At 41.1% G+C, this 144,179-nt stretch overlaps 5 protein-coding genes and 1 non-coding gene across 13 annotated transcripts; 2 read left to right on the plus strand and 4 right to left on the minus strand.

The window, feature by feature from the left end:
- Nucleotides 1-3,805: 3,805 nt before the first annotated feature.
- On the plus strand, nucleotides 3,806-6,248 carry LOC144699991 (uncharacterized). The gene is made up of 2 exons (XM_078571350.1): nucleotides 3,806-5,311; nucleotides 5,976-6,248. The coding sequence occupies exons 1-2, from the start codon at nucleotides 4,287-4,289 to the stop codon at nucleotides 6,220-6,222; spliced, it is 1,272 nt and encodes a 423-aa protein (XP_078427476.1). The 5' UTR covers nucleotides 3,806-4,286; the 3' UTR covers nucleotides 6,223-6,248.
- A 45,540-nt stretch (nucleotides 6,249-51,788) lies between these two features.
- Nucleotides 51,789-56,241, minus strand: LOC144715501 (remorin-like). Of its 4 annotated transcripts, none has more exons than XM_078590444.1 (6): nucleotides 56,028-56,241; nucleotides 53,448-53,587; nucleotides 52,786-52,867; nucleotides 52,615-52,699; nucleotides 52,314-52,525; nucleotides 51,789-52,019 (listed from the first exon to the last, which is right to left on the minus strand). In XM_078590444.1, the coding sequence occupies exons 2-6, from the start codon at nucleotides 53,560-53,562 to the stop codon at nucleotides 52,004-52,006; spliced, it is 510 nt and encodes a 169-aa protein (XP_078446570.1). In that variant the 5' UTR covers nucleotides 53,563-53,587; nucleotides 56,028-56,241; the 3' UTR covers nucleotides 51,789-52,003. The 4 variants fall into 4 exon arrangements, with proteins under 4 accessions (XP_078446570.1, XP_078446562.1, XP_078446573.1 ...); XM_078590436.1 differs by having other exon boundaries at nucleotides 56,104-56,240; XM_078590447.1 differs by lacking the exon at nucleotides 56,028-56,241 and adding an exon at nucleotides 53,760-53,809.
- Nucleotides 56,242-79,212: 22,971 nt separating this feature from the next.
- Nucleotides 79,213-80,568, minus strand: LOC144699994 (putative ascorbate-specific transmembrane electron transporter 1). The gene is made up of 4 exons (XM_078571357.1): nucleotides 80,250-80,568; nucleotides 80,129-80,177; nucleotides 79,862-80,061; nucleotides 79,213-79,788 (listed from the first exon to the last, which is right to left on the minus strand). Exons 1-4 carry the CDS (start codon nucleotides 80,406-80,408, stop codon nucleotides 79,477-79,479), a joined length of 720 nt encoding a protein of 239 aa, XP_078427483.1. The 5' UTR covers nucleotides 80,409-80,568; the 3' UTR covers nucleotides 79,213-79,476.
- A 27-nt stretch (nucleotides 80,569-80,595) lies between these two features.
- On the minus strand, nucleotides 80,596-117,743 carry LOC144699992 (ARM repeat superfamily protein). Of its 5 annotated transcripts, none has more exons than XM_078571356.1 (30): nucleotides 117,593-117,743; nucleotides 116,213-116,308; nucleotides 115,683-115,943; nucleotides 115,376-115,536; nucleotides 114,402-114,467; nucleotides 113,501-113,618; nucleotides 113,312-113,421; nucleotides 113,110-113,205; nucleotides 100,791-100,914; nucleotides 99,368-99,435; nucleotides 93,168-93,254; nucleotides 92,918-93,070; nucleotides 92,709-92,804; nucleotides 92,505-92,564; nucleotides 92,300-92,415; nucleotides 92,115-92,208; nucleotides 91,401-91,505; nucleotides 91,213-91,314; nucleotides 91,091-91,143; nucleotides 90,953-91,016; nucleotides 90,728-90,862; nucleotides 89,459-89,571; nucleotides 89,267-89,360; nucleotides 87,846-88,065; nucleotides 86,884-87,014; nucleotides 82,361-82,507; nucleotides 81,756-81,884; nucleotides 81,450-81,548; nucleotides 81,002-81,040; nucleotides 80,596-80,863 (listed from the first exon to the last, which is right to left on the minus strand). In XM_078571356.1, exons 3-30 carry the CDS (start codon nucleotides 115,921-115,923, stop codon nucleotides 80,726-80,728), a joined length of 3,159 nt encoding a protein of 1,052 aa, XP_078427482.1. In that variant the 5' UTR covers nucleotides 115,924-115,943; nucleotides 116,213-116,308; nucleotides 117,593-117,743; the 3' UTR covers nucleotides 80,596-80,725. The 5 variants fall into 5 exon arrangements, with proteins under 5 accessions (XP_078427482.1, XP_078427481.1, XP_078427480.1 ...); XM_078571355.1 differs by having other exon boundaries at nucleotides 91,213-91,317; XM_078571354.1 differs by having other exon boundaries at nucleotides 92,294-92,415.
- A 6,232-nt stretch (nucleotides 117,744-123,975) lies between these two features.
- Nucleotides 123,976-124,078, plus strand: LOC144700349 (U6 spliceosomal RNA). The gene has a single exon (XR_013580720.1). It is a non-coding gene; the product is annotated as a U6 spliceosomal RNA (small nuclear RNA).
- A 15,084-nt stretch (nucleotides 124,079-139,162) lies between these two features.
- On the minus strand, nucleotides 139,163-142,018 carry LOC144716406 (uncharacterized). The gene has a single exon (XM_078591515.1). It carries the CDS (start codon nucleotides 142,016-142,018, stop codon nucleotides 139,163-139,165), a length of 2,856 nt encoding a protein of 951 aa, XP_078447641.1.
- Between the last annotated feature and the right edge of the window lie 2,161 nt (nucleotides 142,019-144,179).

Genomic DNA, 144,179 nt, shown 5'->3' on the forward strand with positions numbered 1-144,179 from the left:
TTTGATTCCCATGATTATGGACTCGTAGGTCATAGTCAAAGTACAGCTGTTGATCCACAAGATATTCTTTGTTCCTCAAGTCTAAGGACTGTCAAATATATTAAAGTTGGTAGATCATCTACTAATGAAAACATTAGTTTCATGGTAACAACATAATCACCTCATGAAATAATGCACACTTCAAATAAAAATATTTCTCACCATAACTGATGAAATATATTGAGTTTTACTCAGATTCTCTGTCCATGTGGATTTTCCTGTAGCCTCAAGGGCCTTTTGATCAAGAAACCTTAAGATTAGCTCCAAGGCAGCTATCTGATAACATACAGAATTATAGTAATATATTATTTCACTGTACTTTTTTTTTTAAATTCATACCTTCTTGATGCCAATTTAAAATTATTTCATTCACGTGAAGTCATTAAAAATAGTGGAATATAGTACAATATTGGAGCATATTGTTGGTACTAAGGCATGACACTTGTGTTAGCTTTACTTATTTTGAATCATCCATGCCTTTTGAACTGATTGGGACTGATCATGATAAATTAGCAGTTGAAATATGATATGCATGTGAGTAAACCAACTTTGCTAATTTGATTGACAAACAAAAGAGTTAGTAATAACATGATGTCCATATTCAATCTGTTTATTATATACTTATTGACAAATTTTAATACTTTCCTATTGATAATCTGATAAATTACGTGATAAAAGAGATGATTTTTATGTTTCTTACCCTTTAAGTTTCTACACTATCATGTTACTGAAAATACATTACAAGTATTTATAATGTCTTCCTATTACAAGATATGATGTAAATAAGTCTAATTATACAATGTTCATTATTAATTGTTGAATTATTTATTTTTCATATTTATGAAATAATAAATTCCATCTTGTCTTGCTAGCCTTGAAGTATCGTACACAATATTTATGCACACATGAATAGGTACCATAAAATCTGATAAAAATTATTTATCAGTCCCATAAATTCACCCTACCAGAGTTTCACCAAAAGGAGAAAACTCGTTAGAGAGACCAGGTGGACACACCTGAATGGGGTTAGATTTAGATCAATGTTGTTCTTGATTCTTGAATTCACAAACACCTTGGAGTGACAAAAAAAGTTTAGACCCAAGGTCAAAACCTCGAAGCAAAGGAGCTAATCTTTTCTTTCAACATACTAGTAAGATAAATTTTCATCCCATTATCACCGTTCTATACCACACTTACCGCCAACCTCCCCTTTTCTTGCTTTGCTTGAGCCACACGCTATCAATTACTGTACAACCATTCGAAACAGATAATGATATCGGATATTGTTACTGTACCAACTGATATCTAGATATCAGTAAAAATGGATATTGGAATAGTGTTTTCCAATATCCAATTCAGCACCCATCCTGATACCGACATCCGGTTCTCGGTATAGGATGGGCGATCACTACCATCAAACATCTGCGTCTGCAATTATCACGGACTCTGCCATAGTTTTTGCACGCCAGCCTATCACCTTATAAGCTTTTGAGAAATCATTTGCGTAAGCTAAATGTAGCATAATTAAGATGAAAAAAAATATTATTGCTAAGTTTAAGCTAATACTGAAATAAAAATCCCACAATAAGATTTATCAGGCTTCAAATGATTCAGTATTTTCAGATTAATATTCATGTTTTTCACGAATTATTAATTTTTTATTGGTTGCTCTGATTTTATTAAACAAAAAATAAAATATAAACTCAGAGGACGTTTGAATTTTAATAGCGTTTATAAATAGTTTATAATTTTCACATGATTAGGCTTCATAGAACCTCGAGCCATACTCTCATGTGTTTACATTTTATGGAAAGCGAGTCTCGTTGTACTTCATTCCAATTTTTTTTCTATGATTCTGTGATGATTGCGCACCAATGTAAGTCACTATGGCACCAAACATGACTACCGTCATGGAATAAAATATTTATATTGCCCGGTTCTACTATAAAGCCTATTGGCGCATGGATCTGCAACTTACATCACTAGAGATGCACCACGTGTAGTGATAATTTTTTTTCAATGTGCAATCACATTTGACGCCAATATTTTGAAAAGTTTTTATTGTGCAAATCACATTGCAGAGGAAGGTGAAGAAGCAAAATTACTCCGAAGCAAACGGCGCGGTTGTAGCATTATAACTTTCCATAATTAATTGCACCAACATCTTTAAACTAATATTTTGCCTATTCTTTAATGTGTATTAGATACCGAAGCACATCATGGTGTCAGAGGTGGAACAGAAAATCATGTGCATAATATCTGGAACTTGTGAGCTGTGAGGATGCAGAAATCCAAGGTGACATCCCAAAAATGATGATTCGGGAAGGGATGAATTGTTGAAAATTTTCCAACTTTAAAATACAACATATGATGATCCAGAAGCAGTGTAGCACCAAAACTTTGAGGGATGCTTTTTTCATTTGTATTCTACTCATCTCCTCAGATATGTAAAGAAATCTCTTGAGAAATATAAATCCTCATCTTGAAATTAGTCCTACAATTGTAGGCCGAGTGAAAAAGGAACTTTTGAGACCCTTGAGGTTTTCTTGGAGGTTCAAGTTGAGTGATGGCCTCGGTCGATTTAAAAGCATAGGAATGTCTTGAAGGAAGAAAACTGATCCTGGATGCAGTTAAAGATGAAAGGTGAGTTCATCTGAGTCTACATCATCATCCTTCTTTCTCAACAACCAATAGTTAGATTATCCACACCTACATATCTAAATCATTTTAGCCACATCATCCATTCATTGAATCCTTCCTCAAATTCATCAAACATTATTTGACCATTCCATCTTCCCAAAACCCATTTCATATGTATAACTATCTCAATCGATGTGCTCTCTCATCTCTTCATCCACCATACATTAGTAATGTTATCCCCTTCTTACCATTCCTTTCTGCATCCACCTCCATTATAATGCATACGTCTATAATTCTTTCTACCTCTTTTTTACCACCTTTTCACCTCAACATCTATAATCAAATATCCATCTTATTATATATCCCTTCTCCTCTCTTTACCACTACTTAGAGAGGTAAATACTGGTTTCCTGTTCCTTATTCCTTGTAGAGATGGATCTTGGTCGACCTCTTTAATTCTGATTAGAAGTTCAAGATCAACACAAATTTTTTTTCATTAAATTCAACTCCTATTAGGACTTTCTAACAGCAGACGCCTAGCGATTCACCCCTTGATTTGACTCCTAACCTATGATAAAAATAAAAGGTAACATCCTATGGTTCTGACCGACGAAACATGCCATAGATCTTGCCCGAATACTGCTGGATTCCGCATGTGATGGGGTTACGAATTCTCAACTTTGTTTTGCCATTTTACTGAGACGTATTTCCCTGGCTTACCACGTTGAGCCCTTGGTCGGGCCAACTGGGCTTTAGTTGAATAAGCCATAATATCGATCATATCAATCCGTTCAATCTGATCGGTGGTCCGTCTTTGAAAAGCCCTATGAATCGAATCATTGAATCATTTGATCAGATAGTCATCTGAAACTGAACAGGTCGGGCCCAACGAAACTGCAGATCAGTACCCTCTCCATTACTTTTGCACTGATTATCCCAGCATTTAAACATATTAAGAAGACTATTTGCTTCTTGACGACTATTCAGGTCAGAAAATCAAGCATCACCTCCCCAGGATAATCAATAAGAAGCAACGCAACGACATCATCAATTTTGAGCACGATCGACGCCAGCACCGGGAACAGGGGAAATCGCCACGAGCGCTCTCTCAGATTATCACTACTTTCGCGTTGGGTCGATGGAAAGTAAGAAAGCTGAAGATTTGAGAAATGGGGAAGTCGAAGAAGAACGTCGCCGTCACCTGTGGCGGCGAGGATAATCGTCGAAGTGAGGATCTGCGTGCACAGCTCGCTGACTCACTCGCGTACCCGTTGATGAAGAGCGTCGGCGAAAGAGACAAGCTCAGCGGTTATCCCGTGGGCAGCGAGAAGAAACAAGCCCGCGGTGCAACTCGAACGACGACTTTTCTATCAAATATCGGTCGACAAAGGCCGCTGCTTGATAATCCGATTCACGGTCCGCCGCGTCCGGCTAGCCCGGCTACGGATCCATCTTGGCCGTCCACGTCACGGGTTCCAGCATTTTGGATTGCAGCGATTCGGGGGGCGCAGCTGCCAGCCGCCGCTACGAGCCTCCCAAAATTGAGCCCGTCCCACCGTTGCTAGAATAGAAAGAGTCCGCCCCGCCTCTGTTTCGAGCCTTGACCCATGATAAATCTCGGCCTTACACGTAACCCCCCGCCTTCCGGCCTTCTTATATCCCCCACCCGCTCTCCTCTCCTCCGCACCACGTCACCAGCGCCAGCGAAGAACGCGAAGACGACGACGGTAACGGCAACGATGAGGCTCGAGGTCGCCTCCATCAGCTCCAACCCTGCGCCGGCCTCAAGGGTGTTATTCTCCGAAGCGCGCAAGCCCACTTCCGCCGCGGCGCTCGGGCGGCGCCAGGCCAAGACAGCGCGCGTGCGCGCCGGGGACTCCCGCAGCCGCGCGCCGGCGCGCACGGTCGGCTGCCCGGAGCCGCCGTGGCTCGTTCTCCCTCCTTCTCGGCCTGAAAACCCCTTCTCCAGCAAACTCGACCTCCATGTCAACGGCACCGACATCCCCCTCTCTATCCGCATGGTCCAGCTGAAGAAGCGGATGACAACAACAACAACTACGACGGGCGTAGAATCGCCCTTGGATGACGCCCTCGTGAAGGCCATCTCTGCTGTTGTCCTCATGATAGGCGAGCTCCAGAGATGGATGATGGCGAATTCCGCCGACGAGGCCGTCCAAGGAAGGATTTCCAGAGATAGACGAGATTCCCTCCTCTGGCTTTTCCGGAGAGTCTTCTTCAGCTCCCCAGACCTGGTCGTCTCCCTTCTCCTTCTCCTCGCGGACTTCGTCTCCTTCTCAGCGCAGAAGGCGGGCGCCGCGTCTGTAGTTTCTACTGTGAACGACGATCAGTCGTTGGCCTGCGCCGCTATCTCCAAGGATATGTCCGCCGAGCTTGCGCCGGAGCGCGCCGCGGACTGGGCGCCGGAGCTGAACAGGCTGACCAATTTCCTTAGCTGGTTCGATATCGGCGTCAAAGAGGGCGCCCTCGGTCCGCCGCTGCACCACGACGAGGAGAGCTGCGTGGATCGTAGGCGCAGAGCCTACGAGAGGACCATCGCCGAAGGAGAGGCTAACTCCATGATCCTCTCCAACTACGCCCAGTTCCTCTACCGCATCGCCAATGACCACGACAGGTGCCCACTCGAACCCAATCTCTCCGTCTTATTCGTTTTTATCGATCTCTTTCTTCATTCTAACCTAACTTTCTTACATCTAGGATTCACATACATAGAACTTATCTTCTTTAAATATGGATTTTTTGAGTATTTTAGATATCTATTCAAGAACTCTAACCCGAAAATCTCACTTAATGGGTCTTATTCGTTTTTTATCGATCTCATTCTTTATTCTAATCTAACTTTCTTACATCTAGGATTTAGATACACAGACTATAATCTTCTCTCAGTAGGAATTTTTTGGAGTATTTTTAGATGGTTATTCAAGACCTCAAGCTCAAAAATCTGACGTGGTGGGTCTTATTCGTTTTATCGATCTCATTCTTTATTCTAACCTAACTTTCTTACGTCTGGGATTTTGATACACAAAACATAATCTTCTCTCAGTAGGGATTTTTTTGAGTATTTTTAGATAGTTATTCAAGACCTCAAACTCAAAAATCTGACGCGGTGGGTCTTATTCGTTTTTATCGATATCATTCTTCATTCCAAACTAACTTTCTTACGTCTAGAATTTAAATACACAAAACTCATCTTCTTTTAGAAGGGATTTTTTATTATTTTTAGATAGTTATTCAATAACTCAAATCTGACGTGGTGGGTTGATCTATGGGCGTTGCAGAGCGGAGCAGTACTTTCAGTGGGCGGTCATGGCGGAGCCGCGCGATGCGGAGGCCATGAGCAGGTATGCCACCTTTCTATGGGAAGAAAGGGGCGACATCACCGGAGCAGAGGAGATGTTTTTGGAGGCTATCGAGGCAGAGCCATGGAACCCTCACCATAGTAGTTCCTACGCCTGGTTTTTGTGGAAGACGGGAGCTCTCGACACCTGCTACCCCCTCCCTCTCCCTTCTTTCCCCGAGGCGTAGATTTTCCCACTTTGGCCTTTCTTCCCCTCTTCAACGTACAGCTGTAATAGGATCATCTTTACCATGCATGTCGCCTTTTGATATGGTGGCGTCTCCTTCTTTCTAGAAACTCCTAACTATGATATTCTCAATGATGGGTTCTACTGTATTCTCTGTCGTCGTGGACTCGTAGTAACCAATGGAGACAATGAAATGTCTCAAGATAAAGAAGGGGCTGAAAAATATCTTAAAAAAGGATGTCGGAGGGGAGAACCGGACAAGGAGAAGCATCTACGGCCGACGGCGATGCTTATCTTCTTTGTCTTGCTGGGCCCTTTGTAGATAAGAGCAAAGCCACGCGTGGCTCCACCTATCTGGCGATGCCGCTCCCATCGTTGACCGTGTTTACAATGAAAGTGAAAGTCTGTGCGCTTATCTTGCGTGAATAACTCATGATGCTCGTCTACTACCAGCATTTTTATTACTATCCAATGTCAAGATCTGAAATCGCCAGTAACAGAAGAGTCGTACTCAGAGGTGCATAATTTGACATCTGAGTTTGTTGTTTCAGGTGATACATGTGTCTATTAGTCCAAACTACGCATCTTGAGATCGGTAAACAATACCCTAATATTGCAGCTGTCCCGTTGTACTTCCTGAATGTGATGGCCGCGTTGTGTTTATATTAGCAAGTAAAACACGTAATAGGTCTTTCAAACTCTCTCATGAACTACATAAGAATTAGGTGGTTTCTAAGTACATACATCCCTATCTACATATTGGGGTAGAAGGGGTGGAGTGTAATCGAGTAATTTTACGCATATTTGTGGCATTTCCTTACAATGAGCCAGAAATTAGGGTTGAAGTGTCGTTGAAGACTTCTGGTTCATGCAACAGTATTTAAAAGTACTAGGACACGGCGAGCAAGGGTCGAATCCACAAAGAGAAAATATTGAATATGTGAATTCTGTCTTTGATTTCTAGTTTTAGGATTTATATACTTATTTTAGGAAAAATATCTAATTTAGCAAAAACAAACTAGTGAAAAGTAATTCAAAAGAATTCTAGGAAGGTCAGAAAAAAATAATTCTATTTCACCTAATATACTGACATTTAATAAAATAATATTGTGAACTTTTATAGAAATATATGATAGAAAATTACTCATAAATTTTAATTTAAAAATACCTTCTCTGGCATTCCCAGAGCATCGGATGACGGTTGACGGAGATGAAGGTCAGTGGAGTACAGTAGATGAAAGAGATACCCGCTGGTTGTAACAGATATGATGACAGATGCCCATCGACGAGCTGAGGAGGGGGGTTGAATGTTGATGATTTTACTGTCACCAATGCAACATAGATAGAAATGGATATGCACCGACAAGCAGCTAAGTTGGAGGTGGTGCCCGTGATAGTGAAAACCTTGAAAAAGGACAATGATGTGAGTTGGAAAACGAAGAAGATCACACTAAATTCAGTGTCACGTGCCCAAAGAGACTGAGTGATGATTTTTCTTCACATGTCTTGATCTCAATGCCACTCCTTCAATTCTTCCTTCTTGGAGTACAAGAATGAACCCAAACAAGATTTTGAATGATCAAATCACTTTGCTAATCATAATTAAGAACAAAATCCAAGGGTGTTTTTTTATGAGGAAGGGGGGTTCTTTATTGTCAGATCCAAGATGGTGGATGGATAGAGGAGGGAAATGTTGAACTGCCCTCAAAATTTCAGTCTGAAACTTCTTGTGGATCATTATATTGAATCCTTTCAATTTGGAGCAATTTGAGCCATCTGATTTTCTCTCTACTCCAAATTGGATGGCTGATTGCTAGCGTTGCATAAACTTCTGGAGCAAAAAAAATCAATTAATTCACTAAGTATTTAAATAAATTAAAATGTCTGACTTATAAATTATTTTCTTTGTGGATTTAACTTCATAAAGTTCAATAAAAATACTAGAAAATCCAAAAAACAAAATATCCTTTTAAAATATAATAATCCCTTAAAATCAATAAATTAATACCAAAGAATTATATTAAAATACCATAAAATTGAGAAAATGGAAATTACTTCCAAAAGTAAGATAAAATATTTGAACCATTAAGAACATGGATTTATGATAACTTCAATGAAAACAAGCACATAAAACACATAAAAAGTATTACTAAAAATAGCATCGTATTTATGATTATCGCTGAATCCTGTCATGAGTCCTATATAATCCCTAGAGCCTGAATTCATCCATAGTCCAATTTCAGCTGTCCAAGGCTTCATGCGGTGCTGCATATCTGAGATTCTTCCTTTTTAACTCTTTTTGAATCATTTCTTCAACGCCTGCTTCAGTATCTCAAAGCTTCTATCAACGCTATTCTCTCAAAATATTTTTCTTTATATAATCAAAATCTTTGAAATTCACCCCCTCAAAAAATATTTTCATACCCTCAATTTCTCTTAACCATCTATTTTCAACTTATTTGAAGTGTCCATTTCAAGTGACCCAATGTCTGTCCAACTTGTTCTATCTCCATTCCATATCAAATGCTTTCAATTAAAGTGTCCCCTGATTCTTAACAAAACAATAACATAAAATGTCATACAATCTTGATTCTTATTATGATTTCCCATTCTTGTTTTCTACCCTCCTTTTGGATTTGCTTAATATTTTCCCACCTTCTCTATTTACTGAAATTAATCTCAGTTTCCAATATCTTTTGATCTACCCACAAATTATTTTCAAAGTATTTATCTGTCGAAAAACAGTTTCCTCTTCTAAAATATATTTACATCTCTTCAATATATTTATATTTCTTATTTTTTCCTCTTATAAAATATTTTTCCTCTCTACAATTTTTATCCTCCATCTCAATAACTAATTCTCACAACTTTCTATCGGTCTCTAAATTTCAAATAAATCAATGCAGTATCATTCCATTTCACACTATCTCTGTATCAATTCTTCTCTCACCATTAAATAGATCCAATTTTCCAAATCTCAGAGCAGTCATGTCAAATAGCAATGATTCGAAGCACTTCTTTTTACATTACACGATTTTGGAACCCAAGGACTCGATGGTATGGATATGTAAAATACAAGATTTCCAATTCTAGCAGGAAAAGGAGGGAAACGGATACTCAATTTAAAGTGAGTAAACAGAATTCCATACTCGATCAAACCCTGAACTTAATGTTTTCAATGTCCCAAAGAAAGATTATAAAAAAATAATATACGTAATAATAAAATTACCTATTTTTAAACTTATTTTCTTGATCCTTTCTTATGATGTCCTGGAAGCTTCTCTTGCAGATTAAGCACACAATAAATGGGTTGATTATTAATAAAATTTACCATTTTGAATCTTTTGCCTAAAGTATGTTGCGTTCAGTGCCTTGGTTCGTCCATGGAAAACACATTTCCATGGATGCTGAAGCATGTCGATCGATTCGCAATCAATCTTGAAAATCAACATTGAATGTACCTTTTTGGGGAACTTATTCCACCCTTGGCAGGCTCACTCTGAGATCGTTCCACAGTCGTTCACGCATCCAGCCTCTAGATCACTTGGCGCTTGGATCTCCACCTCTTCCTCTTCAACTCTTCTTGGAGACTCTCCCCTTAGTTGATATAGAGAATGAAGAAAGGGAGAACTCTCAAATCAGGCTTGCATGGGTGCTTAAAATGAGACCCCTTTCCCTCTTTATATGTCACTAAGGATTTTCTCAAAAACACTATAAAGTTAAATATATCCACCAATGCCCTTATGACCTTGTGCGTGTGGCCCTCTAGGCCCATGTATCATTCTAGTTAATAACTTTAGAGGCCTAATAATATTTATTGGCCAAACTTATTAATTAACTATATCAACATATAGATTAATTAAATAAGGATTGATTTAACCCAATCGATAGGTTAAGTTTCCAGCCCGTGGGGTGCCAAGCTACACCTCGTGCTCTAGAAGATACCGAGTAGTCTAGAACTCTCTCATGGAACCTTTACCATCATCGGTTATCGTATATGTATAATCCATCACTCGCGCGAGACTCTCGAACGACTTAGGGTATGGTTTATTGTCAAACCCTAATCCGTCATTCGATTAGTACTGATGCATAACGGGGATCATTGGAGAACGCCTTCTCCAATATCCTCACTACCTTGGCCAGGGATTTTTCTGCATCGTCTTCATTGAGTCACTCTCCTCTTATACCGAGGGTGGATGATCCCGTCTTGACCACTCAATCCCGTAAGCTTCTTACTACATCCGATCTATAACTTATTTGAATCCCATGATTATAGCCTCGTAAGTCATAGTCAAAATGCAGTCGTCCACTCACGAGATGTCCTTGGTGTCTTAGGTCAGTGGATCACTTATACAACTGTGACTCGAATCAACCTGATTGATGTTTAGGTATAATACCATTCAGGGATTCGTACAGATCAATTCAGTGAACTCTTTCTCCAAAGAGTACCCACTATCTGTCCTTAATGTCGCCGCACTAATAGCCATATGATCAGCTATACTTATCGTATAAGTATGATCAGCTAGTGCTATTCTATCTGGATAATTCGATGTCTGTCTCGACTATCCATCGAATAGGAATATATAGAACACATGTTTAAAGACTAGTGGTCACTGTATTATGATCTCATCATAATTCACTAAGTCATGGTACATATTCATGGACTTCATAATAAACATCACACGAAATAATAATGAACGCAAATATTTTATTCAATGAACTTAAATAAACATGGTAGTGTGATTGGCTTGACGGCCACATAATTTCCATAATAGTATTCTTGAAATAATTATTAGTTGTAGATAGAATTATTACCTAGGGACTGACTATACTTATCATGAGGGTGGGATTGTATAGTGTTATTCTATCAAGATATTTTGGTGTACTTGTCCAATATGATCTCACCTTAATTCACTTATGATTTGAAGTATAATTTGGCTTCATTATAAACATTTAACATTAATATTAATGGATATGGTTTGTATTAATTAATTCAAATGGGACATGGATGTGTGAGTGAATTCCAAGCCATATTATTCCACCACTAATGAGGGTCATCCTATTTAGCAAGAGGCAACGTTGAGGGAAAGCAGTTCTTTTTAATAACAACATACAATAGACTAGAGACATAAAACACATCACAAAATGGTAGCTTGAGTATACACCTTTCCTAGAAATAAAATTTTGAATATTCACATTTTGAAACATCTACATGAATAAAGTGCATGTTTTTGTATTGAATAGACAGTTGAGATCCAAATATTTCTATTGGATATTATTTCACGTGTCTTGGTTTTTGCTGAAAAACTATGGATTAATGATGTAATTAAAGTTTACATTCTCATGGTAAGATTCTTTCTCCCGGATAATACTTTGAGTCGAGATATATTTCAGGTTCAATTTAATCCCATAGATTTTCATGTGATAAATCTGGAGTTTCAAGTTTTTTGGAAATTTAACTACCTTTGACTAAAAAATTCTAATATTATTTCCTGGTTTTTTGTTTTTCCCACTTAACTCAAAGATCATTTACCCAAAAAATATTTTAATTAAAAATACAAATGGAGGATTTTAAAACTATAGCGACAGGAATTTACCATTTTAGGGTGATTTTGTGATTATAATTTTAAAGAATTGATTAATTTTCACCCAAAAATGTATTTATCCAGGAAACAAAATATTTTCAAGAAATAAATATTTTCATAAGGTAATAAGGGAAACACTCATGTTTAATTAGGCTAATACCTAGGAGTTAATTTACTATTCTATTGGATATTCACAACTAACTTTTAAGTGTGTGAATTATCTGAATAATTTATATTTTACAAAAAATAGAATTGTGAGGTTAAATGTTTAGAAGAAATTAAAATTTTAACTATATAACATTTAAATTAATAATTGAACTATTCATAAATAGGCAATTAAGAGGTGTTCCAGACATTAGATTTTGTCTATCAGTGATGAGTTGGAAGAAGAATGAAACACCTTCACATTTATATAATTTTCTCCGTTAGTAGGAATATGTAAAAAATGAACCTTGATTAGAGGGAAAAACGTGGTATGATTTCCAGCAGTCAGAACGTGTTTCATCCTATGAGCAGTAGAAGCATGCTATGTATTCAAGTAATATGGAATCACTGATACTTATACATGATTAACCCGATGCATTCTATGTCTCATGAATTGATTATTTATTCTCTCTGGAAGAAAAATCTCTCACCTCCAAAAAATCTCATGTCGATACTAATATTGAAACTAAGGCAAAATAAGTTATATCACATTCCTTATTCTTATGTAACTCAATTTTCAAAGATATTGGATTTACCTCTCAAATCTTATCCCCATTTGATTCATCAAATTTTACTCCGGTTCACATTACTAACACTCATAAGTTTTGTGAAACTTTATGATTCATCATCATGATTTATCTTTAACATAATGATAAATTCAACTAATCCCTCTATATTTTTAATTTTTTAAGCGAAATATTACTGATATATGAATGGAGTATTATGGAGTGTGAGAATTATGGTGTTATAAGCTCAATAGATAAAGTGAGAAATGATTAAGTGAAACAAATTTTAAGGAGAAATGATTCTAGAGGAAGGACCAAATGAAATCCAATAATAAAGGCAAGTTACATTGTAATTTTAATGTTGTTGTACATTTTTTTTTCATTGATCAAATAGTTTTATTAGTTTTAAGACTCACTCATGGATGTCTAGCAGTGAATGAGGTCGTCTCTATAGGACCGGCCTTTACCTGATGCTTGAGTTAGGATTAATGGGAATAAGATGATAATATGAGAAATAAGATAAATTATTTATATAATCGAATAAAATAAGGGATAAGGTAATGATAAAGATAATCAAGATAAGTGATAAGATATTATTATGTTTTCTCATTCTTTAGGGATCAGAGATAGTGAATTACTGGGATAACAAAATTTATTTATACTATTATAACAAAATTTATTATAATGATTTATTAACATAGGTAGTGGAAGAGTTATTTGAGATTCTTAATCATGATATAAGATTCATAATCTTGAGAGATATTAGTAAATTCTCTATTCTTAGTACGATATATATTTAGTATGATTTTTTTATCCTATATTTAGGTTATATGTACGATAGGTGAGTTATATATAGTAATTAAAGGAGGACTAAGATGTATGAAGACAGTGGATAAGTGTATTTTATTTTTACTAAGATATAAGAGGAAAAAGAGTGATGAAAAGGGAGGGAGAATTAGATGGATTGCAAGAAGGGATTAATTAATTATTTTTAGATTTATTATGGGAGGATAGATATTATTTATGATAGGAGTTAAAGATGTACAGAGATAAGGGAGTCAATGCTTTCTTATTTTTATAAAATTTAAGAAATTAAATAGACAGAGAGGGGAATACATGATAATAGTAAATAATAATAAGGATAATGAGTTTAATTATATATAATAATATGATGGTAAGGGGGTTAGATTACTTAATAATATAAGATGTATACCAATTTATATATTTCAGAGAGAATTAAAGATGTTTTTTAGAAGATAAAAACTGAAGTAAAATTAGAGAAATTTGACAAAAAAATTGATTGAATCATGCCTGTTTGATAAAATGCCTCCATGTACATGCTCTAAGAAAAATCTTAATCCAAACTTTGACTCAAGCAAAATAAATCTAAATCCAAATGATGATTAAGTAGTAATAAAGTTTAATAATCATCTAAAGGAGGTCATTTATCCCAATGGCCTGATTTTACTTCTAGAGAAAGGAAAAAACAGTTACTGCCCACCTAACGTTGGTGTATTTCTTTGAGTTGTGTCATCCATCCTGGTGCAAACCCTGGTGTCCCTGAGATTCCTTTGGTGATTACCTGGTCATCTTGAACTGTTGGAGAGTTTTCATGACCCACCCAGAGCTCCCAATCTTCAAAGAAGGTCTTCCACTATCGCTATGTCATATGACCAAAAGATGATAAAAATCAAGGCAAAATCAGGCTTTTAAATGGTTGAGAGTTCAGTATCTACTCTAGATCGCAAGGACCCTGATCTCCTGCATCTCCTAAGAACCATTTGATCAAAATATGGATTTATGTCTCTGCCCCCGATCGGTCAAGCATGGAGAATGGCGGTGTTACCCCTGATCGTTTGATCTCCATAATAGGGGATCCAATGTTTGTGATTAAATGGTAGTTGTGGGAACCCTTTTGCTTTATTTTCATTCTCACTGATGGAAATATATGTCGATGGTAGGCCAATTAATGGGCAACAATCCAGCTCTGAAGACCCCGTCAAACCAGTTCGTCGAGCAAGGGCTCACGTGCAAGACCCAAACTTCGGAGTAACCGGCCTCGTCAATGGGCCATAAAGTTTTGACGCTATCTTTCCTTGCATTTTTCTTGTTTAGTTGGCCATGTATGTCAGCCACGTATGTGTTTTTTTTTTTTTTAGTCGTATGTGTTTTGACCGTTGTACTAACTTACATGTTTACGAGTGTGTCAGCGCATGTGTGGGCGTGTCCGTGTGCCTCTCTCTCTCCTATAAGGTGGCCCTAATTACTCTTAATTCTGCATTCTTCCCTTTATTTCTAAGGGGGGAGGCCCATGTTTGCCCCTGTAAAAGTGGGGCCCGTCCATAGGAAGAGAAGAGAAGAAAGATGGAAGAAAATGTAATTTTATAGTGATTTTTCCTATTTTTAGTGTTTCTTTTTAGTTTTCATCATATTTATGAAAATGTCACTACAAAAATAGAGAGAGAAATAAACCCTAGAGTTTGGCGATTGCCGCCACCGCCGCTTTTTCCGGAGCTCTAGCATCCGCTTCTGAGGCCGCCCAGTGCCGGCAGGGACCGCCCAGCAATGCCAGCAGCCGCCTAGTGCCACAAGCGGGCGCCCAAGCGCCGCTAGTGGTCGCCCAGCGCTGCCACTGACCGCCCAATGCCACTAGCAGCCACCCACTGACGCATGCGGCCGTCTAGGTCCGACCGCCACTGCCTAAGCAGCCCGCGGCCACCCAGGTCGTCTACGGTCGTTTGTAGCTGCCCAAGGCCGTCCGCGACCGCCCGCGGCCGCCCAGGCTGCCTAGGCCGCCCAGACTGCCTGTGTCCACCAAGGCCACCTAGGCCGCCCACGGCCGTCGCAGTAGCTGCCAGCGGCCACTGGAGGCGCCCGCTGCCACTGTAGTAGCACGCGGCCACTTCAATCGCCCGCGACTGCCAGCCACGCGCCGCTGCCGCTGTCGTGTCCTGCCATCGCTGCCGCATCCGCTAGCTGTCTATTATCGTTGTCGTGCCTGCCATCACTGCTGTGACTGCCAGCCGTCAACTGCCACACCATGTCGCCGTTGCCGTGCCCTGCCATCGCCATTGTGCCCAGCCGTCACCACGCCCATTATTGCACCCGAAGCCAAAATTCATCACCGTGCTCGTGGCTACAGTCATTATCTCGCCTCGCCGCCATGCCCATCGCCGCATTGCCTTGCCATTGCGCCTGTCGCCGTGCCAAGCTGCTTACTCGTATCGCCGCACCTCCGTGCTTCGTAACACCTACTTGCCTCGCCACGCCGACTTGCGCCGCCACGCCTACTTTGCACCGCTATGCCTACTTGCGTCGTCGCACCTACCTGCGCTGTTATCGCGTGTACGAGTTGCTCACCTGCCACTACTGCCGAATCAGACAACGCTCTTGCTTAGCGCTATTGGTACACTCATCTATTCCCCTCTTTACGTTATATTATTTCCTTCACTGCCTCCGAATGTTTTCTCCACTACCGGGGTTAGATTAGAGAAAGATAGAATTCAAGTTCTGCGGATTAGGATTTCATTCGGTGCATCCTTGGTTGAGACAGTCGAAGGTGTATGCAAAAGCGACAATAGCCGAGCTCGCACCATCGGCCTTCAACTAGACGTCTGGATCATCGAGAGCCTAGTGGCATTTCCAGGTCACGTTTACCGTAGTTGAATGGTCATTGGTGTACGTTGATGCCGAATTTATACTTCTCGGTGATTTCATCATTTCATCATCACTCGTATTACATCATGTTACATCACCAATTACATATTCAACATCTCATTTATTTTTCATTAATGTAATCTATTCATTATAACACACATGTGATACTTATGATGAAGTCTATGAACATGATCCGAATTAGTGAGTTATGGTGAGATGATAGTAAACAAATCAGTAGTCTTCAAGCACATGTTCTAAATATTCATATTTAAAGGATACTTGAGAAAGACAGATAGAATAAAACCACCTAGTCTCACTCATATGATGAGTATTAACTCAAGGAAGATGATGCAGCAAATCCCTGGCCAGGGAGGTGAGGATATTGGAGAAGGTGTTGACCATTGATTCCCATTATGCATTATGACTAATCGAATGGCAGATTAGGGTTTGACGATCAGCCATAACCCAAGTCATTCAAGAGCTCGCATGGATTAAGTATTTTGCATATACCATAACCGATGACGGTAAAGGTTATATGAGAGAGTTCACACACTACTCAGTATCTTCTAGAGCACGAGGTGTAGCTTGGCACTCCACGGGCTAGAAACTTGACCTATCGATTAGATTAAATCAATCCTTAGATGATTAATCTATATGTTGATATTGTAAATTAATAAGGTTGGGTAATAATTATTAATGGGCCACTAAAGTTATTAACTAGGATGATACATGGGCCTCTAAGTGAATATATTCTTGCTTTATGGGTTTTTGAGAAACGCTCAAGTAAAATATAAATAGGGGAAGGGGCACTCATTTAGGCATCGGGGCCAATTAGAGCTACCCCCCTTTCTTCCTTATGAGCATTTCTCCACTCATTGAAGAAGAGAGTGGATATCTACAAGGTTTTCAAGAATAATTGGAAAAGAAGGGGATATCTAAGAGCAATGTGATCGCGTGAATACTTCTAGAGGCTGGGCACATGAAAAGCTTTAAAACAATCTCAAACTAAAGAAGCCAAGGGTGAAACAAGTTCCTATGGCCTCTAGAGGACCCCCATGGTAGAGCACTTCGTCTATGACCAATAGAGGCCCTTTAAAGGCCTAAAAAAGGAGTATACAAACCCCTATTTTCTATATGTTGATCAAGATCCAGTCAGACAGAGGGAGACCCATCCGGTGCTTGTCTGACAAAATTGTAAAGGGTGACAACTCCAAGAAACCTTGGCTCACTCAAGAAGGCATCTATAGAGCTCCATATTGTCCCAGAAGCATGCCACTATGGAGGAGGACAGTTGAGATGCACCCAGTCATCAAAGGGTGGTGAACAATGCCCCCAACCTCAGCTGCTCAAATCTAGGTATTTTTTGTGGCATTCTAACACTCTTGGGCACATCCTTGTCATCCTATTCTAGTTTGTTTCTGTGATTTAGTTAAATCTATTCTGAATTGATGTTTGAATATCATTTTTCCTGTTTCCTATTTATCCCATTGATAACATGCATATTTAGTGCTTCCATATGATCATATTTACATGTATATTTGCATTAAATCACTCATATTTGCATGTTATCAAGCTTAAAATGATTAAGTCTACTTTTAGAATCATTTTCTGAATTTTTTGCATTTTGGGATTTTTCTACAATATATTCTAAACTAATATAATTTTTGAGACAGAATATGATTTTTCTGGAATTTTCAGACATTAAATTTGGAAAGATATGCTTTTTCTATGTCAATATATATATATATATATTTATACGTATTTTGGGCTTTTATTTTATTGAATATAAACTTTTGAAGTATTTTTTGCTTTTTTTGGCGCAGGGTGATGTGACATGCTCATGTTCACTCATTTAAAACAAAAAGATAAAAGAAAGAAGCGGGTGACGTGGCGCCTTGACGCGCCACCACGTTAGCACTCGAGAAAGAGTTTTTTAACACTTTCACTGAATAAGAAGAGCACCCTCACGGAATACAAAAAAGCACGGAATATTATGCACTTTGACTTCCTAACGGGCACGGAAAATGATGGCGCTGATGAGGAGAGAGAAGGAAATCAAGGGCTAGGATTGGCTCAACTTCAAATGGCTATATATTTTGATCTACAACTCCGATTGAGATGAAATTTTCAGCGGTGCTTCCTCTTCCTTTCCTCTTTCCATCCATACCATCTTATATATAAAAAGAGGCCTGGATCAATGTGAAATTTGTCTTGAACTTGCTTCCTACTTGTGTGGGCTAATTGAAAGATGGTGAGTTTTGGGATCCATCAAGTGTGTTCTTGGTGTCTTGGGTGTGTGGGAAGAAGCATAAGAGAAGAGGGGGAGCTTACCGGCACTCGCAAATCACTGTGATCCTGGCGGAACGTAAGGATCTAAGGTCAGTGTCTTCGCCTTACGTTGTTTCTCTCCCGACATTGTCGTTATCATAATTATAGCTTTTTTATCAACTTTTCATTTATTATTTCACTTACTTATGTCCCCATTATCTCGTCTCTCTATCCTCTCCATCATACCACTCTACATCTAACCACTACGCTCGTCATACCATCGACCATCCTCGTGTCCGTCACGTTCGCTTACTCTTTCCTTTTAGTTAAATTAACATATAACTTACATCTTTTTACTCGATATCACTTCCTTGCCTATTCTATTCTCATATTTATCTCTTCTTATACCGATAATCACTCTAGTGAGAAAATTAAATCCTTAATCATCGTTCCGTGTGCAGATGATCTGTACTCATCACTAAGTATTCTTAAGTATGGTTAAATATAATTTTTATTGAATAATCTCAATTACCAACGACGAATTAAACCCCTAAAAGTCATATTATCATTTATTTTTTAATTTCAGTTTTATTTTATAAAAATATTACAATAATTATTAAATATATCTACTTAAATAACTCACATTCTTTTATTATGATCTACCTATTAATCATATAATAGTATAAATATTGGCCCCTTAATTACTCTCCTTCATTCTTATTATCTTCTATTATTCTCTCCCTCTCTACCCTAGTTCTTATATTCCCCAAATTAATTAAAAATAAATTCCCTTGTCTCTCTTAACCCATTATCATATTTAGATATTTCTCTCCATCATTAATATATATCTAAATAAATAATCCATTTTTAATGCTATGATAGTCCTTATCCATTCCCATTTATTTTTTTTCTTCGTCATTGTCGTAAAAATAAAATCCATATTCACCCCAGACCTAACTCTTAATATCTCTACTTACCATATCTATTCGTCCTATCTTACACATAGCTTAGTATTTATTAAAATAAATAACCTTCCTAAATATATAACTTACTTATCATAGTGCTTTTGCTAATCTTTCTACACCTTATTTCTACTACATCTTAAATAAACTCTAAAAATGATTATTCTATTACCCATTTTAATATCATCATTTATTAAATAACTATAAATCCATTTCAGTATCTTATTTACTTACTACATGGAAAATCCAACAAAATACTAATCCTCATAAATGATGTATTTAATATCCTATCTATTAACTATCTTAACTTCTTTTTTCACTAATTCTTGCTATCGCTATTTATTATTGCATATTATCTTAAATTCTTTCTTCCTCTAGTTACACTTTTCCATTCACAACTCATTTAATACCTTATCAGCATCATATTATTATTAGTTCATTTTAGATATTATTTTATACCCAATTTCTCTTATTGTTGAGTTATTCATATTCTCTTCCCTAACCCTAACTCAACTATATATTCATCTTTAAAGTTTTTAGTCCCTATGGAGAGGATCTTATTCCTACTATACATGTATTTGAGTGAGTTTTCTATAAATACACCTTTTATTTGATTTAGGTTAATTTTTTATTTACGCTACTTACACAACTATAACATGAATCAACATAATTGATATTTTTGTACCATACCATTCAAGGATTAGAGATCAAGTTACGTAACTCTTTCCCTTAAAGAGTGAGACTGAATTTTTTATTATATTCACTTATTATGATATCATTCTTGAGTATCATTTTAATAGAACTATTCATACCAAATATTTAATGACTGGTGATCTCCATATTATGATATCCTCATAATTTATGTAGACATTAGATGTGTTCATGGACTTTTTGTTAGCATAACATGTGCATTATGATGAATAGCTAGTATCAATGAATATTGAATGTTGATGTCTAATGAGTTATTAGCTTGCCGTTAAAGTTTATTTTAATCGAAGAGAATGAGTAGGAATGAGGGTAGAGTGAATGAATGGTGATGTGATGGAAAGGGGGTAGAGACATATGTATAATTTAATATATATATATATATAAACCATCTAATAAACTTTATATATATATATATATATATTATAAACATGAAAAATGTGTGCCAATTTTGGATGGTGGAATGATAGGAAAAGGTGACTAGGGATGGTTTCATTAAGTGGAGAATATGTTTGCATGTGATTCGATTGATGAGATGAATGGATGTAACTGGTCATGAACATGAAACAACATAACTCAAGCAATAAAACCCATGTCCTTTGTTCCATCTAGAACAAGAAAATTTGTAGATCCAGTTGAGCTCCACATCTTAGCAATTACTTCTCCATAAGGAGCCAATACAACATTAATACACTAATGGATCTCCCAGCTCTCTCTCTCTCTCTCACACTAAGCCTACAAAACATAAGAAGCATATTCAAAGATGAATTTTATGGTGTTTCGTGATATGTTGGAGTGCATGTATGGATAGAGAATACTTGAAATTTTACTGTCAAAATTTCAGTTGGATTGGCCTTTTGGATTGTTAAATATTGAGGTTTCAAATTCAAGAGATATAGGTGTTGATTTTTTGTGAAACTTTTCTCTTTCCCTGTCAACCCCGCCACCACATAACATTTAGGGTTTTACATCGGTAAATTGCCAAATATTCCTCTTTATACTTTTCTCAGGCTTATGTATAATTTTCTATCTATGGCTTAGGATGTGAAACATGAGCCCAAACCAAAAAGCTAAATAATATATTATTGAATTAGTTTTGATTTGTGATGTGCCAAAAAATTTATTTCAAAAAATGGATGTATTTGATGGAATTTCCTCTTGTGTCACTCTCAAATCGCATTCGATGAAATTTTATTCATTCCATTTATTCACTGATCTACGTCTATGTCTGCACTAAAAAATAAAGATTTTTCAGAAAAAATCTTTATTTTTAAGCTCTATTTTTTTGGGAGTCTGGGTAATAAGATTGGGTAGGGTAGAATCAGTTTTTTATACACCTTAGAGTAGTCCTTAATGATGCTCTAAGTATTCAGCTCATGGTGATGATGAGCCCTAACGAAAGTTGTGTCAATTCTGCCAATTAATTTACTTGGAAATAATCCATAAGAAGGATTCCAAGAACATATGATGTTGGTGAAGCTTTGTCATCCTTGAACTTCTCTTCTTAGACTCCCAAAACCTTCTATTCCTCAGTTTCAAAGCCTTTATCTAGTTGACCCTCAAAGTCTAATAGACCCCACTTGAAACTTTTAATGTAGTTAATCCAAATACTCACATATATACAAATAGTTTCAACAGATATTTTTAAGGTTAGTCAATAAAAAATAAGTGATGAACATATTTGAACAGAAAATACTTTCAATATTCAATAAATTATAAAAACATGATTCAATATATCTTGATTTTATCTGTCTGATAATTATGTTATTTCCATATTGCTATCTGTATCTCATCTTAGATGATGATGTAGATTTAATATTTCTTAGGATCAAATTTCCCACCAGTTGAAGATGTTTTGTGGAACTCAATATTTTTTAATTGAAATATAATAAAAGAGCTTCTGGATGTTTCCTCCTCTTGTCTGAAACTTTAAAAATAATGCGTCAGAAATTATAAAAAAACTATTGGCATAATCAGGAGAACCTTAAGAATAAGAAGTTGATTTTGTGATGATTCTTTGAGTGAATATCTCATAAATCATCCCACAATTGGCTTTTTCATTTTTTCCATGATTACACAATACTATCCGTTGTTCCCCTATATCATATTGATTAATTTATAATCAATAAAATTATAAACAGTATTAGCAGAAATATCCAAATGATGATCTTCGGAGCAAGGTTGTTGACAGTGTGAATTCTAGTGCACAGTCTTCTTCTCATTGTAAATTATTTAAACCTGAAACAAAAAAACACCATTCTCAATCCTATGTAAAAAATTGGTGTTAAAAATTCTCAAAAACAGCTTTTAAATTTATTTAGAATCTAGATCTCATGTGTTCTCTCTAACGTGCAACGGTTCACAGATATATATATATTTCATATATAAGAGAGAGAGAGAGAGGAGATGTTCTGATATTAGGATTAAATCTGACTTTATGGGCGTCAAATCTGATGCAAGTATGTTACTTTCACAAATCTGATGGTAAAATATTTTTAATATGAGAGAGAAATAAGAAAAAATAACTGCTTCAGATTTGCCCACCACTTCGTATGCATAAAAGGTATAACCAATAATTGCATGTAATCCATGAATTTCACTTCAACAAATCACTTAAAAATAATGTTAGATATCTGAGACCATCTTTATGAAAAAATACCATAAATACTAATGTTTATTCATCTATATTTAAGGTCTGTAAAATAATCCATGAATTCAGATATAAATATTTGAGGTAGCAGATAAGTCCATGTTGGCCCTCATGTTTGGCTGGCCACATGATTTATGATAAAAAAATAAAGACATGATTTTCGACCACCGAGTCTATGGGCTAAATCATTTGACCAATGGCATAAAATGGGGTTATCAACAGGTTATAATAGTAAGTTAAAGCTAAACTATTTGACCCATAGACTAGGTGGTAAAAAAACATGTCTTTATGTGTATGCATCTAGACCTCCAACTTCAAACCATGCCTAAACCTAATCTCAGATTGTCAATCACATTCAAACCCAATGTAGGCTACTTCCTCAAATAAAATTATATATTGTACATTTACGCAAAAGCTTTTGGATTCGTAAAGTTAATTTTATACTATTTTAAGTTGTTTCTATTTATTGTATTTCAAGTTGTTTCTACTTATTGAGTTCGATTAAAATTTGAAAAAATAATTTAGACTTAACATTTTGTTATTTACTTTAGTGATACAATGCATATACTATTTTCCATAAGATGGTACTGTATTAAATCTATCCTGCCTACATACATGTCTAAAATATGAGTCATGAGGAACAAGTAATATATAAGGATTCATAACCTATTTTATCAAAATGTCTAATGAGCCTACATAGACTTCTCTCATTGTATTTCCAGGTAACAGCTCTTAAAATTTTTGAATGGCCATTTTCTCACTCAGGAACAACAAATTCGGTTATATTTTCTACTTGATGGTTAAATGTAACGAATAAAACTCACATTATCAATCTTTTTTCACCAACATGAATATATTAAAAATATAGCTACCTTTTTTTATTTTGAGCTGAAATGAATTTTTCTCCTTGTTCTTATAAAGTTCATTGTGGCAACCGTTTAAAGCATGGATATTCATGGTAACTATTATTCATTTTTATGAGTTTCAGGACATTCTGTCAGGAGTGGATTAAAAGTGCAGATTCTCATGCCAATGATTGACATGTTTCTTAATGATTTTGTGGACACATGTCAGGAGAAAACTAACGCATAGTTGAGTGTAGTTTTTGATTCATAATCTTTGGTAATTCAAAGGATACTAAAACCATAAGGGATGTAAATTATGTGGATTGAGGAGGAGAGAAAAAGAGTTAATTTTCAAGAGTTCTCCAACTTCAAATGTTATCTCTGATAATTAGGCTTCCATCTTTCTCTTCTCTATCCATGCATTGTCTCAGATGTATACATATACCCCTCACTTATCTTTAAAAATCACCCTAGGATTGTAGTCCAAAATGAGCTGTGTAGTGTGATTATCTCATTAAAAATCTCAATGGGAACATCATTGATGTTCAAGATTGAAGGATGGAAAGACACGGTAATCTGATCGAGTCATGAAGAAGAAGCACTTCTCAACCAATTGGGCACATGACAACATTATAGCAATATTCTATCTTTATATACTCATTTTTTTGTCCTTTTTCCTAGGTTATTGTCCGAATGAATATTTTATCTTTTTATACTCGCATCTCACCACTCACCGACACATATCTAACATCCATATTTGTTGTAATCAGACTCACATCCAACTCACTCCCTCCACTTTGCCACCTGAAGACAGATATCTACAACCATTCCATCACCATTTTCTATCAACCATCATCTGATGCTACGGAAGCAGTAACTAAGTTGTTTACTTATAATTAAGAAGTATTTTGTACTATAAAAATCCAAATGAATCTGAAAGTTAAATTTGGATAAATTAGGTTAAGTAGGATAAATATCTCACCTTCTCATAATTATTTTGAATTTAATTTTACTAATCTTCTAGCATTAAGTTAAATATTTTATTTATACTATATTTATAATTCAAAAATAAAAATTAAATAATGTTTTACTTTTTAGTTCCTACTCTCTTTCAATTTGACCATTACTTTCTATGTGTTTGTAAGGAAAACTATAAATCAGTCTTGACATCACCCATGCCTAAATGTATAGTCCAATTAGGCACAAATAGATGTATATCCATTCTAACTTGGATTAGATGAAAGGGTAAATGAGTACAACTTTATTCTCATTCATATATTTATAATATTCATTTAATGTTATTTTCAGATCTGTGGATGCATGATCTAATCTATTTATACTTAACATGGCTCATGCATAATTATTCATCTGGTAAGAATCATGTACATAGACATAAAGAGTGGATAAAATGTATGAGGTCAATAACCAAGTGCATAAGAGATATGTTTCAGCAGTGGAAGATTGAGGAGTGTAGGTGTTCATGGATGAAAAAGTAAAATCAGAATGTCCCCTTATCTTGTACATTTTTTTTTCAAAATCATAGGTATTCATGATCTGTCTTGTCTCCTATCAGAGAACACCTCAAACTGAATGTGAATTAATTTATATTTCAAGGAACATGATCATAAATTCCTCTTGCGCATATCCATGAAAAACTGGGAGCCCTCAAAACTCAAACAAAAATGCAAGTACAAAATTTAAGGAAAAAATGAGTAAGTTCTTAAAGTCAATGGAAATCCAAGAAAAATATGAGAACCTTGGTGAGCATCAGCCAGTCATCATTCTTAGAGCCGCAACTTGCATCTGATTTGAACCCAAAGGATCCTTGTTCCTGATGGACCTCATGAGTAGTGCATAGCATGGGACATTGGTACAAGGCATGCAGATAACCTACATATCATATGTCTACACCGTGACACTCCTTCAATAACATTTGACAAATGCAATGGATGTGCCTAGGGATGGTCCTTTCGTGCCACTGGCGTGAATTTAGGCCGATGTGCGGTCCAGTTTGGATTTTTGAATCGCACGTTGGACAGCTTCTTGAAAAATCGCATCGCACATCCGTCAAGCCCTGTGCAGTTCGATTGTGCGATTCCCGTCTGATTTTTAAGTTATTCTACTATGCTTTGCTCTTTCCACATTCCACATTCTACGTTCCACATTCCACATTCCACAATTCCATCTACGACGAGGCGATGAGGCGACGAGCTCGCCAGCTACGACCACCCCCTTCTCCGCCGCGCCGTGCAGCCACCCTCCCCATCTCTCCATCTCCACCTCCCTTCACCGAGCTCGATTTCTTGATTCAAGGTGTAGTTTCGCATCTCTATTTCTATTCCATTGTGTGTCTATGCCTTTACTTCTGTTATTAATTGAGGAAGATAGTATACATATCCTTTCTGTTATTGTTTTTCACTTTATTTCTATATGTATGCCGTTTGCATAATCTGTTTCCATCTTTTTCTTGTTGTTTGCATCCCCTGATTCAATCGATTGGAAGAACATTGGCAAATGTTGAATATTTGATCTTGGTGGCCTGTCTTTTTTATGTTGATAGCCAATCTTTGATTTTTGATACTTCATTTCTTCTCTCATGCGCTCTTACTGTCGAAATCTCCCTCTCTCCTCTCATTCTCGTTCACCGTCTGATTTTAGATATCTTTTTACGTTTAACTCTCTCAATTACTCATTGATTCTTCTTAACGTTTTACCTCTAATTCTTCCTCTCTTCTCTCTTCCTCTCTTACTCTCTAATCCTCCCTATCTCCTGGCATTCAATCTCACACTCTCGATCTTTTTAAGTTTTATTTTTGATTCTTCATTTCTTCTCTCTTCCTCTCTTACTCTCTAATTCTCCCTCTCCTCTCATTCTCGCTCACCCTCTGACTTTAGATATCCTTTTATGTTTAATTCTCCCTGTCATCTCCCTATTCTCTCAATTACTTTGATTCTTCTTAAATTTTTACCTCTAATTCTTTCTCTCTTCCTCTCTTACTCTCTAATTCTCCCTCTCTCCTTGAATTCTCTCTCACACTCTGGATCTTTTTGAGTTTTATTTGTGATTGTTTCTCTCCTACTGTCTTCATCTGTTACTCTCTAATTCTCCCTCTCTTCGCGCATTCTCTCTCACCCTCTAGATCGTTTTAAGATTTATTTTTGATTCTTCCTCTCTTACTGTCTTCCTTTCTTACTGTCTAATTCTCCCTCTCTCCTCGCATTATCTCTCACCCTCTGATTTTAGATATCCTTTTATGTTTAATTCTTATCCATGTGACCATTCTTTTAAATATTAGAATGGATGATTGTGAACGTCACACGCCCTACAGTACACAGTTATGTCTGAGGAGGTTGAGTCTTTAGACAGTGGCAAAAATAGAGAACAGAAGAAGCCACATGTGAATGACTGTGATGCATTGAGGTACGTGACGTCTCAGGGAAGACAGAAATTCAGATGCAATATATGTAGTGTAGTTGTGGACCGCAAAAATATCTGAGCAGCACTCCTCTGTGGAGACATCTGGAAAAATTTCATCGAAAGGTTTTCACATCCCTTAAGGGCAAGGGGAACAATGTCGGAAGGGAGAGGTCAGTCGTTGAATATTTTTCTACAAAAGGTAGCAAGAAGCAATATTACATTGGTCATACAATAGAGAATACAGAACTAATGTGTTTCATATGTCTTTCCGATTCAACGTGGGCGATTGTTAGGAAGAAGTACTTCATAAGACTTCTCCGTTATATCATTCAAGAGGAGGAGATATCTATCCCAACTGTACGGGCTGTCAAAGCCAAAGCACAAGCCCTTTACAAAGATATGAAAAAAATCATACGCCATAAACTGGCTGACGTTGCTCGTGTATCACTAACACTAAATGCATGGACTTCTGAAAACAACATTGCATTCTTAGGGGTAACTGTGCATTGGGTGGACAAGGAGTGGGAACTGTGCGAGCGTGTGCTTGGGATACGTCAATTGAAAGGATCACACACTGTTGAAAACCTTTGCGCAACTATCCTCCAAATATTGGTGGAGTTTGACATAAAGTCAAAGGTACGGATATGGCCGTAATCAATAATAGTTTTTCTGAACGGCATTCTCACATTAGTGCTGCATTTTTACGCAGGTGTGCGTAGTGACCACAGACAATGCATTAAATAACCATAAGATGATGGGTATTTTAGAAGATGAGTTGAAGCAAGCGAACCATCATTTCAGTGCAAGTCGGCATGTGTTATGTATGGCACACGTAATCAACCTTGTAGTCCAAGCTCGCAATGGGTTATGGAGGCACCAACTGAGCAAGTCGTTCTGGATGACAGTGACATTACTGGTGCCAAAGGCTGGGACGAAGTCCATGATGACTTAGGATCATCCACTCTTGGTGACACATTGCTTCAATTAAGGGAAATTGTAAGTGCAATACGTGGGTCACCACAACGCGCCGAGCATTATGTGTCATTATGCAAGTAGTTTGGATTATCGAACCATAAGAAGATCCCCTTAGACTGCCCCACAAGGTGGAATTCAAAGTATGAGATGCTTGTCGCAAGCATCGAAAAGAGGGATATTCTTGATGTAATAGTGGTAAATGTTTTGAAGAAGCCTGTGCTAATTGATGAAGAGTGGCAAATGATCAAAGATTTTACAGGCATTCTACAGCCCCTAGTGTTTGCCACATCCCTCACTTGTCAATCCAAGTCATCAACCACAAATGAAGCAATTGTCATCCTTAGAGCGATGACAAAACATCTTGATAGTTTCATGAGAGGAATCCGAGAATCAACCTTGTTTCAAGTTAATATTGTTATATCATCATGGCAACAGACCTCCGTCTACAAAGCAATCAATGCATGCCAAGCAATGAATAAACCCTAGAGCAACCCAATCAGGCCTTCCTTAGGCCAGGCCTTCTTGTCGCCTCGCCGATCGATACATCCATGAAGGGATGGTTGATCGACCGTGATAAATTAGATGAAGTCATATGAAGCCATCAATTTTAAAGATAAAATCCGCCATGAACAAACTACAAACTGATCAACTCCAATCCAACCATTTTCATTTTTTTGTTTCAATGAAACTTTTTTCACGGTTTGATGCAATGTTTGTGACACAAATCCTGATACGATACGATAATGCACTGCTAGAGCCATGCTTACTTCACCTCCCACCTCCCATCAGAGGACCATTAGGACACACTTGTAGAAGTGCAGTGAGCACTGGTGTTTAGCTTTAGCTGTAATTGTAAAGGAGGAGTTCTTCTCAGTTAAGCGCGCCAAGCGAGAGATTTTTTTTTTTTCCGTGCCGTCGCATCAATCAAACTACAAGTGGTCAGGGCTGATAAATGAAAGCGAAAGTTACCATGACACTTAAGTATTGGTGGCGAGCGAAGGAGGATGTCAATGACAATAGCAACAGAGATGACGGAGATAGCGAGGAGGATCCAAATGTTGATTAACATAATTATATGTTGAAACAATGTGTCATGTTGTAGATTTTTTTACTCAATTTGATCCTCTCTCTTTTACTCTCTCCTCTCACTCTGTCAATTTTGTCTATCTTCCTGTCTTCCCAAACAGTTAAGTTAAGTGGCTCTAGAAGATAAAATTCATGGACATGGTTCATTGGACACGAGATAATGAATATTATCAAATGTCGCATTACGAAATTTGGTTTCACAAAATTTGGATGCCATTGGTTTTAAACACAATTCTGTCGGAATATTTTTTAAATAACTTGGAACATCATTCCTCACAGAAATATTATGACAACTTTCACAAAATACTGGTACATCCACAGCCACGCAGAGGCAATGCAGGGTGCAAGAGCCAGCAACAGGTACACACATCGGAGGAGTGTGCGACTTCTCCGACGAAGACTGCTAAAGCAACCCCGAGACCCGACTGCTACTGTCATCATCTTAGACACCAAACCAGACGGTGAGGACATCGTGACACACACAAACGATACAGATGGAGGCAACACATAGAAAAAATTTTGCCCAGTTCAAGACATACTCATTGGGGTAAGTACCAAGCGCATCATTACAGAAATTCTTCCTATCCCGTCAAAAGGCTTCAACCCTGCAACACATGGAGGAGAAGTGGTGAGTACTCAATGGAATGACAGCTCATTTTGGGAGCATCACAAATTCACTCCAGCAATGGTTGTTGCTGTCCAAAAAAATGTTAGTCGTTTTGCCTCTCGGCTCCTTTGATGTTTATGAAACCAAGTTGGCAGAACATTTTTTATGTTTTCAAAATGCACTTGGACTTTTGCATCTATAAATGTTTCTATTAAGATTTACAAAATATTGAATCGTTAGGTATCTATCAGTGTTTACGTATACATTACGTATATATTTGTTCATTCATAGTTTAAGACATAAAACCTTTGCGCTCATTGACTCATTAGGTCTATATTACTACTTGTTGTTTGGCATGGACTCATTAATTTTGTCAATTAAACTTCTAGTGAGTAATGCCAAGCTTAAAATGAACAACTTTAAGCTTAAAAAATAAAGCAACGGACTTATTGTTGAAACTGATAAGAGCATATATTAATCCGTGAGGATATAGTTTCTGATGCATTTAAATGTGACTGAAAAAAATGAATAATAATTGTGGAAAATTTTTCGCATGCATATAAATATGAGATGATGTGCACGGATAATACTTGTGGATATAGTATCAGATGCATATAAATATAAGATGATGAGCACGACTAATACTTGTGGATATAGTATCAGATGCATATAAATATATTTGCAGATACCAGAATTGTATAAATAGTTTTTTTCTAATGAGCTCTTTTGACTAAATAAAATTTCAACAGTTTCTGAGTTTTCATAAAAAAGTATTAATACAAATAAATCTACAAAATTTGTATAAATGACTATTGAATTAAAGTTAGATAGCTTTATTTTAAGTTATAAACACTACTCGATTTTTATAGAATTTTAATCTATGTTTTCATAATTTATTAGAATAAAAAAATGACGTTTAACAACATATTTAAATAAATATATCACCATTTTTGGATTCCCTATGTTTTACTTAGAGAAATATGGAAGAGAGATAGGCAGAGGGGCATATCTCTAAATAAAAAAAAACATGTGCCAAGTTTTTGTTCATTTGTCCGATTTTGTGCGATGTGCAGTCCAATTTTGTCGCACAAAATTGGTCCGCACATCAGACAGAGCTTTCGTGCGATCAAAAAATTCGCACGCCGGCCAAAAAAATCAGACCGGACCGCACGACCTACACTAGATGTGCCTCTTCTCCTGTCTTTAGCAAGACATCAGGGGAACACAAACCCCCTTCTAGTACCCAAGCCATACATAGTGCCTACTGAAATATGATTTTTGTTTGCCTTTTCTTCTTGTCTTGTGTGTGGCTGATAACACCCTAAATTTGGTATTTAATTCAAGTAATGAGCCCAATTTTATGCATATAAAGAGTTTAAAATAGGGTTTTTATCATATATTTACATGTAATTAATGTTTCCAAGTAGTTTATGATTGGAATTTATTCTGTTTTTATCATATATCATACATGTAATTAATGTTTCCAAGTAGGGGTTTTATCATATTTTTTCTGTTAATTTTATTAAATTTCTGGAATTTATTTAAGAATGGAATAATTTTGTTTAAATGGAAATGTCAGGTTTAAAATTTAACTTTAATGTTAATATGTGGGGACGAATTACTAAATTTTCTAGTTTTTTTTGAAATTTTATTGGAATTTTTGGGAATTTTATCAAGGAAGAAATGAATTTTTAAGTAGAAAAGATATATTTATAAGGAAAATATGAGTTTTAAAGCAGTTTCTAAAGTCAGAGGGGTTTTTCTTAAAGTTTTGTTGCAATTATGCCCTTAAAAAAGCTCTCGGTCGTGTGTGCTGGGGTAAAGATGCTATTAAAATAGTTCCATGGTTTTATTTCAATTAATCAGGATTTTTAATAGTTTTGAGAAAAAATGGAGGAGAGAGAAAAGGAGAGGGGCATAAACACAAATTATTTTGGGCGGTGTCCGTCTGTGTGCACCCATTTAATTAGGGACTTTTTGCAAACGTCCAGGAAAGTCTCTCTCCAAGCGGTAAGTTCACCGCCCGCGTGACAAATACACATCATGTGCACGGTGCGTGATGTGGCGCCCTCTGCTTGGCTCAATGAAGTACAAGTGCACAGGTACGTGCACATCGATATATAGAATGTCTATTTTTCTATTTCTTCTTATTTAAAGGAGGGGATATGTGGCGTGCTGAGAGAGAAGGCACCAAATGAACTTGAAATTTTACAGCCAATCAGCAGTCGACACATCACTACATGTAAGGAAAAAATTAATTAATTAAATAAATATTGATCCAATGGCTATGTTGGTCCAAATTCATTGATTAATAACTTTTTATCCTGAAGTTTGATTGAGATGGTTTTTTTATGGATTTGCTTGTCTGGACTTCCTCTTTCTATCAATACAGTTAGATGATTCAGCCTAAATTAATGGATAAAAATTAATTACTGATTGAGGATAATTTTTACCACTTAACCTAAGTATAAAAGCTGATTTTTGAGAGGAGGAGGTCATTTCTGTGGTGGTTCTTTCAAAACTGCAAGACAGAGAGGAGCTTCATCCTGGATCACTTGTATTTGGTATTTTTTACTGCACTATATTTGATTATTAGTTTGATTTGGATTATGTTTTAGTGAGGTATGTGATTTTTCCTCTTGGTCTTGGTCTGCATTTCTTAAATCGCTTGGCTTGCGCAGCATGTACAAGCCCTTACTAGGGTTGAGAGAAGAGATCATGAAACTGATTTAACTATTCCAATTGCAAATTAAGACTTAAAATTTATAAAAAGTTTGAATCCTAGGAAGGTTAAGTTGTGTTTTTGAAATATTAGTTAGTGAATTTGGATTCCAAACTTTTACCAAAAAAAATCAAGACTAAATATCCTTATTATCCCTCTATTTGACCCCTTTGATCCTTTGTATTCGATCAGAGAAGTCAATCTAGAGTAGGGAAGGTCGTGCGGTCCAGTCCAATTTATTTTGGCCGGTGTATGATTTTTTTGATTGCACAAAAGCACGGATTGATGTGCGGTCAAAATTTGTGCGATGAAATCAGACGCACATCACACAAAATCGGACAAAAGATGAGCAGGAGGGAAGAATGAGAGAACGAGACAGGGAGGAAAGAATGAGCGGGAGATAGAATAGCGAGCAAGAGAGAGAAGAGCGCACATCACAGAGAGATAGAGGGAGAGAGAGCGCGAAAGACGATGAGAGAGTTGAGCACGAGAAAGAGATAAGAGAGAGAGAGAGAGAGGAGCGTCATCCGACTATATTAAATGAGAGAAACAGAGAGGAACGAGAGAGAGAAGAGCTCGAGAGAGAATCAGAGATAGAGGGAGGGAGAGGAACGAGAGAGTGAGAGAAGAGTGCCTGAGCCCCAAAGAGATAGACGAGAGTGATAGAGAGAGGAATGAGAGAGAGAGAGAAAATAACGAGAGAGAGGAAGAGAAGAGCACTAGAGGCCCGCAGACCCTTAATTCCTATTCAAGACCTTGTAAAAAAACCGGCCCAAAACCGCACAATCGCACTGCACACGACCTAGGCCGATATGCTCTGTGATTTAATATAATGCTGTCCGATGTGCAGTCTGAAAATTCAAACCGGACCACACATTGGCCTAAAACCGCACCGGTCGCCCCAAAGGACCAACCCTAATCTAGAGCTTCTCACTTCTTCTATTATTCCCATCTCTTCTACCCCCCTTTCGAAACTCTTCATCTAATTAGGGTGATTTGATCTTCATTGAAGATTAAATTAACTTTAAATAGGGTCAAATTATTGAAGCAGATCACTATTTGAATACCTTACTAGCTTCCCTTGGATGATACTCGTACTTATCAATATACATCTTAAGTTAGGGTTTTACAAATTTTATTGTATAGCCTAAAATCAACAACGATAAGGGATTATAAATTGCAACATTCACCCCTATTTTTGGCTTATCATTGGCTGAATGGGGTATGAGTATATATTGCAGTAATTATGCGCTCTCCAGGCCAAAAAACTCCTACAAACAGTAAATCTTAACATATTTATACAATGGGTTAAATGTAGAGCATGTCTGGATTCGTTTACGAGTACAATCCTGGGCATGCCATACCTAGAAATGAATCATGGGTGTCTGATTCTAGGTTGCATTATGAAGTCAATTCACATTATGTGAATGAAAAATGGAAGAAATGTTCCCAGGCATGAGTTTACAAGCGTTTAGGAGAAAAGTCAATGAGAATTCATCAACCATGAATGAACATTCAATGATGTGACACACATTGTTAGGTGTAGAGGCATGAGTTTACAAGCATTTACAAGAGATGAAGGTTCTGATCGCGCAAGTTTACAAATATCATGACTCTAGGAGCAGAATGGAGTAGATCAATGGAGCACAAGGTGAAATTCTTGGAGGATCAATAATGGAATCTCATGTTTAGAGTTATTCACCCTTGGTCTACAGGGATCAGAGGTGCATCATGGTGTGTCAAAATTGACATAGAATAGGTGTGATTGATGGAACATGGTAATCCCATCTTTCTCCATAGAGAAGTGTTGTGAGCACATAGATATGTGGATATGAAGCATGTGAAAGCAAAGGTTGAGTTGTAGATGATGTTACCTGCACCAAAGCTGACTAAGATTTCTCTTGGATTAAAATAGAAAAGCTTGCCTCATAAGTCCACTGCTAGTGTTACTTTCTCTCCTTGCACCTAATTAATTTATTTGATAACTGCTCCTCACTCCTACACCTTCATCAAAAGCAAAGGCAAAAGATTACAAGCTGGTGGAAAAGGATGAACATTCTTGTAGAATGTCATTTTTGACAAAATCAAACTAAAGAAAATAAAATTTTACATAAAAATGATTAGCATCATCTTTGGAACTAGATTAATTGTGAATTTTGCTAAGAGTGGGATCTGCCCAAACTTATGGTATGGAAGGCACAAATGCCATAGAGTTTTATGTAGTAAAATAAATGGTATAAAATAAATAAATAAATATAATCATAATTCTTCGGTTCTAGAGACCTAAATTTGGATGAAGACAAGGATTTTGCGCAGCAGAAGAGATGTAATGGAGTTGTAACGACATCATTAAAATCATTGAACGAAGTACGTGCGCATGGATTGCATCCGTGATTTCTTAGATCCTCGAATGAGTCACGTGGAGCTGCTCATGTGTACAGCCTCTAGAAATATCAACACAGTCCTCAACACATTGGATATCCTCCTCCTCGTTGACGAGCTCCGTTCAATCTCCGTCGCCGTTCTTATGTTTTCCCAATTGCATAGGAAGTGGAGAGGAGGTATGGGAAGAAGGGAGAAGAAGGGTATAGTTCTGAATAATCCTGGACGTGGACGATGGATGGTTGGGGACAAATTTCATCCCCTCCAATGTCCGGAGTTTTTTCAGGGACGAAGGACGGGACAGTTTTTTCATCGGACGGTTCAAAAACTGTCCCATCCAGTCCTCCCGGGACAATTTTTCGTCCCGTCCAGGAAAAAAACCATCCCATCCCTCATCCCGGACGAAAACAATGGTTATATTTTATTAATTCAATAACTCTTTCTTTTGAAACAATAAGGGACACCCACCCTAGTTAATTCTTCCTTTTCGAAGGAAGAACAAGGCCGACAGCATTCGCAGCCACCCTCTTCCACCCCCTCCGGTGCTACCAGCCTACCACATGAGGTCCTCTTCGGTGGCCTTCATTTCCCTGACTCCCCCTGCACCCATCCTCATCATCGGAGATCGCTTCACCGATGGACACCTCAAAGACGGTTGAGGTATGTTCATTCTCGCATTCTGCTGTGATTCTCACATTCATTCAGATATGATGAAATGTGCATTTCTATCTTTCGTGATCTTTCACTCTTTTCTTCACTTATTCTCCATTCCTTCCCATTTCCCAATAATGTCTTTCTTTTGCTTTCTACCACTGTGAATTTTAACAATCATTGCTTCATTCACTCGCCATCTCTCCTTCTCTTGTTTCTTAGCTTTCTTAAATCACTCAATCCTTTCTTCTCTTACTCTCCAACCCTCCCAATATTGTAATCTCTCGTTATCCTGCTTTCTACCTCTCTGAATCTTCTCATTTTTTCCTTATCTCGCTCTTCATCTCTCGTAATCTCTCTTTCTCTTACTTCTTACATCTTCAGATTTTCTCACTATTTGTTTCTCTCACTTTCCATCTGTCCCAATATATCAATATCTTTCTCTTTTGCTTTTTACTTGTTCCGATTTTCTCAATATTACCTTCTCTCACTCTCCATATGTCCTAATATATCAATACCTCTTTTTTTATTTCTTACTTCTTCGTTTTTTCTCAATATTTCCTTTTCTCAATCATCATCTGTCCCAATATATCAATATCTCTTTCTGTGCTTTCTACCTCTCGGAATTTTCCCAATATCTTATGTATTCACTCCCCATATCTCCCAATCTCTCAATACTTTGTTCTTCTAGTTTCTATCTCACCTAATTTTTTTAATCTTTCTTTATCCCACCCTCTACCTATCTCAATATCTTAATCTCTCATTCTCTTTCTTTCTACGTCCCTGAGTTTTCTCAATTTGTCATTCTCTCACTCTCCATCTCTCTCAATACCTCAATCTCTCATTATATTTCTTGCTACCTCCCTCACTTTTCTCTATCTCACTCAATCTCTCAACCTCTCTATCTCTTGCCTTGTATATTTCTCAATCTTTCCTTGTCTCACTCTCAATTGATTCCAATCTCTCATTCTCTTGATTGTTATCTCTCCAAATTTTCTCAATCTTTCCTGCTAGCACTCTCCATCTCGCTCAATCTCTCTTTCTCTTGCTTTCTATCTTTCTCAATCTCTCAATTTTTCCCTCTCTCCCTCGCTCCCTCTCCATTGCTCCAAAGATCTCAATATGTCATTATCTTGCTTGCCACCTCTCTGAATTTCTCAATATTTCATGTTCACACTCTCCATCTCTCTCAATCTCTCAATCTCTGTCTCTTGCTTTCTATATTTCTCATTCTATTGCGAATCAATTGAGAGGTGGATTGTCCAACCGATATCCGTACGATATCTGGTATTGGACAACCAATATCCGATATCCAGACAAAAAACTGGACAGTGTCTGATATCGGATATGGGATATCGGATGATATCCATTCTTTAGGTGTAGACGGATATCGAAGCCGGATATCGGATGGGTAAGGACAAGACGGATCTCAGATATCGGATATCAGATATCTATATCCGGATATCAAAACCGAAGTCCGAATATAAATATCTGATATCTGGATATTTTTTTCTAGACCCCTGTAATCCCATATGGAGGAATTCTAAAATTTTGAAAAGTATATATCTTGACAATCCTTTTTTCACATATGCCCCTGTTTTAAGTTGCGCGCGCAAATGGATGCAGCACGTGAAATTATTGGAGAAAAGCCTCTCCACTTCTCTATTCTCTAATTTCACTACGAAAACTATAGGAAGATCAAAATTAATTTGGTAATCCACCTAAAAATAATTTATTTGGATTTTTACTCCTGCAACGTGTAACCGAAAGTTGTTTTTTAGGGGTATATTTCTAAGGAACAGTTAAATTTTTTTCCTCAACTTTAGAAGCTAATCTAAAAGCCTATTTTTATTATAATTATAACATGTTTCTATTTAAGAACTTAAGATGTGATCTTATCCACGAATAAATCCCTGAAAAAATCAAGAAATTTATAGAAAAATCTTGAAAATTCGGTAATTAATCCCCACAATATATTGACCTGGATTGAATTTTGAGAACAACAATTAAATTTTAATTACAGTAATTTATGGCCCCAATGAATTCCATAAAATACATACATTAACAAAACAAATTAAATAGAACCCCCATTCAATTAAAATAATGATTTACGTATAAATATTTGACAACACACCTATTTTAAGCTCTTTAAATGGTTGAAAATGTTCTATTTAGTTGAATTAAACAGCTTATGATATGGAGATTGAGTATCTCATATCTTAATTTAAACTGAAACTAAGATGTAATTGTAGTGGTTGCAAGACTATTATTCACTAGCTGTAATATTCATAAAAATTGAATTCCATAAAATTCATACATTAACAAGACAAATTAAATAAAACTCAATTCACTTGGAATAATGACTGAAGCATAAATATTTGATGATGCACAAACTTTAAGCTCTTTAAATGGATGGAAATGTGATTTTTAGTTAACTTAAAAACATTATGATATATAGATTGAGTATCTCATATCTTAATTATAAGTGAAACTAAGATATATTTGTAGAGGTTGCAAGACTGTTATTCACTAGCTGTAAAATGCATAGAAATATTGAATTCCATAAAAGCCATATATTTACAGAAAAAATAAAATGAAACCCGAATTCACTTCGAATGGTTGGAAATGTATGGTTGAAAATGTGCTATTTAATTGAATTAAACACATTATGATATAGAGATTGAGTATCTCATATCTTAATTTAAATATTTGATGAAGCACAAAATTTAAGCTCTTTAAATGGATTTTTTGTTATATTATGCACACTAGTTATGTCTCTAAATTTTGGAAATTTTCTATACTGTAGTACATGTAATGGTAAGAAGTTGAACATAAAATTTTACAACAAAATAAGCTTCTTCTGTAATATTTCACCATCAAAATATGCCCTTCATTGTAGAATTTCCTTTCCCCATGCCTCCATCAAAGGTTTGTACTTACTTGGTCATCACTTAGATAGTGAAATACAACAAATAAAACATGATGATTATTTAAGATATGCATTAATGAGTGGCGTTGTAAGGGATGTGTACCTTGACATGATGCAACTACCCCATCTTCGCCATCCTCACCATCTGAATCTAGCTCCACATCATTGTACCATCGCTTGTTGTCCACACGTAGCCAACACTGGTGAGTGTTTCCATGCTTATTGGTGATAAATGTGTTCTCTTGTATGTGACAATATTATGGCCCATAGAGAACATGCGTTCAACAAGAGTGATTGTTGCAGAAACGGACAATAGTTCCCTTGTAATGGAGGCAAGTAAGGGGAAGCATTTTGCCCCTATGCTGGCCCACTAAGATACTGGAGTGAACACTCCCTTATTATGCATGACCTTTGTCAGATATTGGTTGAACTCGTCTAATGTTGACCTCGCTAACACAGATGCTGGTTGAACTTTTCACGTAGTGCTCTGTAGCCAAGAGTCCAACTCGCTACCTTTTGGGTGATCCATTTCAAAATGACCAGCCATGGGGCATGTCGGCAAGTCACATGGTAAGAGAAATCATACATAGGCAATGGTTGACTCTCTAACACCCTCACGGAGCATGAACCCTTTGTGGAATGGGTCCATTAATGCCACGACAGTGATTCCTTCATTCACCCACAGGAATTCTGCATACTGCGCTATCCTGCGTTGCATCACCTTTTATGCTTGCACCATGTTACAACGATTTCCTTCATGCAACCACCATACACAGGTGAAGAAGGTTCCCTCTTCAATATTCTAGACTACCTCCTCCATGTGGCGCAGGATACCGTCAATGAGAAATAACACATAACATAAGGCCACGGTCTCTATCCTTCATACATGATTTGTGGATATAGAGAACCACCCAAGGATGCGATAAAATTCTTTCACTAACTCCCACTTTTCCTTCGACATCTTTGTTTTCCTTTTCTGCCAAAATCCTTCGACACTTCATCAATCACATCACATCTCTTCACATCAGTGGATAACATAGCATATGTGTTTTTCCAGAGGGTCGGATAGTCCAACATGACCATGTTAGAATCTTCAACTTCAGGGTCATCTTCACATGCTTTCGCGTACTCCTCTCCTCGTTGCACAGAGCTCCAAATGCCGCGCACTAGCATCCGCGCTGTTGCTACTGTTTAACCCAAATAAAACAGACAACGTGCTCCATCATTGTCTTTGGCCGTTGAGAATATATCTCCATGCAAGTTGTCCTCGTCGCTGTCAAACTTTTCAGCTGTCCTTCCCATATCGCCTTCATTAGAATCTACTACTTGGGCCGAAGGGATGCCAAAGCTTTTAATTGCCGCTTGGATGACAATGTTTAATATGTGTACAACACATGGGACGTGTCTTCTGGCTCTAAACGTCGGGTTGACGCTCTTTATCTTCTTTGCAATCACTGACAACATCCTCTTATTCATAGAAGAATTATCAGTAGTCACAGCGTAAAAACACATAAACATAGGTCATGTATAAAATCACATGTTTAATTTCAAAGATAAGTTCGGTGTCGAATGATGACCTTTGGTCGCAAGCAGAATTCTTCTAGGACCTAGAGAACAATGGCCGCCATGGTGTCCCCATCATGCTTGCCGATGATCTCTTGGATGGCAAGTACTCGCTCCCAGTACACCCATTTCTCCTCCACCTAATGAACGGTGATGCCTAGAAGACCAGTACCGTTCTCCCCAGTCCATGTGTCTAATAGAGAGAGATACTCGGTCGACGCTCTCCCACAGCTTCTTCAAGTCTTCCTTCATGCGACCATGCATTTGGATCATCCATTGCTTCATGACCTTCACACTTGGGGGGTCCAAGTCCAAATGTGTCGCGTAGTGCCACAGCTCCTTGAATGCAACATTCTGAACGATGCTCCATGGGAATTCGTTAAGCACATGAAATGTGCAATGACATTCTTCATCTCATCAATGTTATGCCCTTTTATAGGTCTTCGTCGTCTTGGCCCTCCGTATGGTTTGCCATCCATGGCCTTGGTTATATGTGGCTTATCCTTGTCAACCACTACCATGCCCTTTAGCTCCGCATGAAGAGCAGGATGACAAGATTTGAAATGTCGCCAAAATACATGGGTGCTTTTGTTAACTTGCCGCTTGATCGCTCTTCTCTTACTGTGAGGGTTCTTCTCACAGCACAGTAAGCATGCATAGTACCCATCACCAATATGTTCAAATTAGTCTATGATGACTGATCTGTTTGATCAAGGGTGACTCTATATGGCACGAGAATGCTCCCGCATTGGTATCTTCATCACCATTGGCTCCTACCCCAGAGCAATCTTGGGGCAGGGCATTACCTCTAGGTGGGTTCATTCTTATGAGAAGCATAAGTCGGCTATCAACGATTAGTTCTTCTAGATTACAGGAACACATTATGATACAATATACTTTAAAATATAAACAAGGAATAGAATGTTGTAACTTCATACACATACAAACAAAGATAAACACAAGAGTAGGCAGAATAGTAAAACAACTAAGCACAATGAGAGGACAAAGAACAAAACAATAATTAATAACACAGTAAACATTAGAGGAAGAGCAGAAGATGAGAAGAAGAAAAAGAAAGAAGTTGAGAGAGGAAGAAAAAGTGGAGAGGGTAAAAGAAAAAGAAAAATTAATAAGAGAAGAGACGAAGAAAGAGGAAGGAGAGAAGAAAAGAGGATAAAAGAATGAGAAGTGGAGAGAAGGGGAAAAAAGGAGAAAAGTGAAGAAAAAGAAATAGGAGAAGAGAAGAAGAAAAAGTGGAGGAGAACATAAGCAAAAAATGAAAGAGAAGATGAGAAGATGAAAAAGATGAGCATAGAAGAGGGAAAAGAGGAGAGGAGAAGAAGAAAATGAAAGAAGAGAAGAGAATAAGAAAGAGGTGGAGAATTTAAGAGGAATAAAATGGAGAAGACAAGACGAAAAAGAAAGAAAGGAAAAAAAATAGCAGAAGAAAAAGTAAGAAGAGAAGAAGAAAAAATAAGAAGAGAAGAGAAGAAGAAAGAGGAAGAAGGGAAGAGAAGAGGATAAAAGAATGAGGAGTGGCGAGGAGGGAAAAAGAGGAGAAGAGGAGAAGAAAAAGAAATAGTCAAATTGAACATCCTAACAGTCAACTTGAACATTAAAAATCATATAATTTGATAATTTAAACCACAACATAAAACTTCTTCATAGATATGTGTTACATAAATTGTATGAGCTATATAGTGTGTTACATGAGTTATAGAAATTTACCAATTCCCAAATGCATTGAAAAACAATAAATGAATAATCAACGCAAAATTAAATATATAATGGGTCAAAAGATCAAATTAAAAAGAAAATCTAAACTTACAAGACTAGAACACAAAATCTAAATCCCTTGAGGAATATAAATATATTCCTATACTGTTACAGATTCTGTTATTTAAATTGGTAAATTTAAATTTAAATAGGAATATAAAATCTAAATTCGTTACAGATACTGTTATTTGTAATGGAATTCTTGAAAAACATACAATTAGGATGGAAATTTCAACATTTTACTTAGAAAGAACTGAACCCACGTGATTTACAGAAAAGAATAAGAAGAAGAAGAAGATGAAAGTTAGCGGAAGAAGAAGAAGAGAGAATTCAAGGAAAAATAAGGGGAAGAAAGGGAAGAATGGGAAGAAGACGAAGAGGGAAAGAAGGGGAATATGGGGAAGAACGGGAAGAACACGAAGACGTAGAGGATGGAGTAAGTGGAGAATATACCACTGGTCATGCTGTCTGCCGATGCCACCGTCACCGTCGTGCCGCCACCCACCGTCTGCCGTCCACCATCCGCCAATGCAGCACCGTCTGCCATCCACCAAGGTGCCAAAATATTCAAAACAAAAATTAGGTAATTAGGTTATAGATGTTCGATATCAAAATTTGATATCCAATAGTGATATCCGATATCGTCATCCTCCCTCTGAGACGGAGTCGGATGACAACATTGAGATGGATATCAATATCAAATATTGATATCAAATATTGTTACTATAGCAACCGATATCCGATATCCGGATATCGGAAAAAACAGATACCGGAAATTTTATTTCTGGTATCCGATACAGCATCCACCCTGATACCGTAATCCAATACACGTATAAAGACGAGTGATCTCTATTTCCCAATCTCTCATTCTTTCCTTATCTTACTCCCAATTGATTCCAATCTCTCATTCTCTTGCTTGATATCTCTCTGGATTTTCTCAATCTTTTCTTCTCTCACTCTCCATCTCACCCAATCTCTCTTTCTATTGCTTTCTATCTTTCTCAATATGACTGGAATTGTCCATATATCTAATTTAACCTAAACTTTCTTGGCTTTTAGAGTAGTCTGCGCGGCACCACTGAGAATGTCACTACTGCCACTACTAAGTAGGTCAAAATATAACTCGAGTGTAGGCACCTGATCTTGTGCATCTTTGTCGTCGACCCAAAAGAGGTACACTGTGTTAATTACATATATATCAATTTGCCGTATGTGTTATGTGATTAATGTGTAAGAGTCAGTCAGAATTTTTTTGGACCCGTCAATCTATAGTTAGTTCAATCGGTCAAAAACTTTTGCTTGATTATCAATGGTCATCACTAAGAGTGATTGAGAATACAGAGAAGAATAAATGGGTTCTTCGCACCCATCTTCCTTGTCATATGCACTACTGTAGTGGATCCATCAGTCCATTCTACTCATTGGACTAAGATTCGATCAGTCCATGGAGTAAATCTGATTGATGGATGGTTTGATCCGATTGATAGAATTTTCTTTCACATGGTAAAGAGTAATATATCATCATTATTTTCTGTGATTTGTAATTTTGTGAACTTAGAGATCGAAAAACAATTATTTAAATCTCCATCATTTTTTATACTTGAATGCGACTCTAGTATTTCATGAAAATTGCACGTCACACGCATTGTATGAATAATTTCATCTTGTGAATTAATTTGGTAGAGTAATGGAGACTACATCTGCTACCACTCCAAAATAGACGGCTAGGGCTATGCCGTCAATATCCGCGGATTACCTCCCTGTAGAGGTTGATGAAAACGTCTCATCTGGAAGCGTAAGATGCAATGGGTCTATAGTTTTAGATCAATTTGTTGAAGGTGGACCGGACGAGTACCAGTGTACACTTTCTCAAGCGCAGAACCCCACCCATAAGGTCATCATCAAGAGGAATAAAGATAAGAGCACAAACATATTTTGGAGACATCTAGAGAAAGTACACTATAAATTTCATGATGAAATCAGAGGCTTGACGAAGCAAAGAACTATTCTCTACTATGAATTACTCTCCCACAAGTTTTACTTACGCGGCAGCAATATGGCGCAGACGAAGGAGGAGTTTGTTAGGTTCATCTGCGTTAGAAAGTAGGTGTATGGTCTATTAGGCCCAGTAGCCCCTTAGCCCACTAAGTACTCTTAGTCCCACATGGGATAAATCACCATCCTCTCTCTCTCTCAGCTCAATATAAGGGCATGTATCCCTTCCTTTCTAACAAACCAAATCAATCCCTCTTCTCCTTTCCACATGGTATCAGAGCAGGTTATTTAGGATTCCTGCAATTATTCATCTCCAAGGGTGGTGGAGGTTTCCCCTCCGCTGCCCTACCTCCTTTTTGTTCAAACATTTCCTCCTTTGTCTTTTCGGCCATCCTCTTCTCCTTTCCACATTGTATCATAGTCTCTTCTCTCAGCCCGCCTCTTCCCTCCGCTCCGCCGTCGGCGATCCATGCTGCTCCGTTGCTGGCGATCTCAGCCCGCCGTTGCTCGGTCGGATCGCTGGCTGCCAACACTATGCCAGATCGTCGAGTGGCCACCGCCTCCAGGGTACAGTGGGAATTCCATGCTCGCCACTTCAGGGCACCGCGGGAATTCTCCTTGCGTTGTCTCCTCCAGGCGCAGCGTGGGAATCCCCGCGCGCCGCCACCATGCCTCTAAAGCGCATTAGGGAATCCTTGTGCCTCATTTCCAGGGCGCTACAGGAGGATTCCCTACGCGCCACCTCCAGGGCGCAGCGGGGACTCCCCCCACGCCACCTCCTGGCGCGGTGCCACCTCCAAGTGCAGCGGAAATTCCCACGCGCCCGCCTCTTCCGGGTGCAATGGGGAATCCCCACGCGCGTGTGCCTCTTCAGGGATTGGTAGAAATTTCGGAACGCCCGCCTCTTCTGGGTGCGGAGAGGAATCCCCTCGTGCGGCCTCCACACCTCCAGGGTGTGGCGGGGATTCCCCACGCCACCTCCAAGGCGCATCGAGGACCTCCCCACCCCCCCACGTAACCACCTGGAGCAAGGAAAACTCCACCCTGCCACCTACAGGGCGCGGCGGGGATTCCCCGCATGCCACCTCCAGGCCCCAATGAGTGTTGGGTTTTAGAGGCCTAGATCTGAATGAACAAATAGAAATGATTCCCATCGGAAGACTTGAACGAATCGAACGACATCAACAAAAAACATTAAAATGAGGTACGTTTCCATGAATCTCATTCATGATTTCTTTAATCCCAGAGCGAGACGAATCAAGCTGATTAGTGTGCAGCATCTAGACGTATCCACGCGGTCCTCAGTCCGTCAGATCTCCTCCTTCTCGTTGATAAGCCCCGTTCTTTCTCCGTCGACGTTGTTACATCGTCCCAATCACATCTGATGCGGGACGTCGTCGGGGACATCGTTTGGTCGACACCGAGTATGTTGGCTCGATGCCGATAAGGGATGATGGTATCAAACGTTGTCAGTGTCGTCGTCTGACGCATCTAAAACCCTAACAGGTCGATGTAACTACGATGGAATTAATGTCCTACGTGTCGTACGTGCAGGCTCCAACTCCCACGTAATGCACGTACTCGTCCGTACTGGTACACTCTTAAGTCGTAGTTCTCTCTCAATTTATCTCTCTCACCTAACTAGCCCGAACGCAGTGGAGTCAAATCAAAAGTATACTGCAACTGATAATTAAACGAGCCAAGTGAGAGGGGGGCGTACCTCGTCGGTGAGGCTCGTGGTGCAGGGTTTCGTCGACGTCAGTGGCGATTCAGAGCAGGTGGAGTGGAGAGACGCCGGCAAAGACACAGCAGCTCAACTGGTGGCTCAGCGCAGGAGCGATCTAGGGGGGGGGGGGAGAATCATTGGGGACGTTCGGCGCTCGGGGCGATGACCCCTTCGGAGCGGCGAGGAATGCACCCTGGGGCGACGTTTGTCAAGGCGTCTTGGATCGGCGACGCTCGCTGGAGGCGCAGGGCATGGTGGAGGTCCCTGGCGGTCGCACCCAGTGCGGTGACGGCGTAGGGTCAACGACTATGTCTGGTGGCTGCGACCGGCGTCGACGGTTGCAGCTGACCTAATGGTTGCGACCACTCTAGCGGTGGCAACCCCTCCGGCAACTACAGCCGCTCTTGGCGGCTGCAGCTGCTCTGGCGGTTGCGGCCTGCTCCGGGCGGTTGCGGTCAGCTGGGCGGCTGTGACCAGTCTGGCGACTGCGGCCCATTTGGGTCGGCTGCGACCTCCCTTGAGCGACTGGGCCGCCCTAGCATCTTGCCGCTGCAGCCTAGCCACTACGGCGGCTCTACGGGCGCCTATCGGTGCCCGGCGGTGGTGCGGTGGCGACACGAGGCCGCAAACAAGGGGGGCCAGCAACAGGGGCGTCCGACGGCTGCCGATCTGGCTTTGACAACGACGACGGCCTCAAGGGATACGGCGTCGGCCTTGGGCAACCCGGTGGCAGCCGCGGGGCAGCGCGGTGGCGGCGCGCTCGCGATGGCGGCCGCCTAGGGCTCCGACAGGCGGGTTCTGCCGAACAGAGCCCTAGAACGGGCGCGCGGGCGGGACAGAACGGGTGCAATTCCGACCCCGTTCCGTTCCGCCACTCTTTCTTAGGGCGCCCCCCTCTTTCTTTATTTATGGGAAAGGTCTGGGGCCCCTAAATGGATCAACAAAAGGGGAGATGAGGTCCATTAAGGGGGCCCTTATAAATTGGGCCCCCATGACAAGACAAAAAGGGGAAATTAAAGAAATTAAAAAAAAGAAGAGGGGAATCAAGGGAAAAGGGGGCAACGGGAGGCTCCTCCCTCTTGATGATAAAACAGTGGACGGACGGAACACGTCGCAAATGCGACGAAAACACGACGGCGAGTACGGGAAAAGACAAAACACGCGAGAAAATAGCGATGGAACAAAGCAATTTTTCGAGCATCTTTCACCCGATCGTCAACGTCATAGGCGCGCAACGCGGATGACGTCGTTGACGATCCTTGATGGCGTGCGTCATCAACATCAGAGAGGTAGAGGGGGTGTTGGGAGATGGGAGAAGATGGGGAAAGGCCCCTGAAAAATTCTGGCATGGGTGAATTTCATTCAGGGCCTTCCTCTATTTATACTATGTTGACATTTTTCATAAAACCCCAAAAATTTAAGTATATCTTCCAACTTCCAAAAGACCATTTGCATGTGACTCTCTAGGCCTATATATTAGTATAGATAACGACTTGAGCAGCACAATAACCTTTATTGGCCGTCCAACTCAATTAACAATATCATCATATAGATTAATTAATGTCGGATCAATTTAACCCAATCGTTAGGTCGAGTCTCCGACACATGGGGTGCCAAGCTACACCTCGTGCTCTAGAAGATACAAAGATTGTTTATCAACTCACTCATGGAACCTGTTCGTCATCTATTATTAAGTATGTATTGTCCCTCATCCACTTGACGCTCCTAGGACGACTTAGGGTATGGTCTACTGTCAAACCCTAATTAGTCCTCTAAGTTAGTATTAATCTGTTCACAAATCATCGGAGAACCCTAATTAGTTCTCCCAATATTTCACTGCCTTGGCAAAGGACTTCATTGCAACATCTTCCTTGAGCTTTCACCTCTTATACCAACGGTGGACGATCCCATCTTGACCACTCAATCATTTTTACGAACGTCTTAATGCACCTGAACTAAAAGTATTTAGAATCCCATGATTAGGGACACTTAGGTCAAAGTCAAACTACAATTGTCCGTCCACAATATATCTTTGGTGTCTTAGGTTAAAGGACTATTTACACAATTGTGACATGAATTAACCTGATTGACAGTTCGGTATAATACCATTCTGGGATTCGTACGGATAAATTCAGTGAACTCTTTCCGTTAAAGAGCACCCACGATCTATCCTTGGTGTCTCCACGCTAATGGCTACGGGACAGACCATACTCATCATATGAGTGAGACTAGATGGTGCTAGTCTATCCCGATACTACAATGTCCTTCTCGCGTATCCTTTGACTAGGAATGTTTAGAACACATGCTTAAAGATTAGTGATCTCGGTATTACGATCTCATCATAATTCACTAAGTCCGATCATGTATTCATGGACGATCGCATCACGTGCATTATAATGAATATGCTCTATTAATGAACATCGAACGAGGTATGGAATGTGTTATTGGCTTGCTGGCCACATATATCTCCATCAATAATTCCTGGTGAAATAATTAAGAAACAAAATTATTTTAAAACATTTTCAGCTACTAAGGTTGGCCACAAAAAACCAAAACACACTAGTTAGTGAGCCTTAGGCTATTTGCAACTAGGGAATGGCATGTCCGGGACATGACGGGACGGATGTTGAGTGGGGACGGATGAGGACATGACGAGTAGCTCATCATGTCCCCCTGCCATCACACGTCCCAGGTTTTTGAAAATATATGTCACATTCTCATCACGTATCACTGGAAGCATCATCTTGTCATCGTCCCATCATCGGACGACATCATCATCACATGCGACAAAAATACATGTTTTTTTAAAAAAAATTGTTCTGTTGTAAATTTTTGAGTTTTCAACGCCCAATTCCTAAGGGTTTTTTTGTTCGAAATGAACAGAAGACATAAAGACACAAAGCAGAAAACACGAAGACACAAAGACATGAAGTCTCTGTCCAACGTTGTCGTTCAGCCTTGGTATTTTCTGTACACTCTCCCTTTCTCACTTCTGTTTTCTCACTATCATTAAATGTCATCAGAAGTTAATCTGATTGAATCTTTTCACTTCTGCTTCTAAATTCAGTTTGTGTACTATATCTCTACAGTGTATCTCTGTAGTCTCTCTCTCTCTCTAGATATTTGTCTCATTGATGATGCTTCTGAATTCCATTTGGAAATTCAAAACCATAAATTCAACATTAATGGATAATTATGTTACTTTCAGAGAATGATCTCCCATCCAAAATTTGTGATAAAGAAAGTTTTTCAAAACAGGCTTCCACTGGCCAGGGATCTCATGCTATGAGTACTTATAATTACAAATGAAAAGTGCTCATCCTTTAGTTACTTATTCCCCTTCACACCATTTTTTCTTTTGAATATAACATTCTACATAAACTATCTGATCATCTGGTTTTTATTTTTTCTCTAATGATTACGCTATGTGGTTCTCAAGTGTTTCTTAAGATAACATTCTCTAGAAAATAGCTATTAAGCTGCACGAAGGTCAACTCCAAATTTCAGGTAAAATTTTATTCCATGACCAATGACAACATTTTCTATCCATACTAATAAATTCCAAAAACATTTAATTAAATAATATCTAACTCAAAATTTTGGGTTTTCATTTTTTTCTGAGTTAGATATTATTTTATATCAAACTCAGAGAAAAAAATCCCAATTTGCCATTTTCAAATGCTTTCAAATTTCTGTTACCAGCGTCATCCGTGATGTATGTCCTATAACATCACCCGTTTGAGACCCTCTGTCACCGCCACATTACCTGTCACGGATACTGTGTCACCATCACCGCCATGGTCACAGCCACTATCGTGGGAAAAAAATTCATCACTCATCACCATCACATCATCTGTCACAGTTGCGTCACCGTGACAAGTGATGTGACGGATGATGTTTGCAATTCCCTATTTGGAATAGATAAGTAGGGTAGGCTGAATGAAAAAAAGAAATAGGCAAGGGTGGTCATCGCTTGTGATTGAAAGAAATGGTTATGTGACTATCAAAAAAATCACACCACCTTATTTTGTTTGAGTTCATTGAAAGAAATGTTTGCTTATTGGTATTATTCCCGTGAAATATTTATAACAAAGTCTGTGAGTATGTGGATGACCTAATGAATTATGATGGGATTATAATACAATGATCACTTGTATTTAAATTTATAGTTTGGATATTCCTATTCGATTTATAGTCTAGATGCACATTGAATTATCCAGATAGAATGGCACTATTTGATCATACTTATATGATAACTATGGTTGATTATGCGTCTATTTGTGTGGCGAGACTAATAACAATGAATGTTTTTATACCCAAATGTCAATCACATTTGAGATACCAAGGACATCTTATGGATGGACGAGTATATTTTTTATGACAACTTAGGAGTCTCTAATCATGATATATAAATAAGTATTAGCTCCGATACATCAATAAAAATATTGAGAAAATTAAGTTGTCAAGATGAGATTATCCACCCTCGATTCAGGAGGAGATTAACACAAAGAAGATAATGTAGTTAAATTAATAGTCAATGCATTGAGGATATTGGAGAAGGCATTCTCCAATGATCCTTATTATGCATTAGTGCTAATTAAAGGATGGATTATGGTCTGATGATTAACCATACCATTTATTGTTTGTGAGTTTCTCTTGCCAAAGGATTATATATATAGTTTATTTGATAGCACGAAGTGTAGCTTAGCACCTCACGGGCTGCAAACTTAACCTGTGGATTAGATAAAATCAATCCTTAATTTATCAATCTATATATTGCTATAGTTAATTAATAAGTTTCTCTAATAATTCTTATTGGGCCATTCAAGTTATTAACTAGAATGATGCATGGGTCTACAAGGTCACGCACACTAGATTATAGAGGTATTGGTGGATAAACTTTACTTATGGATTTTTTTGAAAAGATTTTAAGTAAAGTATAAATAGGAGTAAACCCATTTTTAGGCTCCTAGGCCAGCTAGAGCTGGGGTCCAACCGCCTTTCTTTCTTCTCATTTTCTCCCTTCAACTAAGAAGAGCGTCTTCATGGTGAGAAAGATCTATAATGGTTCGAGAAGAGTTAGAGAAGAAGTGGAGGTCCAAGAGCACCTTGATTGTCTGGATACTTGTGGAGGTCAGACACATAAACAGTTCAGAACTCTCTCCGAGGGAGAAAGTTAAGGGAGGAAAACTTTCTCACAGGGTATGTAAAGGTTAATTCAGTTTTTCTGCTTAGAAAATATTTTATAACTTTCAATCAAGCCCAGAACCCAATAGCTTGGCGTGAAGGCTCTTGGTTTGGGGTAGATTATAGTACTAAATGTCCTTGGATTCATGTAGACAAAGGGCGGACACTCATCTTTTACTGCATGGACCGCTAAGGCATCTATTCTTATTTTCTACCCATTCTTTTACACCCCAAAGTTATTAGGGACAAAGAGCTGCCTTTGCCTTTGGCCTTCCTATGTACATCTAGAGATTCCACCCCTGCACACAGAATTCCATTTCCCTTTGTTTCACTCAATATAATTGGTTTTGAGAGCATTCTACCAGTTTTTAGTGACTTTCACTTTCAACACAGTTCACCACTTACGTGCCCTTGACATCCAGTCATTATAAGGAGCATTTGTCCTCCCCTACACCACATGTCTTCCCATGGCTGATGGCACAGAGTTAGCCAGGCTTTCTTCCTCGAGTCTTGTCATGACTGTGCACGATACGAAAGAGCTACACGAGTGAGATTGCCCTTATTCACTCAAGCAATGTTGTTGGATCAACCTTTCAACCATTGTCCAAGATTCTCCACAACTGTCCCCAGTGGGAGTCCAGGCCATGTCTCAATCCCAGTGTGGCTGATCATTCAAAAAGACAAGGTAAGCATCATTGGCTCGATCAGCCTTTACCTGACCAACTAATAATTCGAAAAGTGTTATCTGCAAGCTCATCAAATTGCACTTTTTAGCTTTTTCCAAGATTTTGCCCAAACTATTCTACAGATTCCCACAGTTTTTTGCCATTTGTTTCCACTGTCCACACCGACCAGAAAACCTCTCTTGTTTTGAAGCTGGGTTAGCTAAGAGCTCCCTTCTGCCCACCTCCTTGAAAACAATGTTCTGCTAGCATTTGTTCAGTATATAACTAGTGTTCCTTTTGAGCCAGGATAAAACTCTTATTTTGACATAGATTGGGTACAACTGTGGTAGAACCTAGTGAACCAGGCCTAACATTAAACATTATCTCTGCTGACTTCTGAACTTAACCATGATATGTTATGTACCCAAAAAAAAAACGAGTCTTGTACTTGAATGAAGGCCCGACGTTAGGAGCATTTACAAGAGGGAGCGAACTGAACAGGATGTCATTAAACATGAAAAGTGAAATTGACTTCCCAGGGCATGGGCCCATAATTTCTTCATCAATTTTACATCTCATAATACAAATAGACTTGATTTCAATACATGGACTATCCAAGTAGTGTTTTACATCAACAGAAATTCTAAAACCTCTAACAGGCAATGATCGGCACCAACCGCATTCCGTTTGGCCCATTTCTTCATTAAAAATCAATTCATTATAGAAGTGAGTACCTGCAGTTCGAGACAAGATCAAGGATCTAGCCGGTTCATGTTAAATTGATCAAGATCAAGCCAACAAATCATTTCCCATCGCCTCTCAATTTTCGGATCACAGCCATTTCCTTCCAATATCCCCTACAGAGTTCCCCTCCAGACAACGATGGAGCTCCTCAGGGATTGTTTTGTCGGCGTCGCCAAATTCAGTTCTTAGTCTTTTTCATTTGGGATTAGCTCCAGCGAAGCAAGGAAACGAAGAAAAAGAACGGGAATTAAGAAAGTATCTACAACAGGTGAAACTTGTCTTACTTATTCATTAGGCAGCAGTTGCAGTCGAAGAGGACAGTTCTCGGATTGAATCCCTTCTCGCGATACTTGCCTGCCAGTTCTTCCGCTTTCAGTAAAGCTTGACCCTTGTTGGCTTCCACAACAGCCCGCTTCTCTTCGGCCCTCCTATGAATTTTCGCTTCTTTGTTCTTCATTTTCTCCTCGTATTCCGCTTTCTTCTTCTCAAGCAGATCCTGTCGAGAAATAAACTAATACAATTAGATTTATGTTAGGGGAAAAAAGAAAAAAGAAACAAAGAAAAAGAGTAGTCTCGAAGACCCGCCTCGTATTTCTTCATATCGAGCTCCACGTCGGCCTTCTTTGCGTTCTCCCATGAAATAATGGCGGACAACTCCTTATGATATCTGCTAAAGGTTTTCTACAGACCCAATGAACTCGGAATATTGAAGCGAAGAGCAGAAAGGTAGAAGAAGTTGAGAAATTTGAGTCTGACCTGTTCTCAATCATGGCCTTCTTGTTCTCTTCCCATGCCTTTGCCAGAGATATCCTCTTAGCAGTCTTCACTCTCGCTAGCGCTGAACGGGATTCAACAAAAATGAGAGTAAACATAATCTACCATCCTTATTTTCCCCGTTAACCTTCCAAAAAAACGTAGACTAATTTTTGGATCATCGAACAGACGAATGTCGTCCCCAAGTTTGAGGAATTCTTCGAGAAGAGAGGAAGTTTTTTGCACCGTAAATAATTGATAATTCAAGAAACCGATAACCCCATTAAGTAAGAACAGTTAAATTGTGCATCAACTCGACTTCTCTTTCTCTCTCATCATTGCGGTTCGAAGTATTGCAATTTTTAATGGCAAGATTCTCCTCGTATCAATGGATCATTGACTCAAACCTCAATCCTTTCGTTCATAACCGTCCGTGATTTTATTGAAGTGTAATAACGAAAAAAACTCACGAACGAAATGGATTCATGGACTGAGCTGGCTGACGAGCATCCACGAATCAAATATTCTAAAAAATGCAAAATCTGTCCTTAACATCTTGATATGCTTCCCACAAAGAAAAATGGAAAACCACTGAAAAAACCTGAAATCATCAAGCGAGTAAAAATCAAGGCGACAAAGCAATTCGGGAGAGAAGTAATCTATACTCTTTTGGGCAGGAGGATGCGCGAATTGGCCGAGATTTTCTTCATCAGGAATCACAGACGCCTCGTTATAGGAGCCGATGCCCTTCCACCGTCGAGTCGTCTCTCCAATCTCCATTGTCGCTTCTCTCTACCTTCACCAACTGCTTCCAGTTCCTCCTCTCAGTACAATCGAGATGAGAGAGAAAGAGAGAGATAGAGAGAGAAAGAGAGGACAGGTATTTGAATTGGAAGGACTGGAGACTATATTTATAGGCTTGTGTATGTCTGTAATATTGGTAAATGTTGGGTACGCGGGAAAGTTTTTGTACCCACCAGCACAGTAAAGCACGCAAGATGGGGGGTCCACCTGACGAGGCACGTGGCGTTAGTTAGCCCAAAAAGTTTGCTCAGCGTGCACTTTTACACGTGGCACGTTCTTACTTGCGACTCTGCTGACATGGCAATTCACCCGTCATGACGTGGACTTAGTTACCGATATCATATCAACCTTACCGGACAATATTTGTAACTATAAAGCATATAGCTCAGAATTAGATTTTCTCGAAAAAGGCGTCTATGAGATACTGTTTATTTACAAATGAAAGGATTTATGAATATGTGCATTTATGGATGCGTTTTTGTATTCACTTGAGGTTCAGATAAGTCATGAGGATTCAGGATTAATGATAAGGCACATAACACATGATTATATACCTGATGCAGAGCATGATTGCGAGAGAAAGGGAGCTGATCCTCGTCGTTGTTACCATCTTTGTTATTGCTATTGTTAGTCATTGTGCTCATGAATCACCGTCATCATCATCACTATTGGCATATCAGAGCTGTTGACATATCAGAACCGGCTGATCCAGGCCGGGTCAACCTAGTCGAATCGGCCAGGATTTACCCAGTTGACCAGACCTACCCAATTAGGGTCGACCTGGTCATAACAGTCGTTCTTGACTGGATTGACTCGATAGACTCATCGGTCAGACTGGACCTGGCCGCCCCAGTCGTCCCGCCCAGATCCGACATGATCAAGCTAGGAGCTCTTGACCGAGTAGACCTGGCCGCCCCGGCTGACCTCGCTCTGATCGTACCGGCCGATCTGGCGGGGCTCAATCCAGTTGAACCGGCCAACCCTGACCGGATCGACCTGGCCGACTCAGCCGGGTCCGATCTTGGCAAACCGGTCGACCCCGCCAAGGTCAGCCCGACCCCCTAACAAAGTCCGCTCTAGTGGCACCGACCGATCATGACCGGGTCGACCCCCCCACCCGGTTAGGTGCAATGCGGCCTAACAGGCCAATCTCAAGAATGATTCAGTTGTTGCTTTTGTTGATCTGATCGGCTAGACGAGTAGCCCTGGGCAGACTATGAGCGAACGGGCTGCACAACCACAATGAAATGGGCAGCAATGACATGGGCGGACAATGGGCGGCGATGACACCAACGATGACATGGGCGGCGATGACTATGAGTGAACGGGCTACACAACCCCAGGCAGACGATGACATGGGCAGCGAGGGTTGCTGGACCTACACAAACAACTACTGCACAACCACTCCCGAAGTCTATACTTTCTCCTCATTATGATGACAGGACCCCAATGTGAGGTTACACCGAAGATGAGGGAATACAACTTATTGCATGTTCAAAAGAGGAGGTCACAAGAATGGCAGCACCATTCGTCTACACCCTGATAGGGCGATTCGCTATCAAGTGCTGCCTTATAGATGATATCACACGAATATATTTAGCACCAGGACGCTTCGTCGGACCTGTGGTCGTCGACGCGCACAACCATTGGAGTAACTATATTTGCTTCCAAATGTTAGCCGGTTTTAGGATAGCTTGGAGCCATACCACCTAGAATATTTGTGGTTCCATCATGCATACGTATCGATGGACAGTGGAACAGACGAGCACCTCATGTGATCATACCCCTCACTTTGTCCTAGTGTGGATAGGCTTCCTAGGACTACGCTCCCATCTCTTCATGCCCTCAGCCCAAGAATCCCTAGCCAACACCGTAGGCACATTTATATGTCTCGATAAAGACGTACATCTATTAAAATTCCCTAGATATGCGTGAGTTTGTGAGGAGATTGATCTACTAGCCCCTTTTTATCGCATGATACTTATTAGGAAAGGAGACGAGATGATCCACCAGTCTATAGTGTACGAGAATCTCCCACAATTCTGTACACTTTGTACACTTTTTGGACATACCATCCACACGTGTCGCCAGAAGGCGCTATAGGCCACCTCATTCCCCCAAACGGAGTAGCTTCCCCCATTGTCGTACAATAATTATATTATAGAGGCAAAATCCAGTACCCAAGGGTGTCGCCCAAACTAAAGACCGTCGCCTACTAGACGGCCCACCCCCACACCGCAAGGTGTGTCGATTGTGCAGCCCTCCCTCCCTCGAGGACCCGTATAGGCCAAACCTACTTCGGTTCGGCCTACACCTACAACTGCAAAGTGGGTGAAGAAGGGTGCTGATAAGCACCCCAAAATCCCACCTCGGGCTAGAGATGCCCTGTTTACTAGCAACTTATCAGGCAAAGGGAAAGAGGTTAGCTCACTTACACCAACCTCAAATGCATTTGCCCTCTTGGAGGTAGCGGATGGATCTAATACTCAAGGCCGCAATGAGGTAGGAGTAACTCACATTAGTACCCCGCATGCTGCTCCGATTTCCTCTTCCCCTAGTTCCTCTCGGCCTTTATCCTCATGCTCCACACCACCCTCTGTTCATCATTTATCCCCATGCCCTCTACCCACATCGTCTGTTGTCGCTAGCCATTCGCTTCCTACACCTTCCCCACCTTTTCCTCCCTCTCCCCGATGCCCGCCCTCACCCACTACACGTACCCCTCATCACCCATCTCACAGCCCACCTACTACTTCCTCTGGCCACCTAACCTCCATCGACTCTTGCCATTCCCCACACCCACCCTCCCACTCACGCCCAGTCATTGATCCACATCCTCACCCTCCCAACATAACCACTCCCTACCCACCCGACATACCTACCTCGCCCCTTCCCCACCCACCTAACCCAGCCACTCCACCTGATCCCCACACACCACATATACCACTTGTTATGGAGGAATGCTTGATTAAAAAGCCTCTCTCCCTAGCGATGACATGTGGGGATACTAGTGGACTTGCTTCCACGAGTGAGGAGGAGGATGACGCCTCTATATCTAAGGACTCAGATACAAACTCTCCACCACCTCCTGGGCATCACTCAGATACACCTCACACTCCTCGCATGTATAACACCCGATCGAGGGTGCGCCACGCGAGCCGATAGTTCAATGATTCCAAGTCTAATTTGGAATTGTCGAGGGATAGGTAACCCTCTTACCTAGTCTCACCTCATGTCACTCATCAATAAGCATGAACTAGGAATAGTTGGGCTTATTGAACCGATGACTACCCAGGATAGCACACACTCCATTATGAGGAAGCTCAAAATCGATCACATCTACTGCCACTCCTCGAATAAGATATGGTTATTTGACACAAGATTATTCGTTGGAGCTCCTTGACGAAGGGACCTAGTATGTCACCTTCGCCGTTCAGCCCTACCCGGTGCTGATGTAATACGACCTGCCGGGATCGGTCGGCTCATATTACGCCACATGAATCGATGAGTAGGTTCGTGATGTTTATAATTGTATGCCGATAAATGATATTGTCGAATGAGCAATTAATCGGTCGTTCACAAATATGGGAAGAAGATCCCCGTCAATCAATGGGCAGATATTGTTCCTAGATCAAACTCCCAATGACCCGCTGGACCGACTCAACGACTCAACGGTGAGGGGCGTTTGACGGCCCTAGGGTGTTCATCGTATAAGTCAACAATTACCCTTTCAACCTCAAGTAAAATCCTAGCACTCGACGAGGTGGCTATCCTATCAAGAGTTGTAAACTCGGCAGAGGACATGATAGCAGAAGACGAGACTGGAACATGTAATAATACTGGAATTAAGGGAGAGGAGACGAGTAGGTACTTGGTGTCGATAGTCCACGGCACAAATTGCTCCCAAATCAATGACGAAGCTTGGACAGGCGACGGGTGGCGGGACAGGCGGCCACTTGGCAGCGGACACGGGTGGATGCACAGGTGTGGGCAGGCTTGTGATTGCTGGCGGGCGCAGGTCGCGCGGGTGCGGTGTCGCGCGGGTGCGCCTGTCCCGCCACCCAGCGTGAGTGGGAGCGATCCGGGCACGGGCGCGGGGTGGCGCGGGCATGTCCAGCGCGCGGGCGGCGCGCGAGCGCAAACGGCTCGCGGGCATGGGCGGGTCGCGGGCGAGAGCGGTGCGCGAGAGCGAGCAGCGCTCGGGCGTGGGCGGCGCTGGCGAGAGCGGCGGTCGGCGGCGGTGGAATCTCGAGCCCAAGAAGGGGCTTCTTGAGCTGTCACCGCCCCCAAAAAACCTTCAAGATGATGGTTTCTTGGATGATTCTTGGGGACCTTGGGTAGGATCTTGAGGATCCTGTGGAAGGCGAGCGTCGGCGTCGGACCTGCGGCCTCGGGCACCTTCGGAGTGATCTCAACGAAAGCTTCTTCAGCTCCAGGCGGCGACGATTTCTTGAATTCTTTACTCGTCCCGGAGTAATCTCGACGGAACGCTTGGACACGTCGTCACAGAGTGATCTCAACGTGACGACGAGGGCTCTAACCACGGAGTGGTCTCGACGTGGGCGAGGCTAGCCGGACCTCTCTACTCTCTACTCTCTACGATAGGGGAGACACAAGTTGGATTTCTTTTCAACAAATGACTCCAATGTTCCTTGGGCATGCTATCCCCTTATATAGTGAGGATAGGTGCCAAGTGAATGTGGGGAGAGGACGAACCGTCGCAAGACGTGGTTCGGCCTCTCCTTACAATTTGAAAATAAATCCGAAATTGCAAAATTAAAAGACGAAGGCGAAGCCCAACATTGGCCCAGTCCATGAAATCCAAAAACACAAGCAAAACATAAACAAACACAAGGGAGATAGAGATGCTTACGCGGGGTACTTGAACCCCGGGTGGCGGACATCGACGCGAGCTGACAGTCGTGGCTGATGTCGTCCCGTCGTGATGTCTCCAGGATGGTCCTCCATCAGGTGCCTTACACGCTCACCGTAATCTATGCATCATAAAGATACCTCGAGCGAGAGGACCTATGCGAGGAACTTGTCAAGCATACATACCCATTCGCGTTTAGTTGATCTTCCCTTGTTTATAGCGGGGGATTTCAATTGCGTACGAGTAGTCAGTGAACTCCAGGGAGGTCGACCGCCTAGGTCGAGATCCATGAAAGCGTTCAACGACTTTCTTCATCAAGTTTCACTAGTGCAGCCCCCCACTATATGTGAGAAATGGATGTGGTGCAATGAGCGCTAAGCAGACGCGCGTATGTATGAACGACTTGACTGATGCTTCATAAATAGTATTGCACTACTTCAATGAAATATTATTTTTGATCTTTTACAATGATATCACTCTTATCATTCCCCAATTCTCCTTCTTCCGGACGAAGGTATTCATGTTTGCAGGCCGCCTTTCTGATTCTAATCTATGTGGCTCGAGCACGAAGCTTTTCAAAGCTTTGTCCATCACCATTGGCATGGCAAGATCTCTACATGACCCATGGAGAACCTCAGTTACAGACTAAGAAACTTCAAGTTCCACTTAAAATGGTGGAATAGAAATGTATTTGTGGTCGTGCACGCACCAGTCAAACATCTCAAGGCGGAGCTGGCAGCTATCGAGCAACAACTACAGGATGCTTGGACAAACGAAGCGGGGGAGCGCAAGCTTAGGCTTAGTGAACAGCTTGAGGATGCCATGCGATGACGTGAGATTTTCTATTTCCAGAAATTGCATATCCAATGGTTGCAAGAAGGCAACAAAAACACATGTTTCTTTCATGCCTCAATTTGTCACAAATGTCGTCCTAATTAAGCAACCCTATTAGGGATGCATAATCAGGACCCCGCCGAGCTAGCGCCAGCCAATGTCGAATACCTTAGTTCACTCCTTGCTTCACAGCCAACCATTGCAAGTGACGATTTACAAGATTTCGTCCCCCACTTGGTGATCGACCAGAAAAACACCCTACTTACGGCCCTTCCTATACAAGCAGAGATCAAGGAGATGGTATTCTCCTTTTGTTGAAACAAGGCCCCATGACTAGATGGGTTTTCTGCGGAGTTTTACATACCATGTTGGGATATAGTAGGCACAGACTTGGTGCTTGCTATCAAGGAGATCTTTACACATAAATCATACTAGAAGTTGGAAATCCACTTTATTTGCACTTAGTCCAAAAGTGGACACTCTAGCTTCTATTAGAGACTTTTGCCCTATTAGTCTTTGTAATGTATGCTATAAAGTTGCATCCAAAATCATTACAAATCGACTCGTGACCTTCCTTGATAGAATTATTTAGCTTGAACAGTTAGATTTTATAAAGGGTCGACAGATCCATGACAGTATCATGCTTGTTCACGAGTTATCCAAGTCACTAGACACTAATATTCGGGGCTCGAATGTCATCACCAAACTTGATATGGAGAAGGCTTTTGATGAGTTGAGTGGAATTTCTTTACTAAGTGTTAGCCGCTTTGGGTTCACCGATGCGTTCATCGCTTTTGTGGATGCCTGCATTAGAGAGAATCATTTCTCTCTTTTGGTGGACATAAACTCCATATGCTTTTTCACAGCCACGAGAGGTCTACGGCAAGGTGATCCCATCTCACCCCACCCTTTTTATATTGATGGAGGAGGTCTTTAGCCAATCTCTCACACGAATGATCGCATGTGGCCTCATCCAACCATATTTTATGAAAAGGGGATCCCCGATTCTCTCGCACTTTCTATTTGCAGATGATGCCATCCTTTTCCTTAATGGATCTAAAAAATCCATTAAGGAACTTATGAGTGTCCTCACTGCATAGAGCGAGCTTTTGGCCAGCTCGTCAATGCCTCGAAGAGCAGCTTTATGGTTGGTTCGTCCACCACTGTTCAGCGCTCTCAGATTATCCAACACTATACTGAGTACTCACGAGGATACCTCCCTTTTGATTATCTCGGATGCCCTATCTTTCTCAGACCTGCTAGGCATCATTATTTTGATGCTTTGCTAGCCAAGTTGAGAATGAAACTAGATGGATGGAAACTTAGTTTTCTATCACTCGAAGGATGTATCCAACTTCTTCGTCATGTCCTCGTGAGCATCCCACTACATACCCTCACGGTCCACTCACTATTGCTCAGTCCTCCACTTGGTGGAGCGACTGTGCGCACGTTTCTTATGGTCTCGTCACCTCGAGGGAAAGAGTCACCACCATTGGGTTTCTTGGGAGAAAGCTTGTCGACCGATGGATGAAGGGGGTCTAGGGATCAGACGCCTATAGGACATCCAAGACATGCTTTAAAAGAAGCTCGTGTAGCGTATGCGTACCATGCACTCCCCATTGGGGAGTTTCATCTCACCCAAGTACGACAAATGAACTCGTAGAGAGATACATATCCGGGCCATCGCAGGTGGCCGACTTGGTAGCGACATTGGCTGGAGATAGCCAAGGTCACACGTTGGCATGTCGGCCGTGGCGATATTAGTGCCTAGTATGATACATGGCTAGCTGATGCGCCATTAGCCCGCCATCCACACTTCGAGCCCCATCGCCTTCGATTGATCGTGGCATAGCTGCTCACGGGTAACACGCGCCATGTTTGGGAGCAACATGGACTCCCCTTAGACATGTTATCCCATGCCCAAAGCACTACCATTGGGACCACTCATGACCGTCCTATTTGGATGCTTACCCTCGATGGGTCCTTCTCCTATTGATCTTCTTGGGAGCATTTTCGCGAGAAATTCCCCAACTTTAGGGTCGTTGCATCTGGCATCCGACGATCATCATTCATGTCTCCTTCTTCTTCTAGAGACTCATGCATCATGGCATCTCGACTGATGATTGTGTGACTCGTATTGGTCACTCCCTCAGTTTGTGTTGCCATTGTTGCCCTACATCTCTCTAGGTTGAGACTATGGAGCACCTTTTCTTCCATTGTGAGACAGCCCTAGACTATTGGCACTAAATTACACATCATTGGCACCTCCTACAATGTACTCCTATTTAAACACTATTAGAGAGTTTTGGCAAGATTTTCCTCTCGCCAACACACTCTAAACGGAGCCCACTCTTCCACATCACCATTGATTACTTACTATGGGAGATTTGGAAAGGGCAAAATTCTTCTCCTTTTGCAGGGACCCCCATGCTAGCATTGGATATCATGCGATGAGTCCAGCTGTGGATGTGACGCACCCACCATCTCATACCACCCCTCGCCCGCAGCTCAGCTCTCACATGCGATCTCCTTCACACTTGGGGCATATCGCTGACCCTCGCCCCCATCAGCATTCGCCTACAAATTATCAATTGGCGTCCACCGCTAATTGGCATCCTCAAGTTGAATTGGGATGGTGTGGCCAAAGGGAACCCAGGACCAGCCAGAGGGGTGGTATCCTCCGCGTCGCACCCTGTCGAAGAATGGCCTCTGCGATTGGCGTATTGCATGGAGCACTAGAGGCAAGACTGCTCACCCTCTCGCCTGACCAATGTACTCGCCACACACCTCAACGATGATACATGTTGAAAGTGAGACACTCCGTGCACCATCACTATTGCAAGGACCCTGCACAACGCCGGCACGAGCGAGCTTCTCCGAGCATGTCCTAGGCACATTCATGTATTTTTTCTTTTCTTGCAACATGGGCATGGATGAGTAGGATCCAAGTGTAATTGGGATATTTATGCTCGCTCCACGCCTATAAACGTTGATAAACAGTCCACTTCATATATAAAATACCCCTAGGTGGCATCTAGGGCATAGATGGATCGGTCTATGGGCACAATCGTAGGGTTTGACTTACCCGATACCATGTATTTTGCCAATATTTAAAAAAAAAATTGTAATTTTTTGTCACTACAAAACCATGTGATTGTTTCACAAGTGTGATTGACTTCAGTCCAAGTGGAAATGGACAGACTTATGTAGCCTACAAGTCAATCGTACTCTATCATTATTATTCTGGAGCGGTGTTAATAATAAAATCATTGAATACATGCAATGAGTAAGTGGGTCATGATGAAATTGTTATATGGTGATCGATAATACTTAAGCATGTTATAAATATTCCTATTCAAAGGATGCTTGACAAGGACATCAAAATATCAGAATAGAAGAGCACTATATGGTCTCACACAAATGATGATTATGGTGGATCATAAAATAATTAGTGTATAAACATATTTTAGAGTGAGTTTGCTTTAGAGAAAGAGTTCATTAAGTTGATTTGTATTGTAAATATTCATTAAATTGATTTGTATGAATCCATTTATATAATAAAATATTTTATACCTAATTTGTCAATCAGTTTTATTCATGACAAGGCTATGTAAATAGACCATAGAAGGTGACACAAAAAAAGCATCTTGTAGATGGGTGGTTCCATTTTAACTATGACCTACTAGTTTCTAATCATGAGTTTCTGAACATTCTTATATTGGATGTAGCAACAAGGAGACAAATGCATCATTTCGAGGAAGATGATGTGTTTAAATGCATGGCTGGGGTAGTGGAACATCAGAGGAGTTCTCTGATGATTTTCATATGCATTAGTATTAACCAGAATGACTAAATAGGATTTTGACAATTAATCATACCCTAATCGATGCAGAAAACAGTGGGAGTGTGAGGTAGCAAAGATAGTGACAGTATGGAGGAGATGGCAATGCGGGTGGCGATGGTGAGGGAGATGGAGATGGTGATGACGTCGATGTCAAATACGAAAATATGATGACGAGGGTGACACATTGGTAATAAGCTAGTACGTGAGGGGGAAGATAGTGTTACGACGGGGTGATTTGGTGTGGCAGTAGAGGTTATAGATGCAGCGATGAGGACCTTTGTCTTGTGATTGAACTCCTTCTCGTGGGTATCACGGACGGGCTCTATGTAGCCCCCTCGTGATGTCCTTTTTTAAAAAAAGGGAAATAAAATAAAAATATTTGAAAAATAAAAAAGGCTTGTTCCCCATCACTAAGTTACTCCAGGAGTTACCCACCCCCAGCTTCCACACCCGTCCCCACCCCCGCCTCCACACCCGCCCTCCACCCATCACATATACCTTCTGACCAAATGGAAAGCTTGACAAACTGTCAAGCCATTTTCACTAGTTCGGAGGACATGGGTAGCAGTACTAGTGGTCGGGATTCCACAAAAGAGGAGGACGATGTCTCCCTCTCGGAGGATTCTGATATGGATACCTCTCCTTATTCGAGACACTGTTCGGATACATCACCTCCACCTTCACGCCGTACATACAACACCCGATCTCAGGTGCGTCACGCGAGCCGATAGATCTATGATTCCAACTCTCGTTCGGAACTGTAGAAGGATCGGCAACCCTCTCACCCAAACACATCTCCTATCCCTTATCACTAGGCACAGATTAGGCATAGTGGGGCTCCTCGAAACGATGATTACATCGGACCAGTCTCACTCCATCGCGAGGAAACTCGAGATGGACCGTGTTTACTGCCATCCCTCGAATAAGCTCTGGCTTCTTTGGAAGCGAGACTATTCGATCGCACTATTGGCTGAAGGGACACGGTACGTCACCTTTGACGTACCATACTCCCCAAAGCCCTACCTACTTACTATCGTGTATGCCTTGCATAGACCCACTGAGCAGGAGGCCCTCTGGGCGGAACTCGCCCAACACATTCACTTCCACTCGCATCTAGTTGATCTACCTTGGCTTATAGCCGGAGATTTCAACTGCATACGGGACATCAGCGAGTGCCAAGGGGGACGCCCACCTCGACCATGCTCTATGCACGCTTTCAACGACTTTATCCATGTGACTTCATTAGTGGAACCGCCGACCATAGGGGAGAAGTGGACTTGGTGCAATGAATGTCAAGCGGACGCGCGTAAATACGAACGGCTTGATCGTTGTTTTACTAATAGTATCGCATTGATGCATTGCACCCTCACAGTAGAGATCCTTCCGAGACTTTAATCGGACCATACACCGATCCACCTTCTCCCGGAGTCGAGTCATCGGGTCCGGCCTCCCCCCTTTCGCTTCCAAACCATGTGGTTCAAACATGATGATTTCCATAGCTATGTACGAAGCCATTGGCATGGATCGATTTCTACATCCCCTATGGAGAACTTCAGTTATCCCCTGAGGAACCTCAAGCTCCACCTCAAATGGTGGAACCATCATGTCTTTGGCGACGTCCATTCACCGGTCTAAGAACTTAAAAAGAAATTAGCTGATGTCGATCGCCACTTACAGGAGTGCTGGACAGATGACATGGGAGAGCGCCAGCTACGTCTCAGACAGCAGCTTGAGGATGCCATGCGACGATAGGAGATATTTTATATCCATAAATTGCGTACCAATGTCTACGAGAGGGTGATAGAAACACACGTTTCTTTCACGCCTCGATCTGTCACAAAGCGCGCCCGAACTATACGACCCTATTGGAGACGTATAGTCAGGATCCTGACCCGCTGGCAGCCGTAGGAGTGGAGTACTACCACTCACTCCTCTCTTCACAGCCTACTGTTATGAGCGAGGACCTTCTTTCCTCCATCCCTTCCTTGGTGACCAGCCAAGACAATGCACTTTTGCTAGCCCTTTCGACCCGAGCGGAGATCAAAGAGGTAGTTTTTTCCTTGGGCCGTAACAAAGCCCCAAGACCGGATGGATTCACCGCAGAATTTTATACTGCGTGCTGGGACATTGTAGGGACCGACTTGGTGCTAGCTATCAAGGAGGTGTTCAGGAGTAAAGTCGTCGCACAAAGTTGAAAATCTACTTTTTTAGCGCTCATTCCAAAAGTGGACACTCCAACTTCCTTTCGAGACTTTCGCCCCATCAGTCTTTGTAATGTATGCTATAAAGTTGCATCTAAAATCATTACAAAATGACTAGGATGCTGCCTTGATAGACTTATCTCGCTAGAGCAGTGTGGTTTTGTCAAGGGTCGACAGATCCATGACAGTATCACACTAGTGCACGAGCTAGCCCAGTCCATAGACACTCGTATCCGGGGCTCTAATGGCATCATCAAGCTTGATATGGAGAAGGCCTTTGATCGAGTTGAGTGTAATTTCCTCCTCGAAGTATTACGGCGCTTCGGTTTCACGGATGCGTTCATTGCACTTGTCGATGCTTGCATTAGGGAGAATCACTTCTCCCTCTTGATGGATGGAAATTCCACTGGTTTTTTCACGGCTACGCGGGGGCTCAGGCAGGGTGATCCTATTTCACCTACCCTCTTTATACTGATGGAGGAGGTCTTCAGCCGATCGCTCACGCGGGCGATCAACCAAGGCCTCATCCAGTCGTACTTTACGAAGAGGGGTTGCCCGATTCTCTCGCACTCACTATTTGATGATGATGCCATCTTGTTCCTCGATGGATCTAAAAAATCCATTAAGGAATTTATGAGCGTCCTTACCGCGTACGAGCACACTTCGGGCCAACTCGTTAACGCTTCGAAGAGTAGCTCTATAGTGGGACCTTCCACCACTATAAGGCACTCTGAGATACACCAGCACCATACACGATTCTCACGAGGACGCCTTCCATTCGATTATCTTGGATGCCCTGTCTTTCTTGGCCCCGCTCGTCATCACTATTTTGATGTCGTGCTGGGTAAGCTTAGAAAGAAGCTAGAGGGATGGAAACTTCGTTTCCTCTCCCCTGGAGGCCGTATCCAACTTATTCGGCATGTTCTCATGAGTATCCCGTTACATACCCTTGCTGTCCATTCACTATCTCTTACCGTTCTCCACTCTGTTGAACGCATATGTGCGCGTTTTCTATGGTCTGGCCACCTCGAGGGAGAGATGCGCCATCACTGTTGGGAGAAAGCATGTCGACCGACGGAAGAAGGAGGTCTAGGGATCAGACGACTTACGGACATTCAGGACATGCTTCAAAAGAAGCTTGTATGGCGTATGCGTACCACATCCTCCCCATTGGGGAATTTTATCCTCGCCAAATATGGTGAATGGGCACGTCGCGAGATAGATATTCGGGGATCTAAGAGGTGGCGGGCGTGACAGCGACATTGGCTTGAGATGGCTCAAGTCACACGCTGGCATATAGGCCGAGGTGACATCAGCACGTGGTATGATACCTGGCATGCTGATGAGCCCCTCGCTTGCCACCCCCAGTTCGTTCCTCATCGAGTGAGACTCACGATGACTCAATTGCTCAGAGGCAATACGCCACACCTCTGGGAGCAACACGGTCTCCCCCTGGACACACTTCCTGAGGTCCACACTACACCACTGGACTCGAGTTCTGACTCTGCTATCTCGACACCCACATCTGATGGAGCCTACACGTGCCACTCTTCTTGGGAACACTTTCGCCCAAAATCCCCTATACAGCATTGGGGTCGCCGTATCTAGCATCCGACCATCCTTAGCGAGTCTCATTTTTCCTTTGGCGCTTAATACATCGAGGGCTCCCGACTGACGATCGAATGACCCGTATAGGGCACTCGCTACCTTCCCGCTGCCATTGTTGTCCTTCACTTCCCCACACAGAGACCATGGATCACCTTTTCTTTTATAGTGAGGTAGCATTGGCATGCTGGCGCCCAATCACAGATCATTGGCGTCTACTGACCCCGTTTGAGTGTTTTGGCAAGCTCTTTCTCTCGCCAATACACTCTAAACGGCGCCCCATCCTATACATCACCATAGCTTATCTACTATGGGAGATATGGAAAGGGTGAAACTCTTGCCGTTTTGCAGGTACACCCATGCGCGCTGTGGACATCCTACGTCGGGTCAAGTTATGGCTACGCCGTATTCACCGCCTCATACCCCCTCGAGACGACAACTCAGCATTCGCCTGCGAGCTCCTTGGATCCTTAGGGATGCCCGTGACCCATGCCCCTATCCGTATTCAGTACAGGATTGTTTATTGGCTCTCACCGCAAGTTGACATCCTCAAACTGAATGTGGATGGCGCGGCCAAGGGGAACCCGGGACCAGCTGGGGGAGGCGGTATCCTTCGGAACCGTACAGGGAGTATACTCTTCGCTTTCTCTTCTTTTTATGGAGTGCAGACTAATACAGTAGCCGAGGCTATGACGATACGCGATGGTCTACTCCTCTGTGAGGAGCGGAACCTTCACAATATCGTCGTAGAGTCGGACTCACGGGTATTAGTTGATATGCTTCGTACAGGTCCATGTTCCTAGTGGAGCCTCCATCGCATATGGTAGGATATCATGCGGTGTCGTCATCGAATCAAGTGCTTTCACCATCAGCTACGAGAAGGCAACCAGACCGCTGACGCCCTCGCCAATCACGTGGTACACACACGGACCTCCTCCGTCTTTCTCTCTTGGCAGATGCTTCCTTCTACAGCTAGGGGATGTTACCGAGTCGATCGTCTCGGTCTACCGACCCTCCGCACATGGCGAACCCACGCGAAGGCAGGCCTACGGGATTGGAGAATCGCGTGGAACGGTGGAGTTTGAGGAGCAGATTGCAGCCGCCCCGACTAGCGTCCCCAACGCACTTCAGCCCCCGCTTGATGACATGAAGGCAAGGATATCTCTCGACCTACACCGGTATCGCCGGGCTAGGGACGATGACGACCACACTTCCTCGAGTGCCTGCAAGGTATCCGTTATGTATCTTTTCTTTTCCTAAACTATGGGCGTGGACGAGTGGGTTCCGAGTGTAATTGGGATATATATACTCGCTCCACGCCTAAAAACATTGAAAAACACTTCACTTAATAAATAAAAACCTCCTAGGTGGCGTCCAGGGCACGGATGGATCGGTCTACGTGCACAACCCTAGGGTTGGCCGTACCCGGCACCGTGTTTTTGCCAATTAAAAAAAAAAGTTACTCCAGGAGTCTCTTCCCAAATAAATTTCACCCATACAAAAAAATCTTTGGGCATTCATCCTCTCTATTCTAGACTGCTCTCCCCATATTCATGTGAGTTCTATAGTGAGAAGGTATTTAGGGATCTCCAACAGTTTTTTTAGAAGTGGGGGAGGATATTTGACTTGTTGAGGACTGCTTGGATAAATCTAGAGGTAGAACATTCGAACAACTAACCAGACACAATCAAGTATTTTTTCGATCATGGATGAGTAAGAAAATCTGTTCAAAATGGGTTAATGGTAGACGAGGACAAACATACCAAAATTTTGGTTTGTCCTCCCTGAATTCCTATTATAATTTTTTGTCCTGAGAATTTATGTGCCCAAATTTCAAAGTAGATTATGAACTCCCTTTATCCATATCCACCTATGTCATTGCATGATCTGACTTCACTTCAATAGGTGTTTAATCTAGGATAATTCTCTATTAAAACTGTTGAAACTGTTAGACATTTTGCTTCTTGAAAATCTCGATCTAATCGAATTGGATATATTGAACACAGTTGAACTCAAAGTCACGTCGTAACCTTGTCAATAGCAGCCTGGACATATGGATTTTTCTAGAGGTTATTTTTTAGCAAAACTTTATTTTACACACCATTCAAAGGGTAATGAAGCAGACAACAAATAAAAATGGGAATATGAAAGAAAAGATTATCAACTTATGATTCCTTATTGCTATCATAATCTACAATCATAGCCAGACAGGAAATGGGCTTTAAAAAAATATGAGTGCCTTGTAAAGATGATCCAACATGGGCCATTAATCAGACTGAACCGAGGACTGCTCGGACCAGACCAAACCGGGACCGGCCGATCAGTCGGATCTGGTCTGAAGTTCAGACCAGACCGGTACTGGTTTATGATAATTATTTTTAAATACTATTTTTCTTGGTCAACCCTACTCCTGAACTTTGAGCCTTGCCCCTCTTGTCGTCATCCTCCCAATCGCCCACCACCCCAAGAGCTCAACGCCGCTGCTTCGTGTGCTCAGCGCCTCTGCCACGCCCCATCTCCTCAGCCGCCCCCGCTGGTCTGCGACCCCTCCCCCCCCCCCCGCTCCGTGCGCTCGGCAGCCCCCCTTCCCCCTGCGTTTGCCGCCAGTCCCCCTCATCCACTCTCACGCTGCTGCGCCCCCCCCCCCCACTGCCGCCCTACCTTCCCCCTCTCTCTCACTACTGCCCCCCTTCCCCCCTGCTCTCTCGCCGCTCCCCCCCCCCCCACCCCCACCTCCGCCCCCTTCTTACTATGTTGGTTCTTACTTTTAATCTTCCTTTCTTATCCTTCTGTTTTTCTTTTCATCCGTTCTTATTCTCTTCTTGTTTTCTTATTTAATGTTTAGCTTCTTCTTTTCATTTTTCGTTGCTCTTATCTTCTTCTTTTTACTATTCCTTTTTGTGTTCTTCTCTTCTTTGTTGTATTCGTCTTTTACTTTTTCTTCTCTTCTGATCTTCATCAGTTCTTTTCTTCCTTTATTCTTATTTTTTTCTAATTTTCATCTTCCTTTCTTCTTGTCTTCACTTATGGTCTTCTTTATTCTTCTCTTCTCTTCTTATCTTCATCCTTTTTTTCTCTTATTTCTTATCTTATCTTCTTTTTTTCCTCTTTTTTTCTTCTTCGTTTTTCTCATTTTGTTATCTTCTTATTTTTTCTTCTCTTCTCTTTTTTTTATTCTCCTTTTATTATTTTTATTTTCATCTTCCTTCCTTTTTATTCTTCTTTTATTATTCTTCTTTTTTATTGTTCTTTTATACTAGAAGAATCTTTTTTTTATGCTCTAGTTGGTTTTGTTTTGGTACTTTTATTTCTTATTATGTTGGTTAATACTCTTGCACTATCTCATCTTGATTAGTTTTTCTATTATTTTATCTTTAAGTTCCAATTCTAATCAGCTTTGGATTCATGGATTTGGGTGAAGACCATGTAAAGGACACTACAATAACTGATTAAGAGATAATGGATGACTCCCCGACTTCCAATCATCAAAATTCATAGCCTGTCTTGGAATACTTATGTTAAAAATAGTGACGGTAACTACAAATGCAAACTTTGTAAAAGAAAAAATAGAATAGTGACCAGGGATAAGACGGGGAGCACATCAAATTTATGGAACCACCTAAAAGCATGCCATACCAAGGAATACAGTGACTTAAAGCCTCCTATTATTGTGAAACCTATCTCAGATTATTTGGCAAAGACTACAAAGTTTTCAAGCAGATCTCTCGAAGAAGCAAAAGCACTTTTGTTGGACCTTGTTGTGAGTGTGGATCTATCATTCACACTTATTGACCATCCAAAATTTAAGAATGTTTTAACCTTCTATGCACAAACTGATGACGCATATATCCCAAGTTCCAAGAGTGTACAATGCACAACAGCTGAAAAATTTACACAGGAAAAGTCGCAGCTGAAAGAGGTACTCAAGCCAATAGAAAATGTGTCACTCATGATGAACACTTGGACAACCTCAAACCGTGTAGCTATACTTGGGATCAAGGTGATTACTTGGCAGAGGTAGTGCACAATGTGCTAAAGGGCTGTAATCTCACAAACAAGGTATATCATCATTAATTCTTTTTATATAGTAATTACATATTTCAAATGTTTTTTCCCTTTTTTCCTAGGTGCTCGCTATCAAAACTGACAATGTCAGTAATAACTAAACCATGGTTGAAACTTTATAAAGGTTCATGAAGGATTCTGGTTCAGACTTCACCAACCAATATCACGCACCATGCATGACACATGTTCTAAATTGGACGGTTCAATGACTCTTGAAGGAGCTAGGTATTTAAGGTTCTTAAAAAAAATCTAATAAAAGCCTTATTTTAAAAAAACATTTAGCACATAATTTCACTCACATTAAAGGAGCAACAAGCTCACTTTGTGAAGATATTGACGACCAAAACATCTTCATTAATAATACTCAGCTTTCATTTAAAGAAATTCCATAAAGGCTCTAAAGACTTGTCATTGCAGCCGGAGCGTCATCACAGAGAGTTCACCCCTATCGTACTTTATGCCATGATTTGGGCATCGAAAATCAAAAGTTTCTAATTGAAGATGTTCCCACCAGGTGGATATCTACATTGAAATGATTGAAACATCTTACGAGAAGAGAATTGTGTTAGAAAAGATGGTAAGTGATTATCTCAACACAAACAAAGTTAGCTATTCAATCATGATTGAAGATTGGGATCTCTTGAAAAGGTTTTCTGATGAACGAGAAGGCTTTCGTAATGCTACTAACATCCTTTCACAGTCACAAATCATTACACCATCCACTGTGTTGAGGGTGCGTCAACTTCTATTAGATCAATTAGACTCTATTATTCATGTGTCTGACGATATGCATCCTGTGTTGGGTTCTAGAGTTCTATATCTGGATGAATAAATCATAACGGTACTCAGTGGAAGACTTTTTCAAAATCGAACGACATCGATAAAATTATTAAACCAAGAACCTATGCATGGATCGCATTTGTGATTTCTTGGATCCTAGAGCGAGACGAGTTGAGCTACTCAATTGTGCAGCCTCTAGACATATCCACGTGGTCCTCAACACGTTGTATCTCCTCCTTCTCATTATGATCCCCGTTCTACCTCCATCGTTGTCATTACATTGTCCCGATCTCATCGGGAGTGGAGAGTGTGTGGGGAGAAGGGAGAAGAAGAGGAAGACACCTAAACAATTCTGGCCTACGTGAATTTGGTTGAGGGCCTTCCCCTATTTATACTAAGTGGGTATTTTTCATAAAATCCCCAAAACTTAAGTATATCTCCTGACGTCCAAAATACCACTTGTGTGTGACCCTCTTGGCCCATGTATCAGTCGATCGATTGGGTTAAATCCATCCGAGGTCATCGATAGACTGAGTTTCCTACTCGTGGTGTGCCAAGCTACACCTCATGCTCTAGAAGATACAAAGGATTTTCTATCAACTCACTCTTAGAATCTGTTTTTCAACGGTTACCGTGTATGTATAGTCTCTCATCCACTTGACACTCCTAGGATGACTTAAGGTATGATCTACTTTCAAAATCTAATTAGTCCTCCGAGTAAGTATTGATTGCGTTCGTAAATCATCGGAGAACTATTCTCCTGATATTTCACTACCTTGGTCAACAACTTCATCGCAACGTCTTCCCTGAGCTGTTACCTCTTATACCGAGGGTGGACAATCTCATCTTGACTACTCAATCGCCTTCGTGAACTTCTTGATGTACCCGAACTAAGACTATTTAGAATATCATGATTCGGGATGCGTAGGTCATAGTCAAAGTACAACTGTGAGTCCATAAGATGTCTTCGGTGTCTTAGGCCTAAGGACCTGATTGACAAAGTACAACGTGAATCAACCTTATTGAAAGTTAGTTTAATACCATTCAGTGATTCATACTGATCAATTCAGTGAAATCTTTTCATTAAAGAGCGCCCACTATCTATCCTTGGTGTCTCCACACTAATGGCTACGGGAACGATCATACTCATCATATGATTGAGGCTAGATAGTGATATTCTATCTGAATACTTCAATGTCATTCTCGTGTATCCTTTGAATTGAAATATTTAGAACACATGCTTGAAGACTAGTGATCTACGTATTAATGAACATGTTGTATAAATGAACATGAAATGAGTAATGGAATATGATGGTGCACACCATCTTGAACTGTCAACGATGTCGTCCACACCACCCACCACCGTCGTCGACAGCCGGGTGAAGCATGCTCGTTTATCGCATCTTGCTTTCCATTATCTTCGTTAGTCGTATTTTGTGTTTCTCGCACTCGTCGATTTATTTTCATCACTTCACGACACTTTTGTCATTGTCCGTGCTAGTGTGTCGTTGTCGTTGTGTAGGGAGGGGTCCTTAGCCGTTTGGACCCGCTCCCTTTTCCCCCTTTTCTTTTTATGTTGTTTTCTTCCTTTATTTTTGTAATGAGGGCCCATTATATAAGGGCCCCTAATGGACTACTCTTCCCCCCCCCCTTAAGAATCCATTAGGGGCCCATCAATTCCCTTACTTAAGGGGAAAATGGGCGCCCTAATGGAGCAGACTTGTTTTGTTGAATTGGTGTTGAATTTTTGTCAAGGAAGTAGGTCTCCCCCTTCAACAAAAAGAAAGGAGAAGAAGGGACGAGGAACAGAAGACTTAGAAGAATCAGGGGCGGAGGGAAGAAGGGGAACCTGATCCTTTGTGCAAGAAGACTTCTCGCATCAGGTGATAGCGATCAGGGATCTCTTTTGCGTTCTCCTCCCAACCTTGTTCAAGCACTGAAACAGACTATTCGAGAGGCCCGTGAGATTGCTTCGACTCTCAGCGTCCTTCCCCCTTTCCATACGGCAACGACATGCCCCAGAGTCGCTTGAGAATCCCTCCGTGCATGGCAGCTCTAAGAATATGGTGGAAGAGGATGGGTGGCCTCACCTCTCAGACACAAAATCCACCTTTTGACGACTCAATCACGGTGACATTGCATTGCTTCTAGTCCTGGCGTGAATACAGCACGGGCTGCATCGTACTCTCTAGCGTGAGCAAGTACGGTGAGATTATCTGGATCCTTCATCGTCGTTAGCTTTCCCAAACGGCAACGACGTGCTTTAGAACTTCTTGAGAAAGGAATTCGCCCGCTAATGGCTCCCTTGTGCGGGGCCGATCAATGACTGGTGAATTACCTTGATCCTAGCACCGGCGTGAATATGGCATAGACATCATCACTCTCCCTGAATAGGGCTGTCCTGCTGCCCTGGGAATGCTCTCGCCCCAGCGTTGCGGCCTGATTTTGTCGAGAGCGGCAAACCTGTAACCTTATTTCAGAAGGCTTTCTGACAGCCGTAATCCCATCCCGACGCCATGGTGCTCTTGTGACGACATCTGGGCCTACGCCGCGGGCGCTCTGTCTGCTACCAGGACTCTTCACCACCATTGGCTTATCCCTCGATCCTCTAGCTGCTCGTGCTCTACTAGGTGACCGGCACATGACATCGACCGTCTACTCACGAGTGACGGGGTGGTTTTGCTTTCACCGCCCCCTCCTTCGTGTGTTGTTGTGTCAGCCATCGGCAGCGACTTGCCGACTGTGTGCCTGATCCCCAATTCGCTCCGGTCTATCACTAACACAACGGTACCTTTGAGCCCTACCGTTGATGGGTGGCCTCTCATCCCCGCACGCCTCGCGGGTCATGTTCCTCGCCCCCGAACTCCACCAGTATGCTCATGCACCCCGGTCAGTCGAGTCGTCGTTCCCTCTCTGGCTCCTCTTCGCCACCTCCGCTCCGGTCGTCGTATCGACGAACAACTTGCACGATAAGTTGCCCGATGATGAGGTGCACCCTCTCTCCGTCGCTTGTTATTTTACCTTTTGCAGTGTACTTTCGTCTTGAATCCATCGCGCTGGGGCTATGTAGGTGAGAGGGGAAAAAATTGAGAGAAAACTATGAATGCTAGTGAGCGTCTTATCGGTACGGATGAGTCCGTCCGTTACGTGCAAGCCCTTCTGATTGATTCCGTTCAGCTGGAGACGTCTTCGTCCCTCCGACGAGGTTCAAGATGCCACCGTCGTCGTCACTGTCACCGATGTCCCCATCCCAGCTCGGAGCTCGACGCCTCCCTCGAGTCAGAGCATGCAAGTATGACACTTAGGACGTTCATTCTTCGCATCGTAGTTATATCAACCCAATTAGGGTTTATCCATCGGACGACGATGCCTTCAACGTCTGACTTCACTATCTAGGTACCGAGCCACCATACTCGGTACCGACCGAACGACGTCTTCGACGACGTCCGGCATCAGAATGTGTGATTGGCTTTCTTGCCACATATATTTCCATCATCCTGAACTCTCGAGGTCACCATGCAAGGAACAAACAAGGTCGCCTAAAATTGTATATGATGTAATGAAGGAGAAATTGATAGATTATCAACATCACTTGAAGTTAAAGCCTATGTTCCCCGTCGAGATAATGTTAGAGCCACAAAAGAAGCTTGAATTTATTCCCGATGATGAAAATTTTTATATCATCCTCACTACTTCACAATTTCTCAATAAAGTATCCAGCTCTTTAACTTCAACCAACCAACAAACTATTGAAGAACAACCATCTATACTCGCAAAGTGCTCAAAACTAATTGTTGCATTGATGGATCCTGAAAAAACAACTACAAGTCCAAGTCAAGGATCTACTAGAGATGAATTAGATAAACACTTGAAAGAGCCTTGCATTGGTCCTCATGATGACCCACTCAAATGGAGGTCTGAAGTTGGGTCTGCAAAATATCCACGGCTTGCAGTTGCCGCAAAGGAGTTCCTCCCTATTTGTGCTTCGGCTGACCCATCAAAACGTCTCTTTTCAGCAGGAAGAGGAATTGTCACTTTCAAAAGAGGACAGTTATCTGCAGAATCTATATCCATATTAATGACTTTAAAATGTTGCGTTTATAGAGCCAATGAGGAGAACAAAGAGGAAGATGGTGAAGTGGATGAAATTTCAGAGGATGATGATGACTAAAAGTCTTTGTGATCATTTTATGGTATTACTATTATTCAAAATTTAGATTGTCTTTTCCAATGGTGTGTTGTTGAATCATGATGTATGTCTATGCTTCTTTTAGGTTGTAGGAGCAAGGTGGTGCCAAAGCAATATTATGTTGGAGGTTGTGCAGCAATTGAAATGAAGAGAGCTAGGAAGCAACATCTAAATGGTGTTTTTCACTTTCCAAAATGGATATTCTAAATTGCTTGTAATGCCATATTCTTTTAGGAAAACTTGTTGCCAACTTTTCATCTTTGACTTTGATTTTGACTTTGACTAGTCATTTTGATAAGGACGGGGACCGAACAAGACTGGACCGGAATTGGACCAAACATCAGGTACGGTTTTGGTGTCAGAAGCAAATTGTCTATTAAATTTTAATTTGTCGTTGTAAATTAATTTGCCTACAATCAAATAAATTTAATAAATTATATAAACTTAATCAACTCTATAGTTGGAGTAAGGTCGTCTCCACAGGGACTGGCCTTTAGGTATGTATTTGACGATTGAGTTGTTAGTTAAGGTATAATAATAATAATAATAAAGATAATAAGGATAAGAAGAGATAAATAATAAGTAGTTATAGGGATTAATAGGTGAATAAGAGAAATAGAGAAGAGAAAATATATGATATTATATGTAATATATATTATAGATACTAATAATAAAAAAGAATCTGGATATTAGATACTATATTTAAAGATGGTATGAATATAGTTATTGAAGAAGTATGGAGCACTTAATAAGAAGTAGAAGTATAGAGTACTTAATAAGAAGTAGAAGTAAAGAGTACCTAATAAGAAGTATAGGGTACTTAATAAAACTAAGTAGTTAAATAAAAATAAGGGATAAGAAGTAGAAGAAGTTAGACAGATAGGAAAAGGTTTAGTAATTATCTAAGTATAGTATACTAAGTAAGTATAGGTACAGAGAGATATTAAGAAGGGGTAAAGGGAAAATAATAGTAGTTAAGAAGTATTTATATAACTTTAGAATAGGCTAGAATTATAGAGTACTACTTATATAAGATATATATTTATCACAGAATTAATATAGGTAGTTTTAGACGTTTTCATATGATATATATAGTTTTATAGAGTTTTTTATAGTTGATTAAATGAACTAATGGGTCGATTTAGTCAAACACCCAAGAGGTGTTCGACCAAATGCTTGATAGGAAGTCAAAAACTAAAGAGAGGTGTATTATTTAATCAATAGTATTTTTATATTTTATATTTTTTTTTGAACAAATATTTTATATAGATTTTATAAGAGAAAATCAAGTATAAGAGGGTGTTTCTGTCGAACACCCATGAGGTGTTCAACAGAATGCCCGATAGAAGATGCAATAGAGAGGAATGAATATTTTTTTATATTTTGTCTAAATTTGATAAAATCAAACTTGGATAATATGAATAATGTTCATCGAACACATGAAGTGTTCAATGAAATATCCAAACCAAATTGCGGTGATAATGTTTTTGATCAAAACAGATTGAATCAACGATAAAACTAAAAGTAAAAAGGGGGTGATGTAATGGTTTTTCATCCAGATGAAGCAAAATAAACATACCAACTTGCCCTGAATCAAAGATAAAGGGGGGGGCGGCATCGATCGCCGCCGCCTAGCTTCAGTATGTGGATTCCCCCTTGCTTCTCTCCCGTACTGGTGCAAGTCTTCGTCTTCTTCAGCCTCCTCTGGCGCCTTCTGGAGCTCTAGGAGCCTTCGGAGAGTTGTCACGCCCCTCCTCTTGCTCCGTCAGCTTCAGACGGGTCCTCCGCCGTCTCTACGAGCCTCGGTCAAAAGACAGGATGAATTGGGGCCTTCGGGGCCCATTTAACGGCCTGGGAGGAACCTCCCAAGCCGTCCGATACAGGGGGATGGCCCTAGGGGTCCTCTTGGGCCGTTGGATCTCCCAGTGATCCCCCCTCGCTTGCTGAAAATGGCATCCAGCCGCCGACGTCGATGGCCAGGGGCAAGGATGGACAAAAATGCCCGTGGCTGTCCAATCTGGCTAATCTTGGTCCAACGGCTGCGATTAAATTGCAGCCGTGGACCCAGATAAATTTGGTGCACCTTTTTTCGTCACGTCAGTGCACTGTCAGCCGCCTCGTCAGCATCCTATCTTCTAATTTGTATGCTGAAGGGTCCCGCGATCCACATCACCACAGCCGGCCAATAGGAAGGCCTGAAATAGAAAAAAAAAATTAAATAAGATGGCTCAATCTCATCGTCCAATCTTCTTAAAGAAGATTGGACAGACGCGATCATATCCGTCTCTTTAATCAGTCCGAAAAGACAAGGGCTTCGAGCTGGGTTGGCTTGAAGCCTGGTCTTGATTTCTTCCTTTTCTTCCTTTAGATCACGACCCGTTGGGCCACGATCACACTCGTACTCATCGGCCTGGCCTGATGCGAGGGTAAAGGATATAGTGGGATTCAAATCTCATATTGAAAATGTCTGAAATACAAAGCGCTATATAAATCTCCGTGGATATTGCTATTTGAATTCAAATGCATACCTCTCTAGTGTGTGACCTTGTCTTCTTTGTGGGCCTGATCTCATTGTGGCGGCCAGCTTGGCATGCCTGCCAGACGCTGCCCCTTGCCAGCTGTGAGCTGGCTTGAGCCCTGCGCTCGCTGGCCTGCAACTGGCTTGGGCTCTATGCGCCTGGTCGGCTCCTTAGCCGGCCCAATAAACCACTTTTTTGTTTATATAAAAATATATATATATATATGTTTCTTTCTTCTTTATCAATTTTCTTTATTTCTTTAATCTCTTTATTTCTCCAACAGAGCATTAGAAAATTAAAAATGTCTTAAATATATTTAAAGTTGTAAAACATGCATAAAAATGCATTATTTTATTACTTGCTCTATTTAGGTGCATGAAATACAAAATTCTTATAAAATTAGAGAAAATACATTTTGGGTCTATCATTAGGTCCATGCCAAAGGACCAGAGCGAGACCGTAATCAGGATAAAAAAGCACCGACGCTCCGAGAGTTTGCATGAACTGTCTTTCAGAACGGAACTGAATTTCACACCACACACTACCGAAGTGTGCACACCACACAACGGACAGTCTCACGTTCATTGAATCTCGAATGATATCCGCCACCGTCCACAAACGCCATCCAGAACTCGCTTTCCCTCTCCTTCGGAAAGAAATAATCAAACCCAGAAGAGAGAGCGAGAAAGACATGGAGAGAGAGAGAGAGAGAGAGATGAACACGTAAATACAAACAAGAATAATCAAACCCAGAAGAGACAGAGAGAGACAGAGACAGAGAGAGAAAGACATGGAGAGACATAGACGGAGACAGACAGACAGAGAGAGAGAGAGAGAGAGAGAGAGAGAGAGAGATGAACACGGGAATACAAACAAGAGAAACTGGCATTTCTAAGCAGTACTAGAACAGAGTAGAAAATAGAGCGGATTATTCGGCGGAATGAACACGGTGGAAGATGGATAACCCGCACCGTAATCGTCTAAGCCTCCTCCGGAACGGGTCTGTAACCCTCCGGATAGTCAACCTCGGAGGGGAGTACAGCCACGAGCACGACAAAGGCTCCCATAACCAGCACGATAAGCGCGGTGCAGTTAACCAGAACGGCCTCCGTCCCGTACTTGTCGAGCCCCGCGCTCTCCAGAAACGTGAGCTTCTCCAGAAACCCAAGTTGGGCCGTGGCGATGGTCAGCGCGTAGACGAAGACCCCCCCCAGAACGTGCCACGGAAGAACATCTCTCCGCACAGCGGGCGCCAATCCCGGATAGAAGAAGGACACGAACCCGAAACTCCACTGCGAACAAGAACACAAACCAAAATTCAAGATCCCAAGCCGCGGAGAGAGCCGAGGAACGAGAATTATTAACCTGGACAGCGAACAAGGATATGGTGCCGAGGCCGAGCCAGGAGTGGAGGCTGTAGAGATTAGCGATCCCGCTCTCGTTGTGGTTCTTGAACGCCGCGTAGATGCCCACGGCCCCAAGAACCAGGGCCAGGAAGTGGAGCGTCAGATGGACTCGCTTCTTCGCTTCCTTGCTCCAGGGAAGAACTTTGTAGCTGATTATCGCTAAAACACGACCAAACCAAGAATAACCACCATGATAAACAAAGAAAAGAAGAAGAACCCAAGTTACCTTCGCTGGAGAGGATGATGAAGCCAATCAGCATGAACACAGGATGAATCTGAAACGGGAAAGAAGACAGTCAGCTGAGTTTCCATAGAGAGAGAGAGAAAGAGAGAGAGAGAGAGCGAACGTTGAAGATGAGATTCTTGTTGGTAGCGACGAAGGCGAGGCCGCCGCGGAAGTGAATAGCCCAGAAGAGAACTAGAAGGGCAGAGATCGCGGCCAGTACGTGCACAACGTAAGTGAACGGCGCCGGCCGAGCCTTCAACCCGCCAACGCCGCTGCCCATTTCCGATAACTCTTTGCCTTAACCTTCCACCGAACTTGCCTTACGACGTGGCGCGATTCGTATTATATCGTCTACTCGTCTGGACCGAAGCAGCCCACGACGCTGGACAATGTCCAATGGCCGTAGCTACCTTCTTTTAACGTCCGCCATCGCTCTCTTACCTTCTTCGTCTCTTTTTCTCTCTCTCTAGAAAAATAGAAAGACTAGAAAAAAGAATATGTACAGAATTTGATGGAAGAAGGGTGGAAGAATGTGAGCTGTACAATAGGGGAGCAAATATTGGAGATGGGGTGTGTGTGTGTGTGTTTTTTCTTTTTTTACTTGATGCGGAATTCGTGCCGGAAAACAGTGAGATTTTGGGTGAATTTGTCCCTGTTCTTGGAATCCAGACTTCGGTTGACGTCAGACATGAGCTTGTCGAATGTCTGGGAGAGGCGTTGTTGCTGATCCGGAGGCTGCGCAGGGATTGCAGAATTTATAATGAGAAAGGAAGGAAAGGGAATCAAAAAGATTAGGTTTAATGAGAATTAAAAGGGTGTATTTAATGGGTGATGCTTGTAGGTTGGACTGGCGGATGGAGCAGTTTAACTAACCTGTGAAGATAAGATCTGGACCTTCAGATCGCTGAATATCTGCATAAATAAGAGAATGACGGTTGGGCACCTTTTTGGACTGAATATTTGTGGTATATCGATCAATCGGGAAAATAGAATTCACGAATTGTGCTGTATCGATCAAGGTTTTACGATTACCTTATCTCGTACAAATCGTTTATACATATATGCCAGCAACCAAAAAGACAAATGCGACAGCTAAACAATAGGCCTTTCCAGAAAGAAAACAGGCGTTTCCCCTACTGTCTCGGCCAAAAAAGGATTTGAAATAATGATTTGCGACAAAGAGATGACAAGATGTTCTGCCCGATCTAGAAAAGATAGTTTATCTCGATTGAAATGTGCACTCCAAAAAGTAAAAAAGGTAAAAAGAAAAAATCATTCAGGAAAGAGAGAGAGCGAGAGAGAGAAAGTTATCTGTTGGCACCTGTTCGCTGATGAGTATGAGGCTTAGCATTGGTCTGCTTAGGCTCCACTGATTCCCACAGTCCTCGAACAAAACTATCTCAAACAGACTCGTCAAAATCTGCATAGAGAATACCAAGTTTTAGTTCTTAATCCGTTATGTAAAGCACAAGCAAGAACAATTCAACGAATATAGGAAAATTGATTCCAAGCACAGAGCCAGAAACTTTTGTACATATTAAATAGAAGTCTTAACCAAGGTCGATCCAGAGGCTAACACCAAACATAAGGCGAAAAATAGACATGAAAACTAAGTGAAGCGCCATACTTCAGGGAATAAATTCGGCCGCTCAGCAATATGTCGTGCCAAATTGATAGCAGCCGACGACGGAGGTGAATCTGCTGTCGTGATGTGGTTAAAGTAGTAAGTAGCCAGATGGTCAACTGCAGAAGCACACTGTAGGCAAGATAAAATCAAAATTAAGAGCAATTTACAAAATCTAAATCAACACTATATTAAAATCCATAAAAACAGAAAATAAAGAAAAGGAAATTAAAATTAACATAAGATTTTTTTTGAATTAAAAGAAAATTAAAATTAACATAAGATTTTGACATTAAAAACCAAAACTTCACAAGATTCACGTTTAATTGCATGAATTTAGTTATATGTGCTATCAGTTACGCGATAAAATTGACGTTCCTTGAACATCACGTTACTCTACACAGCTTTTTAGTCCACCGTTGCCCTTACGCTGTATAAATCTCCCTGATTATCAAGTAAATCGTGTGGTTCTTTTTGTTGAATCAAAGGGTCTTCGTTCTCTCTCTCTCTGGTTTGACCTCTGTCAATATGAATATAGTTTTGAACAACAAGTTCACCAGAAGAAAGCACTGTAAACATGTACATTGGAATCGTGTGAGGGAACATACTTGAGATGATACATTGGAATCCAAGCTTTTAAGACCAGACTCAAGCGATTTCACAATATGAATAAATGTGCTCGGATCCAGATTGAGAACAAAAACCAACTGATTGTTGAATAAAACTTCCATAAATGCGAAGTATGCCTTCATCAACTGAGAAAAAGGAAACAAGTTACACCGTTAGGAAAACAAATGCACGCAATTCTCAATAAAATTTGGTTATTAAAAGACATAAGATTCAAGGCAAATATCAAGCTTTTACCAAAGAGAGGCAATGTTTGGACACCTCTTAAAAACACATCCAGTTTCCATTCCCCAAATGATAAAGTAATTTCACCATGGTAGCGTAAATTCGCTTTCCTCCAATTACCGAACTAGGGTATTTTCGTCTTTTTATTTTTAATTTTTTTGAAAGACCAAATTTATAAAACAATTAACATTACGACCATAAAATGAATTTGGACGCCAATCCTTCAGCTAGAAAAAACCTTGCATTTGTTTTTGAAGAAAAAAAAACATTGGATCAACATGATGGAAGGCAATATGGTAGATTCCAACTTCAAGTAATGTCGAATTTAATTCCTCGATTCTACAAATACCAACAATTTGGAAGGGGAATGGGTACAGTGTTCGTCAAGCTAGCAAGTCATTCAAAAGTTCAGCCACCGATGTTCAGAGAATCACGATTCATTGACAGAATAAACGATTGATTTCTCAATGCTGCTCTGACAAAATATATTCATTGAATAATCATCATACTGGCATCCGGGTGAAATAGCAAAGGAAATTTTAGTGACTTTGATGAACGCCGTAGTCCGCTATGCTAATTAAGACATAACCTTAGAGACCTATTCTGGTCGACATGCACCAAGGAACTGCGATCATTATCAGCATCATAATTATGGTTCAGATAATGTTTTTTTTTTGAATTAATGGTTCAGATAATGTTACAGACGAGGATCATTGTCCGCATCTAACTATGTACTAAATTGCATACCATCCAGTATGCAGGATGACTCAAAGAATCTATCAGAGCATTTATTTAGAGGAAAATCAGTTTACTTTGCACTTGAAGCTAAATTGAGATTTTCAGCGAGTTAAAAAACGGTTGTAACAGACTGGGAGATTGGGAAGAAGAGAGTCAATATGCAGGGGCATAGGGAATACCAATTGAGAGATTACTAATGAGGTATTTGGGCCTGCCATTGAAGAGGGGGAAGATGACTTACTAGATTACTAGATGACTTACCAATGAGGTATTTGGGCCTGACATAGAAGGATCATGATACGAACCTTGATCTAGGCTCGTATCGGAAGGAGTGGACGATGAGGCGAGGAAGAAATTCACAGGGTAGAGAGGTGAAACGGGAAGGATAGGAGAGGAGGCCGAGCGGAGGGGGTAGGGATCGGCCGAGGACGAGCCGCTTGAAGACGCTGTGAAGTCGAGAAGATCACGAGGACGAGGATCATGGAGGGAGAGAGGGTAGATGTAGGAGAGACGAGAAGGGAGGGGAAACCAACAATCACTCAAGAACCAACATCCAAGTCTGCCCTCCCCACAAGGAGGGCTGTGCTATTTAAAGGAACATAGAGGGAAACATGACGAGAATGCCCCCGATGCGTCCCAGGGAAACCTATCAAATCAGCAGAGGAAGCACGTACTCTATCTACATTACTAGATTTATTTTCATACTTCTAAAGCCTACATTTGAATCGAGCCAAATCGGAATTTGTGGGATTCGGACATTCTGATGAGGAGGCACAATGCGCTAGCGCTCTTGGCACATCTAGAGAGTCAATCCCACTGAGCTATTTGGGTCTTCTGTTGAAGGGAGACATATTTTAAATGCAGAATGGCAGCCAGTGATTGAGAAGGTGGAGAGGAGATTGGAAGGCTGGCAGAACAGAGTGCTATCAAAAGGGGGTCGCCTGGTGCTGCTGAGATCGATACTCTCAGTAATCCCAGTTTTCTATCTTTCGGTCTTTAAGATGCCAACAGGTGTAGAAAAACATTTGGATGGATTGCTGAGAAGGTTCTTTTGGGGAGGCAACGAACATGAAGAGCGCAAGGGGGTGCCTCTGGTCTTATGGAACATAGTATGCAGACCAGTGAAACAGGGGGGTTTGGGGATCCTCCACCTGGAATCCATGAATTTGGCATTATTGACCAATGGGTGGTAAGATTTGCATCAGCAGAAGAGGGCCTGGTTTTGAATGTCTTGAGGGATAAATATGGCTCAGAGATTGATTGGGAGATGCGTTGGGCAAAAACTCGAGGGGAGTCTCCATTATGGCGGGGTCTTTGTCAAGCTATACCGTGTATCCATGCATTTTTCGACGCCAAATTGGGAGATGGTGCTGATTTTCTTTTTTGGACAGGTAACTAGTCCAATAAAGGCATCTTGAAACTAGAATTCTGAAGATTTTTTGCACTGGCGCAAAACCCTCATGCTACCGCCTGTGAGTGTTGGGATGGAGTTTGGACCCCAATCATGGCAGGGCCCTTATCGGAGCCACGGTTTTTGGAGTTTATGAAGATGCAACAGGTCCTCCTCCATCAAGGGAGTCACGTGATGGATGGGTGTGGCATGGGACATCTTTTTCAGTAAAAAAGGCCTATATGAAGATCAGAGAGGAAGCGCTGGAGCATTCAACAATCAACACCACATCCTCCATGTTGATGAAACAAAAAATCCCTCTCAAGGTGAGTCTCTTCAGCTGGTTGTTGAGGTGGCGACGATTGGTTGCGATGGGTCCCGGCGGCTTCCACAGATTGCCCTATGTGCGCCAGAGACAATGAAGACTGCTCCGACTTATTCTTCGCAAGTCCCTTCGCCCAGGGAATATGGGCATCGCAGCAGCTGACGGGGGTGGATGTGTCCTCCGATGAGACATTTTGGGCCTCCGCAGGTGACGGAAGGTACAGGAACAAGCTGGACTGAGGGAGACTCCCGCGGTGCTCTGGGCGATATGGCTGCGCCGTAATGTAGTAGTATTCAAGGCGAAGAAGGCTTCCATGGAGAATGTCCTTCAGGACTTTAAGGCATTAATATTTTTTTGGTTTGGAGGGAGGTGAATGGCAGACCATTTTGGTCAATTTGTGTATGGATTGCACACAACTTTATATCTTAATAGCATCAGGTTGACCACCGATCCCGTGGTCTTCCTTATTTTCTTCAAAAAAGAAGAGGGGGAGGATGACAAAAACAGACTAACCAGTATAGAGAATGTAGAATGGCTACTGGAGGAATCTTGCACATACAAAGAATGAACATGGCACTGCTAATGAAGTGGGTGGAAAGGATTTTGAATCCCCGAGATGACCTCACCATTAAAATACAGCTGGTAAACTTATGGCAGGGGTTGAATTGGGAGGGAAAAGCAGCTCCGTCCCAAGGGCCTCCACCCTTTTGGCAAGGACTCCAACAGATCTTCCCCCCAGTAGGTGAATTCTTCGCTGCCAAGTTAGACAATGGCTTCGTATTTCAGTATTGGTTGAAGGTATCGTTGCCACAAGGCACGTTACATGAAGCATTTCCTCGCTTACATGCACTCACACAAGCCCTAATTCCAAGGTTTGGGATTGTTTTTTCTTTTTTTTTGGAAGAAAATCCAAGGTTTGGGATTGTTGGTGCCATGCCAAACCAAAAGGTTGCAGATTCCTGGACATGCAGCAGTCCCCAGCTCAGTTAAACCAAAGGTACGGTGAAAAAGAAGGCTGGACATGAGTCAACAACCCTTTTTCAATCCACGGCACATGTGCGGATCCAAGAGGGGGAAGAGGAGGGCTCGGGTTCCAGGCCTTTCACAAAAGGATATATGCAGATACATTGTTGGCATGTGTGCTATGCTCAAGCAGGTAAAGAATACTACCAAGACCTATTTTGTGAGCGCTCTTTTGCCCCCACGATTTGGGCCAGCTAAGAGATATCAATGGTGGTTGTGAATTCTCAAAAGGCTTTCTGGGGCTCAATCCAGAGATGTGGGTGTACAAGGAAGAAGGAAGAAGGCAGGCGGGTACTAGCGGCATTTTGGGCCATATGGCTGTAGAGAAATGAGGTGTGGGGAAAGAATGGCTTCTATCGACGTGGCTATCCCTGAGTTGGAGGGACTTAAGGCAGTCTGATTTCCTCTGATTGTGGAGGAGACTGGAGGATTGAACATGTTTTAAATAGACCAAGATGGGCCTCTATAGTTCTACTGAGAGAGTCACCAAATCGTCAGATAATTTTTTATTCTACTTTTCAAAAAATAAAAACAGTTCCAAGCACATAAGTTTTTCAGATGTTAGGGAGTTAATTTTTTTGAAGAAAATATGGAAGACCACCCGAAGTCGATGATCAACCTGTTCTGCTGTTAGGGAATAAATGGTTAATCAGCATCTTATCCGTACTAAAATTAAAATAACCCAGAACATTCTGGAATGAAAACAGATAAAAAATAAGGATTCTTAAAGTTTTTTTAAAAGAAATAAGGAATCTTAAAGTTATAAAATTCATCCTTCAATTTGAAGTCACTGCCCATACAACCTTGCGAAACGCCAGTATGTCAGGTAGAGGAATTGACAGCGCCATTTTTAGGGCTATATCAAGTGCATCAGCAAGGGCTCTGTCTCCGTACAACTCAAACACACCAAAATTGACATAATTCCCAGCGAGTGCTGTTCCAGGGTAAAATGTTTATGAGTAAAAATAGACTCAGCATGATAACTTGAATAAATTCCATACGACACAAAAAAAATCAAAATAAGTGCTCAACTAGATAGTCTACTCAAAAACCCGAGCACCTCATTAAAAATCAGGACAAAAACAACTATCATAGCATTTCTCAGCCATCTATTAAAACCTATTACTAACAACATAATATAGCATTACTTCAGGGTCTAGGACATTAAATTACAAATTTTACACGAGCAACCATTCGATACTACTCCGAATCAACCTAGAGAACATAGCTCTTTGAGAACTATTTTACTCGAGAAAGAATATGATACTTTTCTCCATGGACCACGGGCTACTTGCAAAAATATCCTACAATAGGACGGAGAAACAAAAGGTTAAAAATAAATCTAAGATTACCATGAATAGGCAAGCCCTCGAGAAAGAGAAGGAGATCACAATGACTCTAACTAAAGATATTGGGATGCTCGCCCTCAATCTTAAGCTCTTTCTCAATCTCCATCCAGGTCAACTCTATTAACAGTCAGAAACTAAAACAGAATCTTTGCGAAAAAACGGGGAAGAGCAATATAATGTTATTTTATTTTATCCTAAGCTAAAAATATACATTTCCATGTAAATCAGGTCAATCGAGAATTCCCGCCCATTTCAGTAACCTTTCGGAGAACAGTAGGACCCACGGAAAAGAGGACTGGCAAGGATGTTATTTCCATTTCAAAAGTGAAAAAGTGATTCGCGAGAAAAATGCAATGGAGTAAACATGGAATTTCTATTTCGTATAAAATTAAAACGCTACACTCTGTGAAGCTTACCCCTCGAAAGAATGTGCAAGGAAATCCACATGCCTTTATATCTGCTAGAGTAGATATCACTGCCGGCAGGAAAGGATAATATTCTTCTACCATACGCCACTATCAATTTGCTAACTTCCCGAAATAGAAGAATGCCATTAGGGGAAGAAGAATCGAAAGTTAAACGCTGAGCTTTGTTAAAGACAAACTCAGACATAAATTTCAACAACGTAGTAGTAACCTGAAAATGTCAAAAGTGAGACGGTATTAAATTAAGCAACGCCAAGCAGGATTATCAGTAAAATCGTAAGAGAGATGATTCAGAAGATAAGTTTCAGAAAATCATATGAATAGCACGCAAATGCATACATTATAAAATGTCAATGTAATAAAAATACAAAAATAAAACAAATGTTACAAAAGAGTGAAGAAATAGATAGGTATAACAGATGCAAAAATGAAACAAAAATAAGACAGATGCACCTTTTGATATGTTTTTTTTGATATGGTAAAGAGTTTGGCAATTCTCTTCCTCAGTCAAGTGAAAGATTCTTTGGCTCACGATAGTCCTCATTAGAGTAAAAAGAAAAAGAAAAATCAAAATACTTAAATGTAATAATTTTGCAACCATCAATTTTTTTAACCATCAAATGCATACCAAGGGTATGAATATATACAAAAGATGTACCCAACTGGTCGGTTAACGATCATAGTGGACGATTTTACCTGGTAGAAAGAGATATTTTCCAGGACACAAGAAAATCCAAGAGAATAAAAATTTTTGCAAGTGGTTGATATCTATTGAAAAAAGGTTCTCTCAGAAAAAGGATTGTCCAATACAAACGCCATCGAGTATTTCAAAATATAAGAGAAATACATCCGCTTCCAGGTGCCAAGAAAATACTCCGGAAAAACATCGGACAAAATACAATTTATCAGATGTAAAACACAAAGAGTCCTTATTGGCACCAGTCAAGAGCATCATATCCTATTTGACGGGAACTTAAATCACAGGGGCAGTCTCCTTAAATGTCAAAAGACCTGTTTCAAAGTTTCCACTCCCAAAACTTTATTTCCCTAGCATTTCTTTTGACAAGCTTCATTCAAGACAACGTGAAAAGCAGAAGACGTAGCCACCAGAATATGCGCTTACAATAATGAAGGAAAATTATCCACCATGAACTCACTTAAGCTCTTTGCAGTAATGTATCACATGTTATGTTTCAAAAAAGATATTACAACATGCTCGGTAAAAAGAAAGAAGAGAGTCTGCTAGCACAGTATGAAACATGGAAATTCAGTGAAAGATTTTAATGGAATTTTTATTATTCATGCAAACGATGAATGGTTCATTTCAGATTAAAAGATTAAAACAGATAGTCATCACGAGACCACGATCAACAAAAGCTGACATCATAACATGAAATTTGAAAATAGAATACCTCCGGTGTATCGGCCCAATGCGCAATTCCTTTCAAAAGCAGTGAAATATGAGACGGGTAAAACCAATCAAAGAATTGTCCATACGTTCTTCGACTGAACCCAAAAAAAAAAATTATGAGCTGAAGATGAATATGAAATCCATTCCACTATGTTGAGTGTAAATCTGTTGCAGAGATAGGTCAAAGAGTAACCTATTAGTTGCCATTGCAATTCCTCTGAGATCTCTCATCAAACCAATAAGAGCATATTTTACAGCATCTGTCCTAAAAGCAGAATCAGGGGTCGACTCCAGGGTGACAAGGACCTGTAAAACCCCGCCAAAATTAGAGGACTTGTGTTAGACTGAATATCTAAGATGAAGTCATCTGAGAATACTGTGAATTAACTTAATTAAGAATCGGTTGCCCAGGGTTAAAATCAAACCAAGATCAATACGACCACATTTAGTCTAACGTTTAACATCAGAAAATAGATATCTCATCAGAGGATCCGATTATCTCAGGGTTAAAACAAGAATGCACACTAAGAAGGCGGATATCTCATCAGTGAAGGCCTTTTGGGACTCTGTACAAAGTGGAGCACCTAGGGGCCTAGAGGGGCAGGTTCGACCCTTTGCAGTGCTATGGGCACTATGGCTGCATAGGAACAAAGTCATCTTCAACAAACAGGAAGCATTGACGGACGCGGTGATACAAACAGCTGCAGGTTTTGCCACTGCATGGTGTAAAAGCCCAGGGCCAAGGCCCTTTAGGCCCTACAAGTACTTAACGATAATATAATTTTATCTCACTGGGAGGGTCACTGACCGTGTCATCTCCCCTATCCTTTTTTCAAAAAAAAAATCAGAAAATAGATTCAATCAGAGCGCACATCAAGGAAACTCAAATGGCTGGCATAATATTTAGGCGTTATCCCTCGAAAACGGATACTGATAATCAATAACAAAAATGAGTGGGCAACTATCGGCAACTTTAAACAGATGCTACCCCAATAATGCTAATGCTACTACGCCGAGGTCAGATATGACACTCAAGGGCGGTGAATGAAGAAAAATGAAAAACATAAAACACTTGAGTACAGGCGATAACGCCTCCTAGTCTCAAGGAAACCTCATTCCCATCACGAATACCTGCAACTCATTTTTCAGAACCTTCTTTACTTGGAAACGGGATCATCTAAACAGAAACATCATCGAAATCACAATAATGATACATTTTCTTTGCAACCGCCATATACTATCTTTTTCTAACGTTGTGAAAAGAAAGAAGGTGAAAAAATATGGCAGAGCTCCAGAGGTGGAATTGCAGGAAGATAACAGTAATCACTTAACTTCCTTTAACAGACGAGTCTGACAAATGGATGCAAAGGTAATCAAATAAAACAGAATATTCATTCAATAAAAAGTATGCAAAAGAGTGAGGAAAGGGAGACTATTATGCAAAAAATGTTGTAGAAATTACCTTAAATAAAGGGTCCATAGCAGCCTTGAACTTTACGGGGCTGTCCTCCATAAAGATCAACCAACCGAGGGTAAAGTAAAAGGTTGTCCGGTTTCGAGAGCACTTGTACTCCTCCAGAAAGTGGAAGTATTCCCTCTGAAATAAAGGACGAAATTATGGTCAGTTCTAGATATTGGATTAAAGAACATCAATGCATGAAGAAAAGGTTATTGTGTATGGAATTACAGTGTGATGCCCGATTATATATTTCACAGTATCTAATTTGAGAAGAAGTTTCCCAGTCATATAGCTGCAAAGCAAAACTAAACAGTGAGACAAGGAAACCAAATATTGCACCCAGCAGTCTGATTGATAGAAACTGACCCCGACGCTAGTTCATAAAACAGGTCCAATGTGTGCTTGATGACATCATCGTTCTGCATAAATTGAAAGATGTTGCTTGAGACAACTTTAAGAAGGATTAAAAGGCCTGGGTACCGACTTACCTCAATGTAGCATTTTAGATTTGTCACGATCTTTCCGACCATTACATTAAGTAGCACCAAATGATCGTGGAGTCCAAGAAGCTCTGACAATCTAGAGTATAACTGCTGCAACAATTAACTGGGCCTTTAGATATCAACAAAAATATAATAACCAACTATTAACGTCCTCTCTGATGTATTACTCTAACCTTTGATGAAAGCATGGCTTGGTCCCCAACATATGACTTTCTAAATTGTTGAAAGAAAACAATTATTGCACAGTCAAGTCGTTGCTTACTCTTTTCAGAATATCTCTACAATGAAGATAAAAAAACCATAAGGTAATCTTTTTTAAGGCCAAGAGACACTCAATAGCAACTAAGAAAGGATTTTTCGCGTTACTCTGCAAAAAGGCATAATTAAAAGTTAGGAAAAACAAACTCGTTTCACAGACTTCCTGATAAATCAAAACTTTTTGTAACCATTGTCTAAAAGGGTCCTGCGTTAGACGGACAAATTTGTCCCAGGAGACAAATGCATCCAATGTACTATCAATCTCCCTTAACGCCCAAATGCTTCAGAGGGTTTCAAAATTTGAGGTTCTAAAAAGTGCTCGTCTTTAAAAGACACAGTAGGCTCTATGACCCAGATTAGTAATACCCACAAGGTTACGATGTGTTTCCAAAAGTAGACACCTTGATCATTTTGGATCCGATATGAAGTTCAGCCTGATACATAATGAGTAAAAAACACCCTGATATTTAAAAATTCCTAGAGAAGAACATCTAACCCTAGAGTCACCCCGAAGATGACAACCATACCAAGACAGAAGAGAGAAAAGTTACATAGATGAAACTGGCTAACAAATTTATGAAAAAATGATGGCACATCACTATCGAATCCATTCAGTCTTACTATTGTACCTGAGAATGCATTCCACTATCAGTTACATTAATCAGTTGCAAAACACGAGCTGCCAGCTCTGCATCAATAAATTCTTGAGATTCTGCGTTCCCACTGGAGGTTCACAATAAATTAATCGTTGAGTATCTGGCATTCATTTATTGATGAGGAAGTATTCTCTGTAAAATGATGAAAACACCTGTACCCAGTAATTTGTCTGATCTTGAGAATTGCCGCAATGATATGAACCATCCATGCAAGCTGCCCTTCGACAAGACAAAGCTCATTGTTGTCCCCAGGAACTTGTAGGCTTGCCCAGTTCTGAAGAGAATAAGTGATAAATGATTATACTTATTAAGAACCTCAAATAATGAAAAGAAGGAAACCAACACATTGATTGGGCTACATACTGAATACGTCTGGATAAGGGGCTCCATGACCTTTATGATATATAAACTGGTTCTTTGATACTACAAAATGGGAAAAATGTCATGCAAAGGAGAATGGCTGGATAAAAATAGAATGAAAGTTCCGCATTGAGATAAGAAAAAAAAAAAGAAAAATCTAACAGAAATGTACATTGAATATGATAAAAGTTAAGAAAATAACTCAACCTGGAACCTGCAAAGGTATGGAAAACTCTCAAGATGGTCTTGGAGGACTTCTACATTGTCTAATGGATTTTCAGAGAGTTCATCAGGGAATCCACCCTGCAACTCGTATCAAAGAAATGTAGATACTTCAAACAAAAGATTTGATCACGCTGGACCCAACATAGATAGGGATAAAACGTAGATGCTTAAACCATGACAAGTATGGGTACCTGCAAAGAGTTAAATCTTGAGGTAATAAAGCCCTCAATGATGGTCGGAACAAACTCATCAAGAAGGCTAGGTGTATCGCCTTTCAAATATGGGACAGATGTCACCAGTCTGGACCAGAGTCCCAACAGATAGTATACACCACCACTAGCCCACTGTAGATTAAATAAATAATTTCTGACTAAGGAAAGTGGTGTCTTTAAAATGAGAAGCAATTTTATCAGGCCGGTAATTGTCAAAGGACAAGCAAACCTGCCAAGACTGGAGTGATTTTTCTGTGAACTCTGCCACCAAACGTATCCACTCACCATACATCTCCATACTAACAAGTTCCGAAAGCTACAACAGTTTTAAAACAAAAGGTTAAGATCAACTGTTGAACAAATAGCATACAGCGTATAAGAAAAAATGTGCATCGTGGGACACCAAAATCCAAGATAAAGTAAATATCATTATTAAGAAAGGGATATATTTTGTTTGAACGATAAAAAAAGGTGAATAAGAAAGAGTTAAAAAAAATATATTAATGGGGAAATATTAGTATTATGGAATAAGAAAGAGTTAAAAAAGGGGAAATATTAGCAAGAGAACAGACAAATACATCATCATCTAAGACGGCAAAAAAACGAACGACAGAATTTGTATGAATGTTGACAAAAATTGACGCTAAATGAGAAACGATAAATCCTAAACAAAAAAAGGGCCGAAGTCCTAAGTAAGCCAACTCTTCGAAGCTCCTTGACTAGAAGATCAGAAAAGAAACATTCTTTGCTCAGGGAATACTTTACTCTTGTTGCTTGACTAGAAGTTAGAAATGCAAAATAAAAGAGCAGACACCCACAGTTTACTCCAGATCATGGTAAATAGTGCTTGACCAAATGAATCCAAATATTTTTTTCTTTTAAAAATACAACCAAACTCAGCAAGTTGCAAAAAAAAACATTTCTTAAGTGCATAAATGCGAGACCATGATGAACGAGAGGAAAATGTTATGATATGTAATATATTTCCGAATTATTAGGAAATAATCGAGTTCGAGCTGTAGCTATGAGTGCTACAGATGGTCTAACGAGAGGAATGGACGTGATTGATACGGGAGCTGCTCTAAGCGTTCCAGTCGGTGGAGCCACTCTGGGACGAATTTTCAATGTTCTTGGTGAGCCTGTTGATAATTTAGGTCCTGTAGATACTCGCACAACATCTCCTATTCATAGATCCGCACCCGCCTTTATCCAGTTAGATACGAAATTAGCAATCTTTGAAACTGGGATTAAAGTAGTGGATCTTTTAGCCCCTTATCGCCGTGGAGGAAAAATTGGACTATTTGGGGGAGCTGGAGTGGGTAAAACAGTCCTGATTATGGAATTGATCAACAACATTGCTAAAGCTCATGGAGGTGTATCCGTATTTGGTGGAGTAGGCGAACGTACGCGTGAAGGAAATGACCTTTACATGGAAATGAAAGAATCCGGAGTCATTAATGAAAAAAATATTGCAGAATCAAAAGTAGCTCTCGTCTATGGTCAGATGAATGAACCGCCTGGAGCTCGTATGAGAGTTGGTTTGACCGCTCTAACTATGGCGGAATATTTCCGAGATGTTAATGAACAAGACGTACTGCTATTCATTGACAATATTTTTAGATTCGTCCAAGCAGGATCCGAAGTATCGGCTTTATTAGGTAGAATGCCGTCTGCGGTGGGTTATCAACCTACCCTTAGTACAGAAATGGGTTCTTTGCAAGAAAGAATTACGTCTACAAAGGAGGGATCTATAACTTCTATTCAAGCAGTTTATGTACCTGCAGACGATTTGACTGACCCTGCGCCAGCAACGACATTTGCGCATTTAGATGCGACTACCGTACTATCAAGAGGATTAGCTGCTAAAGGTATTTATCCAGCAGTGGATCCTTTAGATTCAACGTCAACCATGCTACAACCTGCAATCGTTGGTGAGGAACATTATGAAACTGCGCAAAGAGTCAAGGAAACTTTACAACGTTACAAAGAACTGCAGGACATTATCGCTATCCTTGGATTAGACGAATTATCCGAAGAGGATCGTTTAACCGTAGCACGAGCACGAAAAATTGAGCGTTTCTTATCACAACCCTTCTTTGTAGCGGAAGTATTTACTGGTTCTCCAGGGAAATATGTTGGCCTTGAAGAAACCATTAGGGGCTTTAAACTTATTCTCTCAGGCGAATTAGACAGTCTTCCTGAACAGGCCTTTTATTTGGTGGGTAACATCGATGAAGCTACTGCGAAAGCTATAAACTTAGAAGTGGAGAGCAATTTGAAGAAATGACCTTAAATCTTAGTGTACTGACGTGCTTACGTAAAGTGGAAACGGAAGCCAATGACTATCGAGTCAATGGATACTCCGAGATAGAACGAGAAAAACAAAATTTGATTAAGGCGACTTCTGAGAATTTGGAACGATTAGAAATTTATAAAAATGAAACTCTTCTTTTTGAACAACAAAGAGCGATTAATCAAGTCCGTCAACGAGTTTTCCAACAAGCTTTACAAGGAGCTCTAGGGACTTTACAAGTTTGTTAATGTCCATAATAATTGTATACACATACACCGCCACAACTTGTATAAATATATCAGAAAATATCTGGCATAAGTTACCTTCGAAAAGAGGAAGAGTAGACATATTCTCATGATCTCCATGTAGATCTAACAAAATCAAGAAATGGGACTAGGGAGGGAGGAGAATGGAAGAGAAAAGACAGCAATTGGTGAGTGAACCCTCAAGAACTTCCAAATTGGGAGTTCTTGCCCTCACGACAGACGGATACAGCTCGTGCCAAGAAACCACAAGGTGATCTTTCATCAAAAGGTCCCTCTAATGACCTTACAAGGAGGTATTTATAAAACTCAAGAAATTCCACTAAGTCTTTCAAGAATCGGTTATTTTCTCGCACAAAGGTTCAGTTGTTGGCTGAGCCTTGTGAATTGGGTTTTTTGTGTTGAGTACTCATCAGGAGTCTAACAATACTCCCTCCATCAGCAACAGCTTGTCCTAAAGCTGTTCCAGAGGATCCCCTGGATGTATTATTGGACTGCCAGTTGGCGTAGGAATGGGTCAGGCTAGATCCTAGATTGGGTTGATGGCGGCTTTGAAAATAGAGTTGGCGATGATGTTGTTTTTGGTGGAGTTGCATCGGGTGAAGACTGCTGCAGCAACAGTGTTGATGTAGAAAACATTGCTGGCTTTGCCTGGCAGCATGAAGATGACAATGTATGGCCACTGGGTGGCGACTGGCAGTATGGGGTGATGACTCCCAGAGGGACATTGCCACCTGGTAGTGCAGTGACATCATGTATCATGGCGGCGGAAATGTAGCAATCAATGGTGGCGGACAGCGGAGAAAGAGGGCTGTGCGACAGTGACTTCAGCAGTAGGCAGAGCGACATGTGGTGCTGGGGAGGCTGACCATGGTTGAAGCTTTAGGCCCGATTTGAGCAGCTTGGACCACAGCTGATAGCAAGCGGTTGGGAATGGTGACTTGATGGCCATGACAGCATGGGTAGGGTGACGGAAAGGCGTCTGCAGTAGTAGGCTGAGCGATGAGCAGCTCAGTCGAGTTTGACGCCAACATAATCTTGCATCCATTCATGGGGCTTTCGTCATGGCTGATACAGGCGTTTCTTTGCTACGCTACAATGCTTTGGGGCTGGGCCAATCATGTGGCCCATTTTTTAAAAAAAAGTTAAAAGAGGGAAGCCCACCCGAAACTCGGTGGTCAACCCAAATCATATGGCCCATTTTGGAACGTATGGGCCGCAAACATAAGGCTTACGATGTCCCTTCGTTCCTGCAGACGCACTGATAGCGGCATTGTGGGCTGGCAGCGGCAGCAAATGCCAAGACAGTAGCAGAAATAATGGCGGTTGCGTTGGCGTTTCTGAAACCCTCGCATGGGTGTTGGTGGGGGTTGCAATTGCGTCATGCCAAAGCAGGAAGCATCTATGGCAGCATTTGTGGTGGCCTTTTCTGCGACATTTGAAAAAGCTACAAAGTTTGCAGTGTTGGTGGTCACGGCATCAGAAGCTACAGAGGCAGCAGCTATGCAAAATTCAGCGGGCAGTGCGACTGTTGCCTTCCAGTCTGCCTTTATTCCAGGACGACAACTGGTTGACGATGCAGTCGTCCAATCAGAAATCTTGATGGCAGGGTAATTATACGACTGCCTTGACTGGGACTTTCTCTGAGCATCTTTGAGGCCCCAAGGTTTTCCAGCCAAATGAGTGGGTTGGATTAAAAATCCCACTCTTTTCAATGTTGGTGAATGGGCTCCTTGAAGGGGGCTAGATTCAGCCACAACAAGGGGTCAGACAAGGATGCCCTCTAGCACAATGGAATTTTTTTTGGCCGTGGATAACCTCTCAATAAGCACAACAGAGGCCTGCTCCAATGGCCTGCTGGAGGGATTTCATACTCAGGGAGCAAGTGGGCCATGGAGGACCCTTCACAGTTATCTGGGCATTATGATTGCACAGGAAAAAAGTCATCTTTAACGGACTGGAAGCATCGACAGATGTTGCTGTACAAGCAGTGGCAAGTTTTACCTCTGCATGGTATGAAGACCGCGTCCAGGGCATGGGCCAGCCTTTCAGACCTTGCATGTACTTAGAAATCATTTTTATTTATCACACTGTGATCTCCCCTATCCCTCTTCAAAAAAATCATTCGAGGCAATTTCAAGGTTACTTTCCCAATGTGAACAATATTCACGTAGAAGCCAGAGATAGATGAAATCAATAAAAGGATTGGGCAATGATATGATCCTGTACCCAAAATGGTATCTTAGGCATTTTAGCCCACTAGGGACACTTTAGTCATCTCATGTTTAGGGTAGATTGCTTCAATTTCTTATAAATATGTGAAGCCCTCCCTTGAGGAGGGCAGTCAAGACTTAAGGTAAGATTGGCCTCTTGGCTCACTATCGTGATCCTCTCTGTATCAGTCCTGTCCTCTTGACTGTCCAACAATCCCCTCCCCCCTGATCGTCTCACCGGATCTTCAGCCGGCTCGTCCCTGGTCGAGCCCTACCTTCTCTGTTCGACTCCTCCTATCATTCCCGTTTCGACCCTCCTACCGCGGGAACATCTACCTTGCCTCGCCCTATATTCCCCTCACGATTCGAACCTAGATCAAGGTTTGTATCAATGGTATCAGAGCCAGCTCTCTATGCCGTCGCCAACCGCAACCGTGTCCATCAAATCCGCCACACCACACTGGCTGTGTTCGCCTCTGCGACTGCCCCAGTCGCACCCTCCACACAAACCACGGCCTCCATTTTCATCGTCACTACTTCCACTATGATCCCCGACCTCCACCATGGCCGCCACCATTCACTACCGCACAGCAAACCTACGTGTTTACCAGCAAGCCAGCGCCCAGCCTCCAAGGCGGAGGCATCAAAGAACAAGCATGCAGCTCCACTGCCGAGATCGTTTGCGCCGCCGGTGGCGCGGCACTCGCAAAGGGAGTGGGAGGTCGCAAACCCTAGGTTTCGAGACCCCCGTTCCTAGGAAGGGCCTCCTAACTCAAGTGAGCCAAAAACCTTTGTTGTCCAACTGAAGGATACGGAGGCCCGGAAGCAAACCCTGCCGCCCAGTCCCAGAAACCCTAATGGGTCAACTGGGAGGCCGGTGCGGCCACTCAGGGACCTGTCGTGGACAGACTGCTGGTGAGCCGCAGATGGACCGCAGCCAAGCCGCAGACTGACCGCCGACAGGCCAGCCACGGACCGACCGCCAGCCAGCCACCGGCCAGTCATGGACCGCCCACTGTCCAGCCGCGATCCATTCATGGGCCAGCCACAGATCAGCCGACAGCCAGCCGCGGTCCAACTGCAGACAGACTGCGGGCCCGCTGCTGACGGACCTCGGGCCAACCGGGACCGACCAGGCGCCAACCGCAGACGGATCGCGGGCCAGCCACACAGACCAACGGCCGACCCACCGCGGACTGACATGGGCAAGGTGGTGCTTCGGTGAGCTGCCAATCAGCCCCCTGTCAACTATGGCATGCAGACCACAAAGCGACCACGAGCGAGCCGCGCTTCCGCTGCTGTTCCCTTGCGCGCAAGCTGCAGACTCACAAAGTGTACCTACCAGCTTGACGACAAGCTGGTTATTCAAGAATGTTCACGTAGTGCCGCAGACTCACAAAGTGTACCAATTTGAACAATGTTCATGTAGAAGCCCAAGATAGATGAAATCAATAAAAGGATTGGACAAGAAGGTAGCCCAGTCGATCAAAATCAATGCCCCATATCCCAAAGCAACACTAATGGATTACTTCATTTTAAACATGATCTCAATATATACAAACATCTGCCAGTATTTTTTATCTAGAATGGAATATTGCTAATTTTTTATCTAAACATCTGACAGAGAATTCCCTAAGAACATGATAAGTGCGAATAGTACCTGGTAGTTCACCTTAAAACGGCTCAAAAGACGGCAACATTCGTGGTAGTTGTCATGATCAGATAAACCTGAAAATGACGTCAATTATAGAAGCCTGGGGAGGCATAACATGAATTTCTAACTGAGAACACAACAAAAGACACAGGAAACAGATCTAAGGGGACTTAAGAAAAAATTGGCTTTACAAATGAAATAAATCATAAAGAAGTAGGAAAAAATAACTTATGGCATTAACCAATATAAACTGAACAAAGTGTCGGTGGCCTTACAAATGAAATAAATCATAAAGAAGTAGAAAAAAATAACTTATGGCATTAACCAATATAAACTGAACAAAGTGTCGGTGGCCTGATCTGCCTCGTCTCCAGCTGGCCACGAGCTTGGCAGGAACAAGCGTTTGGGCGAGATAGAGTTTTAGAGAAGACAATACAATACTTTCTTCATTAGAAAAACAGAAGTGGGCCCAACAATTATAGGGATCATTAGATTACGACTAAATAGAAAGGGGAAATAAGGAAAAGAAAGAGAAAGACACAGAAACAGGAATCCTTCTATCAATTGCTGCTAAACTGTCACAATACATAATAGGCAGGATATAGAAAAAAAATGGAAGAGATCTATTCTCAAAACATTCCAGAACATCATTATTGACGTCCTGAAAATTTCTTGGACACATGGCAATTCATATACAGTTTCCGAACCATGTCCCCCTATGTTTCCCAATGGCATCCACTTCTACATAAACAAAGATGAGGAACTCGTTGCTTGGATGGATTCAAATTAAGTCCAAGAGTCTTACTCAAACACTGATAATTCGAGGAAACAAATCGTCACCTAGATAAAAGGCACATTGTCTAATTTAGAACCCAAGGAGGAAACAATTAGAAGGAAAATCGCAGAGTGGATACGAGGAACTGCCTCCTGCAAAGCTAGTGTGAATTGTACAACCAGATCCACAAGGGTTTAAGCAAAGCATGATAGACAACTTGGCAGAACAGGAATATACCAAAAGTAAAAGCAAGAAAAGAACATTAAAAACTCAAAAAGACGGTTCTGTTGATATGTTTGCCTTCTTAGTATTTCGGTCTTATACGTCTAGCTTCAGGTTTTATGTCCATTGATCCACATTGAATGATACAAAAAGATTCTGACAACTATCCACCTAAACTATTTAAGAGTCCAAACCCAAGTGAATACAAGAGGTTCGTGTTGTTCTTTTCTGAGGAGCAACAGCGTGGCTGCAGGTATTGTGGAGGAATTCAGAGGTCACACTGTGCATCATAACAACTTAATTTGACTCTGCTCAATCAATTCATCAGAAGGAATATTTTTTCTCAGTCATAATGCTTGAAATTTAGGTACAAAACCGACATATTCGCCATCCTAAATCAAAAAGTAATAAAATTAAAATTATTAAAATGACCTTGGCCCAACTGCAATATTTCTTTGGTTCCAGACATCAAATGAGCAAGAAATCTTGTCCGTGCCACATCGTCAGCAAATATAGATCGTCTAACTGAAGCCAGGCGTACCAGACAACACAGAGCCTGAAAAGTAAATAGAGGCCAAAATGTTAACTAGTTAAGCTCCAGATTGATCTTCAAAATAGTAAAATAGAAATATGATTTTTTTCTGAAAGTGAAGATTTCCAGACATTAATCTATCAACACTGCTCCAACAAAATGAGAGGGAGGAGAGATAGAGAGAAGAACCGCTAATTGGAGCCAAAAGGTCTCAACGAGGTAAGACTTTTTTGCAGGTAGCCTAGTATGGTTGAAATTGTGAAAAGAGTTCATTCAGTCAAATCACGTGGAGTCTCCAGTAACCACATGATTAGTGACATAAAAAAGGGGTACGGATAGGGTTTTGAAGGGGAGGCTGAGGCACCGACTGGAACTGGAGGAGGGGTCATTATTTTTGTTCCTTCCACAGTAGTTTGGTTTACTGTTCCTTGACTGCGACTGAGTTGTTGAGCTTATTGGAGGGAGAAGAACCGCTAATTGGAGCCAAAAGGTCTCAACGAGGTAAGACTTTTTTGCAGGTAGCCTAGTATGGTTGAAATTGTGAAAAGAGTTCATTCAGTCAAATCACGTGGAGTCTCCGGTAACCACATGATTAGTGACATAAAAAAGGGAATGGATAGGGTTTTGAAGGGAGGCTGAGGCACCGACTGGAACTGGAGGAGGGTCATTATTTTTGTTCCTTCCACAGTAGTTTGGTTTACTGTTCCTTGACTGCGACTGAGTTGTTGAGCTTATTGGAGGGAGAAGAACCGCTAATTGGAGCCAAAAGGTCTCAACGAGGTAAGACTTTTTTGCAGGTAGCCTAGTATGGTTGAAATTGTGAAAAGAGTTCATTCAGTCAAATCACGTGGAGTCTCCGGTAACCACATGATTAGTGACATAAAAAGGGGTGCGGATAGGGTTTTGAAGGGAGGCTGAGGCACCGACTGGAACTGGAGGAGGGTCATTATTTTTGTTCCTTCCACAGTAGTTTGGTTTACTGTTCCTTGACTGCGACTGAGTTGTTGAGCTTATTGGAGGGAGAAGAACCGCTAATTGGAGCCAAAAGGTCTCAACGAGGTAAGACTTTTTTGCAGGTAGCCTAGTATGGTTGAAATTGTGAAAAGAGTTCATTCAGTCAAATCACGTGGAGTCTCCGGTAACCACATGATTAGTGACATAAAAAAGGGGTACGGATAGGGATTTGGAGAGAGGGTCGAGGCAGGGACTAGAACTGGAGGAGGGGGCCTCCGTTTTGTTCCTTCCACAGTAGTTTGGTTTACTGTTCCTTGACTGCGACTGAGTTGTTGAGCTTATTGGAGGGAGAAGAACCGCTAATTGGAGCCAAAAGGTCTCAACGAGGTAAGACTTTTTTGCAGGTAGCCTAGTATGGTTGAAATTGTGAAAAGAGTTCATTCAGTCAAATCACGTGGAGTCTCCGGTAACCACATGATTAGTGACATAAAAAAGGGGTACGGATAGGGTTTTGAAGGGGAGGCTGAGGCACCGACTGGAACTGGAGGAGGGGTCATTATTTTTGTTCCTTCCACAGTAGTTTGGTTTACTGTTCCTTGACTGCGACTGAGTTGTTGAGCTTATTGGAGGGAGAAGAACCGCTAATTGGAGCCAAAAGGTCTCAACGAGGTAAGACTTTTTTGCAGGTAGCCTAGTATGGTTGAAATTGTGAAAAGAGTTCATTCAGTCAAATCACGTGGAGTCTCCAGTAACCACATGATTAGTGACATAAAAAGGGCACGGATAGGGTTTTGAAGGGGAGGCTGAGGCACCGACTGGAACTGGAGGAGGGGTCATTATTTTTGTTCCTTCCACAGTAGTTTGGTTTACTGTTCCTTGACTGCGACTGAGTTGTTGAGCTTATTGGAGGGAGAAGAACCGCTAATTGGAGCCAAAAGGTCTCAACGAGGTAAGACTTTTTTGCAGGTAGCCTAGTATGGTTGAAATTGTGAAAAGAGTTCATTCAGTCAAATCACGTGGAGTCTCCGGTAACCACATGATTAGTGACATAAAAAGGGGTAATGGATAGGGTTTTGAAGGGGAGGCTGAGGCACCGACTGGAACTGGAGGAGGGGTCATTATTTTTGTTCCTTCCACAGTAGTTTGGTTTACTGTTCCTTGACTGCGACTGAGTTGTTGAGCTTATTGGAGGAGAAGAACCGCTAATTGGAGCCAAAAGGTCTCAACGAGGTAAGACTTTTTTGCAGGTAGCCTAGTATGGTTGAAATTGTGAAAAGAGTTCATTCAGTCAAATCACGTGGAGTCTCCGGTAACCACATGATTAGTGACATAAAAAGTGCGGATAGGGTTTTGAAGGAGGCTGAGGCACCGACTGGAACTGGAGGAGGGTCATTATTTTGTTCCTTCCACAGTAGTTTGGTTTACTGTTCCTTGACTGCGACTGAGTTGTTGAGCTTATTGGAGGGAGAAGAACGCTAATTGGAGCCAAAAGGTCTCAACGAGGTAAGACTTTTTTGCAGGTAGCCTAGTATGGTTGAAATTGTGAAAAGAGTTCATTCAGTCAAATCACGTGGAGTCTCCGGTAACCACATGATTAGTGACATAAAAAGTGCGGATAGGGTTTTGAAGGGGAGGCTGAGGCACCGACTGGAACTGGAGGAGGGGTCATTATTTTTGTTCCTTCCACAGTAGTTTGGTTTACTGTTCCTTGACTGCGACTGAGTTGTTGAGCTTATTGGAGGGAGAAGAACCGCTAATTGGAGCCAAAAGGTCTCAACGAGGTAAGACTTTTTTGCAGGTAGCCTAGTATGGTTGAAATTGTGAAAAGAGTTCATTCAGTCAAATCACGTGGAGTCTCCGGTAACCACATGATTAGTGACATAAAAAAGGGGTACGGATAGGGTTTTGAAGGGGAGGCTGAGGCACCGACTGGAACTCGAGGAGGGGTCATTATTTTTGTTCCTTCCACAGTAGTTTGGTTTACTGTTCCTTGACTGCGACTGAGTTGTTGAGCTTATTGGAGGGAGAAGAACCGCTAATTGGAGCCAAAAGGTCTCAACGAGGTAAGACTTTTTTGCAGGTAGCCTAGTATGGTTGAAATTGTGAAAAGAGTTCATTCAGTCAAATCACGTGGAGTCTCCGGTAACCACATGATTAGTGACATAAAAAAGGGGCGGATAGGGTTTTGAAGGGAGGCTGAGGCACCGACTGGAACTGGAGGAGGGTCATTATTTTTGTTCCTTCCACAGTAGTTTGGTTTACTGTTCCTTGACTGCGACTGAGTTGTTGAGCTTATTGGAGGGAGAAGAACGCTAATTGGAGCCAAAAGGTCTCAACGAGGTAAGACTTTTTTGCAGGTAGCCTAGTATGGTTGAAATTGTGAAAAGAGTTCATTCAGTCAAATCACGTGGAGTCTCCGGTAACCACATGATTAGTGACATAAAAAGGGAATGCGGATAGGGTTTTGAAGGAGGCTGAGGCACCGACTGGAACTCGAGGAGGGGTCATTTTTGTTCCTTCCACAGTAGTTTGGTTTACTGTTCCTGACTGCGACTGAGTTGTTGAGCTTATTGGAGGGAGAAGAACCGCTAATTGGAGCCAAAAGGTCTCAACGAGGTAAGACTTTTTTGCAGGTAGCCTAGTATGGTTGAAATTGTGAAAAGAGTTCATTCAGTCAAATCACGTGGAGTCTCCAGTAACCACATGATTAGTGACATAAAAAAGGGGTACGGATAGGGTTTTGAAGGGGAGGCTGAGGCACCGACTGGAACTGGAGGAGGGGTCATTATTTTTGTTCCTTCCACAGTAGTTTGGTTTACTGTTCCTTGACTGCGACTGAGTTGTTGAGCTTATAACGTCGGACATTGAATTTTCCATCTCCCCTAAATTGTATTTTCCATCTTTGAGAAATTTCATTGGATTTCTATCAAACTGTATCCATACTCCAGCAAAATAAAGATGTGGAACATGCTACGCTGGCCAGCATGAGAGAATGGAACAAAAGGATCCACATAAAATTAACTACCTTCATGAGGATCCTTTTGGTCTAGTACTGGATATTATCTACATCGTGTGATAAATATGTTCTTTTATTAGATGAGAGAGACAGTCAATATGGTGATCACCAGCGTCATTTGCAGCAGCAGATGGTGGGACTAAGGATGGATAAAGGTGCATCATGGATCATGGATCACAGACTGAGGATGGAGAGCATAAGCGTTCACAGATCGCAGCCGGTTTGAGAGGGATCCTGGTGGCCTTTACGGAAGATCGCGGCGGAGGAGTTCTTAAACGCCAAAATGCGGAAGACAATGAAAGGAAGATGGAGGCAGTAGAGATTGAACCTTGCGGCAGAGGTCGCGGTGGGAGAACAGACTTCTCATCACTAAAGATGGAGGTCATGAAGGCAGAGGTCAACGGGTTGAACGTGGGTTGGAACGCTCGTGTATTGACAGAAGGATTGCAGCTTTGACTGAAGGAGGGAGCATGGATTTCCTTCATCGCAGAGGGAGGTCGTGAACTGCGGAGGTTCGCGGGTCTGCTGTGTTGTTGGCGTATAGTGTGAACGGCAGCTCACAGTGGCGGGGGAGGCTAGCAATGGTCGCTGCGGTGGCACTGGAGGATGTCATTTCTTTACTTTGACTTTGACTTTATGCAAACATAACGTTTATTTCATAACATTATCTTTAAGATAATTGACTTTCGTAAACCTCAGAACCGTCGACGTCAGAGGGGAAGAGGTGATGGCAACTAAGGTGATCAGAAGACAAGTCAACAGCGCAGACGAGGTCGCTGGTGAATACTTTGTCATTGGTGACACAGAAAAGCTGTTGATGGCGGAGAGGAAAGACCTCAGACGGAGACAGAGGGGACAAGCACAGTGGAGCCCCAAGGCTGCCCAGGAATGAGTCACTGGCGAAGTGGTAAAGGTTTTCGTTGATGGCGTAGGGAACCCACGGCAGCAGGAAGATTTGTTGACTGTGGAGAAAGTGCAGATAGGTCCCGCAGTCAGCAGGGACGAGGATGCGACCAGGGAAGAGTTGAAGAGACAGCCAAAGGTGGAAGTCGAAGGCAGAAGTAAGAAACGTCAACAGTGACCCCGTCTAACCACACTGCGGAAGGGAGACAAGTATAATCAAAGGCAGACATCCTCGCCAGTAGTGGTCAGATGCAGTGATGGCAGAGATAGTACGGTGATGGCGATTCAAGTCAATATTGGAGAAAACAGAGGTTGACTGTAGGTCAGACACAGAGGTGAACTGCGTAGGCCAAAAGGCAAATGGAAATGGAGCGATCGTGGGCCAATAGGGTGACACAGGAGCGGCAGATTGCTTAAGTGAGGCCCTCAACAATGGATGAAGTAAAGATGGCAATTTAGGGGCTCAATAGAGGAGCCCTGGGTCTTGGTGTTCTTCTTCAGCGAGTTCGGGAAAATGGTCGAAGCATAGGTTATGGACATGTTGGAGAAGTTTCGTCACAGAAACTACTGCTTAAGAGTGTCCAAACAGGTCGCATCTCTTCCTACTACCAAAATGCCAAGGGTCCATCAGAGTTCGTGACTTTTGACCCATTTCAAACTCCAAGTCCATCAACCTTATCATGGCTAAAGTTCAAGGCAACAGAGTATGGGAAATAATTGGTGATCTCGTCAGACCCTTCCAGTCTGTTCCCATACCAGGCAGGCCGCTGACAGAACAGTGGTGGCAGGTGAAATCCTTTTTTTTTGGAAACCATAAAGAAGATCACCCAGGAGGGATCTTCGGCCAAAAAATAAGATGGCCCATCATGGCCCCCCCCTACCCCCCACCTCATCCAGGGCCAAACCAACAATACACAAGCCTCTCCACCTCATTTATAGCCCTGTCCACCGACATTGCTGTCCCCTTGAAGAGGACCTCGTTTCGAAGGGACCATATGGCCCAAAGCACCTCGAATCTCAGCCCCCGCCCTCTGTCAAACCCACGTTGAGGTCGCGGCAGTGTGGGCCATAAGACCATGCTCGACGTTAACTCTGCAAGCCCCTGGCTAGCCCATAGTGCACGAGCAACCCGACATTGGAAAAAAAAGATGCTCGCACTCCTCTTCCTCCTCCGCACATAGAATGCACAATGACGATTCAGCCGGAAAAAACCTTCTACGTCTCACGCGGATCATTGTCCGCTTCCTGGCAAGCATCCAGGCAAACACCCTAACCTTTAGAGGTATCTTTTGCCTCCAAATTGAGCGACATGCCCTTGAGATGATCGGGCCCTCAATGCGGTGTGTGCTCAGCCTCTGGTACTCCTCGACTGGAGAACGGGCTCAATGCCCATATTCACCCATCTGTCATCCCCTCCAATGGCCTCCAGTTGCTCAGTGTTTGCTGAAGGCTTAGGAATTCCTCTACCCGCTGATCGGATAAACTGGCCACAAAAGTTGGACACCACACCCCCTCCCAACACTCTTCCACCAACGCTTGCCGATGACGGGCTATGGCATACAGGCGAGGGAACAGGTCTTGAAATCTTCCATGTGGCGTCCAATTATCCGTCCAAAACCTAAAACCGACGCCATTCCCCAGTTGAGCCTGGAAGAATTCCCTGACCATGGGAAACACCTTCCTCAACCCTCTCCAAAAAGCCGACTCCCCCCTCACCTTGTCCATCAGATTCTCCCAACCCAAGTTGGAGCCATATCTGTCCCTCAGTACATCCTTAATCAAGTCATCCTCCAGTCCTACAAACCGTCTAACCCATTTCGTCAACAGAGCCACATTCAGTGTACCTAGGTGAGGAACTCCAAGTCCACCCTGTTTGGTTGACGTGCATATGTCATTCCATGAAACCAGCGCCATACCACGTCCCTCCCCTGCATTTGCCCCTTTCCAAAAGAATCTCCGCATGAGCCCACTTAGGCGTTTCTCAACCCCCATCGGAGTTTTACAAACAGAGAGATAAAAGGTTGGTATAGCTGATAAAACAGATCGCAAAAGCACAAGTCTCCCCCCTCGCGACAACACTTGCTGTTTCCATCCCTCCAAGCGTCTCTCCACTTTTTCCACCACTGGTTGCCAATCTGCTTTTTGTAGGTTACCGACAGATAGGGGTAGCCCCAGGTATCTCATAGGCAGTGATCCCACTGGCGCATCAAGCGCATTGGCACACTGGGTCTCCTCCTCCGGAGACATACCAAAGCCCACAAATTCTAATTTACCTCCATTGATTTGCAGTCCCGAACAATCCGCGAACACCCGCAGGAGTGCCGCCAAATTCTTGGCCTCCACCGATCCCTCGATAAAGAACAATGTATCGTCGGCATACTGTAGCAGAGGGATGCCCAATGGCTTGCTCGGCGTCTGGAACCTCGAATACAGCCCCTCCCACATAACATGGATGTGCTTATGGCTAATACATCAGCTGCCAGCACAAAAAGCATTGGTGCTAGAGGACACCCTTGTCTGATCCCTCTCTGTGGTCTAATCCACCCACCTTCTGGACGACCATTAACCAACACCGCAAAAGACTGAGACGTCACGCATCGCTTCACTCATTTTATCCATTCCTCCGGGAAACCTCTCCTTCGTAACGATGCCAATAAGAATCGCCAATCCAGCGAGTCATATGCCTTCGCAAAATCTATCTTCCACATGAACCCCTTGGTTCCATTCTCCTTCCACGACGCAATAATCTCCCCTGCCAAGACTGCACAATCAACTAGCTGTCTACCCGGAACAAAAGCAGACAGAAACGGACCAACCAAATCCCCAAGCACCCCTTGTAACCGATTAGCCAGTACCTTTGCAACTATAAGATATATGGAGTTGGATAACGATATGGGCCTGTAGTCGCCTACATTTTCTGCACCTTGCCGCTTCGGTAGTAAGAAGAGGAAAGATTTATTTATCCTTTCCATATTTGCTTGAGGATTTCTCAATTCCCCCAATGTGGCCATCACATCCTCTTGAACCTCATTCCAAAGCTCCTTGTAGAAAAACACCGGTATGCCATCCGGTCCCGGGGCGCCTTCGCCATTCAATCGTGCCATAGCTGCCCGAACCTCCGCCAAATCAAAAGGCCGCACCAAATCATCTCTCTGACCTTGGGTTAATTGAGAAGCTCCTTGGCCCGTCCACCTCCATCTGTTTGGGGGCCCCCCCATGACATCAAACGAAAGTGTTCTGCCATTGCACGCCCCACTGCCTGCGTACCGGAAAACCTCTGTGAACCGACCTTCACTGAAATAATCTGATTCACTCTCCGTCGTCCATTTGCTGCAAGGTGGAAAAACCTCGTGTTGGCGTCACCCTCCTTTAGCCAAAGCTTCCGGGACCTTTGTCTCCAATCCATTTCCTCCTTCCTGTCTTCCTCTGCCACCACACATCTCCACCTCTTTTGCTCCTGAATCTCCTCAACCATTAATGTCCGGTTATCCTCCACCTCGTCCAGTTCTCTAATCCTTGTGAGGGCCTTGGTTCTTACTCTGCATCTCACCTCCCTTATCCTCTTTCTGTAGCTTTTCAGATGCGCTCTCAGCCCATCTATGTGAATTGCTAATCTCTCTGGCCCTGGCTCTTGCTCCGAGTGCGTACGCCATAAATCCTTAACCTCCTCTCTGAACCCCCCTTCTCGCAGCCATGACCTGTCAATTTTAAAACATGTGCTCCGCCCCAAGCCCTCCTGAGACTGCCAAATGATCAGTGTATGGTCTGATAACGGCCTGGACAATGCTTGTACAACTACCCCCGGGAACCTCTCCATCAACTCCACTGAGCACAAGAACCTATCCAGCTGAGACTTATAAGCCACTCCCTTCGAACTCCGCCATGTGTAGCAACAATCATTGGGCCCCATCTCCTGCAAGCCTGTTGCCGCCAAGAAGGCCCAGAACTCCTCCGACCCCTGGTCACGCCCCGCCGCTCCATTGGGTTTATCATTGATCTCCAGTGTCACATTGAAGTCCCCCCCAAACAGCAATGGCATCCCTCGCCACTTATCTACAATTTCCGCCAGTTCCACCCATAGCCCCTCCCTCAAGCTGGCGTTCACTGGTCCATACACTGAAACTACGACCACCCCCAGACCATCACACCTTGTCAACTTCACCGCCGCTGTAAATCGACCACGCCATGCCTCCTCCTTCTTTAAGAGTGTCTCGTTCCAAGCAATTATCACCCCTCCAGACCGCACATTTGCATTCACCGAAATGAACCCCTCCAGCAAACTCCCTCCAACCCCACGCCATTCCTCTACCCCACATTCCCCCAACATCGTCTCCTGCAAACACACCACCATGGCACCCCACTCCCGTAAGTACTTGCCCACAATCCCTCTCCTCTTGACATCCCGGAGCCCCCGCACACTCCATGATATGCATCTCATGGATCCTGGTACCAGCCCCTCCCGCCCTTCTGAGTCTCCGTGAAACCTCCGACCACACCCACAATTGAGTCTCGTGTTGCATCATCAATCTCGATCGCCACTGCCTCCCTCTCCATCTCGAGTGTCTCCTTGATCTCAACCTCCTCCATTACTCCGCTCCTCACTTTGTTTGCTTTCCTCTCCGTCTTGTCGCGTCTTGATTTTCCCACTCTCACTGCCATCCAGTCCCGAGGGAAATGCATCCGCCCACCTTTCCCTACCTCTAGCCATATCTTCACTCCGTCAACGTTCTTGATATATAGTTGTTGCCTCTCATAACCAATGCATCGACCCAATAAGTCCCCCTTCAGTAATCTCCTCCCTCTTGGCAACCGCATGGTGCCCTTTCTCCTGGCCCCTTTCTGTTCGATCGCTCCCAAGCTCTGTGACTCCATCATGCTGTCATTTCCACTCGCGTCCTCTACTACCCGCGAGCTCTCCTCTCCATTATTCCCCTTTTCCTCCATCGTCCTGGTTCCGGCCTCCATCTCTGTCATCACACCTCCGCTGATCTTTGCGTCCAGCCCTACCTCCCCATCCATGGCAGGTGAAATCCTAGCAGCTGATCAGAGAAATGGTAATAAAGGCTTCACGTGGAAAGTGAATTTCACAAAATCCTATGATTCCCCAGATTGGGATTTTTTGACAGCCACAATGAGGAGAGGATTTCCAGCCGAGTGGGTGCAATAGGTCTGAAGATAAGCTATATCCCACTCATTCTCACTGTTAGTGAATGGAAGACTGGCAGAAGGGTGATATACCCCCAATGGTGTCAGGCTTATTTGTCCTAGCAGTGGATGCCCCAGCCACATGTACAATCAGCATGTGTGCTCATGGTTTGCGGCGAGGCTTCCAGACTGCAGACTTCTTAACAGGTATTCCGCCACTGCAATACGCAGACGACACCGCTTTTTTCATGGAAGGCTCAGTGGAGGAAGCTAGAAAGCTCTCCACGTTGTTTGACTTTTTGACATATGTATCACGTTTGCAGATCAACCGAGCAAAATCAGCCTTCGAGGTCTTGGCCTATCACAAGAGGATGAGGTGCAATGCTCCAGGGTGCTGGGGACACCCATTGGGACATTACTCATGCGACATTTGGGATTAACACAGGGGAAGGCTCTCGAGCACGGATTGCAGAGGCTGGAGGGAAGGTGGAGAGGAGACTAGAGGGCTGGCAGGGCCACATGCTGTCTGGTACTGTTGTGATCAGTGCTCTCAACAATTCCATTATTTTACCTATCTGCCTTTTTAAACTGCCAAAAGAAATTGGAAGGCACTTGGATGCCATGATGAGACAATTTTTCTAGAAAGGACCTGACAAGGGAACAACAGGGGATTAGCAAGGGTCTCTTGGGAGGTGGTTTGTCGACCAGGTGGAGCAAGGGGGACTAGAGGTGCTGCACTTGCAAGGTCTGAACATGGCATTGCTTGCAAATGGGCAGGCAGGATTATGGGGTTGGACGAGGACATGGACATGAAGGTAGAGCTGAACTGGGTGATGCCCACAGCCTCAACTAGAGGGGCACCTCCTTTCTTGCAGGGCATGAGACAGATCTTTCCACAAGTCAAGAAGTTCTTTGAAGCACATCTAAGGGACAGTTCATTATTTTCCAACCGGAAAGGCACCCTCACACATCTGTTAGAGAATGTTGGGATGACACCTGGAACCAGACTTTGAAGGGCATTCTTTCCGGCCAGAGGTTGCAAGACCTACTGAGTATCCACCAGGCTTTGTTACCCCTTTGGCCTTCAAGTGGGACAAGGGATTCCTAGGTGTGGAGAAGCACAATCTTCTTTGTCAAGATGCATACTAGAAGATCTGAGAGGGCTCAATGGGTGAGAAGCGTACCATCCTTACCTGAAATCTTCTATAGAAGCAAAGGGTGCCTTCAAAACAAAGGATTTTTGGATGCCTATTCCTAAGGAGAAGAGTTATGACCCCAGTCCTACAAAGTCATATGTTTCCTTGATACATCAGCAGTGTGTACCATGTGCAGAAGTTCATGGGAGTGGTTGTGGCTTCTGACACAGCCTGATGGGACTCGATTGAGAGAGGCGTGTGCAGGGGACATATGTAATGGGGAAGGCTCCTCACGGTATAATGACGATATGGCTGCACCGCAATGATGTTTAAGGGAAGGGTAATAATGACGGACTGCGTCCCACATGATACGGCGAGTCTTATGTCATACTGGTATTGGACCAAGTGACGGTAAGAGAGACGATGATTTGGACCGGTCATGTAATTCACTTACATATATATTATTCGGGTTGATCACCACTTGCGGGTGTTCGTCCCTCTTTTCTTCCGAAAAATACAAGCTTCAGTGTGATCGATCTTGTGTGATCGACCAAACACAAGCTTCAGGGACCTCACACATTCCCTAGCAATTTGATGAGGTTCAAGGGCATGAAACCAGGCATATCCAAGAAAATTAAAAAATAATAAAACTTTAAAACAATGTCAGCTATAAGACCACACAGCTACTACATGCAAAAGATATGTAGCAGATAAATGAAGTCACCAAAATATAAAACAGACTTTCAGTTTCTCAAAACTCTTTTAGTTCCATCTCCTTCAAAAACTATAGGCAGTACACGATAAACTCGAGGTAAATGTGCGTTCAATATCATCAATAAACCCTTTTTCTTTGGCCTAGGAAGCGGGATCAGTTTTCTAGTGGTGCAAAAAAAATGGAATATAGATAGGAACGGCAAAAAAATATGGTCAAAGGGATTGCAGATAAAAAAAAAATACACATCTTCCTTCAGATAGAAAATTCATAGAAATTAAGTGATTAGGAAGACAACAACTATGTTAGATTGCAAATCCAGCAAGATTAGGGGAATAATCGACATTTCATACCTCTTTCGAGAGAGGCGGCTCAGTGGCAGCATAATAGTCAAAGAATATTTGAAGGGTAGAAGGCTCCTCAATAAAAGGCCTCCACGCAGATGGAATCTATGGAGATCAGATTTACAGATTCAAAACAACCAAAAAAAATGGCGCGCATAAGTTAGGGGGTAATAATCTCATGATCAAATTAGATAAATCCAATAAATTTCACCTGTACAGTGCCAAATTCATCTGAACTTTCATCCAAAGATGTCCCAATAAAGTCAAAAGATAAACATTTGAGCGAAAGTGAAAGGGCCAGTTCCCTCAACATACTTGAGCCTGCAAATATCCAATGATAAAACTATGGAAAGATATGCATATTGAAAAAAAAATTCAAGACAAGATGATAACACAGTACCATCATCTTTTAGACGTCCTAATGACGTCAATGAAATCTGGAAGATATGATAAAGGGACTGATCCCTGAAAGAGCACGCAGCTTTCCTATGTTGTGTCAGAGGGAGCCCAGAGGTTGGCTGAAATGTTAATAATAAAGAGAGTTTGACTGTTGAAGCTCGAAAAAATAATAACAGTTCATTACCTAAAAGCATAACAAAGCGTAGATCATAAAACATCCTAACACTATGACAAAATTAATTACTAGATAATATTACTAGGATTTTCTCTGGTGCAGATAAAATTCTGCAAAAGATCTACAGGAAACGCCATGGTGAAAAAGGATCTTTCTCAAACATAATATATCTTAAAGTAAAGTACTCTGAAATGGGATCAGTTTTCACAATTGATATGCAAATCATTGATGGTTAGAAAACCAAGCATTAAAGTATTGACATGGAAGGTTATCCAGTTTTAATGGGAAAAGTATGGATGGCGGTTCCGCAAGGAAGTTCAGAATGAATTCGGTGACAATGAAGATATTTTCTTTATGTTTTTTGCCATTCCATCTATTTCTCAATGACGCCTTGTGGAGTAGCCTGCTCCACTCCACTTACTCCCATAACCTCGGTTCCATTCTTGGATACCTACATTCCAAACGAGGGCCCCTCCAGTCTGACTTCAGAGCCTCAGGAAAAAATTAAATACAATGATGAAGACATTTATTTCTATGCTCTAGATTTACATAAAATCCAGAATAAGGTAAGATTGACAGGGGAGAAGAGATGCACACAAGACTTATGGTGATGTAAATATAGTGATGTAAACAAATCATGGACAGATAACATTAAAAAAGGAACATTCATATTTTTCTGAAGAAACAAAAAGAACATTCATAATGAGGCATAAGTTTCATCAGTAACCTGATTCATTTCAGATACAAGCTGATTGAACAACTTCAAGCCGAGAGCAAAATGATCTGATGTTCCCTAATTCAATGTACAAAATAAATTCAAGACACAAAAAACTCATTAAACGATGGTAGATGCATAATAAACTGCCAAAACTATGAACAAAAACGACAGGAAGAAAAACCAAGGTTATCTATGGTGTTAGTACAACCGCTGCAGAGAACAAAAATCTACATAGAACGAATGAACAATCTTCAGTTAGAAATAAATATAGGACGAAGGAAAAACATGACATGTGCAACTGCTGTTGGTCGTTTGACAAAACCAAGCAACAAGGAAATTAACTCTTAAGTTCATGTACTTAATCCAGGCAATTCATCAAAACAGGAAGAAAGGAATGGAGCATAGTGTTATAAGATGAGAAATGGAAAGATGGCACTGCGTAATCAAACAAATAGCAGCGAGTTTTATGACAAAAAATGAGTTTTAATGCAATAACTGGAGGTCGATTACCGCATTGAAAAAGAGAAAGCCCTCAAGCAGGAGGGTGAATATAAAAAAATAGCAACTGTCTTCAGCTTCCCATTGCGTGTGAGTGCAGGCAGCAGACAATTAGATTAGGATTCTAGACTTTGAAGCTGGCAGCAGTACAGTGCGACCAAAATCATTAACCCCGGCTACACAAACCTATCTTCCTATGCTCTCCTTAACACAAATAAATTATTTTTACTCAAGACCTACAATATGGCTCTCCCTTTGGCGAGAAGAAGGAAAAATCCGCAGAGATAATGTAAGAGCTTATATATACCATATACACAAACTCAGATATCAAACGCAGAGTATCGTTCCCCTGATAGCGAACGAAGAACTCAAACTTAAATCATAAGTTATGAAGAAAATAACACAGGATCACTAAAACTTTAAGACACGTGCGTGTAAATTTTAAGTCACATAAGTCATGCTGATTGGAGAAATATCCTCTTCACCTGGTTGAGGAAGGTCGTGAGATCTTTGACTACGTCACGGAATCTATCATCATCAAACCAACTGAACTTTGCAATTCGACAAAAGAGTTGTATCAGCGAACCAGCAACAAATGTTTGTAGCTCAGGGCCTCGGTTGGCGAGATAAGTCACCACATAATTCCCTTCATCCAAATCACAGATATATCAACAAAAAATTATGATATCCCCCAGGACTGGTTGACGTTGAAATATAGTTTAATAAAAAAAGATAAAATGCAATGTTTGTATAAATAAACTATAGACTCCATCGGTTAGGAAGAAGCATTACAGATGTCCAGTCGTAGTTGCAGAGAGAGCGTGTGTTCTGTCACTTGCTTCAGCAGGCTTGAGCTAGCCATCATCAGGGCGTAAGGACTTGGAGAGTTGTCCAAAATGTACTGACATTGAGAGATGTAATCCGTGTTCACAGAGAAACATTTCAACACACTTTCCGCATGGGCTCGTTCAGCAGAATCTTGAGAATTGTAAAGTCGTTCACAAAGCGCATTCAACTGTGCTAAGCTCTCCATGATAGAGGCACAATTTTATTCTGCAATTTTCAGATGTTCAATTCCTTATTAATAGTGCCGTTTTTTCTTCAAGCAAAAGCAAACAAGAGTATAAGGCTTTCGCACAACTGAAAATTTTCATACGGAACAATTAAGTGCTTGGAATCAAATCGAAACCCCAATCATTAAAATTGAATAAATAAACCACAATTCATCGTGCCACAAAAATATTTCCGGGGTACATAATATAGAGACCAATATATTCCAAAATGGAATTATCTTATTGCAAGTTGAAATTGGTTCTTGTTACATAAATCACAACAGTGGCTCAAAATACAATCTCTCAAAAAATATCCAACAAGCTATCTGTAGATCCGTCCGAACTGATCATTGGGGATCATTAAACCTGTAAAAGCAGCAAAAACATATAGAATCAGATTTTAATAAAAATAAAAGTAAATGAAGAAAAAAAATTTCTACCAAATCTTCTTTATTGAAACTGCAACCCATGGAGTGTTAACAGGATATGAAAATATAAGGATTGCATCCATACCAACTTCATGGAAAAATTCATGAAGTTTAAGGACCACGGAAAAGTGAAAGCATTTCATTTGTCTTTTCTTGCATACAGAACCGTAGAGATAAAACAAAAACGCTCAATTCTTCTAGAGAAGCTCTCTTTTTATTGAAGAACCTCTTTAAATAAGGGTCCCCTAGGATGAAGACGTACGGCAAAAAAACACCTTCCAAGAAATGACTTCAGGTTGAGGTTACCGTGAATATTGTCCAGCCAGTTAATCTCTCTGCCGTAAGTTTTTACGAAACATAATCCAGTCCAATAAATTGACACAATGATACTGTTCTAAAAAAATCAGCAATTGCATCCAACATCAGATTATCCACTTCAATGTTCGTCGAAAGGAGTTTTCAGGCGCCAAGCACCGGCCTACTTGCCAAAAAAGCCTTTTATATTGGTTACACGTCTACCCCATGCTATTGTAAAGCAATCACCATTTTAAGCCTGTGCTTGAAAAAGAGAAGGGAATTTTGCGCGCAAAATATCATTATGCATTCGTGTCCTTCACTTTTCAAGTAGATATCGCCTACATAGAACCGTAGAGTATCACTCCAAAGATCATTTGCGACCCGAATAACAGACACAGAGAGAAACTCACTAATTTAGCTTTTATTTCCACAGTTCAGGGGATATCCCAGACTCCAACACATTCGAGCTCCACCATTTTCAAGAGCCAAGGGAGTGACCAAGATGAGGAGCAATAACTTTCCACAATTATTTCTGTCAGTCTCACCAATACCATCTTTTCACGATTCATGCCTGCGCATAGAACAGTTAAGCCCTAAACCTAGTCTTCTTATAGCCCCCGACTTACTTGAAACATTCACAGATTGACTAATCCGTCTCCTAAAACACCAAATCAACCCAGAAAACCCGTTCTTGCATCCATAGAACCGTCCAGTCCCCGCCATCAAAAGCCTACGTTACCATCAAATCTCAATGCAATCAGCATAGCCAGCAGAAACAGCAGCCACCCATATTCGCCCAATTATCAAACAACAGAAACCGGAAAGAACATCTAGAAACACAAACTCGAAGATTATCCATATATCATAGGATTTTATCTCGAATAATGCCGGAGAAAACGAAAGAGAGCAGGGTGACGGAGCGAACGTTTAGCAGATGATAGCGTGCCTCGCTCCTGTGGAATCCTCTCTCTCCCCCTCTCTCTTCCTCCCCTCTCTCCACTCGTTCCAAGGCAGACCAGACATGAAAGAGATCGACAAGGCCACGCAATACTCTTCTCTTACCTATGTCCTTGTTTATATGCCCCGTCACATTAGACGGTAACTTTGGGGAAAATCAAGATTGCTTTAACCACCGTAGATCTTCCCTCGGAGCTTTACAGCCGTCCGATCGAGACCATCTCCATCTGATATCGGATCCTGCCTCGGGTTTCGGACTCTTTAAACCGCCTTCCTAAATTCCGTAACAGACTCAAAGAGATTATTGCTAGTTTAAGAGAAAGGCGCTGGATGACACGACACTAAGAGGAGTGTCAACCACAGGTGTGGATGAGCTGGAAAAGCACGGAAGGTCCAGAACTTTATTAAATTTCTACTTGCCTGATTATATGGACCTAGGTTGTGCAATGGGTCTGCCTCATTTGTAATATTTTATTTGGTGGGTCTCTTGGCAGTTAGCACTCACATCGCACTAACCATTTTTCACACCATTATATATTACTTCCCAACCATTATAAAACCTTCTTGTCTTTTCCCCTCACTAGTGTAGACCAATCCCTGATGCCTGCGCATCGAGGCTTGCGGTATCAGATATTGGATGTGGATATCGGATTTCTTATTAGGGTTTTTGTCAAGAATCATATGTCACATCATCAGACACAAGTGAAGGGAGGGACCAAAGAGATAACATGATGGGAAGGCACATTGGGATAATGGTGGTGACAGGTTTAAAAGGATGGGAAAAGGTAAATTTGTTTTATTTGTATTTTATGATAAATGGGAAAATATGTTGGTTGAAGTAAAAATTTCAATGAGTAAATATTTTAAATTTATACTGGGGTGAAAGAGTTCGGAAAAAAGATAGCTTATAAACCTCATTGATTGAGGCATTTATGTATTGGATGATGCAAAAGTGAGATAAATTTATTACTCGTAATCAGATTATACAATGAGGCTATGACCTATGTAAGTTTTAATTAGTTCTTAATTTTTTATGAAAGAACTTTTTGAAAAATGACATAAGAATCTGAATGTAAATGCAAAATTAATTTTAGAAATCATACAAATTAACAGTGATAGACTATAAACCCCATTAAGTGGGCATAAATAAATGTACTGGACGGAGTAAAAATGATACAAATTAAGTATCCATTATTTAATTATGCAGTGAGGCTACAAGGCTATGACCTATATAAGTTTTAATTTGCTTTTTTTTTTTATGAAATAAAGGGCAATTTAAAATATGATATAGTGAACCAAAATGTAAATCTAAAGAAAATTTGAAATTTTATTTAAGCTAAGAATGGTAGCTTATTATCTCCATCGAACGAGGCATTAATATATATATTTGACGATGTAAAAAATTATAGATAGCATGCAATGAGCCAACGAGGCTATGATCTATATAGTTTTTAATTAGATTTTTAATGAAAAAAAATGTAATTTGAAAAATGACATGGCGAGCTCAAATGTACATGTAAAATTAAATTTGTTTATAAATTAAGAGTGAGAGCTCATGAATTAAGAATGTGGGAGGGGAGACAAAAGGGACGACGAACTCAAAGTTAGAGTATTTAGGTATAACCCTTAACTCAACAATAAATTGACTGCTTAGTCTCCACAAGAAACAAAAATTAGACTTTAAAAATGTCCTATCTATGGTAATCTAGAGGATGAGAGGAGACATGTCTAATTTATGAATATGTCGCGATGAGAAAGATGACAAGCAATGCATATATAATTATTTATGGAATAAAGGGGATATGTGGATGATGATACTGGATGGCTAGAGATGGACCAATGGATGTGAATAGATGGATGTGGACTGATAAATATGAACTGATTTGTTGATGGACCTTAACGATATGATGACTGTCTAAGGAGACTCAACGTGGAATCCCATATTCCACCTAGGTCAAGATGATTCTCAATAGCCAAAGTGCTCCTCCACTTCCATTTAATCTTATAACTTCCATGAATGACATGCATAAAAAAAACTTGATGGATAAAATTTTTTCTTATTTTAGTTTGCCTTATAAAGTAGGAACAATTCCAAAATGGTTTTATACATACTAATGTACATCAAATGAGATGTAGAATGTGTGATTGGCTTGCAGGCCATATATTCCCAAACATCTGATCATGCAAGAACGGAGAGGAGGCTCAATAAGTAAGGGAGACAAAGGAGAAATAATCAGAAATTAGGGTTAATTTATGTTGCTTGAGGCTTCTCATTTATCATTAAGATGAATAAGTTAATTATACATATAGGATTTTTTACAAAGACTAAGCAATTCGGGACTGAATCCACGAGGAAAAAGTATTGAATAAATGAATTTTGACCTTCACATATTGTTATATTTTTAGCACTGAAATATAACATTAAAATATAAAATATGAAATTACTTAACTTATTCATCTTAATTTATCCAAATTTACGCGATGCCACGTTATGGAATAATCAATTACCAATTAAAAAACATGTCTCTTGTCTTTTTCCTTGCAGGTACACATGGTGGCTTTGAAAGGCGCAAGTAGGAAAGATGAGAGAATGAGGAATCTGAAAGATTTGACAGTTCAACCAAAATGGAAAAAGTGGAAGAGTTAGCGCCGATGACGAGGTAGGAGGAAAAATCAAGGGCTAGGATTATTCCAAATTCAAACTGCGATATCTAACTATCCACATCTCCGATTGAGCTGAAATTTTCAGGGTTGCTTCATCTCTCCTTCCTATTTCTATCCATACCCTCTGATATTTAAATAGGTGCATGGATTACTGTGAAATTCATCTTGAACTTGCTTCCTACTTATGCGGGCTGATTGAAAGATAATGTGTTCTTAGTGTCTTGGATGTGCGGGAAGAGGCATTAGAGAAGAGGGAGGAGCTTACCAGCACTCATAAATTGATGTGATCATGGCGGAACATAAAGCTCTAATATAAAAATCTTTGCCTTACGTTGCTCTTTCACAACATCGTTGATAGCCTAATTAGATTCTACCATTATTTTTTCACTATCACACCACCTTCTTACATCTCCATAATCTCGTTTATCTATCATTATACCGTTCACTCACTCGACTATTATCGTATCCTACACGTTCTCTACCTCAACACATAGCACTTCGCATAATTCTACTTTCATTTCCTCTTTTCTTTGCTGATTTTAAGTTTGAATTATAACTATTTACAACCTTTTACTTGATATCACTATCTCTCCTAATATATATTGTCTTTATCTATTCTCATATTGATAATCACTATATTAAGAACATTGAATTCTTAATTATCGTTCCCTGTGGAGACGATCCATACTCATCAATACCTAAATATTCACAGGTAATTACTTGAATATATCAATTCAATAATCTCAATTACAAGTGATGAGTTAAAACCCTAAAATTAAGAGTATCAAGTGCATGTGTCAGACCTTTTTTGGATTAAAGGGTAAATGTGATGATGTGGCATGCACTGACGCGCTGCCACATCAGCTGTGACATAGCTATTAAATAATATATTTAAATTATATGTTGTTGTTCTTTTATTATGTATTTTCCCCATATAGACACGTGGTGCGACGAGAGCCATCAACCGTAGATGACAAGGGAGAAATTGAACCAATCGTCACATTAAATGCAAGGGTAAGACAAAATCCTAACTGAATGATGAGATAGCACTAACAGGGACAAGGAGAGAAAAATATTTTGATTAAATCAAGAGCTAGGAATCGTCCAACTTCTAGGCTTGATATCCAATGCTCTAGAATTTGGATTGTGCTGAAATTTTATGGGCAGCTTCATCTTTATGTCCTCTATCCATTATGGATGACTATATAAATTTATAAAAAGCATCTTTAAGATCACTTACTCGTAGAGAGGCAAACTGAAGTTTTGAAGTTTTGAAGTTTTGAAGTTTTGAAGTTTTGAAGTTTTGAAGGTTTATCAAGGGATTCTTGGTGCCTCTAGTGATTGTAGAGGTTTAACAAAGAAGTGGGGAGGTCGATCTGCATCAGGAAGATACCTTGATTCTCACAGAACATAAGGATCTACGGTTAGCCTCTTGCCTTACATTGACTATTTTCCAACACACTTAGGCAGTTCAAATATCATCATCATCCATCACCATCACTCATCCACTTCCATCCTCACCCATTATCTTCCCTATCCATCGACATCCAATATTCATTTCATGTGTCTCCTACACAGTTACGATATCGCCACCTACCTCTCTCCTTCTGTTTAAGAAAACTTAAGTCACAATATCTCCCATTTTAATAATCATTCTATCTCATTCTCACTATCCATATCAGTATGCCTTACTCATAAAGTGTTTTTTACTATTAAAGTACACTCATTTTAGAATCATTATATGAATCATTTTATTAATTTTATTATTAACTTGAAAAAAATTCCCCTTCCATGCATTAATTCCTGAAACTCTTCTACATGACTATTTCTTCTCACTCAATTTTTTATATCATTTGGAAACAATATTGGAATTATTATGGCATTAAACTTTGAGTGCATTCAATAAAGAAAAAAAATAATAACAAAAGATCAAAAAATGGGTTCTTAAGTGGCCAACTAAAGGAGGAGCCGGCGACAATGCAACCAGCCACCTATTAGCGAGCGCACAACACTCAAGCGAGCCAGCACCCATCGAGCACTGCCGCACATGAAGCTCGATGACTAGCACACAAAGGCACAATTAGAGGCCCATAGAGATATCCACGCATGAGCGCTAGAGGGAAGTCTTTTATTTCATTCGATCTATAATATTGTACGTGATTTTTATAGCATTACTTTCTTATAATTTTTTGATATGGGATTTAGTTTGCCTTTTTAAGTTTTAAATCCATATTGGGCCAGGCTAAGAAGCAACCAAATGATCACACCCAATGGATGGCAAATTGGTAATCGCATACTTCAACCCCAACCATTGTACTTATCAGCCGACCGGTAGAGGTCGCAGATGAGGGGACCACGTATTAATCCAACAGCCCCTTGATGGCCGTTGGATCAGGTCTGAACACTTGGCGGGTCAAGAGAACCTCTCTCGACCTGTTAAAGTAAGCTTTTGAAGGCTAAAAGTGGATCTCATCACAAGAAGAAAGATGACGGTGAAGATCACTTTCCAGAATTTGGAGCACTCGGCAGCATCATGACAGCTCAGTGGGTGTGCAAACGACTCAGAAAGGCTTCTACGCCAGCAAGGAAGAGAGGAAGGGGGAAGCATCACACCAAATTTAGGGGGTGGCGATTGGCATCCCTACCCCCGTTCCTCAATTCAGGGTGGATCAGTTTATTTTTGAGCTCGAATTAGTTGCAATTAGGGAGAATAACACTATAGATTTGATTCAACTTATTTCAACAAGTTCTATTTGATCAAAATTAACTATCATGATTTCTTTTAGGCATTTTCTCGAGCACCTAGAGCACATTCAAAGTTCTTCATCGATTTAGCTAGGTCATCCTAATTTTTCCTTAAAAAAATACAAAAATATATACATCTAAATATTCAAAAAATACATAGTAAACCATTCTCGTATTTCGGCCTCGTTAGGCCATTTTGTCAAACACCTTCAAGGTGTCGACAGAAACACCCTGATTTCTTTCAATTTCCTGCCATAAAAATTAAAAAAATACAAATATATATAACTAAATAATAAATACCAAATCTATATTAGTTGTAGCCTACTATTATAACCAACTTATTAATCATATGTATTCATTCTTAATTATTCTTATTAGTACCTCTATCTTCTTTTAATCTCTCTGTCTACCTAGTTACTCAATCATGTTGTAGACTAGATAAACCCTATTCTCTTACCAAATTCACTTGAGCTTAAACTCTTCGGATATATAAAAGTATTTCTATATCCCTCTAAACTTCATCTTTTCACCTCAGTATACAAATCACATTTATTGCACTTTTAAAACTCTGATTTTTTCAATTGGTCCACATCGCCGCCCATGAATAAAAAATAAATTGATTTATGATGCCACAATTTCACCATTTCACAATGATTAACGCATCTAATCATTGCAAAAAAAAATTATTATTTGCCATCTGATCAAATGATTGGGCGACACGTCGTAAGGTGCCTTTTTAAGGTGAAAGTGTATTAATTAATTATTATTATAATAAATATTAAGTCAAAAAAATAATCGGTATATTTAGACTAAGAAAATTCATATCTCCATTAGTATAAGGTGAAATAATAATATATATATATTAAATGAGAAAACTAATTTATTTAAGAATATGATGTAGAAAAATCCTTAAAATACCATTAAATCCACAATAATAATATCGTCCCTTCGGGGACATCCGATAAAATTGGAATGATACAGAGAAGATTAGCATGGCCCCTGCGCAAGGATGACACGCACAAATCGAGAAATGGTCCACAATAATAATATCACTTAGAAAATAGATTTAATCATTTAAATTGATGACACACATTTGTAATTATTTTATGCATAAAAATATGTAAAGGTCACATGAGTAACTTAATTATTTATGTTTTATCAGATACCAACACATGAAATGCCAGTCTATAGAGATATAAAGAAGTGTGTTTTCTCTTTGGTAGAATCTTTGTTACATTAGTTACCATGTACAAATAAAACCTTATCTTCCTGATACTCTTAGTACATTAATGAGTCATCCTTGTTAGTATTGGTGCATTTGTGAAATCAGAACACTTTGTTTAATAATTCTACTAACTTTACCAAGGAGATTATTTCATCATCTTCCTAGCATTATCAATATTACAGGAAATATTGATCCCATATTTCCACTCAATCACGCTCTTTAACTTTTTGCTGCATCTAAGCAAAAAGTGTTTGGGATGTCATGCCTAGATACTCATAGCTCATTATTAAAACACAATTATCTATATGTATGCATCTGTATCACTATCATTTTCACAATCTTTATATATATTTATATATCTCTAAAATATTTATCTCTATCTTTATCCCTATCTTTATAAATATATGTATACATCTCTATCCATGTCTCTATCGCTTTCTATATGCATTAATATGCAACTATTTTTCTCTATTTATCTATCTATTTATTAAATCCTCTTTTGGTGTCTTGAAGTCAATGAATCATTTACACAATCACTATCTCTAGATATATGTCTCACTCTTTCTCTATCTCTATCTCTATTTATCTATATATATATTTGTCCCTATATATATCTCTATCTCTATGTCTGACTCTTTCTATATCTCTATTTCTCACCGTTTCCATATATATCGCTGTTTCTATCAATCTCAATCTATATCTCCATCTACATATTTATCTATTTCTCTGAATTTATCTATCTGTATCTCTATCTTTATTATATCCTCATTTGATGTCTTGGGGTTTAAGAATCTCTTCCACAATCACTATATGAATCAAAATAGTTGATCATTAGGTATAAAACCATCTAGGTATTCATACAGACCCGTTCGTTGAGCTTTTTCCCTAAAGAGAACCCACAATCTCTCCGAAGTGTCTATTCTTGCAGATTTACATGCTAATCAATCTTCATCATATGGGTGAGAGTAGACAGAGATATTCTATCTAGATATTTTGACTTCCTTCTCAAATACCCTATGAATATGATATTCACTCATCCTTTCACATATATTATGACTTTATTATAAGCATTGTCGGTGCATAACCAAGAACATGACATATATTAATTCATAAACTCAAAATTACAGATAAAATTATGTCGTTGTAAAATTGAGTTTAATCAATATTTATAAACAAATACTCATAAAATAATTTAGTTAGCTAGTGATGAGTAAGGGTTGTCTCCATAGGGAACGGATGCTAGGGAAGGAACTTTCTCGGTCAAGTGATTTTGGGAAGATGAGAAGATTTACATATAGAGCACTCGGTAGTGAGTGGGTGAGGATAGTGATCACGATGGAGGTAGTAGAGATTTAAGAAGAGGATGAGTATATTGTTAGTACTAGTAGTGGATCATTGTGTAAGACAAGAGGATTGAGGTGGATGTGAATGGTGGCGTGAGACAATGACTTGAAATGAGAGTGGAGTGAAGGATAAGAGGTATCCAACTTAGGGTTTATGAATTAGGGTTTATAATATAGGCATATGGGAAGACGAGACGGGATTGTGACCGCGGTGGTGGTAGTGACGTGTACGGTAGTAGATGCGATGATGAAGTTAGTAAAATTAAAGTAGAATGGTGATTAAAACAAGAGAGGTAGTGATATGTGTTTTCTTAAATAGAAAGAGTGATAGGTGACAAGATCATAACAGTGTAGGATGAAGCATTAAATAAATGATAGATGAGCATGGATAGGGACGATGATAGTTGAAGATGGGGTCAATGAGTGATGATGATAGATGGAGGTGATTGGTGATGATGATGAATGAACTATCCATGTGTTAGAGAAGAGTCACTGTAAGGCAAGTGACTAACCTTAGATCCCTATGTTCCATGGGGATCAAGGTGTATTCCTGATTCAGATCAAACTCCCCACATCTTTGTTGAACCTGCCCAAGATCTAGAGAAACCAAGAAACTCTTAATGGACCTTCAAAACTTGACTTTCATTCAATCTGACTCTTTAGGAGGAAGCATGCTTAAAGATGTTTTTTACAAAGATGGGAGGCTCAATATATAGATCAAATCATATGGATGGATATATGATGTAAAGACAAAGCTACCCATAAAATTTCAGCTCAATCCAAATTGTGGATCATTGGACATCAAGCCTGGAAGTTGGATGATTCCTAGCCGTTGATTTCTCTCTCCTTATCGTCGTTAGTACGGTCGTGTCCTGGCATGTAATTTGGATTCCTAGCTCAATCCAAATTTTGGTTAGGCTTTTTTCTCTTCCTGGCATGTAATGCAATAATTGGTTGAGATTCTTCCTTGTCATCCGCAATCAACGGCACTTGTCGCACCACATGTCACTTTAGTAAAAAGACAAAAATAAAATAATAATACTATATTATTTATATATATTACTAATTATCTAGCTCGCTACTGATGTGGTGCCATGTCAATGCGTGTCACGTCAGCTCCTTCCCTTCTTAATCTAATCAGGGGCTGACAAATGTGTGCCACATGTACGCGTGGTACATATGTACCTGACACATCATCGCAACCGTCATTGTTGACGGGTCAAAAAGAAAGAAAAAACCAACATTCTAATTCTCTTTCCTTGGTCTCTGTGCAGCATTTATTACAAAAAGGATTCCCTTTTTTTATTGGTTCATGTCACCCTCCGTAAAAAAGAAAGCAAAAAGCAATTCGTTGTAATTAAGGGCCATTAGGCATCAGTAATTGCGATGCCATAAAAGTTGTCAATGGTTGGATGTCGCCAATCATTATCTTAACCCATGGTTGGTCACTATTTGATGAATCGAAATCATTGTCCTAATTCATGGTTTGTCACTGCTCGATGAATCGAAAGGCAACATGTGGTGTCGCAAAAATGAAGGCCTTAAAATATGTTCTAAAATTTATAATTAATTACATAAATGCCCAAAAATATAAATAAATATGCATTTCAACTTAGAAATTCATACGGTTACAAATTTACTGTGGAAAAATTCCATGAAAATTTGTATTATGAATCAAAAAATTATATTATTCAAAAATTTGATGTCATAAAAATCCCCAAAAATACTCAAAAAATGCAAAAAGTATAATATCATTCTAAAAATAAATTTAATCATTTTAAGCTTGATAAGATGCATATATCTTTAATTTAATGCGAGTAAACATGTCAGTATGGTCAAATTAAGCTATGAAAAATGCATGTTATCATTAATGAACGTTAAATGTGATATAGATTGTGTGAGTGGTCTCCAGACCATAAATCCCCCTAGTGCTTTGTCTCTACATGCCATATTCCCCATACCAAGTCTAAATTAGGGATATTTTTGCCATTGGTTCATTAAACAAACAATTATATACATGTGATATTGAACTTAGTTACTCTAAAAACATGTATGGCATTAAGGATTTCATTCTGTAAAATAGAAGATGGCTTAGAAAGGAGAAATGTTTCTTTCAAGATTTTTAGTGTATTATTTTTTAAAATACTCTAATGAGTTTCATGGTATTAGATAATTTATACTATTTATGATATTTGTGATATTTATTTAATATTTAAATCAAATAAAAATGAAAAGTATTACGTCATCTGGTGGTTGAGAGCATGGATGTAGGCCACAAGGTTGTTAAGCAAGCGAGAAGGGCAAACAACTTATAATGGGTGCATGTTTCAATGGGGGCGCTAGAGGCCGGCATGTTCTACATGTAACAAGGTGCATGCAGATTCTGTAGGTGCTAGAACAAGGCTTAAATGAATATTAGGGTTAAATGAATTTCAGCTGCACATGCTCTATGGGTCTACTGATAAACTCAAAATTCTGGATTTAAGTTTAATCAGTAAAATTTGTAAACCATTACTCACTTTAATGTACTATATAGTGGATGAGTGCAAGTCGTTTCTATAGGGAACGGATCTCAGGAAAATAACTCTCTAGATATGATGATTTCAAGAGGACCGCAAGGATAAGAGGTAGTGATAAGATGAAGGTCATATATAATATTTATTTCATAAGAATAAGATGAATATTACATAGAGTGGTAGTGATAACAAGCAATTTACAATATTAATTTCATACATATTGCATTTTTATTTGCACTAAAATGATTATAATTGCATGTTATCATAATAGAAATGAAAAAAAATTAGTATATCCTCCTTAATTTTCCTGATTTTTCTAGAATTTTACAGAAAATTTTGTGGGGAACATGAAGAAAAGGGCTCTAAAACTAATTTCGGAGTTTTTGCAGGTGTAAATCTCCTATTTTATTGAGGTTTTTGGTATTTTAACTTGTTTTGGAAGAACAAAGGGGTTTTTTGTAATTTTCTTGGTGAAATAGGAGCAGATGGGCATATATCCAAATATTTACAGGGCGGCGTCTAAATAAAATGTCGCAAAAGCAGAGGGGTCTTTCTACAAATTTTGTGGAGAGATTGAAGGCCAAAGGGATCAAACACCTTAGATTACTCCATATTCAAATGTTAATATCTGAAGATCCAACCGTCGAATTGAACTCAAATTTTTAGGGTTAGGTCTTCGTTGTATCCTCTTTCCATTTGTCTAGATGGATTGACAAGAGGAGCACCGAAACTGAACAATATTAAGGAATACTTATGGGCTTAACTCGAATTGTCTCACCCCTTTACAATGGTATAAATTCCTAATTTTTGTCTCTCTTTATTCATTCTTGGATGCTCGATCACAATCTGCAATCAGAGGGGAGCTCTCTTTGGATCAACTTTTTTGGTTTTTTATTTGAGTTTTGGTTTCTTTCTTCATTGATCTTTATTTGTGTTCTTCTAAATCACTTTTGGTTGGGCGAAATGTACTGGCCCTTGTCTTTATTGAAGGAAATAAACTAATAATCATATTCTATTATCAGACATAAAAATACCCTAAAAAATAGATAGATTATCTGTCCCTTAACTCCCTCTAAATCTCTCCCTTCTTCACCAACCATTATTTTTTTAAAACCGTATCTCAAATAATCTTGCTTATCTCATTACACTTCTAATTCTGGATCTCCTTTTAAGGATCAGGTTGAATGAAGTGAGGACCTATATTATTATTCATATTCTCTCATCTCTCCTACCTCCCTCTTCTCAATTATTTTCCCCTATGATCTCTAAATATCTACCCTTTTACTTTGAAGGGAAATCAATAGAGATCATCCTTATTTAATAAAAAAATTAAATAGAGATCAGTAGATGTAAATGACCACTCTACTGATCGTTTACATCTTAATATAGAGGGTTCATTATAAATATTATTGAATAAGTTGATTAAATACAAGGATAGTAATTAACCTAGCTAATTACAGTAAAATTCAGCTTATCAGGTAGGTAGTGGAACTTGAATGAAGCAAGCAAAAATGAGAGACTAGGATATACAAATACATGAAGAGATGATGATGAGAAAATATGATTAATAAGGAGGAATGATGAAAAGAAATACCTAAATTAATGATTGATATTTAAATTATGGTTTATTATAGGATAAGAGGATTTGAAGATGAGACATGATGGAGAACACATCAAGAGGCATAGGAATGAAGGTGGCTAATGTGAGAAATGAGTGAGGAATGAGATGGAGGAAGCAAAGATGATTCGTTATATAGGTGGAAGATGATTCATGATGCAAATAGTAGAAAAGAATGGATGTTAATGGACAATGGTGGATAATGATGATGAAATTGTATGATCTACCTAACTGAATGGGTTGAAGATCATTCAATGCAAACCAAGATACTCAATGTATCTTCTTGAAATAGATAAACCTCCCCAACTTTTCTGTTGACCTTCTCCAAGCACTCAAGACGCCAAGAATACCCTTTATCAACCTTCCAAACCTTACTCTCTTTCAATCTGCCTCTCTAAGAGGAAGTGAGTTTAAAGATATTTTTTACAAAGATTGGGGGCTCAGTATATATATGTGGATAGACATAGGATAGAAACAGGAAGATGATGGAAATATATGTGCCCATCAAGCCAATTACAAATTCCACATCTCGTTCCATATTCATCCACACCTCAAAAGAGGGCAAACTACATGCAAATATGCAAGCTTCTTGGAAAGCCAAACGACAACAAAGTGCTGCTAGATTGCTCAACAAGGTGGAACTTGAGGTACACTATGCTTCGCAGTGCCATAGATAAGCAAGACATTCTTGATCATATGGCGCGTGTACTCATCTCGACAAGGTGAAAAATTACAGCTTAGAGGTTGATGAGTGGATGATGTTGGAGGATTTTTGCAACATATTATCAGTATTTCTCAAGGCAACTAACTTCATCAGTAGTTCAAAGGTTGTCACTGCAACTATGGTGCTTGTCGTGATCAAGACTACTTCGGATCAGCTTAACGTGTCCTCGAACAATTTTACAATGATTGTATTTTTTTTGTAATGGAGATGTTACCAAGCTCATAGAGGGAATCCATTCAGGAAGCATATGAGGCCAAGAAGTTTAAGTTTGATAAGTATGAGAGTATCATACGCCGCAATGAATGCATAGCAACAACATCGCTTCTTGATCCCTCAACAAAGATGGCTTTGATCTATCCTCGAAGCCTTCAAGACTACTTTGCATACCTGCGATCTTGTCTCCATACTTCCCAAACTCAAGATGGCTATACCAATCTAATGGATGTGCACGAGTCTGAGGGGTGTCAACTACATACTCCTGCAATCACAAAGATGATAAAGGAGTCCAAAGCTAGCATTAAATCCAAGCCGGAAGCAGGACCCACATAGGAGTTGGATGTCTACCTCAATGAGCCTCTTATTCCAGAAAGTGAAAACCCTCTGAATTGGAGGATGGTCAATGGTGTGCGTGCTTAACCACATCTAGCGAAGTTGGCCATGGAGTACCTCTCTGTGTCAGCAACATGTACACCGTCGGAGTGACTCTTTTCATTGGGTGGTAAGGTTGTGATGCCCCAAAGATCGAGCCTGGATGTAGAGAGTATTGAGCTCTTATGTGTGTTACACTATTGGATGCGCCCGACAACCCCACCCAGTGATGATAATGATGTATCTGTCAACATGAATGAGGTAATTATTCGTTTAATGATTCTTCAATATTTTACTTAAAATTTAACTCTACTTACTTCCGTTATCACAGTGTCATTGCACGAGCAACCTATGAAGATAGAATGTCTTCAATAAATTATATATGTCCTTCTCTGTGGGGATTTTACTCAGTTAGTGTTGAATACAATGCTCGCTTTCCCTTCCTATGTCTGAATTTTTTGACAAAAAGAGAATTTACAGGCATTTATCTATTCACTTTTACATTCTTTCTCAAGAATTATTTATCTGGCTTTGACTAGACTCTCTCTTAATGAGTGAGCAAGATATCGATTCCTTATAAAAAACATTTCCCCGGAGAAATTTATTCGCTTCGCATACATTTGAGGTAATTTAACTGAATATCTTTTTTGTTAGGGAGACATTGGTTAAAGGTATATCAAATCTAAAACTAATGATGTAATGTCCTGCTCTGAACTATTTTATCTATTGTAAAAACAATTATCAACTTATTCACAAACATCAGAGTATTGGTTGGCAGACGATCACAAATTTATCACCATAATACCTGAATTGTATCATTGTTATCGTCATTTTTGGGTGACTCAGACGATCACAGATGAAGATAATGAATTCAAAGGATGAATGGCGATGATGCCGATAACGACGAAAATGTTCGGCATTGGAAACCATATAATCATCTCAATGATGACGACATGATTCAATGTGATATCTTAGCTTGGAAACCAGGCCATGACACTGGTGATTGTGCTAATGATGATGACAACTTTTCATTATTAGCGTGCGTGCGTGCCTGGGTGCGTGTGCGTGTGCGCACGCGCGCGCGTGTGTGCATTTGAGTACTGAGTCACTGAGCAGGCTTAGGGAGCTTAACAGGTTAGTGAAAAGAGTTGTAGACTGTCACATAGTAGAGCATGTAAATGGGCCAAATAGTGTGGAAGCATGCTGATGGTCTAACATAGCAGAGCATGTTAATGGGCCAAATAGTGTGGAAGCATGCTGATGGTCTTCGTTGTGCTTGGGCCAGTTTTGGTGGAGTGGTGGGTTTCACTCAATCGCAAGTTTTCAACCATGGCTTATGTAAGGTGCGGGGTATGTGTCCAAGATTATTGTGACTTATTCAAGAACCTAAACTATTGAAGCCATCAGATGAACATTAGATGGCTAGATAAAAATATACCTTGAATTTTTCTGTTTTCAAACTTGACAAGTTTCAGAATATTATTTAACATTTATTATTCAAGAAATGATAATTTAATGTTTCAGAATCTTATTTTGTTCTCCCCATTTTATGATACTAAATAGCATAGGAAATCAGTGCCAATATCCTTGAACCGACACCTTATTTTCCTTCTATTTCATTCAGAGTAAATGAGATGAAGAGTCTTATTAATATTGTAGTTAAGTCTAAATTAACATAAAACAAAATAACAGACCTCATTCTAGAAAATCCACTACTTACTTTGATAAAAAAGAGGGAAATTTGGCGAAGAATCCTCTAGATTTTGAACAAAGGTTCAGATAAAAAAAAAATGGAAACATCAAGGTGAAGTTTGACCTCTGATACAATGTTGTTTAGTAAGATATTAAGAATGCTACCACAAGCAAAATTTTGAATGTTTAACATAAAGAAATACCGCTCAACTGGATTGCAACCTAGTGGCAGAGGAGAGAATCCAATATAAGCCCCTCAAATAAGTAGGAGGAAAGAGCTGAGAAAGAAAGTGAGTGATCCATTTCAAAGAAACCACATCATGCAAACTTGGGAGCGGATTCAACCTGCAGAATGTGCTCCATTTCACCCTAGGCATCTTCAACTGCCATACAAATTTCATTTAGATGACGGAAAAAATATTCCTTAAACTCAGAGAAATCATAACCTCTATCATATTTGGCCCTCTTGTAAGACATTAAATCTTAGCGCTGAAATCTATTAAAGTTTTTAAGATTCCCACAATCAGTTTCACGTCCGAGAATCACACCGACAAGCATTCAAGTCAATTCGATTTCCCATGCCCTTTGTGATCATTTATGTTTCTTGCATATTTTTAGTTGATGGGTAAATTTCATTTACATGAATCAAATACTTTTTAAATATGAAGCTTCATATAACTATAATACGGCTTTTCTTAAAGAAACTTCACCTGACACCAAGTCAAGGATATTACTCCCTCGTTGCATAAAATCATCATATCTGGACGCATTACGGGGCTTTCATCTACAATGGAGCTTGGAAAAAGGGTAACGCCAAATATCATCTTGGGTTCCCTCCACCTGTCAATAAAACTGCTCTTCCCAAGTCGTTTCTTCTTATGTTTCCAAAATTCATCTTTCTTACCTTTATTCTTTTCCCAGCATGGCCCTCTGGTCCCTACAATTCTTAATTCGGTTTGTCATCCAATATTGAACAAAGCTTCCTATAAGATTCCACGTAAGGAACCAATCCACTTCTCACCATTTCCTTGGGATAGAAGTGCACCATTGAGAAATCTCAATGAAAGCATATATTCTGGTCATATAAGTGATTGAATCGGGTTTCAAATTAAGTGCCAACATCTCCTTTAACAACTGTGGCAGCTCGTAATGCTGCCCCCCTCTTCCATAAGCATTCATCAACATATTATAAGTCATAACCGAAGGCAGTATACCAATCCTTCCAAATTCTGAAACAACATCCCTCAGCAGAGCATAGGGACCATTCTTAGCTAACCCATCAAGAACAATGTTGAAGGTTACCCTCATGCCTTCCAGCTCATGGAGCACGGTCTCCGAGCTCCACGCTGTCTCTGCCCACCTCCTCTCCCTCGCCGCGTCCTCCTCCTTCTTCCTCTCATATTTTCTTATTTATATTTATGATAAAATCGTCATCCAAAAAAGTCATCTGTCAGTCCTGTTATCCGTTCATCATTTTTGTCATCTATCATGCGTCACAGATGACGAATGACTAATGATGAATGACTTAGAGCTCTCCGTTCAGTCATCCGTCAGTCCCTCTGGACGATATTGGGTCAAGCCCAGTAGGGCTTAACCCATTTGGCTAAGTCCTGACTTAGCCAAATTGGGCTGAACCTTAGTGAGCTTACCCACTAAGGCCAGCCCTATACGGGCCAGACTAGGCCCAGCGGTCCATCCGGTCTTCTGCTGCCGCCGTCGTCGCTCCACTATCGCCGCTGCCACCGCTGCGGTCACCGCTGCCACTACCACCGCCGCTGCTAGTGATCGCCAGAGCAGGTAAATTCTCTCTTTCTAGCATTTAAAAATTAGAAGAAAATCAGGAAAAATCAGAAAAATTAGGAAAAATTATTTTCTACATTTAAAAATTTCAAAATTAAAATCAAGAAAAATCACTAAATTAATATAATCGATTTTGAATGATTTTAACATTTAAAAAAATTCTAAAAAATATCTAAATCTCGTTTTTAATATTTCTAGTGGTTTTTGGTGTAAATTAAATTCCAGAAATTTTGAAATATATATATTCTCAATTTTTGTTGTTAAGAAAAAATGAGAAAACTTAGTGCAAAATATTTTAATGTTTTTGTTTGTATTTCTGCTTCAATTTAAATCATAGGAAATTATATAAATCGAATAAAAATACAAAAATTCCATAAATTTTATTTTTCACTTCTAAAATCATTTTCTTCATTCCAAGCTTGAGATAAATTCTGAAATTAAATTTCTGCCTCTCTCTGGATTGACCCCTTACTTTCCCTATATTAATTATAGAGTATTTAAGTGGAAAATTTTCATAATTGTTGTTGGTTCAGTCTAAATCAAAACAACGACATAAAACCCCTAAATTTAGACCTATCATATAACATTGAGAAGGATTATTCATCCTCGTCTTCTCTGCACCCTTGAGGTGTATTCTGCTCTTTAGACTTTCATTGAGAGTAATCTATCTAAGTATTGTTTATCTACCCATTATTGTTTACCAACCCTAACACCTTCTTTTGAGCCATCTGCCATTATATTCTTTTATACATAATTATATTGACACCTCATCACCATGTTTCATTAATACTCATTTGACAAGAGGAAGGTTAGTGGAGAACCCCACATGCAAAGTTATTGACCATGCTTCTTTATTAATAGTTATTGTGCATTTTTACTTTCAGGTAAGATGAAGATTAGCGGAGAACCACACGAGAAAAGTAGCTGCCACATGTGAGAGATAAACATAAATAATAAGAAACAAGATATCATCTCTTGGATTATAGTATCATACCTCGTAAGAAGTAGGCTTCACTCATGACCACCAGCTATTTCCATAACCACAAGGAAGTTTATAACTGGTGCTCGAGTATTTCATGGGGATACTCATACTAAGAGGTGCACTTGACACTTTTAACAATGCATACTCGTGTTTTTAAGTTTCCAAGATGGATTAAAATCCAAGGAAAATTCTAGGGTATTTGTAAGGGACTAGCAATGAATCAGGTTGGCAGATTTGATAATACATTAATTATTGTATTAATACCATTTATTTTTATGTTTATCAATTATAGAATGTTAAAATTTTGAAAGGGGGACGGAGACCGATAGGAAAAAGAGGGATTTAAATTGCAATCAATGTGAAGATCAATCTGATGTGGATGAGAGATAAAACTAAATGATTCGAATTAAAGATAATATGATGAATAAACTACTAGGAGTTTTGCCCTGAAATTGTGAGGGCTGATTCATCTCTCTATTCTCTTTTTAACCATACAATCAGGTCTAGGAATAGAGCCCTAGATTCATGCAAAAGTATGTTCAAAATATATGTGACCTGCAAGCCAATCACACATTCCACATCTCATTTAATGTTCATTAGTTTAATATATTTATTATTATGCTAAAATGATGCTTTTAATTGAAGCCCATGAATACAAACAATATCTATGTGAATTATGATGAGATCAAAATATTGTTATCATTAATCTTTAAACAAGTTCTCTAAACAATCCTATTCGTAGGATACTTGAGAAGGATATCGAAATATCCAGATATAATAACACTGTTTGGCTCCACTCCTATGATGATTATGACCGATCTGATAGCAATTATTGTGGAGATGTAAGTACATATAGTGGGTGATATTTGGGGAAAGAGTTCACTGAAATGATCGGTATGAATCCTCGAATGTATTTTACCTATCGTCAATCAAGTTGATTCATGTCATGCCTGTGTAAGTGGTCTTTATACCTGATGTCCCAAAGACACATTGTGGATGTGTTGTTATGTTTTCTACATCACCTACGAGTCTCTAATTTGGGAATTCAAAATATTCCTAGCTCGGATGCATCAAGAAGTCCACGAAGGTGTTTGTGCGCTCATGATGGGATGATCCACCCTTGGTATTCGAGGATTTTGAATCATTAAGAAGATGTATTTAAATCCTTGGCAGTAGGTGGAAATATCAGAGGTGTTATTTAATGATTTTTCCACACATCAGTACCAACAAGAATGATTGGTTAGGTTTTGATGATTAATTGTATCTTCAATCATTTGGAAAGTCTCGCACGAACAAGGGATTGTACATACCTGGTATGTGATGACAATACAGGTTCCATGTGACAGTTGGCATACTCCTTTGTATCATATGAAGCACGAGGAGTAGCTTGTCACCCCACGGCCTAGCAACTTAACCAATAGATTGTGTTACAATTGATCATTGGTTCATTAATCTATATGTGGCATGGTTAATTAACGATTTAGACCCAATTAAGGTTATTGGGCCATTTAGGTTCATAACTAGGCTGGTACATGACCCTAGAGTATCACACTACAATGATTTTGGACCTTGGTAGATATACTTTTTTGGGGACTTGTATAAATTATTTATGAGGACAAGGACTTTTACAAATTATTCTCAAGGACTGTAATAATTTTTTCCCTAGAAGAATAGATAGAGGGGGCTCGAGACAACTCATTTGAGGAATCAAATGGTTGTCGATTCAACAATGCGCAAGGTGATTCAACTATTACTATGTTTCAATTTTATATTTTACTCATCATCTTTTGGGAAGCCTGCCTTATTACCTTTGAAAATGGCAAAACCTAACGATTCCTACCTCATTAACATAAAATATATTTACCATATAAATGATATGAATATATTTATTCATTTATATACAAATGTGAAGCCCTTTCTATTTTCCCCTGGGATAGAGTAAATTGGACTTTTAAAAAAATCATGTTGAAGATTAAGGCTGAGTGCATTTTAGTGAAAATACCCATAAATGTTAAGAGTGTATTTGAAATGTTCATGGTAAATCAGAATTTTACAACCCTCTCCTTTTGAGTGAATTTTAAATTTTCAAAGTGGATTAGGCCAAGTTAACCCTCAATCAATGAGTTTGATATCAGAACTGGCATAGTTATTCATATCAAGAATTATGAAGATGAAGATAATAAAAAATGGGGTTCAAAAAATGTGACTCACACATGCAATGGATAGCTGCGTTCATGTATGTGAAGACATGATGTTTGACCATGCCAAATAGTAAAGTTAGGACTCAACATTTACATGATATGTTGATAATGATGTTGTGGAACGATAGAACCGTGTAATCTCAAGAGTATCCATGAAGAGGTGGGGGGTTCCTCCCTTATGTAGAGGAGGAGAGAACCCTACAAGAGAGAGAGAGATTTACAGTAATACCCCTGAAGGGGAATATTCACTCACACTCCCCCTCAAGCTGGAGCGTAGATATCAAACATGCCTAGCTTGCGAGAGATGACGTCATAGGAGGTGGTGCTCAGTCCTTTGGTGAAGATGTCCGCCAACTGGTCCGATGATCCCACATGTGGAGTAGTGATGAGTCCCGCGAGCACACGATTACGAATCGCATGACAGTCGATCTCGTGGTACTCGGCTTCCGCACTCGATAGGGAGACGACCCGCTGCTTCTGACTCCGCCACGTAACTAGGTTTCCACCAACAAAGGTGCAGAAGCCCGAAGTGGACTTCCGATCCCCCCGATCGCCAGCGAAACCTGCATCCGAGTAGGCCTCCACGCGTAGATGGCCATGGCGCTGGTAGAGTAGCCCCCGGCCCGGGGCATGCTTCAAGTAGGCAAGCACACGTAGGGCAGCGTGCCAATGTATGTCCTGGGGAGCATGCATGAACTGACTGAGTAGTGCCACTGGATAGGCAATGTCAGGGCGTGTAACCGTCAGGTAAATAAGCTTCCCAACTAAGCGTCGGTAAGGCTCAACATCAGTAAGTAGCGGAGAAGTAGAATCCCAGAAGCACGGTTTGCTGTCGATCGGGGAACTTCGAGGTTTGCACCCCAGTAACCCGGCTTCCTCCAGCATATCTAGGACGTACTTTTGCTGATTCAGGATCAGCTTACCCGGCTGATGAGCAAACTCTATGCCGAGAAAGTACTTTGGCGTACCCAAGTCCCGGATGGTCAGGTGCTGATGGAGATAGTGTTTTACTTGAGCAAGTCCCGCATGATCACTGCCCGTAAGTAAAATATCATCCACGTAGACCGCAAGAATGACCGTGCCATTGGATCTGTGCCGACGAAACACCGTAGGGTCCACCGTGCATGGGGTGAGGCCCAAGGCAAGCACAAGCTTGCTGAACCTGGCAAACCATGCACGTGGACTTTGCTTGAGGCCGTACAAAGCACGTTGTAGATGACATACCTTGCCAGCCGAGCCTGGAGTGATATATCCGGGCGGTTGCTCCATGAAAACCGGCTCGGTGAGACATCCGACTGATGTAGGGGCTACCCCTGATTCACCGCAATAGAGAGAAGAACTCTAATAGAGTTCAAACGTACCACAGGAGAGAACGTCTCCTTGTAGTCGATGCCGTAGGTCTGGGTGAAGCCTCGTGCCACGAGACGGGCCTTGTATCGATCAACCGTGCCATCGGCGTGATACTTCACCGTGAATATCCATCTGTAGGTGACGATATTCGTATTGCGCGGACAAGGAACAAGGATCCAAGTCTGACGCATCCATAGCCGCCTTCCAATGGGGACTGCGCAGGGCCTCCACATGGGTCCTCAGTATCGACTCGGAGGTAAGGGAGAGGGCGAAGGCACGATAGGTGGGATGAAGCCGGTCATAGTGTACGTAGGTAGAGATAGGGTGAAGGGTACAGGAGCGAGTACCTTTCCGTAGAGCAATGGGGAGATGTAGGTCTGTCGGTGCCGATGCAAGGGGCGCCGAACTTGCGGACGTGGGCGAGGACCCGCCTGGTGGCTCGACGGAGTCCGGCTCCGGGGTAAGTACTAACGGAGCGGGCGGTCCCAAGCAAGGAGGAGAAGTGGAGGAGGAGGGTGACTCAAGTATTACGTCCAAGAGAGGCGGAGGAACAATGGAAGAAGGAGAAGGGAGTGTCAGAGTAGACGAAGTAGGTGGAGAGGTGGGCATAGACGGAGTGGTGGTGAAGTAGCGAGTGGTCTCAAAGAAGGTTACGTCGGCCGAGACAAGGTATCTGCGCTGGTCAGGAAGGTATACACGATATCCTTTCTGAGTACGAGAGTAGCCAACGAAGACGCTTTTGAGGGAGCGAGGAGCTAGTTTGGACAAATTTGGGGAATGGTCATGGACAAAGGCCACGCACCCAAACGTCCGAGGAGGCAGTGCAAATAGCTCACGATCGGGGTGTAGGCGACGGAGAGGAACTTCACCACCCAGAGGAGAGGAAGGTAAGCGGTTAAGTAGATAGGCAGAGGTGAGGAGGGCATCCGACCAGAGATAGTGTGGGACGCCCATCTCGATGAGTAGGGTGCGGGTCATATCCAGAAGATGACGGTGTTTCCGCTCGGTGACACCGTTCTGCTGGGAGGTGTAGGGGCAAGTGGTCTGGTGGATAATGCCACGGGAGGAGCAAAGATCCTGGAGAGCAGACTGAACAAACTCCAAGGCATTATCTGTGCAAAGAATTTTGGGGGTAGAGGAGTATTGAGTGGAGATCTCTTGGAGGAACTGACGAACAGAGGACAGAACGTCAGTGCGGTCGTGGAGAAGATACACCCACGAGAGGCGAGAAAAATCATCGACGAAGACGATGTAGTAGCGAAAGTGGGAAAGGGAGGAGACACGAGACGGTCCCCACACATCACAATGTACGAGATCAAACGGTTTCGTACACAGAATAGAGTCAAGATGGGAATAAGTAGAACGAAAATGCTTGCCTAACTGGCAAGACTCACAATCAAAAGGAGATAGTTTTAGCCACGGAAGGGCCTGTCGAAGTTTGGTAATACCAGGATGGCCCAAACGACGATGCCATTGTAGAGAAGTGTCCGACTGGGAGAGAAGACAACAAAAACCAGTCGGAGGGAGATCAGGGACGAGCTCGTAGATACCCCGGCCGGTCTCACGTCCCAAACCAATCCTCTTTCCCGTCCGCAAGTCCTGAAATGTACAGTGGTAAGGAAAAAAAGATACGGAGCAAAACAGGGATTTGGTGATAGCGGAGATGGAGAGGAGGTTAACAGGAAAATTGGGTACGTAGAGAACATCAGAGAGGGGAAGGGAGGGGGTTGGTAGGGAACGGCCTTTGCCCCGAACGGGACAAACACGACCGTCCGCAATGGTGACCGTCTCAGGATGAGAAAGGCTGGCAATTAGAGAGAGGAGAGAGGAGGTACCTGACATGTGTACAGAGGCTCCCGAGTCGATAATCCAGGGACCCGAAGAAGATGCAAGTAGAGTGGTACCTGAAGTGGAGGTCGACGCAAGGTGAGAGGTATGGGAGCCCGAGGTACTCGAGGTATCTGTCGAAGCGCGAGTGTCAAGCATGCGGGCTAATTCCTCCCGGGAGATAGTGAGGAGGTCCGAGGCCGAGGCGGAGGTCGTCGTGCTGGAGTGGGCAACCTGGTTTGGCTTACCAAACTTTTGCCAGCATTTGTCGGAGCGATGGCCAAACTTCTGGCAATGAACACAGGGGGGGTAGAGTTTGCCATCGCGCCCACGTCCCTTTTCCCGACCGCGTCCACCGTTATCAGAGCCGCGCCCCCGAGGGTGGGTCTTCGAGGAAAGGGCGGTGGATTTGGTCAAGACGGGAGTGGGGACGGGCCCCGGAGAGCTAACCCGCAGAGCAGTGGAGAAGGCCTCACCCAACGTCGGGAGAGTGATCGAGCTTAGAATAGGGCCCCGAATCTGAGCGCCGAGGGTGGGGTCGATGCCCGCCAGAAACAGTCCGACTGCGGTCTCCTCGCGATAGCGACGCTGCACGGTGAGATCTGGCGTGTAGGGCTGATAGATCTCAAGCTGGTTGAGGAGAGAGCGCAGTGTGGCATAGAACTCCTGAAGAGAGCGAGTACCCTGGCGGGCGCGAAACATCCCTTCGACTATCTCCACCGTCCGACCAATGTTGGAGCGATACCCGTACATGCGGGCCCATTCGTCCCAAATGGCCTTGGACGGGGAGAGGAGCTGCATCGGCTCGACGATGGTCTGAATAGCCATCTTCAGAAGCCAGGAGGTGACCGCCTGATCTTGAGTGATCCAGGTGGCAAACCGGGGATCCTCCAGAGAGGGCGGGTCGTCGGTGAGAAAGGAGAGCCGACCATGGATCTCAAGGAACTGATGGAACCCGGCGGACCACGTGACATAGTTAGTGCCATCAAGGAGGGTCGTCGGGCCCTGGAGTCCTGTGATAAAAGTGTGAGACAGGACCGGGAGATCCAGAGATGTACCCGGATACGGAGTCAGTGGCGGAAGCGAGGAGGAGGCCGACGATCCCTCGCGACGCTCCATGACGGCAAGTAGGTGAGGAGGGGAGCGCCGACGCGACGATAGCCCGGTACCGGGTTGGACGCCGGAGAGGGTCGGGCGGCCGGATTAGGTCGGCCGGATGCAAGGGCGGCGGCCGGAGGAGGGTGGCGGCCAAAGCAGGGCGGCGGCCCGATGCAGGGCGGCCAACGGCAGGGCGGCGGCCGATGCAGGGTGGCCGACGGTGGGGCGGCCGAAGCAGGGCGGCGGCGGCCGGGAGGGCGGCCGACGGGAGGGCGGCCGGCGGCAGGGCGGCCGACGGCAGAGCGGCGGCCGACGGCAGGGCGGCGGCGGCCGACGGTTGGGCAGCCGAAGCAGGGCGGCGGCCGAAGCAGGCGGCAGCCGGAAGCAGGGCGGCAGCCAGAACGGTGGAGGGTGACGCTTGCAGGGGGCGTCGACGTCGATCACCGGCAAGCAGAGGGCCGGAGAGGTGGAGGGAGGTGGTGGTGCTCCACCACCTAGGTCAAGAACGACCAAGCGGCTCTGATACCATGTGGAACGATAGAACCGTGTAATCTCAAGAGTATCCATGAAGAGGTGGGGGGTTCCTCCCTTATGTAGAGGAGGAGAGAACCCTACAAGAGAGAGAGAGAGATTTACAGTAATACCCCTGAAGGGGAATATTCACTCACAGATGTCAAATAGTTTATAACTTTCATTGATCACACAAGTTATAGATAACATCCATAAAAGTCTATGACATCTATAATCATACCATTTGACATATCATTGAAAAAGTTACAAGGAGGACAACACTTTGGCTTAGGATGCACACCATCAGCAGTCTTGGCCTGAAGATCATCACTCAGATATTTTTTCTACTCACTGTTTAAGCTTTATTGAGCAGGAATTTTATTTTCAAACATTCATATGAATCCATAGCATCTAGAGTTTTGATTTTTGACACATGATTGAAGAAGTTAGACATGAAAAAAGGAGAAAATTTTAAAACCACATACAAAGAAAATATATAACTTTCAGGAATGTTCTGGGAGACTCGCTAAAATATTCATCACAAAACAAATTTTGATTAATTTTCAGGTGCTCTTGATTTGAGGAATACTTTATATATTTAGAGATTTACATGCAAGTGAATATTAATTTCCACACATTTTTAAATGTAGGTGAATTTAATCCTGAGTAGGATTGAATATACATAAATTTAGAATATTGTGTAGAGAATCAGGCGATAGGAAAAAGCAAGGTACAACAAACCGTCTTTTATGCTTAACTGAATATTAAAGGTGTTTTTTAAATGTCCATCTATATATGCAAGTGTTTAAATCGAAGAAATAAAAGCAATTAAGTAGATCCTAATAGGTTGTGGGTTAACAAAGTGAAAACTTTGTGGACTAAATAAGAGGAAGCTTTGGGGGTTGAGTCAAAGTAGGTCAAGCATCTCATTCCGTAGAAGATTTTGGGGTCAAAGATAACATACCTTCACCTCCCTTTTTTTTCTTGGTATCCTTGTTATTTCCTTGTATTTTTCTTGGGGATGATTCTCACAAACTTGGTCAGGGATCATTATCACCTTGGGTGGAATACTCCAAACAACATTAAGGACCAGCCTACGCTGTGTAAAAACAACTAAGTTTAATGTATCCTAGCTAATGCCATATCTAATGTATTTAACTAGATTAATTAAATATAAAAATAAATTTTAAATAACCTAAGTACCCCCTTATACCATAAATTTAAATTTAACATGTCATTCTAGAAAAGTATTTATGCTTGTTGGAAATTTGAGATGTAGAAAGATCAAATGAATTCAAGAAATGGTGAATGGGTGCTGCGAGGATGGATAAAATTAATTTTCAGTCAGGGTCTCTACCATGTAACGGGAGGTTGAACACCGGATGATGATCTATCATTTCATTAGTGCCATCCTTCTTATTTTATATTTTAATTCACTTATTATCATTTGAAGTCACAATTTAGATCAAAACCCATTAACAAAAGGTCAATCGCATATTTCATACATTTCATTGTCTTGATATTTCCTACTTATAGGTGATTAAAAGACCTTTAGTCACCTACTTCCAACGTTTTTGGTTTGAATCCCCTGTCTAATCACCCGTGATACTTCCGATTAGAAAATTCTTATATAAAAAAATTAAAATTGACCTGCCTATCTTCAGTCACCTTG

The sequence above is a fragment of the Wolffia australiana genome, chromosome 2 (genome assembly GCF_029677425.1).
Source record: "Wolffia australiana isolate 7733 chromosome 2, ASM2967742v1".
Taxonomy (NCBI): Eukaryota; Viridiplantae; Streptophyta; class Magnoliopsida; order Alismatales; family Araceae; genus Wolffia; species Wolffia australiana.

Bases quoted from the DNA above. Each gene is read 5' to 3' on its own strand.
- LOC144699991 (XM_078571350.1), top strand. From the start codon at position 4,287: ATGATAAATCTCGGCCTTACACGTAACCCCCCGCCTTCCGGCCTTCTT. The intron at 5,312-5,975 runs GTGCCCACTCGA...TGGGCGTTGCAG, and splicing joins ATCGCCAATGACCACGACAG to AGCGGAGCAGTACTTTCAGT.
- LOC144715501 (XM_078590444.1), bottom strand. From the start codon at position 53,562: ATGGAGATTGGAGAGACGACTCGACGGTGGAAGGGCATCGGCTCCTAT. The intron at 52,700-52,785 runs GTCAGACTCAAA...GAAAACCTTTAG, and splicing joins AAGGCCATGATTGAGAACAG to CAGATATCATAAGGAGTTGT. The intron at 52,526-52,614 runs GCGGGTCTTCGA...ATTTCTCGACAG, and splicing joins TCGATATGAAGAAATACGAG to GATCTGCTTGAGAAGAAGAA.
- LOC144699994 (XM_078571357.1), bottom strand. From the start codon at position 80,408: ATGGGCAGCGGCGTTGGCGGGTTGAAGGCTCGGCCGGCGCCGTTCACT. The intron at 80,178-80,249 runs GTTCGCTCTCTC...TTCCCGTTTCAG, and splicing joins ACAAGAATCTCATCTTCAAC to ATTCATCCTGTGTTCATGCT. The intron at 79,789-79,861 runs GTTAATAATTCT...TCTTGTTCGCAG, and splicing joins TATCCTTGTTCGCTGTCCAG to TGGAGTTTCGGGTTCGTGTC.
- LOC144699992 (XM_078571351.1), bottom strand. From the start codon at position 115,923: ATGGAGAGCTTAGCACAGTTGAATGCGCTTTGTGAACGACTTTACAAT. The intron at 87,015-87,845 runs GTAAGCTTCACA...ACCCTGGAACAG, and splicing joins CTTGCACATTCTTTCGAGGG to CACTCGCTGGGAATTATGTC. The intron at 81,041-81,449 runs GTGCCAACAGAT...TTATTTATGCAG, and splicing joins TCATACTCATCAGCGAACAG to ATATTCAGCGATCTGAAGGT.
- LOC144716406 (XM_078591515.1), bottom strand. From the start codon at position 142,018: ATGGAGCGTCGCGAGGGATCGTCGGCCTCCTCCTCGCTTCCGCCACTG.